Source organism: Hordeum vulgare, chromosome 6H (genome assembly GCF_904849725.1).
Source record: "Hordeum vulgare subsp. vulgare chromosome 6H, MorexV3_pseudomolecules_assembly, whole genome shotgun sequence".
Classification (NCBI taxonomy): Eukaryota; Viridiplantae; Streptophyta; class Magnoliopsida; order Poales; family Poaceae; genus Hordeum; species Hordeum vulgare.
This window is the reverse complement of record NC_058523.1, coordinates 163779012-163923190: the sequence shown is the minus strand read 5'-3', so window position 1 is coordinate 163923190 and position 144179 is coordinate 163779012. Positions and strand designations below refer to the sequence as shown.

At 46.7% G+C, this 144179-nt stretch overlaps 2 protein-coding genes across 7 annotated transcripts; one reads left to right on the top strand and one right to left on the bottom strand.

Moving 5' to 3' along the window:
* Nucleotides 1–40755: 40755 nt before the first annotated feature.
* LOC123406340 (branched-chain-amino-acid aminotransferase-like protein 1) lies at nucleotides 40756–71209 on the top strand. 5 transcript variants are annotated; one of them, XM_045099837.1, is made up of 19 exons: nucleotides 40773–41059; nucleotides 41426–41524; nucleotides 42097–42168; nucleotides 42262–42354; nucleotides 42517–42654; nucleotides 43358–43416; nucleotides 43536–43638; nucleotides 45259–45447; nucleotides 45552–45652; nucleotides 45742–45796; nucleotides 46007–46093; nucleotides 46219–46270; nucleotides 46634–46719; nucleotides 46838–46891; nucleotides 47002–47085; nucleotides 47165–47236; nucleotides 48098–48178; nucleotides 61605–61640; nucleotides 70776–71209. In XM_045099837.1, the coding sequence occupies exons 1-19, from the start codon at nucleotides 40973–40975 to the stop codon at nucleotides 70902–70904; spliced, it is 1677 nt and encodes a 558-aa protein (XP_044955772.1). In that variant the 5' UTR covers nucleotides 40773–40972; the 3' UTR covers nucleotides 70905–71209. The 5 variants fall into 5 exon arrangements, with proteins under 5 accessions (XP_044955775.1, XP_044955774.1, XP_044955773.1 ...); XM_045099840.1 differs by lacking the exon at nucleotides 61605–61640 and having other exon boundaries at nucleotides 40756–41059; nucleotides 47002–47008; nucleotides 70776–70860; XM_045099839.1 differs by lacking the exon at nucleotides 70776–71209 and having other exon boundaries at nucleotides 40757–41059; nucleotides 47002–47008; nucleotides 61605–61646.
* An 11845-nt stretch (nucleotides 71210–83054) lies between these two features.
* On the bottom strand, nucleotides 83055–92783 carry LOC123402469 (double-stranded RNA-binding protein 4-like). 2 transcript variants are annotated; one of them, XR_006611288.1, is made up of 6 exons: nucleotides 92623–92783; nucleotides 89274–89545; nucleotides 84570–84786; nucleotides 84138–84446; nucleotides 83848–83935; nucleotides 83055–83390 (listed from the first exon to the last, which is right to left on the bottom strand). XR_006611288.1 is itself a non-coding variant. In XM_045096393.1 (5 exons), exons 1-4 carry the CDS (start codon nucleotides 92717–92719, stop codon nucleotides 84166–84168), a joined length of 867 nt encoding a protein of 288 aa, XP_044952328.1. In that variant the 5' UTR covers nucleotides 92720–92776; the 3' UTR covers nucleotides 83055–83390; nucleotides 84138–84165. The 2 variants fall into 2 exon arrangements, 1 of the variants encoding a protein (XP_044952328.1); XM_045096393.1 differs by lacking the exon at nucleotides 83848–83935 and having other exon boundaries at nucleotides 92623–92776.
* Between the last annotated feature and the right edge of the window lie 51396 nt (nucleotides 92784–144179).

Sequence of the window (144179 nt, the reverse complement as noted above, 5' to 3'; positions counted from 1 at the left end):
CCTAAACAGAAAACCTATCAAGGGCAAACCTATACCTTGCACCTCGTCCTCTTGAGCTAGATGATGATGATCTTGGATTCCTCAAGATGGACCACCTTTCTTGATTGCGTTGGCTTGATGAAGACTAGTTGATTGCTCCCCCATACTCACTATGGGTGAGCCACTCTTCAGCATATCTTCACAAGTCCATTGCCACCACAATGGATGGCAAGCTTCAAGCACGATATATTCGTGCTGATCCTCTTGAACTTGCACACCGCAATCTTGATGACGATCACCACTTGATGTCATCCTTCATGGGTTGTATGAGATCTTCCTTTTGATGCAAGCCATGGAAACACACCTAACCCACACATAGAACTTTCACGAAGACCATGGGTTAGTACACAAACACGTAATGGACAATGCTTACCATACCATGGGATCACTTGATCCCTCTCGGTACATCTTGTACGATTTGTGTGTTGATCATCTTGATTTACTCTTTGTCTGAGATCTTGATCAACCTTGTGTCTCTATGACCATTCTTTGGATAATACCTTGAATACCATCTTGGTCATCATATAAACTCCTTGAACCCAACATATGGACTTCAAGAAGTGCCTATGGACAAATCCTATAAATATAACTTAAGGCAACCATTAGTCCATAGGAATTGTCATCAATTACCAAAACCACATATGGAGATATATGCTCTAACACTAAGCCATACAAAACTACACAATGAACTAGTCAGTAGTCATCCTTACATGCTTGCCAAGTGTTCAAAACATCTTGGTCTGCCGTAGCGGGTCGTGCATTGCCTAGCGCAGCATCAAGAACATATTGCTTTTGGCCAGCTTGGAGGATAAGCCTGAGATTTCGAGCCCAGTCAACAAAGTTGCTTCCATCATCTTTCAGCTTAGCTTTCTCTAGGAACGTATCAAAATTCAGAGTTGCTACTGTGCGAGCCATTGATCTACAACATAAAATTTTGCAAAGATTACTTAGACTATGTTCAAGACAAATGAGTTTAGCTAATCATATTACTAATATACTCCCACTCAAAAAAACATCCCTCTAGTCATTCGAGTGTCGCATGATCCAAATTCACTAACCCAAGTCCGATCATCACGTGAGTTGAGTATAGTTTCAATGTGAACATGTCAATGTTGATCATATCAATTATATGATTCATGCTCGACCTTTCGGTCTCTTGCGTTCCGAGACCATGTTTGTACATGCTAGGCTCGTCAAGTTTAACCCGAGTGTTCTGCGTGTGCAATTGTTTTGCACCCGTTGTTTGTGAACGTTGAGTCTATCACACCCGATCATCACATGGTGTCTCGAAACAACGAATTGTCGCAACGATGCACTGTCGGGGATAACATAATTTTATCTTGAAATTTTAGTGAGGGGTCACCTTATAATGCTACCGTCGTTCTAAGCAAAATAAGGTGCATAAAAGGATTAACATCACATGCAAATCATAAAGTGACATGATATGGCCATGAACTTGTGCTTCTTGATCTCCATCGCTAAAGCACCGACATGATCTTCATCGTCACCGGCACCGCACCACGATCTCCATCATCATGATCTCCATTTTCATGTCGCCGTCGAGGTTGTCACGCTAACTATGCTATTACTACTAAATCTACAACCTAACGATATAGTAAAAGCATCTGAAGCACAAACGTTAGTTTAAAGACAACCCTTTGGCTCCTGCCGGTTGCCGTAGCATCAACATGCAAGTCGATATTTAACTATTACAACATGACCGTCTCATACATACAATGTATCATATCATGTCTTTGGCCATATCACATCACATGCATACCCTGCAAAAACAAGTTAGACGTCCTCTAATTTGTTGTTGCATGTTTTACGTGGCTGCTATGGATATCTAGTATGATCGCATCTTACTTACGCAAAGCCACAACGGTGATATGCAAATTGCTATTTAACCTTCTCCAAGGACCGCCTCGGTCTAATTCGATTCAACTAAAGTTGAAGAAACAAACACCCGCCAGTCGATGAAACCGGTCTCTCGTAAGCGTACGAGTAAAGTTGGTCCGGGCCGCTTCAATCCAACAATGTCGCCAAATCAAGAAAAGACTAAGAGGGAAGCAAATTTAACATCAACGCCCACAAACTCTTTTGTGTTCTACTCGAGATATCATCTACGCATGAACCTAGCTCATGATGCCACTGTTGGGGAACGTTGCATGGGAAACAAAAAAAATTCCTACACACACGAAGACCTATCATGGTGATGATCATCTATGAGAGGGAGATCGGATCCACATACCCTTGTAGATCTCTAAGCGGGAAGCATTAAGAAATGAGGTTGATGTAGTGGAACGTCTTCGCGATCCAAATCGTCGTCGTCCCATGATCCATCTCGATCTAGCACCGTACAGACGGCACCTCCGCGTTTAGCACACGTACAGCTCGATGACGATCTCTGCCTTCTTAATCCAGCAAGAGAGACGAAGAGGTAGCTGACTTCTCTGGCAGCACGACGGCGTGGCGATGATGATGGTGGAGCTACTCCGGCACAGCTCCGTCGTGCCATACCGATCTAGCTACAAGGTGTCACGAAGTAGTGAAGGGAGAGAGGTTTGCACAAAGGCTTGAGGTGCAAAAACCCTCTCAAACCTCCACTATATATAGGAGGACCCAAGGGGAGGCCGCCTTGCCTCCTACTCCAAGGAGGAGGCTTCGGCCGAAGCAAGTAGGGAGGAGTCCTCCTCCAATTAGGTTTGGTGGAGGACTCCTTCCTATCTTGTCCACCTCCTTCCTTCTTCTTTTTTTCCTTTTCCTCATTATTTTTGCCTTGGCCGAAATAGGCTTATTGGGATGGCCTCACATGCCCACAGGCTGGTGCACCACCCATGGGCCTATTAGGTCCTCTCCCGGGTGGGTGGCCCCATCCGGTAAAACCCAGGAACACATTCGTCACTCCCGTACTTTACCGGTAATGCCCGAAATATTTCCGGAAGCCAAATGCAACAATCCTATACATCAATCTTCGTTTTCGGACCATTCCGGAGACACTCGTGATGTCTGGGATCTCATTCGGGATTCCGAACAACATTCAGTTACCAACATCAACAATTCAACTATATCGAAAACGTCACCGAACCTTAAGTGTACAGACCCTGCGGGTTCGAGAACTATGTAGACATGACTCAGACACTCTCCGGCCAATATCCAATAGCGGGACCTGGACATCCATATTGGATCCTACATATTATATGAAGATCTTATCGGTTGAACCTCTATGTCAAGGATTCACACAATCCCGTATATCATTCCCTTTGTCCTTCGGTATGTTACTTGCCCGAGATTCGATTGTCGGTATCGCCATACCTATTTCAATCTCGTTACCAGCAAGTCCCTTTACTCGTTCCGTAATACAAGATCCCCTGGTTAACTCTTTAGTCACATTGCTTGCAAGGCTTGTTTGTGATGTTGTATTACCGAGTGGGCCCCGAGATACCTCTCCATCACACGAAGTGACAAATCCCAGTCTTGATCCATGCTAACTCGACGCACACCTTCGGAGATGCGTGTAGAGTACCTTTATAGTCATCCAGTAACGTTGCGACGTTTGATACACATAAGGAATTCCTCCGGTGTCAGTGAGTTACATGAACTCATGGTCATAGGAATGTATACTTGACATGCATAAAACAATAGCAACAAAATGACACGATCATATGATACGTTTATAGTTTGGGTCTTGTCCATCAAATCATTCTTCTAATGATGTGATCCCGTCATCAAGTGATAACACTTGTCTATGGCTAAACCTGAACCATCATTGACCAACAAGCTAGTCAACTAGAGGCTCACTAGGGACATTATTTTGTCTATATATCCACACATGCATTTATGTTCCCATTCAATACAATTATAGCATGGATAATAAACGATTATCTTGAATCAGGAAATATAATACTAACTATTTTATTATTGCCTCTAGGACATATTTTCAACAATATAAGAGGCGGCTGGACTTCTCGTACAAGCAAAGGATGCATCTAAGCTTTCCTTACAAGAAAATTACATCAAATCACGTCCTAGAGTCCTAATTCTGGTCTAATTCGGATTCAGCCCAAATCTGACCCAATCTTCTGTGTTGCTCCTTGCGTTGGCCGTGGAATCTGCATATGACCTTCGATGGAGACGGTTCAAACATCAATTTTGTATGCCTCGACGAGGCCAGCAATCCGTATATTGATCACTTTCCCAAATAAAGCCATCTTGAATACTCCACGAGATCATCTTTAACTTTGAATCAGCCTCGGTCATGTAGCGGATTAGACCGTCCGAGTTTTGCAGCGTCCCCGCAGGCCGTGTACTACCTCACATGATAATGGCCTTCCAAGCAAAGTTAACCATTTCGATATTATGAAAAACTTTCATGTTGAACGCTTTTCCATTCGAGGTGATCTAGACGACCATACGGACCAATCTTTACCTTCTCGTTGAATCACTCAGTTTTGGAGCCCTTTAGTCGGTCGAGTGAAATTTCTCACTTGAACAACAATTTTTCCACTCGGAATTCATGTATCTGGACTTCTTGAGCGAAGTTACACTTGCATTTGGAAATTTTTCACTCGATCATCAAGCCTTCACTTGAATAGCTATATTTTCACTCGGATGATAAGCTTTTCACTCGGATTTCCCAAATGAAAACACGTCGTGAACTCGTTTCGTCTCTACAGGTTGCACATGATCTCGGATTTGGACAATTCACTTATCAAAATCGACTGATTCGACAAGATGAAACTTTTCCGCGTTGAAGACTTTTCGATACAAGGCCACCTTGATGTCCTAATCGCTTGCGCGACCCACCAGACACCATCCACGCGAGTGTGTGGTCCCTCGCGCCATACTTTTGCTTAGGGTCTATTCGCAGTGTCTTGCTTCTAAATTTTGCATACGAACTCAGATTGAGATGATTTACATATAATAATCAATCAGCTCGACGATACGAAGACAATCCATGTAGGGCATTCTTTCATCCGACGTTATCTTGGAGGCGTAATCGACCAAAAAAGCACTTAGAACATCCAAACATGACAATCCAATTGTAATTTGGCCCTTGAAATGATGATGAATGGCGATGGCCTAAACATCAAGATTGTTTCACTCTGCAATATGAACTTTCTCGTATAAAAAACCTTCTTGTTTGAGTCCATCTTTATTGCCTTTTGCATCGTGCCAAAATCAGGTCTCAACAGCTCCTTGTTTCTTCATCCATCGTTATCTCGCCCAAAACTTGAAAACTTTAGCACAGAAAACTCAATAGAAATCTCGTGAGATCTAATAGTATAATTGGCAAACCATAAACTTTGGGTGTTGTTATAAACTGATTCATATTTAATTGTTGCATAAGATATTGTATTCTAACTTTTCCATGACTTACCCCCCTATAGTGAATAGCATCATCAAAACAAGCAAACTATGCAAGTAAAAACAAAATCCGTCTAAACCAAAACAATATGAAATGATTAGCACTAAAACCATACATATAACTTCACAAAATATGAAAAACTAGGACGACCCGGGGAATCTATATACCAATGTTGTGTAAAAATTTGAGATCAAAAAGACGTTCTAGAAAAATCAGAGAAATTATGCAGTAGACGTAAACGTTTTTGTTTTTGCACAAGATCAATTTTACTATCATCCAAATCATCCCAAAGGCTTTACTTGGCACAAACACTAATTAAAACATGATAGAGACGCGATTTTCTATGCATGGTGATAGTTACACACCCTTTGGCATAAGTGCCTTTTTGGATATATGAGGTGTGGGGTTTCAATGGCTTTGGCACATGTGCATTTTTGTTGTTGACTTATTTTCACTTCCCTTTGTCTTTTATGTTACCTTTTTTGACACAAATGTCTTCTCGTTGTGTACAAAGGGCGTTTTCTCACTTCTCTCGGTATTTTTGTTTTCCTTTCTGGCATAATTGCATGTTTGCTTGCTTGCTGGTCCAAAGTCATGATATTTTCGTTCTAGAGTTATTTTTCTTAGTTCAAAATAATTTACCAAAATAGTTAGAGATAAAAATTGTGGTTGTGCATAGCTACCACCATGGGCAACAAATTATTTCCGAAACATAATAATACAACCATTACAGTAGCAATAATCATGTCAACAAACCAAAAAAATATTGGGTTTTCTCGCAACAAGCTCTTTCTTTATACACATGAAGCTAGGCTTGGGATAACAATGATTCTCACATAAAAGATGAGAACTAAAGCAAAAATAGAGCATCATATATCATGTGAAAAACATATGTAAGTCTAACATACTTCATATGCATAGGCATTTTATAGGCAACCAAATTATCAACACAAGTAATATCTAGCATATGCAAATAGGAAGAGTGAAGCTTTTATAATTTAAACACAAAGGGAGGTAATTTAGAGATAATTGCCTCTCTCAAAGTAATTACATTTAGGATCATGAGCTAATTCATCAATATAGCCACATAAATTATCCTCCCCATGATCCACATGCATGCAAATTTTATAATCCTCCAAGATAGTGGGATTAACATCAACTAAAGTCATGACCCCTCCAAACCCACTATCGTGGGTATAAGTCTGACAGTAGATGTGTAGGGTACGAAAGGATGGGCAGAGCCTTAGCTATGGCGAGGTTGTATGAGTTCAGGCCCCTCTACGGTGGAGGTAATAGCCCTACGTCTCAGTGCTCTGGGAGCTTGTTGTCGAGTGGAATATGGATTACAGTGAATTGCCAACCCTTGCACAAGTGAGGAAGGGCGGCTTATATAGAGTGCGCTGCCCTTCACAACGGTTCGGTGCACAGGGGTGGAGTAGTGGTGAATAAATGCCTACGTTGCAGGTAACGTATGTCTTAAATGCTAATAAAGGCACATGGAAATGTATGACCGTTGCCCTCCACGAGGGTTACGATGTACAGAGTGGAATCCAGTCGGTAAGTTTGATACGCTCCGAATGCTCATCTCCGACTGGATGATGGAGGGATCGTCACCGACTGGATGATGGGAAGTCCTTAATTCAGTCGGAACTGACTAAGGGCCTTGTCCCTTATGAGGGGTAGTCCTTGGGTAGGACCTATAGGGCAGGCCTATGACCCTACCCTAGGACTATAACCCCATCATTAGTCCCCGAATGGATTGGGGTTGGAACGAGGAAGCGATGCTTGGAGTACGGATCCGACTGGTACGGATGCGACTTTGGCGTTGTTTGCCTCGATCCAATTTACCTTATTTGACCAATGATCTGAGTGGATGTATTTGTGAAACGTACCGTCAGGGACTGAGTGCTTCCGTGGTATCTTTTCACGTGACCAGTCAACTGACAGCGGCGGGTTTTCCGGGATCTCCAAATTTCGGTTGCCGCGCGCTCAGCGGGGATGACGACATCGCGATCGAGTAGTATCTGACGCCTCGATTCCCGCGCCTTCATCTTCTCCACTAATATCGCAGCGACCGATCGGGGATAAGATTTTGGGGCCACCTGCTAGTGACCTAGTCGAAACCTTATTTAAACCTCTGCGGCAAGGGTTTTTCGTTTCACTCGCCGGATAACTTGCACTTGCTTCGCTTCTCTCGCCGTCCCCTGCGCATCCCAAGCTCCTTACTTCTCCTTCTCCCTCGCGGATCTGCAGCCTCCGCCATGACAAAGGGGCAGACTAGCAAGCTAGAGGCGCGGAAGAAGAAGGGGAAGGCGGCGGCCCCTGCTCAGCGGCGGCAGCGAGCGCTACCGGCGGGTTGGATCCACGGGGATTTCCTCCCCTCCACGGTGACGGAGGAGAACCTGCTGGAGTTGGTGGAGCACGGGATGATTGTGCACAAGTCGTGGAGGTTGCCGGCGGAAGGCGAGACCGAGTCGGCGCCCCGGGAGGGGGAGCGCGTCTTTCTGCTGAGCCACGTGCACCGAGGTTTCTCTCTGCCTCCTCATCCCTTCTTCAAAGGCATAATGAACCACTTCGGGGCGCAGCTCCACCATTTTCCTCCCAACGCAATAGCTCATCTCTCTGCCTTCGTCGTGCTGTGCGAGTGTTTCATCGGCTGTCCTCCCCATTGGGGGCTTTTCAAACACATCTTCTCTGCTAGATCTCAGACCATCAAACGACTTAACCAGTCGGATGATAAAACTCACCTCCTCCAGCTCTGCGGAGGCTTAGGCTTCCAAAAGAAGAGTAAAAGTAGCTATCCCGCTCTCCAGCTGAGTGAATCTGTTAGGAACTGGCAGTCGACATGGTTCTACTGCCAGGACGTTGCTTGCCCGAATGCCACAACTGGACTGCCTCCTTTTAGCTTAGACCGACCGGCTCCGCCTAGGCAGCTCGCGCTCACGAAGGCGGAGAAGACCCAGATCCAGCCTCTGGTCGATGCGCTTGTAGAGGTCGTCCGAAGGGGAGTCACCGGCATAGATTTGCTGGAGGTTTTCCTGGGTCGGCGTATCCAGCCTCTGTAAGCTCGGCACCACACCATGTGGCACTATACGGGGCCTGAAGACTCCACTCGGACTAACGTCGAGTGCGTGTCCGGGGAGACGGTGGCGTCCTGGGTCCTCAACATCACAGGCGCCTGCAAAAACCCTAGAGGGGCCCGGCGAGTGAAGGCCTTCCGCGCGGACAACCCTCCTCCGAACGAAGTGAGTATAACTTGTCGAGTGCACACAACTGTCTTAGATTTATCGCTTTCTTGAATCGCTGTCTGACGTCCGATGTTGTCGACTGTATCTTGTGCAGGCGTGGACTAACTGGTTTTCTCCTGTCTCAAACGTGAATCTAGCCGAGGAGGAGGAAGGCAGCCAGGAGGTCAGCGTGGAGAGCGTCGAGTACGTCTCCGACAGTGGGGAGACGGAGGAGGAGTCCGCAGAAGAAGAAGAGGCAGATGAGGAGCAGAACTCGCCACCTCCAGCGCCAGAGCATCGGACTAAACGCCGTCATGAACCTGTGGCTCCTTCGGCCCCTCCAGCATCCTCGAGTGCGCCGCCAGCTGCTCCTGTGGTACCGAGTGCCTCGCCAGCCGTTCCCGTGGCCCCGAGTGCTCGGAGCACAAAGAGGACCAGGGACTCTGCTGCTGAGCCCGCGGGCCAGCCCTCTAAAGCGGCCAAACCGAGTGGATCTAAGCCTTGGAAGGCTTTGTCGCGGATGAGGGTCACGGTTCCCGTCACCTCAACGTAAGTGCATTGTTCTTCTATCTTCTTCCAGTATTTGATTGAACTCCCGCTTATTGGTCGAATGAATTTTACTCGACAGAGCTGCCACCTCTGCCACCTCTCCGGCACGTCAGGGGGACGATCCCATGGACATGGACAACGTTGTCACATCCCAGCCAGGTGTGTCGGGGCAATTCCGAGAGTTTACATTATTGCATCACGAATTCTTTCTTTGGTCTTGCCTTTCTCCTGTGGTCTCACGCCGTTCGGTCGGGTTTCCCTCAGGGGTGATCTATGTGGAGGAGGGCGACCAGAGGAGGTCCGAGCAAGCTGCGGTGCCTGTCTTGAGGCTGTTCCCCCGGTTACTACTCTCGCCATGGACGCGTCGCCGACTGAGACGATGCCATCGACTGAAACGGCGCTTATCGCTGCTGAACCGACTGGAGCAGGCCTTGGGATGCCCAAGGAGTCTCCTACGATGCCAGGTCCGTCGACTGTCCAATACAACGTCCAGCACCTCCCGGAAGATCAGGTGGGAGCTGCCAAGGGGGCCATGGTGCAGGCGAAGCTGATGGCGAGAGAGGCAAAGAGAGCGTACGACTCCATCACGTCCGTGTACAAGCGAAGCTTGGAACTGCGGGACGATATCCGAGTAAGTGGGCTAGTAAGTATTTACTTTCCTCTTGTAACCCACTGGGTGTTTGAGCAATGCACTCGGATACAGTATGATTATTTTGCAGTGGGTTCACTCTTAGTGAACCCAGTGGGTGTAGTCCCCGAGACTTCTGTCGAGTGCTTGCACCGGCAGTTGTCTTTATACACATTTTTTTAACTTGATCATATCAAAAACTAATCTGTTCGAATGTTACCAGTGGGGGCACTCGGAGTGCGCCTACTGGATGAGTCCCCGAGAGTAATTTTACTCAGGTCGGGTAGTAGTAACCTCATAGGCTTGTTTTTTGTCATGTATCTCAATAGGGCGGACCTGTTTGAGGTTCATGCCAGTGGGGCCACTCTTAGTGAACCCACTAGGTGTAGTCCCCGAGACCGCTGTCGACTGCTTGCGTCGGCATGGGTCTGAAGAACTTAGGATTTTTATTGTTGTCCTTGTTGAATTTGTCTCATCGTCTCTTGGCACTGACTTGCAGAAAACTTGCGAGATGGGAGCAGCGTACGAGACTCTGAAGGCTAAAAAGGTTCAGTTTGCTGGGGAACTGGATGCAGCAATGTTGGCCATGGCTGGTATGAAGGATGTTCTGGCTGAACGAGAAAAGTCCTTGGAGGAGGCCCATGAGGCAAACAAGGCATTGGCGGCTGAAGTGGAAAAAATGGGGAAACAAAGGACCGAGTTGATGGGACAGATGAAAGTGTTGAACAGGCGGTGCATAGCACAGGAAAATTACGTCAGTGACTGGGCCCGGAAGATGATAGCGCTTCTCGGTGGTAAGTTCTGTTTTTCCGAGTGCTTGTGGACTGTGCATTTCATTCTGCGCTTACTGTTTGCTCGTCCTGTCTTTGCAGATTTTTGCATGGACGCTGAGGTTGAAGCGGCTGACATTGAGCGGTCGATTCTTGTGAACGTTCCACTCAGCGAGGACGCCAATCGAGATATGCTCCGAGCGCACATTCGCCTGGGCAAAGTGGGACCTTTCATTGGTCCACTAAGAGAGGTCGTGAGCCGAATCGACAAGGAGCTTTGGCCTGAAGACGAGTCTCGCCACGAGATGGAAGGCTTGATGACTCGGCTGGAGGAGGTCCCGAACCGAGTGCAGGCATGGAAGAAATCTGCGGCTCGCTGTGGTGCGGACGTCGCTCTATCGCTTGTCCGAGTGCACTGCAAGGAGGCTCGCGAAGAGAAGCTGAAGGCGTTGCAGGTCGCCAACACGAAAAAGCTTCGATTCGAAGACTTCATGGAGACCTTCCTTGAGAGCACCACTCGCATCGCCGACGGGATCGACCTCGACACATTCGTGGAGCCTGCCAGTCCCAGTGCCAGTCCTGACGACGTTTAAGAAAACGTTTACCTTGGTATGCCGAGTGTTGGTTGTAAGAAACTTTGGCCACTGTTGTTGGCCGTCACATTCGTGGTTCGGTGTGGATAAGCTTGATCTACACCGAACCAACTATCTTTAGTCGAACTTTGAATTTGAGTCGAATCTTTTGCTCTTCTTTTGCCAAAGAGTTGTTGATACGATTTTGGCTCGTGGTTTTTGTTTGGCGTTCCTTGGTGAAGCCAATGGCAAACATGCGGAGCATGTAATTGTCAGTTGTCTTGACATCTGCATGAGCCTCACTGAGGGTCTGCTGAGTCTCCGAGTGGATCTGTAGGATACACTTGAAGGCAATTGAGTACTTAGGCGATTCGTTATCGCGGCTAAGCCTTCGAGTGTGACTGTAAGGTCGTACTCGGAGCGAGTTGTTACTCATGTAATTGTCAGTTGTCTTGACATCTACATGAGCCTCAATGAGGTTCTGCTACTCATGTAATTGTCAGTTGTCTTGACATCTACATGAGCCTCACTGAGGGTCTGCTGAGTCCCCAAGTGTATCTGTAGGATACAGTCGAAGGCAACTGAGTACTTAGGCGATTCGTGATCGCGGCTAAGTCTTCGAGTGCGACTGTAAGGTCGTGCTCGGAGCAAGTTGTTACTCATGTAATTGTCAGTGGTCTTGACATCTACATGAGTCTCAATGAGGGTCTGCTAAGCCTCCGAGTGGATCTGTGAGATACACTCGAAGGAAGCTTTGTATTTAAGCGATTCTTGATCGCAGACAAGTCCCTGAGTGCGACGTTAAGTGCACACTCGAAGAAAGTGTGTAGTTAGGCGATTCGTGATCGCAGCTAAGTCCCCAAGTGCGACGGTTAGTGCATACTCGGAGAAAATTTGTACTTAGGCGATTCTTGATCGCAGCTAAGTCCCCGAGTGCGACGTGAACTGCACACTCGGAGAAAGTTAATACTTAGGCGATTCTTGGTCGCAGCTAAGTCCCCGAGTGCGATGTTTAGTGCACACTCGGAGAAAGTTAATACTTAGGCGATTCCTGATCGCAGCTAAGTCCCCGAGTGCGACGTTTAGTGCACACTCGGAGATAGTTTGTACTTAGGTGATTCTTGATCGCAGCTAAGTCCCCGAGTGCGACGTTTAGTGCACACTCAGAGATAGTTTGTTCTTAGGCGATTCTTGACCGCAGCTAAGTCCCCGAGTGCGACGTTAAGTGCACACTCGGAGAAAGTTAATACTTAGGCGATTCTTGATCGCAGCTAAGTCCCCGAGTGCGACGTTAAGTACACACTCGGAGAAAGTTAATACTTAGGCGATTCTGGATCGCAGCTAAGTCCCCGAGTGCGACGTTTAGTGCACACTCGGAGAAAGTTAGTACTTAGGCGATTCTTGATCGCAGCTAAGTTTTTTTTTTGACACCGGAATCTGCGACCGCGGAAGAATTTTGAATCTGCAAAAACTCAATCTGCTTTGTATTATTTCACTGATACTTGTTCTTTACATTGCTTGAGTCGACGGTCACGTGTAGAAGCGCTTCAGGAGGTCTCCGTTCCATGCTCGCGGCTCGTGCGTTTCCTTGTCGATGTTGTAGAGTCGGTATGCTCCGTTGTTCAACACCTTGGAGATGATGAAGGCTCCTTCCCAGGCGGGAGCCAACTTGTGAGGTCTCTGCTGATCCACTCGGAGCACCAGGCCGCCTGCTTGGAATGTACAACTCCTGACGTGTCGCGCGTGAAAACGCTGCAGATCTTGTTGATAAATGGTTGAGCGAGTCAGTGCCATCCGGCGCTCCTCCTCTAGAAGATCCACTCCGTCTTGCCTTGCTTGTTCTGCTTCAGCTTCGGAGAAGAGTTCAACTCGTGGAGCGTTGTGAAGTAAGTCACTCGGAAGGACTGCCTCTGCTCCGTAAACGAGGAAGAACGGGGATCGCCCTGTAGATCTATTTGGGGTTGTGCGGAGACCCCAAAGCACCGAAGGTAGCTCGGTGACCCATGCGCCAGCGGCATGTCCCACCTCTCGCAGGAGTCGAGGCTTCAAACCTTGCAGAATAAGTCCATTCGCCCGCTCTGCTTGTCCGTTCGTTTGGGGATGCGCCACAGATGCAAAATCCACTCGGATACCTTGACGTGTACAGAAACCTTTGAATCTGTCCGAGTCAAAGTTTGTTCCGTTGTTAGTGATTATGCTGTGAGGTACCCCGAATCTGGAGATGATGTCCCTGACAAACTTGATGGCCGTTAGGGCGTCGAGCTTCTTGATGGGCTTGGCTTTGATCCACTTTGTGAACTTGTCGACTGCCACCAACAAATGTGTGAATCCCCCTTGGCCTATCCTGAATGGACCGACTGTATCTAATCCCCATACCGCAAACGGCCAAACAAGAGGGATTGTCTTCAACGCAGATGTTGGCTTGTGGGACTTGTTAGAGTAGAACTGACAGCCTTCACATCGGTCGACCATATCTTTCGCCATTTCATTCGCCTGCAGCCAGAAGAAGCCAGCTCTGAATGCTTTGGCGACGATTGCTCTTGAAGAGGCATGATGACTGCAGGTTCTCGAGTGAATTTCTTCCAGGATTAACTGTCCCTCCTCAGGGGAGATGCATCGTTGAAGAACGCCTGAAACGCTTTCCTTGTACAACTGGCCATCAACGACAGTGAACGACTTTGACCTGCGGACGATCTGTCTGGCTTGGACTTCATCTTCTGGTAATTCTTGCCTCAGGATGTATGCAATGATCGGCACAGTCTAATCGGGGATGATAGCAAGAATCTCCATGATCAAATCAACCACAACAGGTACTTCGACTTCAGTCGGATCTGTCGAGCTCTTTGGTTGTACTAGTTCCTCTGTGAAAGGATCTTCTTTAACTGAGGGGAGGTGGAGGTGCTCGAGGCAGACGTCACTCGGGACTGGTCTCCGAGTGGATCCGGGTTTTGCCAACTCATCAGCCGCTTGGTTTTTCAGTCGTGGAACATGGTGGAGTTCTAGACCTTCAAACTTTTTCTCGAGCTTCCTCACTGTATTGCAGTATGTGGTCATGGTGGGGTTCCTGACGTCCCACTCCTTCATCACTTGATTGACCACCAAATCCGAATCGCCATAGACCATCAGGCGATGGACGTCGAGTGCGATGGCCATGTGCAGTCCATAAAGGAGAGCTTCATACTCTACCTCGTTGTTGGAGGAATCAAAGTGTATCTGCAGCACATACTTGAGTTTTTCACCCTTTGGCGATACGATCACAACGCCAGCGCCGGAGCCATTCAACATCTTGGACCCATCGAAGAACATTGTCCAATGAGCCGAGTAGATGTGGGTCGTTTGCTGTTGTTCTACCCATTCTGCTATGAAGTCAGCGAGAGCTTGAGACTTTATAGCTTTCTTGGCCTCGAACTTGATGTCGCAGTATAACATCTCCATTGCCCACTTCTCCACTCGACCCGATGCGTCCCGATTGTGGAGGATTTCCGACAACGGAGCATCAGAAACGACAGACACCGAGTGGTCTTGGAAATAATGAGCCACCTTCTTCGCAGTCATGTAAATCATGTAGATAAGTTTTTGATAGCGGGGATACCTCTGCTTGGAAGGAGTTAGGACTTCAGAGACATAATACACTGGCCGCTGAACTTTGTATGCTTTGCCTTCTTCTTCTCGTTCGTCTGTAAGAACAGTGCTGACGACTTGATTTGTAGCCGCGATGTATAGAAGAAGGGGCTCTTTACTGAGCGGAGCAGTAAGAACCGGCTGGGTGGAAAGTAGGACTTTGAGGTCGTCAAATGCAACTTGGGCTTCGTCTGTCCACTCGAAAGTATCTGATTTCTTCATGAGTCGGTACAGAGGAAGTGCTTTCTCGCCGAGTCGAGTGATAAACCTGCTCAAAGCCGCTAGGCAACCTGTGAGCCTTTGAACATCGTGTATTCTGACCGGCCGCTCCATTCGGACGATGGTCCCGATCTTTTCGGGGTTGACATCGATCCCTCGTTCGGAAACGAAGAAACCGAGTAACTTTCCGCTGGGAACACCGAATGAACACTTGGCCGGGTTGAGCTTGATATCGTACCTACGAAGGTTGGCGAATGTTTCTGCCAAGTCAGTCAGCGGGTCGGAACCTTTGCGTGACTTGACTATGATATCATCCATATACGCCTCCACATTCCGACCGATCTGGTTGAGGAGGCATTTTTGGATCATGCGCATAAAAGTTGCTCCTGCATTCTTCAAACCAAATGGCATAGTGATGTAGCAGAAGCACCCGAATGGGGTGATGAAGGCTGTTTTTAATTCATCGGGACCATACAGATGGATCTGATGATAGCCCGAGTAGGCATCAAGAAATGACAAACGCTCGCAGCCCGCAGTCGAATCGACAATCTGATCGATGCGGGGGAGCGGAAAATGGTCTTTCGGGCAGACCTTATTGAGATGCTTGAAGTCGATGCACATTCGGAGCGACTTGTCCTTCTTGGGCACCATGACAACATTGGCGAGCCACTCGGAGTGGTGTACCTCGCGAATGAAGTTGGCTGCCAAAATCTTGGCCACCTCTTTTCCGATTGCCTTCCTCTTGTGCGCGGCGGACCGACGCAGACGTTCTCGGACAGGCCGAGCGGCGGAATCCACATGCAGTCGGTGCTCAACCAACTCCCTGGGTACACCTGGCATGTCAGAGGGCTTCCATGCAAAGATGTCCTAGTTCTCACGGAGGAATTGGATGAGCTCGGCTTCCTATTTAGGATCGAGGGTGGTGGAGATGTTCGTCGGGGTAGCGGTGTCGTCCGTCGGATGGATGTTGACCTTCTTCGTCTCTCCCGCCGACTGGAATGCGGACTCCGAAGCTGGCTTCTTCAAATGCATCAAGTCAGCGGGGTCGACTGTCTTCTTATACTCGTCAAGCTCGAGGACAGCCATCTGCTGATTGGGGATCCTCGATCCCTGCTGCAGACACTCCTCGGCCCGCTGCCGATTGCCTGTGATAGTGATCACACCTTTCGGGCCTGGCATCTTTAGCTTCAGGTACACGTAACATGGACGGGCCATGAAACGCGCATACGCCGGGCGGCCCAGAATTGCGTGGTACGCGCTTTGGAAGTCCACCACCTCGAACGTCAGCTTTTCCTTGCGGAAGTTCTTGTCGGAGCCGAAGACGACGTCCAACGCGACCTGGCCGAGTGACTTGGCCTTTCGTCCAGGGACGACTCCATGGAACTGCATGCTGTTCTCGCTGAGTTTGGACATCGGAATGCCCATCCCCTTGAGAGTGTCGGCGTACATGATGTTCAAGCCACTGCCGCCGTCCATGAGGACTTTGCGCAGTCGGACTCCTTCCACCACCGGGTCGACGACCAGAGCCTGCCTCCCTGGGGTGGGTACGTGTGCTGGATGATCCGACTGGTCAAACGTGATTGCAGTCTGAGACCATTTGAGAAACATGGGGTTGGTCGGCGTGGCCATGTTCACCTCCCTGTTCATCAGCTTCAGTTGACTCTTGCTCTCAACGTTAGCAAAAATCATCAGTGTTGCATGGACTTGGGGGAATGGATCCTCCTTGTCCTCCTCATCCTGTTCATTGCCTTTTTCACTCGGTTGCCCTTCGCCGAACCCCCGGATCAGGAGGCGACATTGCCGAGTGGTATGCTTCGGATATATGGCGTTGCCCTCTTCATCCATCTTCGTGTGAATCGGACATGGCTGGTCCAGGATGGGGTTGTTGAACTGCTTCTTCTTGGGGGTGAACTGAGCCTTCCCCTTGCCCTTGAACTTGGCATTGGTAATAGCTGCGGCTTCTGCCTGCGGAGTGGACGGAGCTTTCTGCTTCTGCTTCCGAGTGTTATTCCCATCTCCATCGACAACTGTTTTGTGCTTGCCGCTACGGGTGCGGTACTCTTCTTCGCCATTTGCATAGCGTGCCGCTATCTCCATCATCTTGCTCATGGATATGTCGCCGGTTCGACCGAACTTCAGGTACAAATCCCTGTACCGCACGCCTGCCTTGAAGGCGCAGACTGCTTGGTGCTCTGTGACATTCTCCACCGTGTGGTAGAGGGTCGTCCAATGCTGAATGAAATTGCGCAGGGGTTCATTCTGCTTCTGGACGCAGTGCTGGAGCTCTACGAGGCCAGCAGGGCGTTTGCACGTCCCTTCGAAGGTCCTGATGAATACTCGGGCCAGGTCTGCCCAGCTGTAGATGCTTGAGGGGGCCAATTGGTTCAGCCACGCTCGTGCCGAGCCGTCGAGCATCAGAGGGGGGTGCTTCATGGCGACGTGGTCGTCCCCTCCTCCGATCTGGACTGCCACTCGGTAGTCGTCCAGCCACGTTTCTGGCTTGGATTCTCCTGTAAACTTGCTGATCCCCATCGCCAATCGGAAGTTGGGAGGGATGTCGGCCGAACGGATGGCTCGACTGAAACACTCCCCCATAATGTGATAAACCAACAACATTAACAAGTGGCAAATTAGAACCAACAAGAGATACTTAATGGACCATATAGAATTTGAATTTCTCATGAGTAAGACATACCACATAGAAACTAGATAATCTTGAAGTATCAAAACTAAGTGGTATTCCTCATGTATACACATTTATAGGATTGTGAGGTGTGCAAAGCACATCACTCCCCCACAATGGGATAATCCATTAAACTCTCACAAGAGCCAACAAACAAAATATAAACAAGATGCAAAAAGGCTCAATACAAGACTCACATGAACATGATATGCAAACCAACATACCCACACTCGATTACTCAAGATAAGCAAGTTGGAAGCACAACATATACAAAGGCATGCAAGGTACAAAACCGCAACATGCAAAGGGGCAAGCACCTAACAATGTAAATAGTTTAAGTATAAGTTACCGTAAGGAGGCACATTGGATATAAGATAGACACTCGATAATCCAAATGACTTGGCTTGGGATAATATGAATGATGAAGACCCCTTAATTCTTCATTATGTATCCATGTCTCTAATGTCCTCCATAGTCACCTATTGATCAAGTTTGAGCTTGCTGGTCCCCAACTACATTGGGTCCTAAGAGGTTAATCACAATAGGCTTGGCAACCCAAATGGTTCTTTTCTTGACACCATTTTGAGTACCAACAAACTTGGCAAACACATTGCCAACCTTATCCTTCCCAAGAAAATATGTATCATCAATAGTGATTGGGTTGGATAAGTTACCTCTCGTGCAAGACGAAGCGACGTGACCCTTCTCACGACATAAGTAGCAACATCTACCCTTTGTTTTCTTCCCAGTTGATTTCTCACCTCGGGGAGTGTTGGCTTGGGTCTTATTGGGAAGAGGCCTTCCTTCAACTTGTAGTTGAATATGTGATTGAGTTTGTGGCCGCTTCCCTTGTTGCTTGTGACTTTGAGACTTCGTCTTCAGAGGGTAAGATCTAACATGGTGCCCTTTAACTTTGCACTTGAAGCAAATGATTTTGGCCGAATTCTTGACTTGTTCTAGGCCCCTCTTGTTCTTGTTTGAGTTTACTCCAACATCATTTTTGTCATTCGGAGATGTTTGCTCACATAGGACGTTGTTGAGTGTGGACATCCCTTCATGACACTGTTCCAAGTCTTTCTTCAAAGAAGTGACTTGGGCCTTGAGCTCTTCGATTTCCTCTGCACGGTTAGTATCAATGCAAGTACTAGAGGAAGTGTAAGCTTCAATGTTAGAGCAACAAGGAAAGGAAAGTAATTCATCACACGAGGTAGCAACATTATGAGTAGACGAATTACGAGGACTAGCACATGGAAATATAGTACTTTGACTAGAAGTAGTGCCATTGTCCACATGAGGCTCACTTGATGTTACCTTGGTGATGATAGCCTCATGAGCTAACTTTTGCACATTATGGGATGTTAGGAGATCGGAATGAGAGCTTGTGAGCATTACATGGTTTTCTTCCAACTTCCCATAATTGCTAGTTAGTAAATCAAGTTGAGCACGTAGCTCAACATTCTCCTTCAGTGTTGATACTTCAAAAGAGATAGGGTTAGATGTACAAGTATTAACAACAATATGAGAGGAGTAAGTAGCGATTAGAGACTTCTCATGAGTAGATTGAAGCTCCTCAAATATCTTAGAGGTTTTATGAGCTCTCCCTTGACATTCTTGCATGCAAGGAGAAGGACCTCAAAATCCCTTTTAAGTTTATCATGAGCAACTTCAATCTCTCCTTTTGAAGATCTTAAGTCTCTACATGCTTGATGACTCTTCTCAAGTTCATGTTCAAGTTGTTCACTTTTAGCTTGTTCAAAATTAAGTGAATCATTACAATTTTCAAAGTAAGCAAGAACATCTTGAAACCTTTGACGAGCGTTATTTTTAGCTTTATGAAGAATTTTACTGTCACACCCTGTTTTTCACCCCAAGTTTTCTGTGTTGCAAAAATCAGAGCTTGTTAAAACTTTTTCAAATAATGTTGTGAGTGCAATGTCAGCCCTTGTTTGAGTGTATGCTTGCTTGTTTGATGACTCCAACCCATGTAAAACTTATTATTTTGCTCTCATCAAAACCCCTTTTTCCTTTTATATCAAGATCACCTTCATCATGTTGGGATACACTACAAGCTCATGAAGCCAAGTGGCACTTCCAACCAAAGTTGGTGATCTGATCCTAATATCATTTTCATCTTTTAAAAACATTATTTGGTGATTTAAAACATTATTTTCCTACTTTATATCTATGTCTATTTCTAAGGCCAGTAATGATATTTCCACAAGGAAGATTACTTTCCCGCCTTAGAAAATTCTGAGTAAATTCATGGAAGCTCAGAAGGACATATATTTTCCATATATAAGATTTTCAACCCTATTTTATATTAATATTATTTGAGTAAAACCCTGAAAACCATTTCTGTCTGTTTTAGCTTTTTGAGATGTTTCCAAAGGAAATTATCTCGGTAAATTCCCATAAAATTACAGGAGCCCTCCCAAACCATATTAGGTGCACACCTAACATCTCACCTTGATCCAAGGTGGGTAAGTGCACTTAGAGAGCCCAAAACCCTCTCTGTCCAGAGTAGAGTTGGAACAACTCTACATTGCAAAGTTTCTCCAATGGAGCTGAAACTTTGCAGAGGTGTTTAACACCCCAAATGAGGACTCCACACAAAAAATGGGATTTGTGAGACTTTGTTTGGCCACACTTCCTTTGTAAAGGACAGTACTGGTCATTTAGAGACATTTTCAAGTTTGCAAAGCCAAACTTGTCCAATGGAGCTCAGATTTGGTGGAACCCCATGTTTTTACCCCAAGACCAAACCTGTTAAGTTTCATTTACACTCGTGGAGTGGAAGCACCCCAAGTCACTGTCGAACACCTACTGATAGGAAGGTAAAAACCTTCCTAGCCACTGTTTTACCCAATGTCAAGGCCCCAAACTTGGTGGGTTAGAGCACCAGAACACCCTGAACACCCAGTCAACCAGCCCCTCCCCAAATCCAAGCACAAGTGACAAGAACTCCAATTTGAGCTGCAGGACAGTACTGGCAACACTAGTGTTCCTTGCTCCCTTGACCAGCTCGAGCTCCCACTAAGCCACAACGGCTAGGCTCACTACCAGCAACACTCAGGACATGGAGGACACGTTCCAAGTGCCCCAGAGCGAGCCAGCATGTCGTGGCATGTCAAAACTGCGCTCTGGGCGCGCTGCAGAGAGCCACCCGCAAGGGGCCGACGCTCCGGCCGGTCCCAGCCTCCCCAGTTGTGTCCAAACACACCCCCGACAACCATTCAGTGCAAAGCAACCTCAAGGACCCTCTCCCCCTCGCGCAAGAGCTCAAGCGACGCGTGCCCTTGCGCGCCCGACGCGGCCGAGCATGCACGGTCGCTGCAGCTCGTCCCCACTCGCTTTCCCTCTGCGGCCGTGCACCAGGAGGCCCTAAACCACGTCCCGAACCCGTGGTTTCGCGGCCAGCACCTCACTGTGCTGGCACGCGTGCCACGGTGAGTCACCGGCATGCCCGAGTCGGGTCACCGTCGTTGGCCTATAAATAGACCCCCCCCCCCCCCCGACACTCCAGCACCCTCCAAGCAGCTTCAGCACAACCAGTAGACACTCCCTAGCCACCCAATCGAGCTCGTAGAGCCCCGGTGCTCGAGATCGACCGCGGCCCCTCCGCCTCAGAGCTCCGGTCGATCTCCGGCTACACGTCGGCTCCTGCGCTGCCCGACCTCTCATTACACTCCCCTCGACACCAGGAACGTTTCCCCTAACTCTCCCGAGCGAATCCACACCCCTAGCCCCTAGTTCAACACGAACCCGAAACCCTTCCGCCACGAGCACCTCGTAGCCGGCGACCCAGACCATCTCCGGTGACGTCCCGGCCACGAGCAGGTAGGCGGAGGCACGAGGAACCCGCTCCCGTTCCTAACTAGGCCTGAGGACAACGGCAGCCTTGCCGACGTCCATATCCACCTCTCTGGCTGGAGGTAGGAGAAGGACCCGACAGGTGGAGCCCACCTGTCGGTGTCCTGGGGCAGCCAGCGCGCGCAGCCGCTGATGCTGACCCCAGGGGCCCGCAGGTCAGGTTTGAACCTGGCCCGCGCGCGCCTGGTGGCCACGCCTGCTGGCTGGGCCCGCTGGATCTGTTCCCTTGGCCCTTTACCTTTTCTTTTAATCCAGAAACTAAATGATTTTTATAAAAATATTTAGTCAGTAGAAAAATATAATTCTTCCACCAGCATTTTTCTAAAAATGAGTAGTATTTGATTCTGTAATAGTTGGCATTTATCAAAAACAGAAACTATTTTGGTATAATAAAATGATATTAAAAAGCACTTGTTTGCTTATATTTGCTTTTAAATAAATATGCTTACCTAATAAAACAATAGGAAACATTTTTCAAAATAATAACCTGAATTTATTCAAGCCTTGCAACTTTTTAAAAGCACTTTCTGATGTGTTTTAGTAAAAGCTAGTATTTATTTATTCCTTTCTCGACGGTAGAGTTACCGAGTGACAGAGGATCCGGAGCGGAAGACCTCGAAGACCCCGGATACCTAGCTGATCAAGGCAAGCATCCCTTTTGCCATGACTTAAGTAAATAAAATGATGCATGCTAGAATAGCAAGTATTTTCCGTTGCATGGGATCACAGTGCCGGTTCATCATTGATGTGATGGTACTGAAGGCTTCTTCGAAGCACTTGCATTATAGTAGTGATATTCACATGGCTCCTCGGAGCACAAATATGATGAGCTTGATCCTACCATCTACGAGGATCATGCTACTGTCATGTTGACTAGTAGAGTATAATCACTGCATTGAACTTGACCCTACCCCGTGAGGGTCATCATATTTTCATGTTGACAAGTAATGTTAAGGCATATCATCTCAAGCATAATGATGAGTTAAATAAAGAGTTTATGAAAACCCCGTCGGGTGCCACTAATGCCCGAGGGTGATGATGAGTTGGTGATCACTTTTGGTGAAGTGATGCACCGGTGATTTGGTGTGAGTATGGTTTCGGAAATGGATTGGATTTATGATGTGTCGACCGTCCCAACCTTACCAGTACGACCACGATACCCCTTTATGGGACGGGGCTTTGTTGATTACTCTGGTCGGTGCTAGCAAAGAGACACATTACTAGTGGCGGGAGTGATCGGTGTCACTCTCGTGATGGGGCCGTGCCAGGTAGGACGACTATGCCATTATTATGAGTTCCAGGCACACCGTTGGTCCCTGCATGGTTGTTACAGTCCAGAGTCGGTGCTCGTAAGACGTACAACATGTGGGCTGGGTACCAATCGAGTGGATCTCTTTGTCTAGTATCGTTAGGGGAAAGATGATGATCGGGTACTTACCTCAGGTATATGTGATATACGCGAGTCGTGGATGACACGGAAGTATTCCGTTTCTCGTGGGTCCAGCGTACTACCTCTGCACAGTGTAAACTATTCGAATAGCCGTGTCCACGGTCAAGGACAGTTGGGTGGTGCTGCTTAAACTACGTCCTGAGTTTCCGCATAAACCAAGTGTGTGTGCGCGGTGTTAAAAAGGTGTTGTTATAATCATGATAACCACATTAATATGATCAAGTTCGGTGACTTGACATATAGGGTAAACCCGGGTGATTTAGTCCTCATTAATACATTGAGGTTATGACAAGTCCGATGACTTGCCATATAGGGTGAACCCGGTGTGTTCGACCCTTGACAGATATGTCAATATCTGTAACCTGTTCTTCAAAAGTAGTTCTTTAACTTGTTGCATATACTTGATCATACCACCACATCGCATTCCACTCGAGATATCTGTTACTGTTATTCATTACCATATATATGTCATGGGCTGTTTGCGAGTACATTCAAAGTACTCATTGGCTTGCCACTGGTTATGTTATTGACCAGACATGGAAGGACCGGAGTTTGGCGATGAGTACGCCGTCGGAGACGAACCTGCGATCTAGGACGCTTCCGAGTCAGAATGCATGTCGGTGTAGGCTTGATGGCATGGGCACCGCTTAGCCCTTATGAGTTTCCGCTACTCGATGTATCCGATTTATTTGGCTTTAGGCCTTGCACTTGAACCCGACCTTCTGGTCATTTGATGTAATAATCCGGTACTTGGATGTAATACTCTATTATTCAGTATCTCTGTTCAGTGAACATTGATCCTTGGGGTCACTGGGCACGGCGAACTCGACTTGCTAGTCGGGGTCCCCACAGAGCTGGTATCAGAGCCATCCTGACTATAGGAAGCCTTAGATAGCTTGGACGTTAGCCGAGAACGTTAGAACTCCAGCCTTGCACAAGATTCTTGCACATACAACCTCCTGACTTCTCTCCTATGCCTTGTAGATGGCTGCTGTACCTGAGACGCTTCTGGAAACCGGCTTTCCACTACTTCTGGTGGATTGTCTCGAGAAGTTCCACGTACGACGCACGCCCATCTTCCTCTACCACGAGCACTGGGTCAACGCCGACACCAAGGAATATCACGTGGACGTGATAGTGAAGGCTAATGACTCCCCGTCTAGTTGGTTCTTTGAAGGACCACAGATGGGAGAGCTGATGTTGGCAGTAGAGACGGCTGCACGAGAGGCGCTCGTTCAACTCCGCAGCATCCTCCCTGAGATGGCTAATGAGCCTGTCACTCGTCATCTACCTTTCATTAAGGAAGGAGTGGATGGGAGCTGGACACTCACCCGAGCCACGGAGGATGGGATGCCACTAAGGGTGGTGTGTTACCCATCCACGCAGTCCCTCTTCCGAGTCGCCGCCTGACAGCGGAAGAGTACACTGAGATCTTTGCCACTTCGCCCAAGAGACGCCGAGACGTGCGGATTCTTCCTTCCACTCCTATAAAGGAAGAGGATGTTGATGAAGATGAGGATCCTGTTGAGTCCGCCTTTGAGACCGAGCAGTCCGCCGCGTAGGTTTTCGCATAGGCGATTCGGAGTACCCAAGTATAGGGTATCCTTGTATCCGTTTTTAATTCGCGTATGTGTGCTTGATGTAAGTCACCTATTGCCTTGGGCAGCCTGTAAGTGACTACGTCACCTAGTTGTCATGAATGCAATTTCCAGTTGTCAAAAACTTTGGTTTTAAAGACTTGGCACATGCACGTATTGGACCCCCTCTTACTAGGAGCAAATCCTGTACTCCCGAGCTAGGTGGCATTTTGACCTGTCTGTTCTTATGACAGGATGGTGAACGCAACCCGCAACAGCACCTTCGGCAACCCCGGCGCTCGCTCCTCAGGGACGCCGCAGGGAACCGAAGGAGAAGCTCACGCTGGAGGTCACCACGAGCAGCCTAGAGACCTTCCGCCACCACCTCCTCCTGAGAACTTGATGATGGCTCAGTTTCTTCAAGCTCTTCGGGAGGAGCGTCAAGCCAGCAATGCCGCTATCCAGCAGCTGACTCAAGTCCTGGTGGACAACCCGCCGCGGAATGAGTATGGCGGTGGTCGCTCTACTCTTTCTGAGTTCATGCGGACTACGCCCCCCATATTCACGGAGTCGACTGAACCCCTGGACGCCGATGACTGGATTCGCACCATTGAAGACCTCCTTGCGCTGGTCAAGTGCACCGATGATCATGAGAAGGTCCTTTATGCTTCTCACTGTCTCGGAGGCACCGCCATGGCATGGTGGGATGGATTCCAGATCATGCGGGCAGGGCAAGTCATCACGTGGGAGATGTTCAAGGAAGGATTTTGCACGGCTCACATTCCGCCTGGACTGGTGACCATTAAGAAGCGGGAATTTCGAGCCTTGAGGCAGGGCAGTGGAACTGTTAAGGAGTACCTGCAGAAGTTTAATCTCCTGTCAAGGTACGCACCTGAAGATGTTAACACTGAGGCCGCTAAGGTGGAACGCTTCATGGAAGGGTTACACCAGTCCCTGCAATACCAGCTGATGGTTTGCGACTGCCAGACTTTCAGCGAGTTGGTTACCAAGGCGTTTATGCTGGAAGACAAGCGTCGTGCAATGGACGACACCCACAAGCGCAAGCTGATAGGAAGTGGAGGACCCAGTAACGCAAGACCAAGACCGTGGCAGTCAGCACCTGCAAGACCCAACTTTCAGCAGCAACAGTACAAGTACCCGATGTTCCGCCAGAATTATCAGCCTCAACAGCAAGTCAAGCCGGTAGTCAAACCACCAAGCAACGGTGGAGTCAAGACCAACCCTCCGGGGCAAGTCACGTGCTTTGGGTGTGGTCAGACTAGGCATTATTCCAGGCAGTGCCCCAACAAGAAGCCCGACGCACCGCGTCCCAATGCACCCAACCCCGGTCAAGGTGCACCAGGGAGGAACCAGGCCCCCCGCAACCAACAGTTGAATGGCAGGGGCCGGATCAATCACATCACTGCAGAAGAAGCACAGGAAGACCCGGACTGCATTCTGGGTACGTTCCTCGTCAACTCAACTCCAGCAACAGTGTTGTTTGATTGTGGTGCCTCGCATTCTTTTGTTACTCAAGGGTTTGTGGAAAAATGCGGTTTAAAACCTACTTTACTCCGCGGGCAAATGGCAATCCAAACCCTGGGAGCAGTATTAAGGACCAACCTAGGGTGTAGAAGGGTCGAGATAGTTATCAATGGAACGAGTTTCTTGGCAGACCTCATTGTGCTTAAATCACAAGGTGTGGAAGTAATCCTCGGTATGGATTGGTTGGCCAAGCACCAGAGTCTTTTGGACTGTGCCAACAGGGCCATCACCATGATAAGCAACCAAGGGGTCAAGGTTAAGTTCGTCTCCGAGCCAGTATCGGCTCACGCACCTCGAGTCAACAGTCTCTCCGAGGTAGAGCTTGATCGAGTGCCTATAGTCTGTGAGTACCCGGACGTCTTTCCTGACGAGCTACCCGGAATGCCTCCTGACCGAGACATTGAGTTCATCATTGAGCTTATGCCCGAATCGAGGCCTATTTATAAAAAGCCTTACAGGATGGGTTTCGAGGAGTTGGCAGAGCTGAAGAAACAGCTGGATGAGCAACTCAGGAAAGGGTTCATTCGTCCGAGTGCGTCACCTTGGGGATCACCTGTTCTGTTTGTTTCAAAGAAGGATGGTACCATTCGACTCTGCGTCGACTACCGTTCCCTTAATGAAGTCACAATTAAGAACAAGTATCCACTCCCCAAGATCGAAGTCCTGTTTGACCAGTTAAACGGGGCCAGGGTATTTTCCAAGATCGATCTCCGATCTGGATACTACCAGTTGAAGATCCGACCAGAAGATATACCCAAGACTGCATTCGTGACCCGGTACGGTCTATATGAATGCACGGTCATGCCCTTCGGTTTGACAAATGCCCCAGCCTACTTCATGTACCTCATGAACAAGGTCTTCATGGAATATTTGGACAAGTTTGTCGTCGTGTTCATCGATGACATACTAATCTTCTCCAAGTCCGAAGAAGAGCATGAGCAACACCTGAGGCTAGTTCTGGGAAAGCTTCGAGAGCACCAACTTTACGCCAAATTCAGCAAGTGCCAGTTCTGGCTGAACGAAGTTGGATTTCTAGGTCATACCCTGAGAGCACGCAGTTTAGCCGTGGATCAGTCCAAGATTTCTACAGTGACCAACTGGGAATCACCCAAGGACGTGAAGGATGTCAGGAGTTTCTTCGGGCTTGCGGGATACTACCGCAAGTTTGTCAAAGGATTCTCCAGCATCGCTCGACCTATGACTCAGCTCTTGAAGAAAGGCCGGAAGTTCGAGTGGACACCGGCATGTGAAGCAAGCTTCCAGGATTTGAAGAAGAGGCTAACTATCGCCCCGGTATTGGCTACTCCGGACATCAACAAGGAATTTGTGATATATTGTGATGCCTCAGGAACCGGGCTCGGTGGAGTCCTGATGCAAGATGGCAGGGTCGTGGCGTACTTGTCACGGCAACTGCGACCGCATGAGGAGAACTACGCCACCCATGATCTCGAGCTAGCAGTTGTAGTGCATGCTCTAAAGACGTGGCGACATTACCTTCTGGGAAAGCGATGCGAGATATATACAGATCACAAGAGTCTGAAATATATCTTCACCCAGAGGGAGCTGAATATGAGATAACGGAGATGGCTTGAGTTAATCAAGTATTATAACCTCAGCATTCAGTACCATCCCGGCAAGGCGAACGTGGTAGCCGATGCCTTGAGCCGGAAGGCAGGCTCCTTGAACGTCACGCTCAAGGAAAGGTTACCCGCCTTGTATGAAGAGATGGAGGGCTTAGGACTTGAGATAGTCGAACCAGGGTACCTGGCCAACCTCGAAGTCAAGCCTACTCTGGCAGACGACATCAAGGAAGCCCAGAAGGGGCACAAGAGTATCGAAGGCCTCAAGAGGAAGGTCGAGAAGGCAAAGCCCCAGGATTCTCGATTGATGAGCAAGGAGTATTATGGTATGGGAAGCGCTTATGCGTACCCAACAAGGCCGAACTTAAGGACTTGATCCTACAAGAGGCACATGACACACCGTACTCTATCCATCCAGGTGGTACCAAGATGTACCAAGACATCCGAGAACGATTCTGGTGGCATGGCACGAAGAGGGAAATTGGCTCCTATGTCGCTAAATGCGATGTATGTCAGCGATTCAAGGCTGAACACCAGCGACCCGCTGGATTGCTACAACCTCTTCAAGTGCCGGAATGGAAGTGGGATATAGTCGGCATGGACTTCATCACCGGGTTGCCCCGGTCGAATAAGGGTCATAACTCCATTTGGGTCATAGTTGATCATTTGACCAAGGTGGCCCATTTCATCCCCGTTAACACCACTTACGATGGCAGCCAGTTGGCCAGTCTGTACATTCATCGAGTGGTGAGTCTCCATGGAGTTCCCAAAGAGATCGTGTCCGACCATGGCACGCAATTCACCTCAAGATTCTGGAAGAAGTTTCAAGAAGCTCTCGGAACCAAACTCTCCTTCAGTACGGCTTTCCACCCGCAGACGGGCGGACAGACCGAGAGGGTGAACCAGATACTTGAGGACATGCTCCGCGCTTGTGTTTTGGCCCATGGTGCCAAGTGGGAAGACTGCCTACCATTTGCTGAGTTCTCTTACAACAACAGCTACCAGTCCAGTCTTCAGACGGCCCCATTCGAAGCTTTATATGGGCGGAAATGCCGCACCCCGCTCAATTGGTCCGAAACCGGTGAAGGGCTAGTTTTCGGACCAGAAGCACTGCAGGAAGCAGGGGACAAGGTTCAGCTTGTCCGAGAAAACTTGGAGGCAGCTAAGTCAAGGCAGAAGAGCTATGCGGACCCTCGCCGCAGAAACGTGGAGTTTGTTCCCGGAGACCAGGTGTACTTGCGAGTCAAGCCTCTCAAGGGGACCAAGCGTTTCCACGTCAAGGGGAAGCTAGCTCCAAGGTTCATTGGACCCTTCAAGATCACGGCAAGGCGCGGGGAAGTAGCTTATCAGTTGGAGCTACCTCCTGAACTTTCGGGAGTGCACAACGTGTTCCACGTGTCACAGCTCAGGAAGTGTTTGCAAGTGCCGAACCGTCCCGATCTTTACAAGGACATTGATCATCAAGCTATTGACCTTCAACCGGATCTTACCTACCGCGAGAGACCAATCCGCATTTTGGACGAAGCAGAGCGTTGCACCAGAAGCCGCACCATCAAGTTTTTCAAGGTTTAGTGGAGCAACCATACCGAAGCAGAAGCCACATGGGAGCGTGAAGACTATCTTCGATCAGAATTTCCCAAGTTGTTTAACGCTTAGCTTAGGAATCTCGGGGACGAGGTTCTTGTAAGGGGGATAGGTCTGTCACACCCTGTTTTTCACCCCAAGTTTTCTGTGTTGCAAAAATCAGAGCTTGTTAAAACTTTTTCAAATAATGTTGTGAGTGCAATGTCAGCCCTTGTTTGAGTGTATGCTTGCTTGTTTGATGACTCCAACCCATGTAAAACTTATTATTTTGCTCTCATCAAAACCCCTTTTTCCTTTTATATCAAGATCACCTTCATCATGTTGGGATACACTACAAGCTCATGAAGCCAAGTGGCACTTCCAACCAAAGTTGGTGATCTGATCCTAATATCATTTTCATCTTTTAAAAACATTATTTGGTGATTTAAAACATTATTTTCCTACTTTATATCTATGTCTATTTCTAAGGCCAGTAATGATATTTCCACAAGGAAGATTACTTTCCCGCCTTAGAAAATTCTGAGTAAATTCATGGAAGCTCAGAAGGACATATATTTTCCATATATAAGATTTTAAACCCTATTTTATATTAATATTATTTGAGTAAAACCCTGAAAACCATTTCTGTCTGTTTTAGCTTTTTGAGATGTTTCCAAAGGAAATTATCTCGGTAAATTCCCATAAAATTACAGGAGCCCTCCCAAACCATATTAGGTGCACACCTAACATCTCACCTTGATCCAAGGTGGGTAAGTGCACTTAGAGAGCCCAAAACCCTCTCTGTCCAGAGTAGAGTTGGAACAACTCTACATTGCAAAGTTTCTCCAATGGAGCTGAAACTTTGCAGAGGTGTTTAACACCCCAAATGAGGACTCCACACCAAAAATGGGATTTGTGAGACTTTGTTTGGCCACACTTCCTTTGTAAAGGACAGTACTGGTCATTTAGAGACATTTTCAAGTTTGCAAAGCCAAACTTGTCCAATGGAGCTCAGATTTGGTGGAACCCCATGTTTTTACCCCAAGACCAAACCTGTTAAGTTTCATTTACACTCGTGGAGTGGAAGCACCCCAAGTCACTGTCGAACACCTACTGATAGGAAGGTAAAAACCTTCCTAGCCACTGTTTTACCCAATGTCAAGGCCCCAAACTTGGTGGGTTAGAGCACCAGAACACCCTGAACACCCAGTCAACCAGCCCCTCCCCAAATCCAAGCACAAGTGACAAGAACTCCAATTTGAGCTGCAGGACAGTACTGGCAACACTAGTGTTCCTTGCTCCCTTGACCAGCTCGAGCTCCCACTAAGCCACAACGGCTAGGCTCACTACCAGCAACACTCAGGACATGGAGGACACGTTCCAAGTGCCCCAGAGCGAGCCAGCATGTCGTGGCATGTCAAAACTGCGCTCTGGGCGCGCTGCAGAGAGCCACCCGCAAGGGGCCGACGCTCCGGCCGGTCCCAGCCTCCCCAGTTGTGTCCAAACACACCCCCGACAACCATTCAGTGCAAAGCAACCTCAAGGACCCTCTCCCCCTCGCGCAAGAGCTCAAGCGACGCGTGCCCTTACGCGCCCGACGCGGCCGAGCATGCACGGTCGCTGCAGCTCGTCCCCACTCGCTTTCCCTCTGCGGCCGTGCACCAGGAGGCCCTAAACCACGTCCCGAACCCGTGGTTTCGCGGCCAGCACCTCATTGTGCTGGCACGCGTGCCACGGTGAGTCACCGGCATGCCCGAGTCGGGTCACCGTCGTTGGCCTATAAATAGACCCCCCCCCCCCGACACTCCAGCACCCTCCAAGCAGCTTCAGCACAACCAGTAGACACTCCCTAGCCGCCCAATCGAGCTCGCAGAGCCCCGGTGCTCGAGATCGACCGAGGCCCCTCCGCCTCGGAGCTCCGGTCGATCTCCGGCTACACGTCGGCTCCTGCTCTGCCCGACCTCTCATTACACTCCCCTCGACACGAGGAACGTTTCCCCTAACTCTCCCGAGGGAATCCATACCCCTAGCCCCTAGTTTAACATGAACCCGAAACCCTTCCGCCACGAGCACCTCGTCGCCGGCGACCCAGACCATCTCCGGTGACGTCCCGACCACGAGCAGGTAGGCGGAGGCACAGGAACCCGCTCCCGTTCCTAGCTAGGCCTGAGGACAACGGCAGCCTCGCCGGCGTCCATCTCCACCTCTCTGGCTGGAGGTAGGAGAAGGACCCGACAGGTGGAGCCCACCTGTCGGTGTCCTGGGGCAGCCAGCGCGCGCAGCCGCTGACGCTGACCCCAGGGGCCCGCAGGTCAGGTTTGCACCTGGCCCGCGCGCGCCTGGTGGCCACGCCTGCTGGGTGGGTCGGCTGGATCTGTTCCCCTGGCCCTTTTCTTTTTCTTTTAATCCAGAAAGGAAATGATTTTTATAAAAAGATTTAGTCAGTAGAAAAATATAATTCTTCCACCAGCATTTTTCTAAAAATGAGTAGTATTTGATTCTGTAATAGTTGGCATTTATCAAAAACAGAAACTATTTTGGTATAATAAAATGATATTAAAAAGCACTTGTTTGCTTCTGTTTGCTTTTAAATAAATATGCTTAGCTAATAAAACAATAGGAAACATTTTTCAAAATAATAACCTGAATTTATTCAAGCCTTGCAACTTTTTAAAAGCACTTTCTGATCTGTTTTAGTAAAAGCTAGTATTTATTTATTCCTTTCTCGACGGTAGAGTTACCGAGTGACGGAGGATCCGGAGCGGAAGACCTCGAAGACCCCGGATACCTAGCTGATCAAGGCAAGCATCCCTTTTGCCATGACTTAAGTAAATAAAATGATGCATGCTAGAATAGCGAGTATTTTCCGTTGCATGGGATAACAGTGCCGGTTCATCATTGATGTGATGGTACCGAAGGCTTCTTCGAAGCACTTGCATTATAGTAGTGATATTCACATGCCTCCTCGGAGCACAAATATGATGAGCTTGATCCTACCATCTACGAGGATCATGCTACTATCATGTTGACTAGTAGAGTATAATCACTGCATTGAACTTGACCCTACCTCGTGAGGGTCATGATATTTTCATGTTGACAAGTAGTGTTAAGGCATATCATCTCAAGCATAATGATGAGTTAAATAAAGAGTTTATGAAAACCCCGTCGGGTGCCACCAATGCCCGAGGGTGATGATGAGTTGGTGATCACTTTTGGTGAAGTGATGCACCGGTGATTTGGTGTGAGTATGGTTTCGGAAATGGATTAGATCTATGATGTGTCGACCGTTCCAGCCTTACCAGTACGACCACGATACCCCTTTATGGGACGGGGCTTTGTTGATTACTCTGGTCGGTGCTAGCAAAGAGCCACATTACTAGTGGCGGGAGTGATCGGTGTCACTCTCGTGATGGGGTCGTGCCAGGTACGACGACTATGCCATTATTATGAGTTCCAGGCACACCATTGGTCCCTGCATGGTTGTTACAGTCCAGAGTCGATGCTCGTAAGATGTACAACATGTGGGCTGGGTACCAATCGAGTGGATCTCTTTGTCTAGTATCGTCAGGGGAAAGATGATGATCGGGTACTTACCTCGGGTATATGTGATATACCGCGAGTCGTGGATGACACGGAAGTATTCCGTTTCTCGTGGGTCCAGCGTACTACCTCTGCACAGTGTAAACTATTCGAATAGCCGTGTCCACGGTCAAGGACAGTTGGGTGGTGCTGCTTAAACTACGTCCTGAGTTTCCGCATAAACCAAGTGTGTGTGCGTGGTGTTAAAAAGGTGTTGTTATAATCATGATAACCACATTAATATGATCAAGTTCGGTGACTTGACATATAGGGTAAACCCGGATGGTTTTGCCCTCATTAATACATTGAGGTTATGGCAAGTCCGATGACTTGCCATATAGGGTGAACCCGGTGTGTTCGACCCTTGAAAGATATGTCAATATCTGTAACCTGTTCTTCAAAAGTAGTTCTTTAACTTGTTGCATATACTTGATCATACCACCACATCGCATTCCACTCGAGATATTTGTTACCGTTATTCATTATCATATATATGTCATGGGCTGTTTGCGAGTACATTCAAAGTACTCATTGGCTTGCCACTGGTTATGTTATTGACCAGACATGGAAGGACCGGAGTTTGGCGATGAGTACGCCGTCGGAGACGAACCTGCGATCTAGGACGCTTCCGAGTCAGAATGCCTGTCGGTGTAGGCTTGATGGCATGGGCACCACTTAGCCCTTACGAGTTTCCGCTACTCGATGTATCCGTTTTATTTGGCTTTAGGCCTTGCACTTGAACCCGACCTTCTGGTCATTTGATGTAATAATCCGGTACTTGGATGTAAGACTCTATTATTCAGTATCTCTGTTCAGTGAACATTGATCCTTGGGGTCACTGGGCACGGCGAACTCGACTTGCTAGTCGGGGTCCCCACATTTACTGATGACATAGATATTTTCAGTCAAGTCATCATCATCATCATCCTCATCGCAAATATCATCGTTATTGCACAGGGAAGATGATACCTCATTATTACCTCTTGCCATGAGGCACATGTGAACTGAAGGAGTTGATGATGATTCTTTTGGTGAATCAGATTCTTCATTAGTCAAAAGTACTTCATATTTCTTGTTTTCCCCTAAATGATTAGTCATAGAGCAACTAGGGAGAAACATGATATTTTGATCAAGAGGACACGAGGAAGCAGGCATATCACCACAGACATTTGTCGAGGGATCTTTAGGTGAAATGCATGGCCTATCAGCACAATAATTTACACTATGTGTGGTGCTAGATATGCTCGTGTCCATAGAGGCTATGACATTTTCATCAACATATATTTCTTCACTCACCATGTCATTACCTTGTGAGATTGAAGATGCTGAGGTGTGCAAGCAATCGGATATGGAAGTAGTGGTGGACTCTTTAAGATCGAAAAGAGTGAAGAGCTCATGCACCAACTCCTTCATCATAATACCGTCTTCATCAAGATTGGACCCACCATATATATCTTCAAGTTTAGTCCAAACTTCATGAGCTGACTTGCAAGTCGAGATAGACTTAAACACTTCAGGACTTATGGTTCGATGAATGGCAAGAAAAGCCTCACAATCAAGATACATCTCATTAGTAGATGAAGATGCATCATCCTTTTTGTCGGCAATCCCTACAAGAACAATTCGTAAAGTATTTGGGCCCATGTCCCGAAAGTGATGAAGCATACAAATTCTCCATAGGGTATAATTTGTGCCATCAAAGTCAAAGGTGCCATTGTGCACTAATCCAATAGTCGACATCGATACTCTCTAGGTCGTGAAACCTAATTAAAGAGAGACCTAGCTCTGATACCAATTGAAAAGACCTCGATGACGCCTAGAGGGGGGTGAATAGGCTATTTAAAAACTTCTTCAGATTTGGCTTGAACCTAATGCGGAAATAAACTAAGAGGGTACTTGTCAAGCACAAATCCTAAATGCACTAGGCACTGCAACGTGTATCAACAACACGATCTACCAAGATGGACACAATGCAGTTACTAACAAGCACAAGTAAGTTACATAAACTTACTTGAGCTATATCACACGACAAGTAGGTGAACAACACAAGATACTAGATCACACTATATCACACGATATATCAAGGGTTGCAAGTATGAACGTGTCGATATAGAGGATATGCTTGAATGATTAATCTTGTACAAGAAATAGCCAACACAATATAATGAGCACAAACAATATACAATGTATGTATGCTCAAGTAACACAAGTAAACCACAAGTAAGGAGTTAGGGTTAAGGATAACCAAGGTCACTGAGACGAAGATGTATCCCGATGTTCACTTCCTTGGAGGGAAGCTAGTCACCGTTAGAGAGGTGGATGTTACCACGAAGGCACACCAACGCCACGAAGGCTCACCCTATTCTCCCTTTGAGATAACACCACGAAGGCATTTCTCAACCACTAGTGGTAAGCCTTTGAGGTGGCTTCCAAACCCTCACAAACTTTTCCGGGGGGTAATCACACGAATTGATTCCTCTCCGAAGGACTCCTACCGCCTAGGAGTCTCCAACCTCCAGGAGTAACAAGATCACGGGAATGCTCAAAACTTGCTCAAATCTCAAATAGCTTGGGTTGAGAGGAGGAGAGGGAGACGATCTATCTTTTGATTGGAACAACTCTCAAAGGGGCTCACAAATGCTCTTGGGATCTAAGATTTGGTGTGAGCAAATGTGTGTGAGGTAGAAGTGTGTTCTTATGAGGATAAGGCTGTGTTGGGCAACCCTCTCACGAAGTGGGAGGGGGGTATTTATAGTGGGGAGAGAAAAACAGCCGTTGGGGACACTTTAAGTCACACAGGGTCCGGACGTCCGACAGTTTCCGGAAGTACGGGCGTCCGCGAGGGGTCGGACGTCCGACAGGGGTCGGTCGTCCGAGAGCTGAAGAAATGTCTGGAAACACTGTGAGTTGAACAGGCACCGGACGTCCGGAGAAGGCCGGAAATCCGAGTTATTCGACTCAACTTCTTCTGGTGCAAGGTTCCGGATTTCCGAAGGGGTCGGACATCCGGCCCTCGAACGTATGGAGGGAGCCGGAAATCCGAGTTATAGAGCTCACGTTCTTCTGGTGCAGGGCTCCGGATTTCCGAAGACTGTCGGTCGTCCGACCCTTGACTGGCCCTCGGACGTCCGGAGGGAGCCGGAAGTCCGAGTTATATGGCTCAAGTTTCTCTGGTGCATAGTTCCGGAATTCCGAAGCTGGTCGGATATCCGGGCCTCGGACGTCGGGAGGAAGCCGGAAGTCCGAGTTATATGGCTCTGATTTCTCTGGTATAGGATTCCGGATTTCCGAAGCAGTCGTTCGTCCGGCCCTCGGACGTCTGGAGGAAGCCGGATGTCCGAGGCACTGGTTATGTTTTTAGATAACAGCAGAGCAGTGGAGATGTGGTCTGAGCAGATTCATCACAAAACCTGTGATCCCCTCTTAATAGTGCGGGATCCCTAAAGACTCAAGAATCATAAAAGGGGTACTGATGATCCATACTTGAGTGTATACTTTTATTCACTGATCATAACTCCGCACAACTAACGTCAAAGGAACTGATACCTTTGAGCTAGCCCTTTCACTTGAGCTTGATGTTGTTGTTCCTTCTTGGCTCAAGTTGAAAGCAAGACATGATGAAGTCTTCAAGTAGCTCTCCCATACACAATGTGGAAAGCCTAGCTTATGTATTCATCTTCATTTGTCCACCATGTGAACATCCACAAGAATCAAGCATGTAGTGCTCAGGAATGCTTATCTTGATCTTGTCCTTTTTAGCACATGAGCTTGTCCTTATCAACACATGATCATTTATATTCGTGCTGATCCACTTGAACTTGCACACCACAATCTTGATGACGATCGCCACTTGACGTCATCCTTCATGGGTTGTATGAGATCTTTCTTTTGACGCAAGCCCATGGAAGCACACCTAACCCCCACATAGAACTCTCACAGAGACCATGGGTTAGTACACAAACACGTAATGGACAATGCTTACCATACCATGGGATCACTTGATCCCTCTCGGTACATCTTATACGCTTTGTGTGTTGATCATCTTGATTTACTCTTTGTCTGAGATCTTGATCAACCTAGTGTCTCTATGACCATTCTTTGGATAATACCTTGAATACCATCTTGGTCATCATATAAACTCCTTGAACCCAACAGATGGACTTCAAGAAGTGCCTATGGACAAAATCCTATAAATATAACTTAAGGCAACCATTAGTCCATAGGAATTGTCATCAATTACCAAAACCACATATGGAGATATATGCTCTAACAACTCCACTCATCGATCGCTATTCAGCATGCATCGAGAGTATTAAGTATGAAAAAGTGTAATGCTTGGAGCAAGATGACATGATGTATACAAAGTAAAATAAGCAATATGTTCTTCAGACCCTGTCGTTTTATCCTTAATGGCAGCAATACAATATGTGTCATGTCCCTTTCCATCACCCGAATTGAGCAACACAACATTGAACTCATCACAACGCGCCACTCCCACTGAAGATAAATCAATCTCGTTGGCCAAACCAAACCAATAGATCAAAGAGAAATACGAAGCTATAAGAATCATGCATAAAAGAATTCAGAAAAAGACTCAATATATATTCATGAACAATCTGATCATAAACCCACAATTCATCAGATCCCAACAAACACACCGCAAAAGAACATTACATCGAATAGATCACCGTGGGAATTGCGGTGAACTTTGTATCGAAAATCAAAGAAAGAGAGAAGAAACCATTTAGGTACTAGCTATGGACCCGTAGGTCTATGGTGGACTACTCACACATTACCATGGAGGCAGCAAGGTTGATCTAGATGACCTCCATGATTGATTCCCCCTCCGGGAGGGCGCCGGAAAAGGTCTTCAGATGGCCTTCCGTCAGAACAAAAGTTTGTGGCGATGAAAAAAGTGTTTCGGGTGGCTCTTTGTTGGTTTCACGATTTTGAAGAATTTATGGAGGTGGGGCTGAGAAGATATCAGGGCGCACCTACCCCCTAGGCGTGCCATGTTGCCTTGTTGTCCCCTCGTGTGTCGTCTGGTCTCCATGTGAAGCCTCCAGGTCCTCTTTTGGCCCAAAAAAACATCAAGCATTTTCACAATGTTTGGGCTTCGTTTGGTATTGGTTTCTTAAAAGGCCAAAAACATACAGAAAACAATAACTGACACTTGCACTGTGTTAATAGGTTAGTTCACAAAAATGATTTAAAATAGCATACAATTGCATATAAAGCATCTAAGATTGATAATATAATAGTATGAAACAATAAAAAAATACCAATATGTTGGAGACGTATCATATGCTCATGAAGGCCTACTTCGTCGAGGTATCGACGTATGCGGGTCACCTCTTTAGTAGGGGTATTAAATGCGTGGGTCACTTTTTGTCCGCATCGTCAAGGCTTGCGGGCAAAATTGCCATTTCCTTACTTGGCTTAGGAATGCTGCCGATTTGAGTGGCTTTAGTGCATATAAAAAATACCGGTGACGATGAGAGTGATTGCATATAGTGTTCCGACCAGCTACATGGATGAATATCTTCACATTAGCAAAGAAACCACCATCAAATGTGTCCATGTCTACGAAGAAAATGATTCAAGTTTTGGCCCGGAGTACGTTCGAGGTCCAAACAAAGAAGACACAAGGAAGCTCACGACAATGAACAAGGCATGGAGATGGTCACGCGTGCTAGGTAGCATAGATTGCATGCATTGGAGGTGGAAGAACTGCCCGGTAGCTTGGGCAGAGCAATACAGCATCCACAAAACGCAAACCCACCATCGTGCTTGAAGCCATGGCTTGACATGGTCTATGGATTTGGCATTGTTTCTTTGGTTTGCTGAGGTCTCTCAGTGATATAAATGTTTTGCAACGATCTCATATGTTTTCCCAGCTAGCTAGTGGCAAAGCTCCGGCTTACAACTATACCGTCAATGGCCATGACTATACCATGTGGTAGTATCTTGCCGACGGTATTTATCCTTCATGGTCAACATTTGTGAAGACCATTAGTGACCACAAAGGCAAGAAGCATGATTTTTTGCCAAAGCACAAGAAGCTTGCAAAAAGATATTGAGAGGGCATTTGGTGTGTTGCACGCTAGATTTGCCATTATTGGAGGTCCTCTCGCTTCACGGATAAAATAACCCTGAGAAACATCATGACTACTTGTGTTATTTTACACAATATGATCATTGAGGATGAGAGTGATTTGGACTTGGAGTACAACTATGACAATATTGGTAGCCGTGTGAAGCCTTTCAGGGACGTAGATGAGGTCAATGCTTTTCTTAAGACCTATAGAGAGATTGAAAACCGTGATTCGCACCACTAACTCGTGCATGATCTTATCGAGCATGAGTGGCAACTCTATGGGGGAGATAGATCCCCATTTGTATTCATTTTTACTCATGTATGATTTGAACAATTTGGTGTCGTAATAATTATTTTAATTTGAACATTTCTTGTATTAAAAACTATTGTTGTATTATGAATTGCTTCCCGAATAATTTATATATCTGTATCTTGAATTTATATTATGATTTTATTCTATTCATATCATTGAAATGTCTAACTTATTTGATGCTATGTAAAATTTAGAGAAATTGGATCTTTTGCCCCACTTTACTTTCCAATTTGATAATTTGCCTCCCCGAGAGACTGTCGGATGGGGCCGGGGCCACTAGAAACAACACTAAAGTAAATCATCCAACCTCTTGTAAAGTGGGGGCAAATCATCCAATCCTATGTAAAATTTACAGCGCCAAAAGCCCTTCGATGCGGAACAGATTCTGCAAACGCTAAAATATTCTGGAGCGTTTGCACTTTCGAAATATATTTTTACCTTATACCATTATTATGGGACGACCGGTTCCGGATTTGCTAGAGATGTTCTAAGCATATAACCTGTACAAGTCACAAAAAATGTTCGGGTTAGCATGCTTAAAATCCAAACGTTCCTAAGACTATCCACAATAGAAGTAACATAGGTAGTAACATAGATGCCACCTAAACAAAACATATAATGTGGTAACTAATAAATGAGAAGAAAGAGAAATTGAGTAACTTAGCACGTTATTTATGATAGGAGTAACATAACGGATACCAAGACAAGATGAGTCTATAGGCTAATAAATGAAATATTCAATGTTACTATCCACTATGAATGTAGTAACTTAGACTAGTAACATACTTCATAATAACTTAAACTAGTAAGATATGTACGTTACTACTCTATGTTAGTCCTTATTGTGAGTAGTATAAAACAAGGAAAAAGCTAACGCTCTACCGGCTGATCGCGCGGAGAGCTCCGCCACCCACACAGCCGTTGGATCGCTTGATCCATGCTTGATCAGGCACGTTCTTTTGCATAGTCTGTTATTTCTCTTGTTGTTTCTGCAACACGGCCACTGTTGCAGAAAGAGAAAGGAATTATTTTTTGCAACGAAGCGATTGTTTCAGAAACTCAAGCGTTGTTTCAGAAATTACCAAGTGCCCAGTCGAAACCCGTGCATAGAAAAAAAACTGCAACAAAGCGATTGTTTCAGAAACTCGAGCGTTGTCTCAGGAATTACGGGTGATCAGCCGAAGCGCGCGCGAAGAAAAAACCCTGCAACAAAGCGATTGTTTCAGAAACTCGAACGTCGCTTCAGGAATTACTGGATGCTCGGATGAAGCCCCGCGTGCAGATCGGCTGGATGGAGATAATCAAACGGCTGTAAAGGTGACGGATCATTGGAAATAATCCGTCGGTGGACGCGTAGCGTTGCCCATAAAACAATTACTAACACTTTTTGGAGTAGTTTATTTCTCTAAACACTTTCTTAAGCAATTACAATACCTATGTAGAGCCAACGCGTAGAGTAGGGCAAAGCTGCGATGACGCAGAATGAACTGTCCGTATGCGCAAGTCGACAACCAACTGACACGCCATCTGCCCATTCTTTACTCTCTCTCTCTCTGATGAAGCACCAGCAGGTCACTCACACCATCTCTCCTCGCCACTGCCCACTAAAATAGCCCGCCTCTAATCTCCTCATCGGATCAGAAGAATCCCAGCGAATCCAGGAAAGAAGGCTCCCACCGAATTCCGTCCGAGACGCAGAGTGTCAGCTCCGGTTCCGAGCGAATGGCGTCGCCGCCGGAGCCGGCGGTGATCCACGCGTGGTCGGCGCCGCGCTCCCTCAGCACCAGCCTCATGTACTCCTTCTCCCAGGTGAGAGAGCCTCGCCTCCGCCCCAATCCTCCTCCGCACACGCGCGAATCGACCTCTCGCCACTTCCTTATTGGCTCCGCGTGCGAATTCCGAGGGAGAACATGTACGGGAGAGGAGACGGGGGTGGGGGCGTCCAAACCCAATGCTCGTGTACTTGGTGGTCAACTGCTTTATGCTGCCCTGCCCTTGCGGCTTGCGCTCCGTTCGCCCTGAATAACGCTGCAACTTATACTAGTAGCTTATTGCTGCCTGCAGCAAGTAGATTAAGCAGCTTGCAGCTAAAAATCGTCATGCCCGCTCTCTCTGTTGGTACACGACACGGGTGACTTTTTTTTAACCCTCGTCTTTTCTTTTGCCTTGCTCCAGAGGGATGACATGGATGTGCTTGACGAGCCTCTCTACGCTAATTTCCTGCGTGTCACTGGCGTTGACAGGCCCTATCGCCAGGAGCTTCTCTCTAAAATGGTAAGACTTGAACCATGCTTGAGTTGTTTGCAACTTGAAGGGATTCGTTGCATAGCCATAATGATTTGCTGCCGGTATTCACCCAATGCTGCAGTGACCTCATGATTTATGTGAGTCTACATATAAGGTCGATTGGTCCGGAACCAGGGTTTGATTGGAGCCAATGAGCTGGTTGAGAAACGGGGAACTGGTTTTTGGTTATTACTACTTTATATGGACTGCATATCTTTATATGGATATTCATAACTTCTTTTTCCCTCAAAGACGGCAGGAGCTCTTTATTATGTACTCCCTGCCTTTGTCCCGTAATATAAGACGATTTTTGACACTACATTAGTGTCGAAAAACGTCCTACATTATGGGACGGAGGGAGTAGATGCTAATTGAACATATATTAATTTGGTGTGAGTCATTGTCTGGCGTTAGGACCATTTAAGAGGAAAATCCTCATTGTCTTATTAATCCATTTCCATGTAATGTGGAAAACGCTATTTTGCATACCGTCAATTCTGATTATACTATGTGAATGCTGCCTTGTGTATAGTTCAGACATTTGAGCATTTCCAGTGCAGGATCCTGATGGCAACAAAGTTGTCAAAGAAGTCATTTTTGGACCAGGAGAGAAAGCATATCGTTACTGCAAGGTGCAATTTCAATTCTTAAAGTGTCAGCGCATACCTCTATAGATTAATTATTACTCCATTATTCATTGCTCTCTTGATTATTGTTATGTGTAGCACATTGCGAAGCAGCGCCTCCCTAATCTCACAGGTGACCTGATGAAGAAGGGAAAACATTTCATATTAATACGTAACCCTATGAATATCCTTGTATGTGCCCCCCATTTCTCCGTGTAAAACTCATGCATGTTCCTAATTTCTGCTTTTATATTTGTTGTAGTATTTGTTAAATCAGCACGAGCTACTCTTTCCCTTATGCTTTGCATATTCAAAACATATGACCTCCTGATAATAGCATTCCATATACCTCAGCCGTCATTTGATAAAGTTGTTCCACCATCCTTCCTGGAGCTCGGTGTAGCAGAACTTGTCGCAATATACAGTGAGTTGTGTGATCTTGGGAGCCCTCCACCTGTGATAGATGCAGATGATCTCCAAAGAGATCCTGAGGTAAATCTGTTATTGGTTGTCTGCATGGTTTCATCTTTGGTGGTGAACTGGTGATTATATCACACCTAATAATAATATAAATGTATGCATAGGATCTGCAGTTACTGTTTGGTAGGTTGCTTCAAAGAATCTGGCATTGGAGTCCTCAAGCTATTAGGATATTTCCCTAATTGTAAATTTTTAGCTTACTCATAAATCATCTATTATTATTGTGTAGCAGTGCCTTGAAGGGGCCTGGCAGTGCAGCTTCAAACTATTAGGATTACTAAACACCAAACTGATCAATTTGAGTTCACTTCAGTTTTTACGGTTTGCAATCATGATGTCTGCAGTAGTTTCCATATTTATTACTCCCTCTGTTTTCATTTACTTCTCATATTAGCTTTGTCTCGAGTCAAACTTTCTAAACTTTGACCAAGTTTATACAAAAATATATTATCATCCACAATACCAAATCAATACCATTAGAATCATCATTCGATATATATTCATACCGTATATATTTTTTATTGTGGAAGTTTAGATTGTTTTCGATAAACTTGGTCAAAGCTAATATGCGGAGCAAATAAAAACAGAGGGAGTACATTTGAACATTTTAATGCATGAAGGCATTTTAATGGTATAACATTGCTTCACTATTATAGTAACTACATTTGCAAATTGCAATCCAATTCAATGCAGTTTGTTCCCCTATCAAATGCAGGCTGTCTTGAGTGGACTCTGTGAGGACCTGGGTATTCCTTTCCAGCCACAAATGCTCAAGTATGTGGGTCGTGCATAAGAATTAAATGGGTTTCATTGTCCAAGTTTCTCACTGAGTACACACATAGTAAGAAGGTGGTGTGCTTTCTTAAACCATTTGGATTGTTTCTAACTTGTAGATGGAAAGCTGGCCCCAGGGACTTTGATGGTATTTGGGCTCCCTGGTGGTATGAAAGTGTACACACATCAACGGGCTTCTCGAAATCCCGTCGTTACCCTATGGTAAGCCTGCATCAACCGTCTCTCTTGATTTCCAGTAATTTATTAGTACTTCTATTCTAGCTAACTGTGATAGCCTGGCTTATTAGGGATGGTAGACTACTCATATCAATGAGGAATTCCTTCTTTTTCGGGAGCCCATTCAAACAAAACTCCCAGGTTAAGCGTGCTTGGCTTGGAGTAGTTCTAGGATGGGTGACCAACCGGGAAGTTCATCCCGGGTGCGCATGAGTGAGGACAAAGTGCGCAGAAAAGACTAGTATTGATATGTGGGGCCAGTCTAGATCCCGCAAGGAGTAACGACCATCGGCGGGGGTGTCCGGGGCGTTACAAGTTTGGTATCAGAGCCGACCCTCGCGGTTACACGGATGTTTGCGGACAGGTGTGCAGTCATGTTGTTCATGACGTTGCACAGGCGTTTGTGCCAAGAGGGAACGTTCCTGTGGCCCGACGTGGACGTCGGTTCCTCTGAGTGGTGGTGTATGTGATAGCCTGACTTATTAGGGATGGTAGACTACTCATATCAATAAGGAATTCCTTCTTTTCCGGGAGCCCATTCAAACAAACTCGAAGTTCATCCCGGGTGCGCATGAGTGAGGACAAAGTGCGTAGAAAAGACTAGTATTATTATTCTCATAATCACGTTTATCCCACCCGTTTTTCCCTATTTGAGAGTTAGTTTGACCTGCTTTCGCCTATTTCCATGTCTAGTTTTCCACAACAGATTATAAAATAAGCACAACACAGAACAGTTCAGCAACCGAAACTGAGCCTAAGAATTATTACCTCTGGCCATAAAGCCTTATCGTAATTCCTTCTGGTGTATAGAGTAGCGGGTGTATTTATGAGAAGGTTTGGTATTGCATTTAACCCTTTTAATGAATCCCATTCCTTTTAAAAGAAGTTGTATCTAAGAGCAAGTCCGACAGTCCCCCTATCACATCCCATATACCCAACGAAGGGAAGAGAGTGAGAAAAAACGGTGCTTCAGCAGTTCCCCTATCACCATCCCCATTCCGGTGGCGCCACTATATCTTGCTCAGGATCGTGTTTGTGGGCTTTCTCAGTGTCCTCTATATCTTTTCTCATCTTTATGACAGGTGGGACCAACATATATACTCCCTCCATTCCATATTATTTGACGTCCTGGCCTCAAACTTTTTTTTTTCAAATTAATTGACGTCCTAGCGCACTACACTTAGCATTTTCCGCAGGTTTCCAAATTTGCCCCTCACTCTCTCAGGTCACCCCACTTCTCACGCACTCTCCCTCCTCCGTTTGCAATTATGGGGCGCTGGATTGATTTTTAGGATTAGTTTCCCTAATCTGTTGGATGTTTTCCAAAACATCAATTAATACGGAACGTAGGAAGTATATTTACCGAATTAGAGAGTGATATATGGGATGAGATTTGTTGGTTCTCCTGAAACTTGAGCATAATCTACTGGAGGAATCTTTTTAGAGGGGTGCCTATATGGAGATATAGGGGTGTATTTTGGAAGAGCTGTTGGACTAGCTCTAGTTATCAAGATACAGTTGAGTAGTTGACTTCATCTTGCTTTGATGTGTTATTTGGCGATTAAAACATGTCTTATTGTTAACATCGACCTTATTTGATTGCAGACTTTTCCATTTGCATTTTATGACCTACTTGAGCAAAGCTTGCCCTTCTACAATATGCTGAAGCGCCAGGTAAGGAGAACAGCAGGATCCCTGCTGCCACCACCGCCTGATCCTCCTCTTCCTGTACCAAGAAATAAAAAAATTCTTGTTTGGGTTGGAAATGAGCTTTTGCCACGTGATAGTGCAAGGGTATGCACTCGTAACTTTTGTTGTTTAATCAGCATTGCAACATTAAACTGGTCACACTTGATCAGTTGTCCCGATTCTTTTTTCTAATCATCTGTGATGTAAAGGTTTCAGTGTTCGATTCAGTTGTACAAGGAGGGGATGCTGTGTGGGAAGGATTGCGTATATATGATGGGAAAGTATTCAAACTTGAAGAACACTTGGATAGGTATATTACTTCTATATTTTATTTGGCTTGCCATAACTTTTCTGCTTATGATTAATTATGCAGTAACCCTCCATATTATTCTCTTCTAGATTGTTTGATTCTACAAAAGCTATGGCCTTCAGCAATGTGCCCAGTCGTGATTGGGTAACTACTTCTACTTACCTGCTTCTCACTTGTTATTTATAGTATTGCAAGAAAGAACCATGTAGCTGCTTGTTTGGCAGGCATCTTTCTATTTAGGTTTGTAAAATACTAATGTGTTTCCCAGTTTTTCATTTAAGAGGATTGCTGAAGGCTCACTTTGAAGTTTCAACCACTGAACTGAGTATTTGATATGCACGTGTTTTAATGCAGATTAAGGATGCAATATTTAAGACTCTTAATGCAAATGGGATGTTCAATGATGCACATATAAGGCTCACTCTCACCCGTGGGAAGAAGGTATTACTATAGATATAGATCATTACTCATCAGTATTATCACTTCCACTGTTCTGCAGTGTGCGTTTGCAATTTTCTTTCCACGACCTACTTATCCATTTTGTGCACTGCCTGCCTTAACTGTAGGTGACATCTGGAATGAGTCCAGCTTTCAATCTATATGGGTGTGTCTTGATTGGTATTCACATTTTGATCCCACTTTTTTTTCCTTGATTGTGTTTTTTGTGCTTAAATCTGTACATCATGTTTGTTATTTTCTGGTTTCTGACTAAATTATATTATCCTATTTTGTAATCATTTCTTATGAGTAGCAATCAGTGTTGGCGTGTAAGACCATACGAGTCGATTCGCTGACCTTCATTCAAAATATAATGACTCGTAAATGGTGACTGCCTGGTTGTGGTTTCACTGTCAGCATGTTTGCTGTATTTTATTGTTGGAAATGATGTGTGCCGTTGTGACCCTATTTGGTCCAGTCCATTGTCGTTGGAAGACTAGGTCGACTTAATAATGGTAAGACCTTATATTTGGTCTTTTTCAGTACTTGCGGAGTGGAAACCACCAGTTTATGATAACTCACATGGGATTAAGTTGGTAACTGCCACCACACGTCGTAATTCTCCAAATGTAAGACACATTCACCAACTTCTTTATATTAAGTGTCTTTTATTATTGTATTAAGTGTCTTTTATTATCTCTTTATTGAATAATCATTGACCTTGGTTGTCTCCATGACTTGTTTCAGAGCGTAGATTCGAAGATACATCACAACAATCTTATTAACAACATTCTGGCAAAGGTCATTTCTCTTAAGATTTGAAGCTCTAATCTAACAAGCTCCTTGAATTTTATCTAGAATGAAGGCATTGGAAATTGCAATGGGCCTCAAACACTGTCGGTTCTATGCAGATAGAAGGTAATCTTGCACAGGCTGAGGATGCTATCATGCTAGATCAAGATGGTTTTGTATCAGAAACAAATGCAACAAACATAGTACGTACAATTAGGATCAGCTGAAATAGCTCAATATTAGCCATATGCTTTTTTTAAAGTGCTTGTGCATTAACTGCAGTTTATGGTCAAGAAGGGCATTGTATTGACACCTCATGCGGACTACTGCCTTCCAGGAATTACCCGTGCAACTGTAAGCCTATTCATCTTCCACTTGGAAAAAATTGAAGCCAATCTACAGAAGTGGTTCCCTCCAATTTGAAATGGCACGCGAGAAAATTTCTTGAGAAATTTCTGTCATGTTGTGTTGTGTGCCAATACTTTTGTCAAGGCCCAACGCTGTTTAGCAGTACCCAACTCATATCATGGACCAGTACTTCATACAACTAGATATGCACTGAAAGATTCACATACAAGCAACAAGTACATAGTTCGATCCTTTTGATTCTTATGTCTAGTAAATGGTGTTCTGGTGCAATATGTTGAATTACTATGTAAATAATACATAATACATTTAAACAAAAGCAAATCTTGAATTCTTAATTAAAAATACCTATATTTACCCAGCTCAGTGGATACAATATGTCCATTGTAAGACAACATATGGGTTTGATAAACAGAACCCAGTACAATCTGGAGGGACCAGTTTCCTTTTTATGCAGACATTGAGGTTCTTGATTATGGGCATGCTCTAAACGATCTTTGAAACAAAATGTAAAATATTCGAAATGTGGAAGCGGAAAGTCAGCACAATTTGTGTAGCCTTAGCATCTTCCTCTTATGTGTTCTGCAGCTTCAGCCCAGTTGCCTTATTTGACAGTTGTTTCTGTTCCTTTTCATAGAAGATATCATGGATATGCTTTGCTAAAGCATGACATGCATAAATATGATGTGTTTATCTACATGCATGGAAGAGGAAATTTATTAGTCGATAGCGAATCATTCTGCCATTGTTAGGGTGAAGAACTGAACTTACATGGTTCCACAGAAAACTCAATCTTCCTGTTTATTGAAGTTACTAATTAATATTTTGCATATTGAATGAAAATATCAGGTCATGGATCTTATTGTGAAAGAAAACCTGGTATTACATGAACGGCGAATTAGTCTATCTGAATTTCATGCTGCCGATGAGGTTAGATATTTTATGTCATGGACATTTGTTCATCTTGTCCTTCTACTGAGTTTTTTTTTTGTTTCGCAACTGTATAATATCCTTTATACTGAAATGTGCACTTATCTATTGAACTAAACAAAATAAAATAGCAGAAGTATGTTTTAAATTACTAAGCATTTTTCTTTTGAGAAAGTATAAAGGCTTGCGTCTCGATGCATTGATAGAAAAAGAATGTTAGAGCATCTCCAACGCAGAGCACCTATTGGACATCATCAAATGTCCGTGGACAGCGGGCTGGGTGGAGGCCATCCAGGCAGAGTCACCTAATATAATGTGGACACTGATTTTTCATTTATTTCAGGATTACATTTTACATAGCAAAAGATCCCTAAAACAACTAAAAAAACAACTATCCTAATCTACTCATGTTGGAGGTGTGGTTGAGGAACCCCGCGCCAGAAGGTCTGGTCTTGTCGTTGTTGGCGGCGGCCAGCGCGAACGAGGCAGAGCGCGGACAGCGGGCGGGGCGAAGGCCATCTAAAGAGAACATGACTTGATATTTTCATTCACCTAATGAACAAAACCTGGACACACGAGAGACGAGGTCGGGATGGTCAGACCTCAACGAGGCTACCGCCCACCAGCGAAAGATGTCGAACAAGAACTTTGAGGCGGCAGTTGTTGAACCGGTATGGGCCCAGCCCAGCCTCCTCTCCCTTAGGGCCCAAGCCCATGTAGAAGGACTGACCTAGAAAGGAGGCACCCGGCCCAGCTCCTAGTAGAGCCGCCACACACATTCACACGGGCTGGAGGTACTCCTCTCTTCCCTCCCGATTCAACATGGTATCAGAGCTAGGCGAGGATGACAGGGCCTGACGGGAGTGCAGCGGCGCCGGCAGACCTAGGAGCCGGAGGGGGCTCACCTCGGCGAGGGCTCCTCCCCCTCTTCCCCTTATCCCCTTCTCTCTCCCTCCCGTGGCTGTGCGGTGGCTGGCCTCTCGCAGCTGCAGGAGAGCTGCGCCAGCGGCTGTGTGCGCGCGAGGCAGACAAGGAGGTGGCGTGAGCTGCGTGGGTCTGCATGTGGGAGAGGCCGGAGAGAGGACTGGAGGGGAGCACGCGGCTGCAAGCTGCGGGCGAGCTGCACAACAGGGGGAGCAGGCAGAGGAGCTGCGGCTGCTGCTTGCTGATGCGTGTGCTGTGGTGCTGCTGGAGGAGAAGCGGATGCAGAGGAGACTGTAGCTGCTGATTCTGCTGGTTAGGTCGCTGCTGCTGCTGATTCTGATCTGGAGGTGGTACTGCTGCTGTCGCTGGAGGCTGTTGTGGCTAGAGAACAGTGTGCTGTGCTGCTGCTGCTGCTGCTGCTGCTGTAGGTGAACGAGGTGCTGTGTGTTGGGGGCTGCTGAGGCACTGCTGGCTGATCTGCAGGTGCTGTTTGAGGAAGAAGGGAGGTGTGGCTGCTACCTGCAGTTGCTGCTGCTGATTGTTGAGGAGAAGGATTTGAGGAGAGCCTGATGCTCAGGGAGAGGCCCTTCCTGATGGAGCAGGAGGCTGGCAGGGGGTGCCGTTTTGTGGCCACCAAAGCGCGCTTTGCAGGGGCCGATGTTGTTGCTAGCAGTGCCAAGCATACTGTTGTTTTGGAGATGGGTGATACCATAGCTGCGGCTGGTGCTCACCATGCAGTCAAGGAGTCTCTAGGGAATGATGACATGAGAAGGGGTGATGTGGAGCCAGAGAAGAGTGTTAAAGACAGTGTAGAGAAGGCCAATGCATGGTCAGAGAAGGAATACAACACGACTGTAGTAGAGGTTGAGAGGCTCAGGGAGGAATTGGAAAGCCTCAAGAGGAAGGTTGAGGAAATCCAGGCTGGCAAGGAAACAACAGAGGGGGCGACACGTGAGAAGGATGCTCAGACTGTTAAGTTGAGGGCTGAGTTGGAGGAACTTCATGCTTTCATATCACGGCTCCAAACTGCAGGCTTGAATCGCTATGGAGATTGTGCTCACTGGACCTCCACTGATGAAGTTAGTCCGGAAAAGGCATCTCTTACTGCTAATGAGAATGGTCTAGAATGGGTTCTAGACTCTGGAGCATCTAGGCATGTTGCGGGCAAATCCTGCATATTCGAATCTTACAATAAGCATCCCCCTTCTCACACGGGCACTATACAAACTGCCGATGGCACAAAACAACCGGTCATTGGAGTTGGTACAGTAAAGTGCACTCCGACCATCTCCCTATCCTCAGTTTTACATGTGCCGTCTTTTGCTGTCAATTTGGTCTCTTTCAGTACTCTCATTGATCAAATAGACTTTCGTGTGATCCTTGACAAATTTGGTTGTGAGATTAAGGATCGACAGACGAGGCAGACGGTTGGGACTGGCACCAGACGTAGGGGGCTCTGGTATATGGACCAGGGAGTGCAACCAGACTTGGTTTGTGCTGCGACCATGGAGGGCAAGGAGAAGCAGACGATGATCCATCACTGTAGGATGGGACATGTCTCGTTTGATAAAACGAGTAGAATATTTCCAGATGTTATGTGTGGAATAGGCAAGGGCAAGCTCACATGTGATGCTTGCGAATATGCAAAACACACAAGAGCTACATATGTGAGTAAGGGGCTTAGGAGCATATCTCCTTTTATGCTCATTCATTCGGATGTATGGAAGAGCCCAGTCGTGTCAGTGAATGGAATGAAGTACTTTGTTATCTTTATTGACTGCTATACTCGTATGACTTGGATTTATTTGATGCGTCATAAGGATGAGGTGCTCGGCTGTTTTCAGGATTTCCATGCCTTGTTAAAGAACCAGTCTAAGGTGCAGGTGCAGGTGATCAGGACTGACAATGGCACAGAGTATGTGAACAACACCTTTGGTGCCTTCTTGTCTGACCAAGGGATTCTTCATCAAACTTCTTGTCCGGACACCCCCCCCTCAGAATGGAGTGGCAGAAAGGAAGAATCAACATATTCTTGAGGTTACACGGTCGTTGATGTTTACCATGAATATGCACAAGTTTTTGTGGAGTGAAGCAGTTACGACAACCACATACCTGACCAACCGGACACCTTCAAGGATACTCGGCATGAAATCGGCATGTGAATTGCTGTTTGGAGAAAATAAGTTTGTTGTTCCCCCAAAGTTGTTTGGCAATACCTGCTTTGTTCGTGACCACCGACCTTCTGTTGGGAAGCTAGATCCGCGGGCAGTGAAGTGCGTTTTTTCTGGGCTATGCTTCGAGTCAGTAGGGGTACAACTGTTGGTGTCCCTCTGAGAAACGCTGATTAATCAGTATGGATGTCACTTCCAGGGAGTCTGAGCCATTGATAGGCACAAACCCGTTGAAGGATTCACGCCCAAGGGTGGCCCAATCTTCGCGGCGTAGGATCCAATCGGGGAGGGTAACTAGCTGCAAGCAGGCGGGATAACTAGCTTTATACCTGTCAAGGTTGGATGCGACCCGTACGTTGGGGATGGCTGACCGAAGCTGCAAGAACTCCAACCCGCTGTCCGAACAATCGCAGAACCACAAACCGGGACTAACCCACACAAAACGGCCGGAACCGTAGAGCACGAGGTAGAGGGAACCAGAGGCTCCTTCTCGCGAATCCGAATGAACTCACAAGAGCAAAGGTCGCAAGAACCTTGAAAGGGCCATCTCCACGAGGCTGCAACTTGCATTTGCGCTGATTCGGGAAACGATCCTTCCTTAGGTGTATCCACACCAAGTCACCTTCTTCAAACATCTTCTTTCTTCCTTTGTTTGCTCTCTTTGCGTACTGCTCGGTCATCTTCTCAATGTTTTCTTTAGTCTTCTCATGAATTTTCTTCACAAATTCAGCACGCTTACTTGCATCAATATTGGTTCGTTCCTGCAAAGGCAAAGGCAAAAGGTCTATGGGAGCAGCAGGTTTGAAACCATAAACAACTTCAAAAGGGCAAAATTTAGTGGTCGAATGTACCGCCCTGTTGGACGCAAACTCCACGTGGGGGAGACATTCTTCCCACATCTTCAGATTCTTCTTCAAAACTGCTCTCAGCATCATGGATAGTGTGCGGTTGATTTGTGTGGGTTTCACAACGCAGCACATGGCGTTCGACATCACGTCTCATCTTTTGGCCAAAAGAAATGGTCAATCAACACACTCTCAGTTTTCTTGGCACCAAAATGTCCCATGAGACCACCAACATGTGCTTCCTGTAATAATAGTAAAGGAACAGAGCAATCTGGAATGCACAATTTGTTAGCTCGAAACAAGAAACCATCATGCATATGAAACTTTTCCCATCCTTTTCCCACATTGCATTTGGAATATGGTTCAGCAAAATATGTATCTTGAGCATATAATTATTTTATACTTTGCAATCCAAGAGTTTTAGCATCTAGTTGGGAAAGTAAGATATGACGTCTAGACAAGGCATCGGCAACAACATTATCTTTTCCTTTCTTGTACTTGACAATATAGGGAAAAGATTCTATGAATTCACTCCATTTTGCATGCCTAGGGTTCAGTTTTAGTTGACCTCTAAGATGCTTCAAAGATTCATGGTTGGAATGTATCACAAATTCTTTAGGCCACAAATAATGTTGCCATGTCTCCAAAGATCTTACAAGTGCATATAATTCTTTGTCATAAACAAAATAATTGAGAGTTGGACCACTTACCTTCTCACTGAAATATGCAACAGGCCTACCTTCTTGCATTAGCACTCCTCCGATACCAACACCACTTGCATCACATTCAATTTCAAAAGTCTTACCAAAGTCGGGTAGAGCAAGCAATGGTGCGGTTGTCAACTTATCTTTCAGCTCTTGAAAGGCCTTCTCTTGTGCAAGACCCCACTTGAAGGGTACTTCTTTCTTTGTGAGCTCGTTCATTGGGGCAGCAATGGTGCTGAAATCCTTCACAAATCGACGGTAGAAACCAGCAAGGCCAAGAAAGCTTCGTACTTGGCTCACATTTTGTGGAGGCATCCACTCACGGATGGCTGTGACCTTCTCCTCATCTACCTCCACAACTTGACCTGAAACAATAAAGCCGAGAAACACAACTTTGTCGGTGCAAAATGTGCACTTTTCCTTGTTAGCATATAATTTCTCCTCCCTTTTTGGTGACAGCCCCGGTGGTACCTCCTTGGGGAAAACATCTTCATACCCCTGCAAAATTTCAGCAACAACACTAGGAGTGGTAGAGGGTAAGTCATTAGTAGAAAGAAAAGTTTCCTTGTACAGAAGTACAAAGAAAACGGAATTGGGTTCTCTCAACTCCCTCATGTCCCTTTTCCTAGCCATCATAACTAACCCCTGCTTTTCCCATGTCTTGGTCAATTTAAGCTGTGGGGTTTTATTTGGCTTTGGATTCTCTCGCTCACTATGTTGGTGGATCTCACTCAAGTGTTTCTCACTCTCTCTCTCTCTTTCCTTTTCATATCATCCATCAATATTTCTTCGGGCGTCAAAGGGAGCAAGGATATGCGTTCTCCCTTGTATTGGAACGAGAGGCGATTAGCACGGCTGCTGATTTGCACATCATGATCAAACAACCAAGGTCTTCCCAGCAACAATTGACATGCTTGCATTGGCACCACATCACATTCCACTTGATCTTGATACTTCCCAATGGAAAACTGAACGGTGACCATGTTACTTACTCGCAGCGATCCACAATCACTAAGCCATTGCATCTTGTAGGGACTTGGGTGTCTTCTTTGTGTTAAGAAGTATTAGTATTAGTCTAGGAGTCCTTATTAGTCTATTAGTATTAGTCTAGGAGTCCTTATTAGTCTATGTTTACTTTCCTTGCACCTCAAGTCATGTGTAATATATATATGCCCCTTGGGCCTTAAATACAGATAAGTTGCTTGCCTAACATGGTATTAGAGCTTAGGTTATTTTTTTCGGGCGCAGCAACTCGCCCTCCCGATCCAATCTCGCGCTTTTCTTGCGTGATCGGCGCTGCCCAACCCCTATCCGGCGCTGCCCAACCCCTATCCGGCGGCTCCCTCGACGGCGGCCATGGCGGACTGGGCGGGGCTCCACGAGGACTTCCTCCTGCTGCTCGTCCCGCGCCTCCCCTCCCTCGACCTCCGTAGCTTCCGCGCCGTCTGCGCCTCCTGGCACGCCGTGGCCGCCACCTTCGCCTCGGCCGGCGGCCGCCGCGTCCAGCCGCCGCCGCCTCATCCCGCTGTATCTCACGCCCCCAGCCGTCGCCAGATCCCGCCGCCTCCCTCCTTATTTCGGTGGATGTTGCTCGTGGCAGGGGATGGCGATGGCGCCCTCGTGCCTGAAGCCATACTCGCGCTCGGCCTCATTGAAGAGGGCCCCGAAGAGCGGGTGCTTGTCGTCGTCATCATCGAATTCGTCCTCCGGCCGATTCTCCCAGCAGGATGTACGCCGCCGTCGACTTCCAGGTCGCGGGCCCCGCTGCTTCCTAACGGCCGTCGGGATGCTGCCTGCCTCGAGCAAGGACGTGGCGCCCTCCTGCAGCTGTTGCCGTTCCGCCTCTAGTTGCTTCCCGAGCGTATGTCTCTTCCCCGTGGACGTGCACGAGTCTCTTCCCGGAGCAGCTGGTAGCGTGCATGCTGCTCTGCGTGCTCCTCTGTCTAATTCCGCATGCACGCCATGCTGCCCGCTGGTGCTAGCGACCACTTGGTACAACTTGGTGTACGCTACCTACTGCTAGCCACTTCCTGCTGCTACTATGCTCTCTGTCATCTTCCGCTGTCATTGTTTCTAGTTTTTTAGTTTTTTTCCGCTGCGTCCACCAAATCCGTCGATGTTATGTGTTTTCTCATGCCATGCGAGTCCACCATACCTTTGTCCGTCGGCCTTTTCTCCGGTCCTGATCCTTTCTATACAACTTTTGTGGCCTATTTGCCCTTGTTGTTTCCTATAGGATTTCCTGGATTTCTTTTGCATTGTCGATCTACGTCCATCGTGCCTTAACCGCCGAGATTTTTTCGCCGTCGGTTGTCGTGGACTATGATTTTCTGCACAATGCTTTATTCTCTTGATGTGCCATCTTCTTTTGACAACCCATCTTCTCTTGATACTTATGTTGTATCTTCAAGTGATGCGGTGTCTTCCTCTGATGTGCCATCTCTTCGGTGTCTTCCTATGATGTGTCATCTTCTTTTGGCAACCCATCTTCTCTTGATACTTATCTTGTATCTTCAAGTGATGCGGTGTCTACCTCTGATGTGCCATCTCTTCGTTATCTCCTTCGGCGACTCGACAAGTTTTGAAGACTCTTCATGCTACGAAGACACTCTCAAGACGCGGATTTGGATTATCATTTTTTTTAGTATTACACTTCTTCAAAATGCAATGCTATTGCATACGCTTTGCATTTGAGAGGGGGGGGGGGTGTTAGGAAGTATTAGTATTAGTCTAGGAGTCCTTATTAGTCTATTAGTATTAGTCTAGGAGTCCTTATTAGTCTATGTTTACTTTCCTTCCACCTCAAGTCATGTGTAATATATATATGCCCCTTGGGCCTTCAATACAGATAAGTTGCTTTCCTAACACTTTGTTTCAGTCCCAACCTCTCCACCAAATCTGAACTTGCAATGTTATTGCAGCTGCCATTGTCAATGCTACAAACCTTGTTCTTGATAGTTCCACGGGTGTGAAAGATATTATGTCGCTGCCCTTTCTCTTCTCTAGCTGCATTAATACTAAGCACACGACGGGAAACAAAGCAATCTCCCATGTTGGGCTGAATATCACAAGAACGTGTCTCTCCTTCTCCAACTTCATGCTCAGTTTGTGTTCCATCATCTTCATGTTCATTCTCAGATTCCCATTCACCTTGTTCATTGATCAGTAGGACTTTTTGATTCGAACACTCGGAAGAGATGTGACCACGCCCTTTGCACTTCCAACACTCAATATCTCGGCTGCGAGTTGATGGTACAGTTGTGGAATTATTGGTACTTGCAGCAGCAACAACAACACGTTTGTCACCATTGCGAGGAGCCGGTGATAAGCCGAAGATGCTGCTGCTCGCCGGGTGGCAGTAGGAGTATGCTGAAAATGAGAACCGCCATGAGAGGAACTTGGCTGCGACCTATGCCATGGTGTGGTGGTGCGGTTCAGAGATGAACGTCCATGGCCACTCCGCTGCACCTTCCTCTCCGTGCGCTTTGCTTGATCCAAAATATCTTGTAGAGTGTTATAAGGAAACATCTCCACAAAATCGGAAATATCGTTGTTGAGACCATGCAAAAATCTTGCCATCTTTGACTCTTCATCTTCATGAACACGAGCACGAACCAGCAGCGATTCCTTCTCTTTATAATACTCATCCACCGTGCGAGTACCTTGGGTGAGGCGTTGCAATCTGTTTCGGAGATCTCTTTGATATTGTGAAGGAACAAACCGCCTCCTCATTGCTTGCTTCATTTCTTCCCATGTACCAATGTGTTCACGACCCAACAGCAGCTAGTTTTCTTGTAGTTGGTTCCACCAAGTGAGTGCATAACCTGAAAACTCAACACAAGCAAGGTTTATCCTTTTTGGATCTGCAAGATTGTGGATGCGAAAAATCTGATCACATTGCTCTTCCCAATCAAAATATGCATCCGGATCTTCCTTTCCCGTGAACTTGGGAACCTGCAACTTTATTCTTGCAATATTATCAGGATCATCTCGACCACGACGGTCATGACGACGACCATCATCACCATATGCAGCAGCACACGATACGGAATACCATCATAGTCATCAAACTCATCACCATGACCACGAGCAGCATGCTCGTGTGGGTCAAAGTAGCGTCCACGAGGACCATGGCCTCGCCCTCTATCATGTCCTCCTCGCGGCACTCCACGAGCAGCAACACCACGACCTCGAGCAGCAGCACCGGTGTCTTCAACTTCCCAATGATCTCCGCCATAGTTGTTGTACTCATCTTCATGTCCTCTTCGGGCAGCACCTCCCACGGAGTTTTCACCGCTAGCTTCGCCGTGCGGGTCAATAAGGTCTTGTCGGTGTGGAACCCCATTGCCCCGTGCGGGAGGATGCTCATTGAGCATCCTGTCCATGGTTTGTTGAAGTTGAAGGATGCCGTTCTGCACCTGTTGAAACTCCGCACGTGAGATCGGATCCTCATCTCCTCCTTGATTTTCTCCATGAACACTCAAACCAGATCCTGCCATGTTAGTAGGGCTAAAGAAAGTGGAATAGGATTTTTTTTTGTGGAATCACACAACCTCACCTCTTACTCACCAAAGTTCTTATGAGTTCAAAACAGACCACGGTTCTCCCGGATGTGTTAAAGCGATTGAAAGACAGGGATCAAAGAACTAGCTTCGGTTTTTGGTGGAGCTCTAGGTGGGGTAAACAAAGAGGGCTTGTGCTGAAATCAAGTTGATGCAAACCAAGAATTTTTTATGGAAATATGAGACCTTGCACCAAGATTGAAAAGCAAACAGCTCACACAAAACTTCCTTAAAGTTTCTACCGAACTGAAACTTTTGGAACTTGCTCAACACTTTCTTTCTCTCTTTTTTTTGCACTTCTTTTCTTCTTTTTCTGTTTTTTTCTCTCTTTCTAAGTAACACAACGAAATCTGAAAACTACTACAACGATGAACTTGGTGCAGATCTAAAAGATGAAAAACTTGCAAGGAATGCAACAACAAGATCTCAGCACCAACAAGGTTTTGGGATTTATTTTTGGTGAGGCTTTGGACTATAGGACGGAAAAATTTGCAACAAAACCTACCGATCTAAAGGGATGATAACAAGACGAACTATGATAACAGATCCTACCGTGTAAACGAAAGCTCTGATACCAAGATGATAGGCACAAACCCATTGAAGGATTCACGCCCGAGGGTGGCCCGATCTTCACGGCATAGGATCCAATTGGGGAGGGTAACTAGCTGCAAGCAGCAGGGATAACTAGCTTTATACCTGCCAAGGTTGGATGCGACCCGTACGTTGGGGATGGCTGACCGAAGCTGCAAGAACTCCAACCCGCTGTCCGAACAATCGCAGAACCACAAACCGGGACTAACCCACACAAAACGGTCGGAACCGTAGAGCACGAGGTAGGGGGAACCAGAGGCTCCTTCTCACGAATCCGAATGAACTCACAAGAGCAAAGGTAGCAAGATCTCTTGGATCTCAAGCAATCTTGGCTGCAAAGCTTATAGCTGTTTTTGGTTTGACAAAAGACCCCTAACAAGATGGGGGAGATTGGGTTTTATAGCTGGGACAACCCCCTTAGCTAGGTGTGAAAAGGGTTCAAAATGGTGCAGAATTCATATGCTTCCCTTGGGTGAAGAGTAGTCAACTTGGTGAGTTATTGGAGAGCTCCTTGGAAATTCGCGTAGCATTTATCAGCCGGAACACCTTCCACCAAAACTTGAATATCTTGAGCTACACAACTTTAAATGATGTGAGGTTTTTTGGGTTGGAAAGTAAACTTCAAGGATCTTCTGTTAGTATAGCCCAAAGGCCCCGTCTATGTTCCATATGGGTGGGGCACAACCAAAGATCAGAGGCAAAAATTCTGTAGAAAACAGATTCACTTGAAACTTGTTTTCTTCAATTTTACTTCTTCAACTTGTTTCTTCATGAGCTCATATGTTGTTGGATTCCTTCATTGTGTACCTAAGTTCAACCAACAACAATGGAGATGAAGGCACAACCATTTCATCAAGTTTATAAGATAAACTTAAGTTAGCGTTCACCTGGTCACATATAAGTTTGGCACGACTTCTTGTTATAGGTCCATCGATGGTTGGTGTAGTGTTCTTGGTTGGGATGGCCTCATCAGCCATTCTACGGTGGGCCGACAGACCTAAGTTTGTTGTTTGCGGAGCTTCACCACTTACACTTTGTGCAGGATGGTCAAGAGGGAGAGAAGGTTGTATCTCATTCTCATGATGATTCTGTGGGCACTAACACTGAGGAGGATGTACATGTTCAAGTCCAACCAATTGTTGGTACAATTCCAGTTGGTACTCTCACTGATGGTGATGTGCAGGTCCGGGTTCATCCAACAATGGGTTCCATTTAGATTGGTAATCTCCGGCTTCCTGTTCGGGATCGATGGCAGACAAACACCTTGGTATACTCTCGACGACAACCACACGTGCAAGGGGAGCAGCAAGGCAGTGAGGCAAGAGTGTAGGGGGAGCAACAAGGCAGCGAGGCAGGAGTGCAGGGGGAGCAGCAAGGCAGTGAGACAAACTCATCTGACACAGTGGAGTTGCCCATTGCGTTGCGAAAGGCTACACGTGAAGCAACAAGAAAGGATGAAATAGCAAGGAAAGCTCTACCGAAGGATGATGCTTGTGGTGATCTTGATATTGGCAATTTTGTGTCTTATAAGGCTTTGTCACCCTCATATAAGGCATTTGTTGCCTCCCTTCAAACTGTGTCAATTCCAAAGGATTTGAAGGCTGCAAAGCAAGATCCAAAGTGGCGTGAAGCGATGATAGAAGAGTTGGAAGCACTAAGGAAAAACAAGACGTGTGCTAACCACATTGCCGGCAGAAAAGAAAACAATGAGTTGTAAGTGGATCTTATATAGTGAAGCGGAATCCTGAAGGGAAGGTGGAACGATATAAGGCCAGATTGGTCGCCAGAGGATATAGTCAAACTTATGGAATTGACTATGATGAGACGTTTGCTCCCGTGGCAAAGATGAACACAGTAAGGATATTGGTCTCCTGTGCTGCAAACTTTGGGTGGAAGTTGCATCAATTAGATGTCAAGAATGCCTTCTTGCATGGTGTGTTGCAGGAAGAAGTGTACATGAAGATACCACCAGGTTTTGGTACTTCAAAGACTATGGGGAAGGTATGGAGGCGGAAGAAATCCTTGTATGGACTTAAGCAATCACCAAGGGCATGGTTTGATAGGTTCATAGGTGCTGTCCGTGGTATGGGGCATGGTCAGTGTAACGGCGGCCACACGATGTTCTACAAGCACTCTGATCGGAAGATCACCATTCTTGTTGTTTATCTGGATGACATTATCATCACTGGAGATGATAAGGAGGAAATAGAAAGACCGAAGGGTTGTTTGAGCAAGGAGTTTGAGGTAAAGGATTTGGGTAATCTAAAATACTTTCTTGGCGTTGAAGTGGCTCGGACAGAGAAGGGAATCTCTTTGTGCCAACGAAACTACACCTTGGATCTCTTGAGTGACGTGGGCATAATGGGATGTCGTACTGCCCCTACTCCGATTGAACAAAATCACCAAGTGACAGCACAATCAGGAGAGCTGGTGAATAAGGAAGATTATCAGAAATTGGATGGGAGGTTGTTGTACTTGTGTCATACCAGGCCTGACATTACGTATGCTATGGGGTGGTGAGCAGATACATGCATGAAACAAGGAGTGGGCATCTTGATATTGTGCATAGAATCCTGAGATACTTGAAGGGGACTCCGGGTAAAGGGTTGTGGTTTGGGAAGAGTGGACATCTTGAGGTGGATGGCTATAGTGACTCTGACTGGGCCAGTTGTCAAGATGATAGAAGATCAACTTTTGGCTACTGCGTGTTTGTGGGAGGAAATTTGGTGTCATGGAGAAGCAAGAAACAGCCGGTTGTGTCTAGATCAACAGCAGAAGCTGAGTATAGAGCATTATCTCAAGGGTTGTGTGAGATGCTCTGGGTGAAGTACCTGCTGAGTGAGTTGAAACTTCTGAGGAAGGGACCCTTGAAGGTGTGGTGTGACAATCAGTCAGCTATAGCTATCGCTAATAACCCAGTTCAACTTGATAGGACAAAGCATGTGAAAATTGATCGCTTCTTCATTAAGGTGAAACTTGATGCCGGGATCTCTGGGCAGCAGTTTGCAGATTTTTTGATAAAGGGACTGGGGACAAAGAAGTGTAACTTGGCATGTGACAAGATGGGAATGATAGATATCTACCACCGATCTTGAGGGGGAGTGTTGAACCGGTATGGGCCCAGCCCAGCCTCCTCTCCCTTAGGGCACAAGCCCATGTAGAGGGACTGACCTAGAAAGGAGGCACCCAGCCATCCAGCTCCTAGTAGAGCCACCACACACATTCACACGGTCTGCTGGTACTCCTCTCTTCCCTCCTGATTCAACAACAGACATTTGTTATCAAGTTTTGAAGTTCGACCACTTCTAAGCTAGCAATTACTAAGCATTTTAAGATTTTTAAATTACTTCTTTTCCTTTTTGTGCAGGTTTTACTTTCTTCTTTAATGTTAATAAACTTAAATGATGCTATGCTATAGCTATAGTTATAGTTATAAGTTGTAGTTACATGAATTATGCATGTGTAGAATGGATCACTCAAATTTGGCTGTTTCTCTTAGAAGAACTTTCAAATTAACACATCTCCTTGTTTATGAACTACCATAATAAGGCAGGCTGCATACTTTCAACTACTGCAGTAAGTTAAAATACACTATTTATTGCCCTGGTAATGTGATTTTTCACATGCAGGTGTGGACAACCGGAACAATGGGCGAAATTACACCGGTGAGCTGACTTTTTTGCACTATATGGTCACGTTTTTTCTATCCATTTAAGTACTGCCCCCATGTTGGAGTTAATCTTGTTATGACTTGGACAAGAAGGTGCAAGACATGTCTAGCATGGCAGTGAGCGTAGTCAAAAAGAAAATTGACTGCTAGTTGCCTAAATGAGTAAGAAAGAGCTGCAGCAAGTAGTAGTAATAGCAAAGTTTGAGTTTCTATGGTCGTATGCTTAATATGGAAGGAAGCTAGCTAGGGCATGAGTAGTGTCCAGTTGGGTACTGTAGCATGGTGGTGTCTAGCAACGCTGTATAAACCTCTATATAAGAGCATCTCCAGCCGTTCGCCCCCCCAGAGGCATGAAATAGCGCCACCTGGGGGCGCGCCGGCGAAAAAATCGGCGTGGGGGGCTCGGGTTCCCAGTCGCCCCCCCAAAGGTCACCCCCAACCCTTTTTTTTAAACAAACTCGGCCTAAATTCGGCCAAAAACGACTCAAATTTGAAGGAAATTCATAGTTTACATTGATATTTGTACAAAATTGAAATAAAAACATAAACTAAAAAGAAATTGAACGCCGTCGCCCGCCGCCTTCTACATGCCGAGAAGCTTGTAGAAGTTGGTGTAGTCGCCGCCGTCGTCCTACGCTCCGCTGCCGTCCTTGCTGCACCCCTGCCCTGGGTCGCCGTGGCGAATGGGGTTGGAAGGCTCGGGCGCCTCCTCGTCGTTGTCGTCGAGGATGACGACGTCGTCCTCCTCGCGGCCGCGGCGCCGGGCCGCGATCTCCTCAAGGGTGCGGCGCTGGCGCTCCATCTCCTCCCGGACGTAGTCGTCTCGCGCCCATTTGAGGGCGGTCTTGTCGTCGGCAGCCATGGCCAGGTGCTCCTGCTTGACGGGGAGGAGCGCCGGCTCTGTCTTCGGCTTGACGAGGCGGGAGGAGGCGCCGCGCTCGTTGATGACGCCGCCGCCGCTGCGTGTGCCTCGCTTTAGCGGCGTCTCCTGCCGCTCCGGTTTGACGGGAAGGAGCGTCGGCAACCCGGAGGAGCGGGAGTGGGAGCCAGACGAGGAGGAAGACCCTGTCTCCATCCGCCTCGGCGTCCAAGAACTGTCGCGACGGCGGGTACTCGTACCACGGCGAGTTGCCGCCCTCGATGTGCTCGAGCCTCGAGGACGGCCTCCAACGTGCGGCCAGGGAAGCCCCACCATAGGCGGCGCCCCTCGGAGTTGAAGCGGCTGCGGGGGTCGACTTCGTTGGTGGCGGCGAGCTGGTCGGCGTGACGGCGCTCGAAGTACGCCGTCCACGGCATGTTGCTGTCGGGGGCGTACCTCGGCAGGTTCCGCGAGCTCTCCGGTAGCGTTGACTGGATGCGCGCGATGTCCGCGCGCCGGTCAGCTTCAGAGGGCGGCGGTGGCACCGGGACGCCGCTGGCGCTCAGCCTCCACGAGCCCACCACCCGCATGTCCGGTGGCGCCGGGTAGTCCGCCTCGTAGAGGAGGCAGGCCTCGGACTTGTGCGGGTGGCAGCTGCCGAAGCCGTTGGCCGCGGCTCCGCCGCCGGGGTAGCGCTCGGCCATTGGAGAGAGGGAGAGAAGGCGCCGCTGACAAAGGGGCCAAAGAGGAGAGGGCATCGACGGCGAGGAGTCTGGCGGCAGAGGTGTGAGGCCACCGACGAGGGTAGGGGCAACTTATATAGCCGCGGGCGGGCGGCGCCGTGTGAACGCGTGGCAGGAGTGGACGGGACGTGCGTTGCCGAAACCCGCGTTGCCGCGCCTTCACTGCGCCGCCCGTGAAGAATCAATGGAAGGCTGATCGGCGGCGCAGCCTTCGCATTGATTCCCACGGGAAACGAGACGATGAGGACGATGAACGCGCCTAGTCGCTGACTCGGCGGGTCCACATCCGTTTCGCGTCCCCGCGCCCCGGGTTCGGTCTAGGACCGTCGGGACCAATTTCGGCCCTCACCAGCGAAAAGGGGCTCCTGGGGCGCGACTGAGCCGTTTTTTTTAGCGCCGGCGACAAAAAAGGGGCCGGTTGGGGGCGCGGCTGGAGATGCTCGAAGGAGGGACACCCCATATGGAGTGAATCTAAGTAGCAAGCCAAGATGGAGTTGGGCGTTTTATAGGACGGGCTCCAGGAAGTTCTTTTAAAATATATATTTAAAAGTTTCAGACAAATTCATTTTTTCTACCAATACGTATACATGTTATCTAAGTATATGTATATTTTGATTAAACGGTACAATTATTTGCAAGTTACACAAGAAGACAAAATCTGGCCCAAATACAACAAAGAAAAAGCCCATTTCAATCTATGTATTTGTCCTTTTTGTGTACATCACATATGAACATATATGTTCATGAAAATATTGTATGTACAAACAGACACTACACATATATGTTTGTGTATACTTTTTTTCAGATTTTTTGAGGTGTAGAAAATGTTTTTAAGCTGGAAAAAAAGGAGAACCCTGAACCCCGGACACCAAATGTACTTTCCATCCAAGATGTAGTAGTGCCAAGCCTTTGTGTCAGGATGTAGCACATATGTACGAGTATCATGCATGTGTGTATACGAGGAGTGCGTGTAAGGATGTAGCCTCACAGCATGCGTTGCTGATGAGCATCATGTGAGGCAATGCATTTGTTGCTTGTAAGGCAATAGTTGTGCTTGTAGAGAGATGCAGCATTTGTTGGTAAGCACTAAATAAATGGCATTTGTTGCTCAGGCCAATACCCCAGTGGTTTATTTAATTTTGGAAATTTGAGTACAGATTGGGCAACATTTCAATGCAACTTCTATGGCCAGATCATATGAACCCTTTTTGGTTGTTAAGAGCATCTCCAACAGCCGTCCAACGCGCGGCGCGTTAAAAATGAATTTGCAGCGCGCAGTTCGCCTGTTTTGGCGCGGTGACCAATGCTGGCTCCAGCGGCCGCTGTGAAATGCACAACGCGTGCTTAGCTTCAGCAGGCGCGCTGAAATGCAGTTGCTAGATAAAAAATACATAGATATTTCATAGATAGATAGATAAAACGATACATAGATATTTGTCATAATACATAGATAAAACAATGAAAACTACTAGAACCTACTAGATAAAAAGTACGGTGCAACTACTAGAACCTACTCGGAGTCGTCCTCCTCCTCCTCATCATTCTCGGTGTCTGAGGTATCGAGCCAAATATCATCCCAACGTTCGTCGTCACTCCCAAAGAACGACTTCCCGCCGTCGTTGTTGACGACCTCGCACTGCGATATGGCCAGTGTCTTGCGCCGACGCCTGTCATCCCGCTCCTCGCGGCGCCTTGCCGTCCTCTCTGCCCAGAAGGCGTTCTCGGCGGCGACATCCTCCGAGTGGCGCCGGCGCCACTCCCTCCTCGGCGATGAGGAGGCGGCGCTGCCGCCAACGGTGGTCCTCACGGTCCTGGTCTGTTATCAGACGAGGCGGAGGGGCGACAGCATGCGCCTGCTCGCGCGTGTAGACGTCGTGGAAGTACATCTGCACGTGAGGCCTCCCTAGGCGCCACGCCGCCGCGTCGTACGCGCGGGCGGCCTCGTGCGTGGTCTCGAACGTGCCGAGGCCGAGGCGGACGTCGCCGGACCGGATCTCGGCGTACTAGACGCCGGAGGGGTGCGCGCGGACGCCTGTGTAGCCCGAAGATCCACGGCGGCATGGTGGCTCGCTGGGGCGCTTCGGTGGCGGCGCGGCAGAGGGAGCGGCGAGGAAGCGACACAGCGCGTGTCGTAAAGGGAGCGACGAGGAGAGCGATGGGCAGCCGCGTGGCGAGCGCCGCAATTTATAAGCGCGCCCGAAGCGGTGCGCCAAATCTAGCGCGCAACCGCCCGCTTTCTCCCCCCCGCGCGCAATCGTTTGCCGCGCGTGCTAATTTCCCGCGTCCGCTGGAGCGCGCGCTAAAAACTCAGTTTACCGCGCGTGTTTTTTAGCGCCGCTGTTGGAGATGCTCTAAAAATGTCAATGGTTGATAGGTGTAGGCATGTTAGCTTATCTGCATGTGCAAAAATATTGTTCTTGTTAGACAGTCAAACTCCTCTCTCCCCACTAGCAGGCACGACTGCATGATCCCACGATCTCATGCACGTCGCCACTCCCGGCGCCTCGCGCCCTTGTTGTAACCTCTGTACTCTGTACATATATATTGAATGTAATACGATCGGCAGTACCTTAAGGGGTTCCATTTACCCATTCTTCCACCTGTTTACATGGTATCAGAGGCTGGGCTATCTCATCTCCTGTAGCTAGCCCGCCCTTCCGCTGCTCCTACCTCGCGACGCACCTGCTATGGCGTCGCCCCCACCTCCTCCACCACCCCCTCCTCCCCCTGCTCGCCCTACCTCTGCCACCAGCGGCTCTCCAGCGACTCCGCCGCCCACCCAAGCCCCCACCTCTTCCTCCACGGCGGCTCCCAACCCCTCCCCTCTGGTGAGTGTCTTCATCAACCACCACGTCCCCATTGTGTTGTCTCTCAACCCGCCCAACTTCTCCCATTGGCGCACCCTCTTCGAGGTCACCTTCTAGAAGCATGATGTCCTCGCCCACATCTCCGGGGCGGCGCGCCTCCATGATCCGCTCTGGAGCCAGGACGATGCCCACATCGTCTCGTGGCTCTACAACCGCATCACCCCGGAGGTCTTTGGGCTCATTCATCAGCGCGGCGCCTCTGCCGCCACCGTTTGGGACGCCATCTGCAACCTCTTCCTGGAGAACGCCGAGCACCAAGTGGTGTTCCTCTCCACCGAGTTCCGTCGCATCGATCAAGGCTCGGCGTCCGTCCTCTCGTACTTCGCACGCCTCAAGGACTGCGCCAACCGCCTCGCCGAGCTCCGCGCCGCCGTCACTGATCGGGATCAGGTTCTGAATATGTTTCGTGGCCTGCACCCCCGTTTCCGCTATGCTGTCCCGATCCTCAAGATGCAGACTCCGTTCCCAACACTCCTCCGTTGCCGGGCGTTTCTTCTCCTCGAGGAGAGTCGCCTTGCTGCGGACAACACCACCGAGACCGCTCTGCATGCCACTCGCGTCCCCACCAACACCAACGCCGACAGCGGCGGGTAGGGCGTCTCCAACAGCAACTCCGGCGGGGGCGACGGTGGCCGTTCGAGGGGCAAACGCGGCAACACAAACTCCCGCGGGGGCAACCATCAGGCGCGTCCTCCTACACCCTCAGCTGCCCCTTGGACCGGCATGGTCCATGCCTGGCCCATGCCATGGCGCCCCCACGCGCCCGGTGCCGGCATCCTCGGTCCCCGACCAGGCGGCGGGGCCCCGTTCGCTGGCACGGCCACTCACCACCCCACCATCCCCGATGTGCCTCCCATAGCGCCTCCCGTCTTCTGGCAACCTGGTGTCATGCCTTCCCACCCCCTGCACGACGTCACGCCTGGTGGTGGACCTGGTCCTTCTACTCCAACTTGGGACCAAAATGCGCTCGTCCACGCGCTCAACACCATGACGATGCAGCAGCAGCAGCCGGCGCCTCCTCCTGCCGACTGGTACCTCGACACGGGCGCCACATCTCACATGGCGTCGTCGTCTGGTATGCTCTCCTCCTCTACCCCCTATACTTCCTCACGCATAGTGGTCGGCGACGGCTCCTCCCTTGCGGTCACGCACATCGGCCAGCAACACATACCCACCACCGCCAACCCCATCGTTCTCAACGATGTCCTCGTTTCCCCCCACCTAGTTCGCAATCTCCTCTCTGTTAAAAAGCTTGCCCGTGATAATCCTCTTAATGTCGAATTTGATGAACTTGGCTTTTCTGTAAAGGAACGAAGCACGAAGAAGGCGATCCTCCACTGTAACTCCACCGACGATGAGCTTTATCCCATGTCCACATCGTCCTCCTTGCGCGCGCACCATGCATTCACCGCCGTGTCCCGTGGCATTTGGCATCAGTGTCTAGGTCATCTTGGCGATGATGCTCCCCGTCACACCCTTCGTCAGTCAGCCATCGACCACACCAGCGGCTCATCTACTGTCTGTCATGCCTGTCAATTAGGAAAGAGCACTAGGCTCCCATTTGCTTTATCAGATCATGTTTCGTATTTTCCTTTCCAACTTGTGCATTGTGATGTATGGACTTCTCCTGAATTAAGCGTTTCTGGCTGTCAATATTATCTGCTTGTGCTTGATGATTATAGTCACTTCGCTTGGACTTTCCCCCTCCGTCACAAATCTGATGTGTTTCCAACCCTTCGCAACTTTCTTCACTTCGCCCGCATGCACTTTAACCTGCCTGTTCTTACGATACAAACGGACAACGGCGGGAGTTCGACAACTCAGCTGCCCGCGAGCTTCTCTCTTCTTTAGGCACTGTTTTGCGTCTGTCATGCCCGTACACATCGCCTCAGAATGGTCGCGCCGAGCGCGCGCTCCGCACCCTCAACGACATCACCCGCTCCCTGCTAGTTCACGCCCACATGCCATATGAGTACAGGGCTGAAGCCCTTCAAACGGCCACGTTTCTTCTCAACAGAAGACCGTGCTATCCACGCCACAACTACACACCCTTCTTCCTTCTCTACGGCACGTACCCGGACTACTCGTCGCTTCGTATCTTCGGGTGCCTCTGCTACCCCAACCTCACGACCTCGACACGGCATAAACTCGCTCCACGCTCCGCCCCATGTGTCCTCCTCGGATACTCCTCCGATCACAAGGGCTACCGCTGCTTAAACCGCGCAACCGGACGCGTGATCATCTCACGCCACGTCGTTTTCGATGAGTCCAGCTTTCCCTTCCACACCGCTCCACCCACCATGGCTGCACCATCGACGCTTGACACCGACGAGCACCCCTTCCATGCATGCATGCCCCGCCAGCCTCGCTCGCCGCTTCCCCGTCATCCCACCATGGCGGTCCAGCAATCTGTCGTGGTTGCTAGCCCACAGCCGAAAACACCACTACCCACTACCACCCCACCTAATATCGATGCCATGGCAGCTACCAACCCCTCGGCAGTCGTTCCTGACACACCGTCCACTTCATCCCCGCTGCCGCAGCAGCCTCCACTCCCTTCACGTCGCCCTAATCCTCCCGCACCCACTCACAACATGCTCACCCGTGCCCAAGCTGGCAAGTTCTTCCCCAACCCAAAATACCAACAGAACCTTACTACCACAGTCGCCGCTGCCATCTCCTCCATTCCCAAAAGTGTGCGTGCCGCATTACGGGATCCCTGTTGGTTGGCTGCTATGCAGGTGGAGTACAGGGCCCTCATGGAGAACAAGACCTGGCGCCTCGTGCCTTGTCCCCGCGAGGCCAACATCGTCACCGGCAAATGGGTCTTCCGCCACAAGCTGAAGGCTGATGACTCACTTGAACGGTACAAGGCAAGATGGGTCGTCCGCGGCTTCTCTCAACGCCCTGGTGTTGACTTCGACGAGACCTTCTCGCCCGTCGTCAAGGCTGCCACGATCCGGGTTGTGCTCACCATCGCTGCCTCCCACTAGTGGCCAGTTCACCAGATGGACGTCAACAATGCATTCCTCCACACCCGTCTCTCCGAGCAAGTGTATTGCCAACAGCCCGCGGGATTTGTCGACGAGGCGCGCCCTGATCATGTGTGCCTCCTTGATAAATCACTCTACAGCCTCAAACAAGCACCGCGCGCCTGGTTTGCTCGGTTCGCCGCTTACGCCCACACCATCGGCTTCGTCAGCTCACGGGCCGATCCGTCGTTGTTCATCCTCCGGAGCGACGCCGGTGCCGCCTACCTGCTCCTCTATGTCGATGATATCGTCCTCACCGCCTCGTCGTCGACACTCTTGCAACATCTTCAACGACTCCTCTTCACCGAGTTCTCGATGAAGGATCTCGGTCCCCTCCATTACTTCCTGGGGATCGAGGTCACGCGCACGGCGGATGGCTTCTTCCTCTCCCAGCGCAAGTATGCGGAGGAGCTGCTCGACCGCGCCAACATGCATGCATGCAAGCCTGCTTCCACGCCCGTCGACACACGCTCCAAGCTATCCGCCACCAACGGCACTCCTGTTAAGGACGCCTCTGAGTACCGCAGCCTTGTCGGCGCACTCCAGTACATGACGATGACGCGCCCCGACATCGCCTACGCCGTTCAACAGTGCTGCTTGGTGATGCATGATCCGCGGATTCCTCACATGGCCCTCGCCACACGCATATTGCGCTACCTTCGCGGCACCACGACCCATGGTCTTCACCTGCACCACGGCGCCCCGCTTGACCTGACCGCGTACTCCAACGCGGACTGGGCCGGTTGCCCAGACACTCGACGCTCCACCTCCGGCTACACCGTGTTCTTGGGCGACTCGCTGGTGTCCTGGTCCTCCAAGCGGCAAGCCACTGTCTCCTGCTCCAGTGCCGAAGCTGAGTACCGCGCGGTTGCCAATGCAGTCGCCGAGTGCTGCTGGCTTCGTCAACTCCTAGCCGAGATTGCTGTGCCGCTGCCAAAGGCCAGCGTGGTCTTCTGCGACAGCATATCATCCGTCTACATGGCTGCCAACCCAGTTCACCATCGTCGGACTAAACATATCGAGCTTGACATACATTTCGTCTGCGATAAGGTCGCCCTTGGCGAGCTGCGTGTTCTCCACGTCCCCACAACGCAGCAGTTCGCTGACGTTCTTACCAAGGGACTCCCAACACTGGCCTTCGAGGAGTTTCGATCCAGCTTGTGCATCCGACCGCCGGACGCTCAAACTGCAGCGGGGTGTTAGACAGTCAAACTCCTCTCTCCCCACTAGCAGGCACGACTGCATGATCCCACGATCTCATGCACGTCGCCACTCCCGGCGCCTCGTGCCCTTGTTGTAACCTCTGTACTCTGTACATATATATTGAGTGTAATACGATCGACAGTACCTTAAGGGGTGCCATTTACCCATTCTTCCACCTGTTTCCAGTTCTGTACAAATGCACATATGAAATACGATCATGTGTTTACCCAATTTTTTCCATGTGTTATATTCAACATATACGGTTCTTGTGAAGCAACAAGCATCGGTTTGTATGAATCTATGCACAGATCAAATGATCAAAATTTCCCCATGCTGTGTTATTCAACTCATTGTTTGAGCATGCTAGTTTGTTTTGCAGGTATTTTGCGATTCTAATTACATGGCCACTATTCTGATTTGCAACAGGTTGTGATGATTGACGGGCGTGAAATTGGTGATGCGAAAATCGGTCCAGTCACAAGACAAATCCAGAACGCATACAAAGTCCTGACAGCAGGGTTAGGGGTACCAATACCCAGGAACGCGGAGGCATAATCATTTGCGCGGACATTCTTCTTTTCCTTTTGAAAAGGAGAAGGCACTTGTTATCTATGGACAAACTTTCAGGGCCCAGTTGAGAGTAATAACAATAAATAGTCGCTATTGTTCAAAGAAGCACCCAGTGAAAGCGGCACACCGAACAGAAAAGCGAGTATTTGAAAAATACTTGTTGGGTCTATGGATTCATGATTTATTGTGTGCGTGTGTGCGCCGAACCTGTTCATGTCATTTGGAAGTTGTGGCTGATCCTGGAAATAGAACAGAAAATAAATCTTATGTGCGGTTTGTTTGCTGCCTAATTTTCTTTGATCCGTCCATCAATTTACTGCAACTGTGATGATGTTGTGAAGTCCATGCACATCCATGGTACCAACATATGCCAACTACCCCATGCTCCCAGCCTTGCTGGGAAATGGAAAAAAGGAAAACACAAAGGAAGTGTTCAGATTAAACAGTGGTAACGCAAATGTTAAGGGAAATAGATCATGCTGGAAACATGAAGGCAATTGACAAATCTCTGTTTTGTTTGGTTCATGCTTGTAAGAGCATGGACAATGTTTTAAAAAAAGAAGATAACCCCGGCCTCTGCATCTGAGAGATGCATACGGCCACTTTATTAACTATTTTCAAGGGTCTTACAAAGTATTACAACAATATGTCTGAATTCACCATCTTGGGAAAAAGTGCTGCTATTCCTATCCATATGATGTAGGGGTGCTAGCCGGGCCCCTACCCAGACCACTCACCTAAGTCTAACATCAAAAGCTGGAAGCCCCAGCCGAGCCACATACCGAGTCTGGTGCACAAACCGGTCAGACGCACTCGTGTGTTGTCGCCGTCATCTTTCACCGGTCCATCTTCAGAGCAGATATTGAGGCTTCTACCTTGTTTAGCCACTCTGCCATCGACGTCATCATGACGCCAAACAGCTACCTCCTCCTGTGTGAGTCCATCTCCACGAATCAGACGCCGAGTCCCCACAGCGCCACGTCGTCGATATTCGCCGCCATCAATGTGTGAGATGAAGCACCGCTCCACCATCTCTTCAGCCAACACTTGATCCAAAACGATGCTCTCAGGAAGGAAGGCGATAGAACGCCATCATCGTCCGATCCAGGAAGACCCAGATCTAGAGTTTCCTCCGGAGCATCCCGAGCCTGATGACGCAAACTGCAACTCGCAGTTGCTCCACCAGACGAGCGGTGCCGCCGCCGCAACCTTCAAGGTGAAGCTGGCCAAAATGCGCCGACACCGAACCGCCGCCACCTCCACCGCCGCTTGAGCAGCCCCCGAGCAACGCCTTCAGGAAGGAGCACGCCACTACGGTGTCGTCGTCGCTTGGAATAAGGGGATCTGAGGTTTTCAGCTGAGCTCCTCGGAGGGGTGGAAGTAAGGGGATCCTCTCTGAAGCCTCCAGCAAGGGGAGCAACACCCAAAGGCGCTGCCTTCGGAGTGGTCACCGCGCCAGCCAAGGGATTCCCCCGGAACCCTTCCAGCCACCGGATCTGCAAGGCCTTTACCCAAGAACAGCGAGAAGCCATCAGAGGCCGGATCCGCTGCAGATCGGAGTAGATCATGGTCGAGGACGAGCATCACCATGGCCACCAGCATCCAGTGAGACCCGCTGCCGCAGCCAACGCCCACCACCTTCCCACCACCCACACGACCGAGCATGGGAGGCCGAGACTGCGCCTGTAGAACCAGATCCGCAATGGATCCATGCCCGCGCCGCCGCCCCGAAGCCAACTCCTCGCACAACCGCCATGGCCTGGCCGCCGCGCCGCCGCATCTCGCGCTACAGCCGCACGCCGGGAGGGGGAGAAGGGCCCCGGCGGCACCTTCAGGAGACCGGCGCGGGGTGGAGGCTAGGGTTCCCCCGCCGCCGCCCGTCAGAACGACGCGAGGGACGTGGTGTGAAGGCTAGGGTTCCCCTGCCGCCGCCCGCGAGAGAGACGCGAGAGCTAACTGGTGAACAAGAGCATGTACAATGATGCCATATGAATACAGATGTCCCATGATAAAAAATAGCTTGAAGCATCTATATTGATTTTTTTTCTCTTCAATGCAAATTACCGTCAGGGTGCCTCATCAAAGAATAAAGAATAAAAACTCTAATACACATGCATCTCTATTTTTTACTCTAACTTTTTCAGCTTTTTACGTTGGACCATACATTTTCCCTTCAAGCACCCGCCTCCTGATCCCGCTTCCTTATCCAAACCTATTTTTTCTGACATCCGATCCTACATGACATACGAGGAATCATCCTGACGCTATATATTGTACATGCCCTGAAGGAATCGAATTGTGGTGTTTGCTTTGGCCGCTCCGGCATTGCCGCCAACATTGCTGGCTGCTTCACCGGCCTCCCCGCCAGCCACGACATTCTCCTCTCTGCCACCTCATATCTCCAATGCCTCCACTCATGTGGTTGTGCCTGGAGAGAATCTAGGCCATGGAGATGATAGGCATGCTTAGCTGTCGCACACATTCAGTTAAGACGGACTGAGGTTCCATTGACGGACCAGATCAAGTGCAGCTATGCAGATCCAAAGGCCTGCATTCGCTCACCTAGTTACTGCCGCCCCGAGCTCCGATAACTCTTCTCCATTTCGTATATGCTGTTTTCCTGATCTAGATTGAAACCCTAGTTCGAGTTCATCCCCAAATCCCTCTGTTGCCACGCAAATTTGCCGTGCGACACCACGATAACTGTCGTGCTTACGTGACGACTTACGGATGCTTTTCGCGCAAAGCAACAAAGAATTTCTCGATTTCGTAGAGGAGTACGCCCGCTTTTCAGCGTAAAACGGTAAAGATAATCCGGGCTCTAGGGTTGCTAGGGCACGGTGAAGAGTAAACGATAGAGAAAAAGTACGTGAACAAGTAGATTGATTTTTGTTGTGTAATGATTAGATTTTATTTCTCTTAATCGGTCATATGCTTGTTTATATAAGCAGCCTGATCTTTGACGTACAGGATAGGACACAGAAGTCATTCTTGGCATACAAGCCGAATATATTATTTCTAATCTATTGCCAAATTGGTCTAATCAAATTTGGAAATCTTAGTACATCCCTGTCGGCTTACGCCCACACCATCGGCTTCGTCAGCTCACGGGCCGATCCGTCGTTGTTCATCCTCCGGAGCGACGCCGGTGCCGCCTACCTGCTCCTCTATGTCGATGATATCGTCCTCACCGCCTCGTCGTCGACACTCTTGCAACATCTTCAACGACTCCTCTTCACCGAGTTCTCGATGAAGGATCTCGGTCCCCTCCATTACTTCCTGGGGATCGAGGTCACGCGCACGGCGGATGGCTTCTTCCTCTCCCAGCGCAAGTATGCGGAGGAGCTGCTCGACCGCGCCAACATGCATGCATGCAAGCCTGCTTCCACGCCCGTCGACACACGCTCCAAGCTATCCGCCACCAACGGCACTCCTGTTAAGGACGCCTCTGAGTACCGCAGCCTTGTCGGCGCACTCCAGTACATGACGATGACGCGCCCCGACATCGCCTACGCCGTTCAACAGTGCTGCTTGGTGATGCATGATCCGCGGATTCCTCACATGGCCCTCGCCACACGCATATTGCGCTACCTTCGCGGCACCACGACCCATGGTCTTCACCTGCACCACGGCGCCCCGCTTGACCTGACCGCGTACTCCAACGCGGACTGGGCCGGTTGCCCAGACACTCGACGCTCCACCTCCGGCTACGCCGTGTTCTTGGGCGACTCGCTGGTGTCCTGGTCCTCCAAGCGGCAAGCCACTGTCTCCTGCTCCAGTGCCGAAGCTGAGTACCGCGCGGTTGCCAATGCAGTCGCCGAGTGCTGCTGGCTTCGTCAACTCCTAGCCGAGATTGCTGTGCCGCTGCCAAAGGCCAGCGTGGTCTTCTGCGACAGCATATCATCCGTCTACATGGCTGCCAACCCAGTTCACCATCGTCGGACTAAACATATCGAGCTTGACATACATTTCGTCTGCGATAAGGTCGCCCTTGGCGAGCTGCGTGTTCTCCACGTCCCCACAACGCAGCAGTTCGCTGACGTTCTTACCAAGGGACTCCCAACACTGGCCTTCGAGGAGTTTCGATCCAGCTTGTGCATCCGACCGCCGGACGCTCAAACTGCAGCGGGGTGTTAGACAGTCAAACTCCTCTCTCCCCACTAGCAGGCACGACTGCATGATCCCACGATCTCATGCACGTCGCCACTCCCGGCGCCTCGTGCCCTTGTTGTAACCTCTGTACTCTGTACATATATATTGAGTGTAATACGATCGACAGTACCTTAAGGGGTGCCATTTACCCATTCTTCCACCTGTTTCCAGTTCTGTACAAATGCACATATGAAATACGATCATGTGTTTACCCAATTTTTTCCATGTGTTATATTCAACATATACGGTTCTTGTGAAGCAACAAGCATCGGTTTGTATGAATCTATGCACAGATCAAATGATCAAAATTTCCCCATGCTGTGTTATTCAACTCATTGTTTGAGCATGCTAGTTTGTTTTGCAGGTATTTTGCGATTCTAATTACATGGCCACTATTCTGATTTGCAACAGGTTGTGATGATTGACGGGCGTGAAATTGGTGATGCGAAAATCGGTCCAGTCACAAGACAAATCCAGAACGCATACAAAGTCCTGACAGCAGGGTTAGGGGTACCAATACCCAGGAACGCGGAGGCATAATCATTTGCGCGGACATTCTTCTTTTCCTTTTGAAAAGGAGAAGGCACTTGTTATCTATGGACAAACTTTCAGGGCCCAGTTGAGAGTAATAACAATAAATAGTCGCTATTGTTCAAAGAAGCACCCAGTGAAAGCGGCACACCGAACAGAAAAGCGAGTATTTGAAAAATACTTGTTGGGTCTATGGATTCATGATTTATTGTGTGCGTGTGTGCGCCGAACCTGTTCATGTCATTTGGAAGTTGTGGCTGATCCTGGAAATAGAACAGAAAATAAATCTTATGTGCGGTTTGTTTGCTGCCTAATTTTCTTTGATCCGTCCATCAATTTACTGCAACTGTGATGATGTTGTGAAGTCCATGCACATCCATGGTACCAACATATGCCAACTACCCCATGCTCCCAGCCTTGCTGGGAAATGGAAAAAAGGAAAACACAAAGGAAGTGTTCAGATTAAACAGTGGTAACGCAAATGTTAAGGGAAATAGATCATGCTGGAAACATGAAGGCAATTGACAAATCTCTGTTTTGTTTGGTTCATGCTTGTAAGAGCATGGACAATGTTTTAAAAAAAAAAGATAACCCCGGCCTCTGCATCTGAGAGATGCATACGGCCACTTTATTAACTATTTTCAAGGGTCTTACAAAGTATTACAACAATATGTCTGAATTCACCATCTTGGAAAAAGTGCTGCTATTCCTATCCATATGATGTAGGGGTGCTAGCCGGGCCCCTACCCAGACCACTCACCTAAGTCTAACATCAAAAGCTGGAAGCCCCAGCCGAGCCACATACCGAGTCTGGTGCACAAACCGGTCAGACGCACTCGTGTGTTGTCGCCGTCATCTTTCACCGGTCCATCTTCAGAGCAGATATTGAGGCTTCTACCTTGTTTAGCCACTCTGCCATCGACGTCATCATGACGCCAAACAGCTACCTCCTCCTGTGTGAGTCCATCTCCACGAATCAGACGCCGAGTCCCCACAGCGCCACGTCGTCGATATTCGCCGCCATCAATGTGTGAGATGAAGCACCGCTCCACCATCTCTTCAGCCAACACTTGATCCAAAACGATGCTCTCAGGAAGGAAGGCGATAGAACGCCATCATCGTCCGATCCAGGAAGACCCAGATCTAGAGTTTCCTCCGGAGCATCCCGAGCCTGATGACGCAAACTGCAACTCGCAGTTGCTCCACCAGACGAGCGGTGCCGCCGCCGCAACCTTCAAGGTGAAGCTGGCCAAAATGCGCCGACACCGAACCGCCGCCACCTCCACCGCCGCTTGAGCAGCCCCCGAGCAACGCCTTCAGGAAGGAGCACGCCACTACGGTGTCGTCGTCGCTTGGAATAAGGGGATCTGAGGTTTTCAGCTGAGCTCCTCGGAGGGGTGGAAGTAAGGGGATCCTCTCTGAAGCCTCCAGCAAGGGGAGCAACACCCAAAGGCGCTGCCTTCGGAGTGGTCACCGCGCCAGCCAAGGGATTCCCCCGGAACCCTTCCAGCCACCGGATCTGCAAGGCCTTTACCCAAGAACAGCGAGAAGCCATCAGAGGCCGGATCCGCTGCAGATCGGAGTAGATCATGGTCGAGGACGAGCATCACCATGGCCACCAGCATCCAGTGAGACCCGCTGCCGCAGCCAACGCCCACCACCTTCCCACCACCCACACGACCGAGCATGGGAGGCCGAGACTGCGCCTGTAGAACCAGATCCGCAATGGATCCATGCCCGCGCCGCCGCCCCGAAGCCAACTCCTCGCACAACCGCCATGGCCTGGCCGCCGCGCCGCCGCATCTCGCGCTACAGCCGCACGCCGGGAGGGGGAGAAGGGCCCCGGCGGCACCTTCAGGAGACCGGCGCGGGGTGGAGGCTAGGGTTCCCCCGCCGCCGCCCGTCAGAACGACGCGAGGGACGTGGTGTGAAGGCTAGGGTTCCCCTGCCGCCGCCCGCGAGAGAGACGCGAGAGCTAACTGGTGAACAAGAGCATGTACAATGATGCCATATGAATACAGATGTCCCATGATAAAAAATAGCTTGAAGCATCTATATTGATTTTTTTCTCTTCAATGCAAATTACCGTCAGGGTGCCTCATCAAAGAATAAAGAATAAAAACTCTAATACACATGCATCTCTATTTTTTACTCTAACTTTTTCAGCTTTTTACGTTGGACCATACATTTTCCCTTCAAGCACCCGCCTCCTGATCCCGCTTCCTTATCCAAACCTATTTTTTCTGACATCCGATCCTACATGACATACGAGGAATCATCCTGACGCTATATATTGTACATGCCCTGAAGGAATCGAATTGTGGTGTTTGCTTTGGCCGCTCCGGCATTGCCGCCAACATTGCTGGCTGCTTCACCGGCCTCCCCGCCAGCCACGACATTCTCCTCTCTGCCACCTCATATCTCCAATGCCTCCACTCATGTGGTTGTGCCTGGAGAGAATCTAGGCCATGGAGATGATAGGCATGCTTAGCTGTCGCACACATTCAGTTAAGACGGACTGAGGTTCCATTGACGGACCAGATCAAGTGCAGCTATGCAGATCCAAAGGCCTGCATTCGCTCACCTAGTTACTGCCGCCCCGAGCTCCGATAACTCTTCTCCATTTCGTATATGCTGTTTTCCTGATCTAGATTGAAACCCTAGTTCGAGTTCATCCCCAAATCCCTCTGTTGCCACGCAAATTTGCCGTGCGACACCACGATAACTGTCGTGCTTACGTGACGACTTACGGATGCTTTTCGCGCAAAGCAACAAAGAATTTCTCGATTTCGTAGAGGAGTACGCCCGCTTTTCAGCGTAAAACGGTAAAGATAATCCGGGCTCTAGGGTTGCTAGGGCACGGTGAAGAGTAAACGATAGAGAAAAAGTACGTGAACAAGTAGATTGATTTTTGTTGTGTAATGATTAGATTTTATTTCTCTTAATCGGTCATATGCTTGTTTATATAAGCAGCCTGATCTTTGACGTACAGGATAGGACACAGAAGTCATTCTTGGCATACAAGCCGAATATATTATTTCTAATCTATTGCCAAATTGGTCTAATCAAATTTGGAAATCTTAGTACATCCCTGTACGTGGAAACTTTTTGTACACCTCATGTACCAGTATAGCTTGCCATCCATGAAGTCTTCAATCTCGAATCAAACCGAGCCATCCTAGGACTTGTCATTCAAACCTGCAATTTTTGTTGGCGCGGCCGCCTCCACCACACGCATTTGCTCTTGCTTTGACGAGAGGAAGAAGAGGCAGGAGACTCTGCTGGGTAACTCCCTCTGAACAGGGTGGATAACTCTTTTACGTGCAGGTGGGTAACTATCTCACGCGGGGTGGGTAACTCTTTCAGGTGCAGGTGGATAACTCTCTGAGGCAGGGTGGGTAACTCTTTCAGGCGCAGGTGGATAACTCTCTCAGACGAGGTTGGTAACTCTTGCCTGACAAGGGAACACAGTGATTGTCGGCGCCATGGTATTTGCACTCCAGTCTCATCAAGTCCGCACTTTAAACCGAACAACAATTCCAAATACAGCAGCCATTTTAGTTAATTTGGCCTATATAATACCTAGCAGCCAAATTATGCATTCAACACATGTCCCTCTGTTTTTGGTATAAATGTATTTATCAAAAACACTATCACGGTACCTTAAGACAATGTCAGATAATTTTATTGGCCATATGATTTCTTAGGGCGATGTTCAAAGAACACATCGGCCAAATCTTCTGCTTAGGGCGATGTACAAATAACACATCGGCCAAATTTTCTCACGGCAGTATTTATATCGGCCATAGCATCATCAAGCCTCTTGCCACATGCTATGACAATACTTCTTCAAATATTTTCCATTAAGAGCTTTGGGTAACCTCACTCCCTGCAAAGATTGTACAAAATATGAATTTCTGGGAACAATCTTTACAATTTTGTAAGGGCCTTTCCAGCTCGGCGACCGTTTGCCGAATTTCTTATCTTTTGTTTCAATAGGTAAAATCGTTTTCCACGCTAAATCTCCTATCTGAAATGATTTTTCTCTCACCTTTTTATTATAAGCCTTAGCTACTCTTAATTTCTCCTTCTCAATTTCTCTCAAGGCTCGCAATCTCCCTTCTAAAATATCATCTATCTTATCCATCATCAAATCATTGTAATCTACAGCCGACAAATCATTTTGTCCGGCCACTCTAAGAGCATGTAAATTAACTTCTATAGGTAACACCGCCTCCTGACCATATACCAGGGAATCGTATACCAGGTCATACGGTGCCACTTGAGTTGCTCCAGGCTTAGATATTTGATGAGCCCATGAAGCTTTCGAAAGTGCCTCATGCCATCTTTTCGGATGCTCCTCAATCTTCTTCTTTATAAGCTTAATTAAAGTTTTATTGCTAGATTCGGCCTGTCCATTAGTTTGAGCATAATAAGGCGACAAATTTTATAATTTAATTCCTAAAGATTCGGTAAATTCACGAAACTGATGAGACATAAAAGAAGCACCTTGATCGGTAGTCAAAGTTTGAGGGATGATGAATCTATGAATAATATGCTCCAAAACAAAACTAGTAACTTCCTTATGAGTCATTTTTCTCAAAGGAACCGTTTCAGTCCATTTAGTAAAACAATCTGTTGCTACTAGGACGAAGCGATGTTTTTTAGAAGACGAAGAATGTATTTCACCAATAAAATCTAAACCCCACCCTCTAAATGGCCATGGCCTAATTATGAGATTCAACATAGCCGCGGGCGCTAACTGTATATTACCAATTTTTTTACATGCCTCACAACCTTTATAGTACCAAAAACAATCCTCTAGCAAAGTCGGCCAATAAAACCCGCTCTTTTTAATAACCATCGCATTTTGTGAGCCGACTGATGTGTGTCACATATTCCTTCATGCACTTCATCAATAGCTACTTTAGATTGATGAGAATCCAAGCATTTCAAAAATAACCCATCTATTGTTCGGCGATACAACTCGTCATTAAACAAAGTACACTTTAAAGCTTGTCGCCAAATTTTCCTATCTCTCATTTGACTTAGATCCTTTAAATGATTAACTAGAGGAATTCTTCAATCACTTGGATCTAAATTATTTCCTAATTCGGTCGTTTGCAACTCATGCATCGAATCTGCCCCATATTGCACTGTTGGTTGTTGAACTGACCTAGGATCAAGTGTACCATGTGAGAAAGCATCCAACACTATGGACTCATCTCCTACATCAGCATGCATCGGCTTGTCTAGTATAAAAAAACACTCCTTTACTAATGTGATAACCGGATGCTTTTTGTGCTAAACAATTAGCTCTAGAATTTTCTTCTCTATATATATTATGAATGATGAACGTATCTAGAGACTTAATTATATCTAAATATCGGTCCAAATAACTATTTAATAACCCATCAAAACACTCAAATTCGCCTTTAATTTGTTGTACTACAAGAAGCGAATCTCCAAAAGCATCTATATCCTTTACGCCCATATCAACTAAGGTTTGTAAACCAAGTAGCAAAGCTTCATATTCAACTTGGTTATTAGTGGAAGGATATTCCAAATGGACCGATGTACCATAAAAAACATTATTAGGTGAAACCAAAACATTACCAACGCCTTGTCCGTCCCTACAAACTGATCCATCAAAATATATCTTTCATGGGCATACGCTAACATAATTAATACCTTCATCATCTTTAATCCTATGATCAACAATAAAATCGGCAATAACTTAACCTCTCATAACAGGCAACGATTCATATACCAAATCATATTCTATTAGTGTGTAAGCCCATTTTCCAATCCTATCACTAAGAATCGGTTGTTGCAACATACTCCCTCCGTCCGGTAATAAGTGTATTTTTTCCTTTTCTGTCAGTCAAACTGGTTGAACTTTGACTAATTTTATTGAGAAAAGTGCAAACATTTATGACATCAAATTAGTATTAATAGATTTATCTTTACATGAAGTTTCCAACTATATCATTTTCATGCCATATATGTTGCTACTATTTTTTATGAAGTTGGTCAAATTTTAAAATGTTTGACTAAGTACAAATCTATATGTACACTTATTTGTGGACGGAGGGAGTACCTGGCAAGCTACCACACACGTACTAGAAAGAAGATAAGGCCAAAATTTGATACACGCGTAATATAAAGATAAGCATAACTTTTTAATAAAAAAGTACCGAGTTTCAGCGTCGTCGAGCAAGCGACAACTTAAGTATGCAATGATATATTCCTTCTCATTGTCCTCTTGGGCCAACACGGCGCCAATCACTGTATCTTGTGTAGCAATATACAACCTAAACGGCACACCGAACTTGGGCGTCCGCAATGTTGGAGGATTTGATAAGCATTGCTTTATATTATTAAGCGCATCTCGCTGCTATGCCCCCAAGTAAATTCGACCTCATTCTTTAGCCGAAGCAAAGGACAAACGATTCAATTTTTCATGCAAGGTTAAATATGAATCGTCTCAAGTAATTTCCTAACAATTTTTGTACATCCTTCTTGCACATGGGTTCCTTTAAATTTTTGATTGCCTCCACCTTGTTGGGGTCAATCTCTATGCCATTTTCATGAATTATGAAGCCTAAAAACTTGCCAGCTGACACACCAAAAACACATTTAAGTGGATTCATTTTTAACCCATACCGACACATCCTTTCAAAAGCTAATTGTAAATCAGTTAAATGATGATCAAAACCGTCCGATTTAACAACTATGTCATCGATATATATTTCTAGTACAATACCTAGAAGATCATGAAAAATTAAATCCATAGCTCGTTGGTATGTAGCACCAGCATTTTTCAACCCAAACGTCATATAGCGATCCACTCAAATAAACACAAATCCTAATTTTACCAGTATTTTTCTTAGTGATAGGATTCGTCGATTTCGTAGAGGAGTACGGCCGCTTTTCAACGCAAAACGGCAAAGACGATCCGGGCTTTAGGGTTGCCGGGCACGTCGGAGAGTAAACCATAGAAAAAAATACGTGAAAAAGTAGATTGGTTTTTGTTGTGTAATGATTACTTTTTTCTCTCTCTCTCAATCGGTGGTGTGCCTCTTTATATAGGCAGCCTCGTCTTTGGTGTACATGGTATGGCCACGTGCACTTGCTCTCGCTCTGACGGGAGGACAAAGAGGCAACAGACTCTGCTGGGTAACTTTAAACTGAACAACAATTCCAAATACAGCAGCCATTTAAATTAATTTGACCTATATAATACCTAATAGCCAAATTATGCATTCAACACCCTCGACCCACTACTTTGGGGCATGACAGCCTATGCAACAATACAAAGAAGATCAAGGTCGTGGCTGCTCCGGTAACGTGACTTGTTCAAGGCTGGGGTTGGGCAGAGTCGAATTTGACTTGACTTGGGCTGCAAACTGTTTACGTCGTATGCGTTACCAAACACAAAAAAGGCATCAGTTGACACAGTAATCGGATGATGGGTAATATTGCTCGAACCGAACACCTACTCAAGAGATCTGACACAAACACGGGTTGGAAACGGTTCGACGAACCACAAGTTAAATCACAGAGATCCAGAGTTCCGGACACAGAGCGAAGCTACTTCGATAGAAACCTGAGTTCCTGACACCGAGCTCAGCTAATTACGGAAACATATGGAGTGTGGATGCCTTAGCCAACGTCATTCCAACCAAGCATCATATAACGGCGATCCAAAAGAATGTCATGCACAGCGCCATATAACCAAAAATCCCTTCAGTTCCACCACCATAGACGACAAAACCCTACGTCAACCTGCCGATAAATTAAGAGGGTCACTTCAGTGTAACACACATCTAGCAAAATATGGGATAGCAAGATTGCTAGAAGAACGACGAATTACTCAATCCAGTTGTACCAGATTTTGTGGCAAAGGGTCCGAGTACATTTAGATGATATTTTTCAGCTGGTCTTGGGCAAGGTAATTGAGCACTTCAAATGAATGAAATAAACAAAATATTTCCCTAAGTAATTAAGGACAATATCCCACAAGACTTCCTTTTTCTGAGGGACATCTATGTAAAGCAAAATTTTGACAGCATCAACCAAGCAACCTATTATTTAATTTCATACATCTTGACAGGTATTCCCATATATAAAAGATACAAGACACTGATGCAAAACAAAACACACGAGATATGAGTGTTTTCCAAAGTATTCAGACGTTACCGTTAAAACATAAAAGTATTCATTTTCCTTTCATAGATATTACCTCTTCGAACCTTTCATCGATGTTTTCCTTTCATGTGATCCAATTGTGATAGTGAGTGGTGTTTGGTGAGAACTGCTGCAGAAATGGGCTTGCAATCCGGAAGCTATTGTTATAATTATTTCATAGCTATGTGAATAGATACTTCATTGCTTGAGATAACATGAGACAGAGCTTAAAAATGGGTATTTTCACTGATGGGACTTAAACTCTCAACTCACCTAATGCTCCAATAGGCATCCGCGATAAAATCAATGTCATTTTATACATAGTATAAACTGGAAAAAAGATACCTCATGTTGCCACGGGTGAGTCTTCTTGTCAAACCTTTCTGTGCTTCTTGTGCTTTTCCAAGCCAGATACAGCTTGTGAACATGGGTCAGCTTCAGGAAAGATGTTCGCTCCTTGATCAGCAGTTAGGCCAGCAGCTTCACCAGCACGCACGAATTTTATAGGAGCGACAGTAGTAATGGCATTTGTTGGAGCATTGCAGTTTTCCTGGCTTTCAAATCCTCTTTCTTTGCTGAACCCACAAGATGTGATGGCAATTATCAGCTCTTTCTTTGACATAATAATTTGATGCATACAAGTGTTCTTTGTAGCTGCAACAACATAGTGAACGATTAGTTCTACTCCTAAAAGCCCGCTACTAATTCTCAATATAGTAAGTACAAGAAAGGCTTTGGAGCTTTCTTTCTAATCATGAACAATGAAATATAAGTTACCTAAAATAGATTTGACTGCAGCACGAGCAGCCTTCTGCTCTGCCTCCTTCTTACTTATCGCAGCTTCACCAGTATATGTGTTCCCAGCAAACAACACAGATGAAACAAACAGGGGCATGGGTAATGACCCTTCTGGATGATCTGCAGAGTAAGTGGGCTGACCAACTTTTGTCTTAGCAGCAAATTCATGGAGAATTGATTTGCAGAACATCACATTCTGAATAGAATAAAAGAAAACATCTATGTTAGACTGAAAGCAATTCCTTCATTTCAGGCATGATTATTAAAATGCTAACATGAGAGCATGCTACTACGCACATCCGCACGTAATAATAAAATGCTAAGATTAGCTGATTCATTCAATAACATCTGAAACATAAAGAACACAAAGGAGATTATCTCATAGTATAAACATGAGTTACAAAACCCGGAAAATCAGAAGAGGGATAAAAAGAGCTGTTATGACCAGCACTACTTATAGCCGGAGGAGGCCCAATGGGCCCGTTTAGTTAGGGGCTTAGCCCAAGTTATCTTATTTTTATTAGCAGTATGGTTATATAAACAGTTGTAAGACACCCGACTCCTAGAGGAGCCGGAACCCCTAACCCTAGCCGCCGCCTCTCCACCGCGCGAGACGGCGCCCTCGCCCTCGCCAGCCTCCCTCCTATCCCTACAGCCTCCGGCCAAGACCCGGTAGGATCCTAGCTCCTACCAGTTTGGTATCAGGAAGCTTCGGTTCGATCATGTCTTCGCCGCCGCCCTCCCCATCCCTCCTGCTGCCGACCTCCACCACCGCCCCGCTCGCCACCACGACCGGCGCCCCACACGTGCCGGTCACCGACGCCGCACCGCTTCCCGCTGTCCTCACCCCGAAGGAGCTCACGGGAGCGATCCGCGACCTCGCCACCGCGGTGCAGGGGATCCGCCTCTACCTGGCCGGTCCCTACGCGCCACCACCTGCCGCCAACAGGCCGCCGCTGCTTCCGTGGTAGCCACGCCCGTCGGGTAGCTGCAGCCGGCACTGCAGCTACCGCCGCCGCCAGCCACCACCTCCGGGCCGGCCCCCACCTCGGCGCCGGGGGTCCCTCTTCACCAACTCCGGTTCCCGCCGTCGCCGTCGCCGTTACCGGCCTGGGTGACCGGGACGCAGTCGGTCTACACGACGGCCTTGGCGCCGCCGTACATCCAGTCGCCATCGGCGCCACCCCCGCAGTACGGGGGACCCTCTAGCTTCGCCGGTCCTCCATCCGGCCCCGACGGGTACCCAGGGCCGACCCCCGCACTTCTCCGTGCTGACGAGCCCTACCACCACGGCGCCCATACCCACACGCCGCCGCGGTTCGCCAAACTGGACTTCGCCACCTACCACGGCACCGAGGACCCCCTGAACTGGCTCAACCAATGTGACCAGTTCTTCCGGGGGCAACGGACGCTCGCGTCGGAACGCACCTGGCTCGCTTCATATCACCTCCGAGGCGCCACACAGACGTGGTATTACGCTCTCGAGCAGGACGAGGGCGGCATGCCTCCATGGGAGCGTTTCCGTGAGCTCTGCCTCCTCCGCTTCGGGCCTCCGATCCAAGGGAGCCGGCTGGCGGAGCTTGGCCGCCCCACCTCTTGGCGGAGCACCTTCAACATGTCACCATCGTCTTCAACGAGCTTCGGGCACATCATCTTCACCTTAAGCGCTCGAAGTGCTCGTTCGGCACGCCTTCCGTCGCCTACCTCGACCATGTCATCTCGGCCGAGGGTGTTGCTATGGACGCCGACAAGGTGGCGGCTGTCGCGGCCTGGCTGACGCCGCACTCACGCAGGCTCTCCGTGGCTTCCTGGGCCTCGCGGGGTACTACCGAAAATTTATCCGGGAGTTCGGCCTCATCGCGTCCCCGCTCACGCGCCTGGTGCGACGCAACGCCTTCGCCTGGGATACGGAGGCAACGAAGGCGTTCGAGGCTCTCAAGCAGGCCCTCACAACGGGTCCCGTCCTCCAGATGGCCGACTTCGACCGGCCGTTCATGGTGGAATGCGACGCCTCCGGTGTGGGGTTCGGCGTCGTCCTTCATCAAGGCGACGGACCGCTAGCGTTCTTCAGCAGGCCCTTCGCCGCGCGCCATCATAAGCTCGCGGCTTATGAGAGGGAGCTCATTGGCTTGGTGCAGGCCGTGCGCCACTGACGGCCTTATCTTTGGGGACGGCCGTTCCGGATTCGCACGGATCACTTCAGTCTCAAGTTCTTATTGGACTACAGTCTGTCTACCGTGCCGCAATACCAGTGGATCAGCAAGCTCTTTGGCTTGGACTTCACCGTCGAGTATCGTCCGGGCCGCCTTAACACCGTGGCCGATGCCTTGTCCCGCCGCGATGCCGACCACGACACGGACGCCGGTGACTCCGCCGGGGCGACTCTCTGCATCCGCTCAGGGCCCTCCTTCGCCCTCCTTGACGACATCTGCAGGACTACCGCGGACGCGCCGGACGCTCAGCGCCTTCGGCAGCGCCTCAACACCGGCGACCTGGCCGAGCCGTGGCGTTTGGCGGACAGTTTGCTCCTGCATGGGCGTCGCCTCTTCGTGCCCGATCACGGCAATCTCCGTCACCAGGTCCTGCTACTGGCACACTCGACATGCCACAAGGGGGGTGCAAAAGACCCTCCACCGTCTCCGCGCAGATTTCTACATCCCCGACGATACTCGACAGTGTCATCGTGTGTTACGTGCCAGCGAGGCTGGGTGTGATCGTGTGTTACGTGCCAGCGTAACAAGACGGAGACACTGCGCCCGACTGGGCTACTACAACCCTTGGAGGTGCCCTCTCAGGTCTGGGCCGATATCTCCATGGACTTCATTGAGGGCCTCCCAAAGGTGGGCGACAAGTCCGTCATCCTCACGGTGGTCGACCGCTTCTCCAAGTATGCTCACTTCATCGCGCTCGGCCATCCCTACACGGCTGCCTCCGTGGCTCGTGCCTTCTTCGACGGCATTGTCCGCATCCACGGGTTTCCGTCTTCGATCGTCAGCGACCGGGACCCGGTGTTCATGGGGCATGTCTGGCGTGATCTCTTCCGTCTGGCGGGCGTAAAGCTCCGCCTGAGTACGGCCTTCCATCCTCAGACGGACGGCCAATCCGAGGTGGTCAACAAGGTGATTGCAATGTATTTGCGTTGTGTTACAAGTGATCGTCCCCGTGCTTGGGTGGATTGGCTCACATGGGCGGAGTACTGCTACAACACCTCTTATCACTCCGCCCTGCATGCCACGCCGTTCGAGGTGGTTTATGGCCGACCGCCCCCGCCCATCCTGCCGGTTGACCTTGAGACGGCTTGGATCGAGGCGGCAGGCGATCTTCTTCGCAACAGGGACGAGATGCTTGCAGAGGTGCGCCAACGCCTTCTCCAGGCCCAGCAGCTGTCCAAGTGGTACTACGACGACCATCACCGCGAGGCAGAGTTTGCGGTGGGCGACTGGGTGTGGCTGCGCCTCCTTCACCGCTCCACGCAGTCCCTGGACCCGCGCGCTAAGCGCAAGCTGGGCCCTCGCTACGCAGGGCCATTTTCTGTGGTGGAGCGCATAGGCAAGGTGGCCTACCGCCTACAGCTTCCGGCCAGTGCCCGCATCCATGACGTATTTCATGTGGGATTGCTGAAGCCCTTCCATGGAGCTCCGCCAGCGACCCCTCCAGCGCTACCTCCGACCTCCGACGAATGACTTCTTCTAGGTCCGGCCAAGGTGTTGCAGATCCAGCAGCGTCGCGGAGTGTGGCATTTATTGAACCAGTGGCAAGGCCTTCCGGAGGAGGATGCCACTTGGGAGCAGCTCGAGGAGTTTCGCCGACATTTTCCAGACTTCCAGCTCAAGGACGAGTTGTTTGCACAGGCGGGTAGAGATGTGATGACCGGCACTACTTATAGCCGGAGGAGGCCCAATGGGCCCGTTTAGTTAGGGGCTTAGCCCAAGTTATCTTATTTTTATTAGCAGTATGGTTATATAAACAGTTGTAAGACACCCTTTTGAATTAAGCAATAAGACATATTCTATTGCCCGGCTCCCTAACCCTAGCCGCCGCCTCTTCCTCGCCGCCGCCTCTCCACCGCACGAGACGGCGCTGCCGCGATCTTGCCCTCGCCAGCCTCCCTCCTATCCCTACAGCCTCCGGCCAAGACCCGGTAGGATCCTAGCTCCTACCAAGAGCTATAATCTTACAAGATTACAGTATGGTATAGATGAACCGGAAGAAAGCATTTTCTGTGATCAAGAAAACTCTGAATTTTGCAGCGATAAATGTTATCACTTCCAATAGCCTGAAATCACGGGTTCTTGTGGCAATATCATGTATACCTATGACTGGAAAATACTCCCTCCGCCCCTAAATATAAGACCTTTTAGAAATTTCACTATAAACTAGATACGGATGTATGTAGTCATATTTTAAAATGTAGATTCACTCATTTTGCTCCGTATCTAGTCTACAGTGAAATATCTAAAAGGTCTTATATTTAGGAACGGAGGGAGTATAACACAAGTAGGCAAAAGAGGGGAATATGATAAACACACCAAATTGCCTGGCGCTGTCTATTGTATGGCAAACTAAAAAAGGAGAATGATGATGAGACATGAAATAGGATATGATATAGCACAATTCACAGAACAAATTTAAACATGAAATGATTGATGATAAACAATGAAAAGGACAGTACCAGAAAAATACCTGATCAATCAGCCCAAGCGCGTCTCTATGATCATCATCATCTATTGTCTTTTCCAACAAGATTTCATAGGCAACTCTGGCAGCGTCCTGCTCTGCATCCTTGCGGCGGCTATGAGTGCAAGCTGATTGAAACAGCTTGCCGTCCGCCTCAACGGTGCTTCTGAACTCAAGTCGATGACCTTCACCTTTCGACTCGGTATCATAAGCTGGCAACTTCTGATAATTCCTTTGAGTCCACTCTTGCAAATGATTTTTATAATTCGTACATTTGTCTGCATAACGAAAGCACACAAATAAGTACAATTCTATCACAAGATCCTGGACTCCAGAATATTTTGGCAGGAAAAGAAATACAAGCAGACCAGATCTAGTACTCCCTCCATTCCATAATGTAGTGCGCCCACGCTTTTCGAGGTTTACGTTTGACCATAAATTTAACCAACGTGAGTGACTGCGGCGGGAGCAAAAATTATACCATTGGATTCGTATTCGAATGAAGTTTTCGATGGTGCAATTTTTGCCCCGCCGCAATCGCCCATGTTAGTTAAATTTATGATCAAACTTAAAGCTCGAAAACCGAGGACGCACTACATTATGGAATGGAGGGTGTATAACTAAGTCATTGATTCCCACTAATATATCCACCTCAACATGTCACTATGCCACCTCAATTTGCAACTACACATGGGAAAAGGCCCACCTCAACATGCAACCATGCATGCAAAAAGTCCTAAATGTTTTAATTACACTATGCTACTTAAAGTACTTGTGTTTAATAAATATTCTATAATTATACAATAATCATATGTATTTTTCAGTTCTAGTTAGTATATTCTTAATCCAAATATTCATGTTCATATAACCAATCTCATTGAAATATATTGCAAGCAATTCCCGCAGCAATACACGGGATGTCATGTAGCAACTAAAATGCTTGATCTTATACAATATAAATCGTTGTTTATTCTTCTTACAAAGAGAGGCATATGCGACAATATTACGGCGTTGACTCCAAGAACTTGAAATAAACACCATTTGGGCTAGAAAATGTTAAGAAGACAACAAACAGAATTCGGTTCTGCATGCAAACGGTAACGGGCTAACAGCCCGAGACTCACATGCAGGAGCCCTCCATGCAATACAGTGCTGGACCAATAATCATTTGCCAGCTGTACTCTAGCCAGTTCATTCTGGCACGCTTAACACAGGATGTGTGAGGTTAAATAGCCTAATGTCGTAGTTGTGCTAACACAGAATTCACAGAATACTTTTGAGACCAGGTTAAAGATGCAATGTAGTTTCCATAACTGCTATAATCAGGTGCTACAGAGAGCGGGGCAACATATAATACGAAAATAGAAAAGGAAACAACCCTGGTAGTCAGAAAATAAGCATTTCTCTACAAAAAACCATACACTTATTGCACTTCTTGTAAATTAAAATGAAACAATTTGGACAATCTGTAAGTGAAAATGGCATGACTCCACTGATTAATAAGTGCGCAAGCAAATCCTCAACCATATTCTCTACGGGTGCATTTAGTTTGGGGACAAAGTGGAATGTAATGGAATGGTTCCATCCCTATGTTTGGTATGAATTGGTACAAATAATGGAACGACTCTAGATTTTGTTTGGTTGAAGGAATATTACGGAATGGAATGGCTCCATCTCATTGTTTGATTGGATGGATGGGATAAAATGGATATGGTTAAAATAAACTCTTACACTGAAGGGTGAGGCTACCTCTAGCATATGCAAGTATATATTTCACAATAATAACTCATGGGGTGTGCTACACGTCCACCGGCTGATCTTTTAAAAAGATCAGCCGGGCGCGAGTTGTCAGATTTGACGCATGAAACGGCCGAGCCTCACCATCCACCATTGCAACATATGCCTTGTTGCGAAAAATTCTTGCAACAGACATCTTGTTGCAGATTTTTTTTAGAACAGACGTCTTGTTGCAGTTTTTTTTTTTTTGCAACGGACGCCTTGTTGCGGATTTTTTTTGTTTTGTTTTTCTGCAACAACCATCTTGTTGTGGATTTTTTTGCAACAGAGAACTTGTTGCAAGATTATATTTCTACAAAACGAAACCGCGTGTATCACAATAGTCGTTCGTCGCAAAGATTTGTAACAACATCGTTGTTGTTAAAATAGGTGCTTGCACTTATCTTTATGCTTAGGACGCGTGACCCGCAACGGATACGACGGACGCACCGTGATTATCAGCCGGTTGAGAGAAATCGTTTCCCATAACTCATTTGCGTTCCAACAATATGTTACTCAAAAATTGAACACCATTTAATTTGTATTTCTAGTACCCCAACAGTGTAAACAAGATGAAATCCAACAGTTCCTGTCAGCATTGCAGTGGCTCTCATGCCGCTTCCGCCACTGGCTGCTGCACACACTTTTTCCGCTTCCTAGGAGATGTGCATCACCGTGGCTGCCGCCTGCCTTCCGCTGCCGCCTGAGCGACATGTGCCGCCTAGACCACTCGCTCTTTGGCCTCTGCCTAGGAGATGCACGCTGCCGCTGCCTACGGGCTCATGTCCACGATAAATTGCATTGGTGACCAGATCATTAGGAGGCACTCACGTGATGTCCCTTGACTAGTCGAAGCAGATTTAGGGTTTTTAGGATTTTGGGTTAGGGTTTAGGCTGGCCATATTGGGAGTAACTTAGGTAGTAACATGTACTTGGAACTAGCAAACATGCTTATGTGACAGACAATTAAAGAAAAGAGAGGATATGAGTAACATGGGTAGATACCATAACATGTTAAATGTTATGCTACTACTCCCTCCGTTCCAAAATATAAGACCTTTTAAAGATTTCACTAGGAGACTACATACGGAGCAAATGAATGAATGTACACTCTAAAATATGTCTATATACATCCGTATGTAGTTTATATTGCAATCTCTAAAAGGTCTTATATTTAGGAACGGAGGGAGTATGTGTCATGCATGTCAATAAATTAGGTTATCTATAATACTAATTTATTTTACTATGCATTATGAAGATGGTATGTATCATATGCATGCACTACTATATGATGTCCCCGCTATGGTTAGCCCGTATACGTGGAATATTCGCCCAGGCAAAGCACATGGTCAAGGCCCTGAGGAGTCCACCTAGATTGTGTGATTTACACATGAACCATAATCCCAGGGCTGTCCCATGCTCTAGGCATACGAATGTCCGACCAATCGGAGGATAACGCATGACTAACCGACGAACACAACTTAGCAAATCTTAGTCCGGGAGACACAGCCAAAGAACCTAACATCGGAGAGCAAAACCAAGGAGTGCGGAAGAAACGAGGAGGGAGGGGGAGTCTCACCTGGAACGGGATGCGGTTGCGCGGACGGGGCCGCGGGCGCGGGGGCTGGAATAGCGCCTGGGACGGCGGCGTCGGCGGCGGCGGCCGTGGTGGCCATGTCGGTCTCGGACGACTGAAGTCGCACCGGTGTGGAGATGGAGGAAATCCGACGGTTTAGACCTCGGCTGAGAACTACCGACTTGCCTTGCTCGCCAATTTTGACGGAAAACGGATGACACGCACAAATCAGAGAAAGAAACTGACAAGGGATTTGTATTTTTCGGTGAAAGCTCCTTGTTGCACTTTATCTTTCCTACTTACTCCCTCCGATTTTATTTTTTGTACGCATAACAGCAAGTACAATAAGATATAGTCAGCAGGCTGTAAGAATTAAAATACTATATTTTTGCTGACTTGGATGAAATAGAAGAGGAGAGAGAAGGAAAACGGGCTCTTCGTGAAGAGCCAACTCTAGCACGTGCTCCTAGGTGCTTTGTGAGAATGAAAGGTGGGCCATATATGATAAAAGTAGTATTTTTTATAGCTAACTATTATACAAACTAGCTATAAGATGGACAAAATTGGTTATTTGTCATTTTCAATACCTGGCTTCGCAAAATTGCCACTTTCAACGTTGGCTTTGCAAAATTGCCACTCTGCTCTTTGGCTTCTTGATTACCATACCACTTCTCTTTTTAGTAATTTCTTTTTTCTTTTTTACATTTATAAGCATAGGAAAAGACCAAACTACCCCTGATTATATATTCGCGTACTGATTGATGAGATCTCCATACAACACGCATCTGCTTATGTGACATCCCAAAATACGTGGACAGCCCATCTCGTGCTGCCCAGAATACGTAGACAGCCGATCTGGTGCTGCCCAGAATACGTGGACAGCCGATCTCTTGCCTATACGCATCTCCTCTTGCCTATACGCAGCGGCCGCCGAGCAGCCGCCGATCTCCTCGACGTCGTGCACCGCCGATCTCCTCAACGTCGTGCGGACGAGTACGTCAACGTCGTGACGCCCATCTCGTCGAGGCTCTCGTCAACGTCGTGCGCCGCCAATCTCGTCGACGCTCTCGTCAACGTCGTCTGCCGCCGATCTCGTCGACGCTCTCGTCAACGTCGTCGGCCGCCGATCTCGTCGACGCCTTATTCATGGATTCTGGACGGTATAATGTTGCTATTCTTCCACTTTCTGCAGTTTTCAGAGATGAAAAGGACTGTCAATGTGTCCCAGAATCGGTTTAACTTTCTGCACTTTTGAGAGATGAAAAGGACGGTATAAATACAAACAGTTTACATCTGCATACAAACAGTTTACATCTGTAGTATACTGCTTACATCTATCAATATGAAGAAAAAGATGTAAACTATTCTCATATTGTTTATTGTCCCAAAATATGTAAAACGTTCGCATACCGTTTATTGTCCCAGGGCTGCCATTTTACATCTGTACTGTACTGTTTGTATTTGATAATTTCTAATCACATCTATAGTGTACCGCTAACCCAAACTTGTGTTCATGATTTCTGAATTGTTTCAAGTAGGCATGAAGCAGAGGTCGTGTTGGGGAGTAGTATTGATGATCCGTTACAGCTTGAGGCAACACCTTTTTCAGAAGTTGATTGGGATAACTTGCAGATAGTGAAGACACATGATGACGAAGGTAGAATAAAACTACTGAGTGATGATCAGTTATGTGATATTTTGGGCTTGCACGATGAGGAAGAGAAAAAGTATAAGAGTGAACCAAAGGGTCATAGAATGGTTGAGCAGAGTACTGATAATGATGGTGCTGCCATTCCTGTTAGTGATGTCATACCAAATGAGGTAGTGATTACGTATGATAAAGACAACCCAAAAATGGACCTTGGAACAATGTATCCATCAATGAAGGAATTCAGGTTAGCAGTGAGGCAATTTGCCATCAATGAGGAGTTTGATCTAGGCACGGAGAAGTCGGATAAGAAGAGATTTAGAGGGTTTTGCAAGTCAAGTGAGGATTGTCCTTGGAGGATCGCTGGCAGCCTACAGGATGATAAAAGTACTGTAAAGGTGATATATGGCTAACTATATAACATCCATTCATCATTTAATTTTTTATCTATGTGTATTTACTATATAACTTTCCTTCATTTTTAAATTCCATATGTGCAGGTCACAGTTTTAGTTGATCAACATGATTGTGTTTCAAGCAGCAGGGTGAAGACCATAACGCCATCGCAAGACTGGGTAGCTAGCAAGGCTGTGAGCATCCTTAGGATTTCACCTAATATGGGCGCTAAAGAATTACAAAAAAAGTTGCAAGAAGAACACAAACTCACAATTACATATGACACAGTCTGGAGGGGGAAAGAAAAAGCTCTTGCAGAGGTTTATGGTAAATGGGAAGAGAGTTTTGAGATGTTATATAAATGGAAGGCTGAGGTGCTCAAGAGGTCACCTGAAAGTGTTGTGGAGATTGAAGTACTGGAAATAGATGGTAATGTGTATTTTCATAGGTTTTTTTGTGCTCTTAAACCATGCATTGATGGTTTCATGGAAGGATGTAGGCCACACCTGAGTATAGATTCTACTGCATTGAATGGAAGATGGAATGGCCATTTAGCCTGAGCAACGGCAGTTGATGGTCACAACTGGATGTATCCACTTGCTTTTGGGTTCATAGCATCTGAGACAGAAGACAATTGGACTTGGTTTATGAATCAACTTAAGAAGGCAATAGGAGATCCTCCACTTCTTGCAGTGTGCACAGATGCTTGCAAAGGCTTGGAGAATGCGGTGAAGAATGTGTTTCCCAATGTTGAACAAAGGGAATGTTTTTACCATCTTATGAAGAATTTTTCAAAAAGGTTCCACGGATTTGGAAGGATGTATCCTGCAGCAAGGGCTTATAGGGAAGACGTGTTCACTAAACATATGGCAAAAATCATTAAACAATCAGATGAGGTGTGGAAATGGTTAAGTCAGTACCACAAGCTGAAGTGGATGAGGTGTGTCTTTAATCCAGATATCAAGTGTGACTATATCACTAATAATGTAGCAGAGGTTTTTAACAACTGGATCCGAGACATTAAGGATTTACCTGTTGCTGAACTAGCTGATAAGATTAGAGAGATGATCATGCTTTTGTGGAGGAAGAGGAGAAGGATTGGAGAAAGGCTACCACCTGGAAGGATACTACCGGCAGTTATGGTTCAGTTGAGAGCAAATACTAGAGGTTTGGGGCACTTGAAGGTTGTGGAATCTGCTAATTGGAGTGCAGAGGTGTGGGGTAATAGCAAGAGCTGTGAAAGGCATGTCGTGAAGCTAAATCAACAAACGTGTACTTGTCTTGAATGGCGGCACACTGGTAAGCCATGTCAACATGTCTTGGCCTTTGTGACATCCCAAAAGAGAGTAAACCTTGAACAATTTGTGCATGAGTACTACTCTGTGGGTAGATTCAAGGCTGCTTATGGGAGAGAGATTGAGCCAATGACAGATAAATCACAATGGCCACGCGTGGATCTACCATTTGTTGTGGGGGCACCACTTGCAAAAAGAAATAAAGGAAGACAAAGAAAACTGAGGATCAAAGGATGTCTTGAAGGTGGACACAAGAAGAAAGGTGTAAATGACACTTCCAAGGATGATAGCACTGGTCCCACCAATTCTAAGGGGAAGAAAATGATTAGAGGGCCGGTGACTTGCAAGAAATGTGGCGAAAAGGGTCATAGGCAAGCTAGTTATAAGTGTCCACTCAATGGAACCAAAAAAAGGCAAGTGTTTTTATTTTATTCAAAGCTTAAATTATCACATCATGCCAAAAATTTAAAAAATATTGAATTACAGGAAGAGGAAGCCTAGAAAGAACAATACAAAAGTTAGACCAGCTGAACCTAGCAGCCCACTAAGACCTACTAGAGAACAAATACTACATGATAGTCCAACCATGGTCACCAGAAGGTAAGCTACAACGACCAATATCTCTATGTTCAACAATGTCCAACTGGAAGAAAAATATTTTATCTAAATGTGATAGCATATATGTGTGCAGCCGCCTAGCTATCTTGTTGGGGGAGGGTAGTTCTTCACAAACCACTAGAACTACTCCAGAGAGGATGACAACTACAGCTCCACCAAAGAAGATGACCCCAAGGAGGATGCCGACATCAGCTCCACCAAAGAAAATGACTCCAAAGAGGAAGCTACTGGTTGGATGAATTATCTGTTTGAAATGTGCTTGTTATGGGAGAAATGAACTCACTAGTAGTTTTATTCACTCTGAGATGTGATCTCATAATTTCCATGAGCTTGGAACTCAAAATTTAAGCCAGTTTTGAGATGCAACAATCTATGTCTCATTATTATTCTTGTCATGTGAACAAAATGACTATCAGTCCATAACAACATGGAGCAGACATCCTATGATTTGACCATTAGTCCTATGATTAAACTATCTCAGCAATCATGCAGCATCGAGGCATGTGAAATTTGACCATTAATCCTATGATTAAACTAAAAACATACATCATCAGAATACCTCCTTATTGTTGTCCCCTTTGTCTGAAGTTAGCAATAGCTGCAACCCTCTCCCTCAACCTCCTCATCCTCCTGGGACTCTCCTTCTTGCCCCTACTGTCTCCTTCAGGCGACCGGGACGAGCGATGCACGCGCCGCGCGGGCACACTGGCAGGCGGCGACAGCGGTGGTCGGGCAGGGCGAGCTCAACGACGGTGGTGGAGCGGGGCGGGCGGGGCGGTGGATGGGCGGGACGGTTGGTCGGGCGGGGCGAGTGTGAACGACGGTGGTCAGACGGGGCGGGCGGGGCGGTGGTCGGGCGGGGTGCCGGGTGGGCGGGGCGGTGGTCGGGCGGGGTGCCGGGTGGGCGGGGCGGGCTGGGCGGTGGTCCGGCGGGGTGCCGGGTGGGCGGGGCGGTGGTCAGGCGGGGTGCCGGGGTGGGCGGGGGTGGGCGGGGCGGTGGTCCGGCGGGGTGCCGGGTGGGCGGGGCGGTGGTCAGGCGGGGTGCCGGGTGGGCGGGGGCGGGCGGGGCGGTGGTCCGGCGGGGTGCCGGGTGGGCGGAGCGGTGGTCAGGCGGGGTGCCGGGTGGGCAGGGCGGTGGTCGGGCGGGGTGGGCGGGGCGGTGGTCTCTCGGGCGGGGCTGTCGGTCGGGCGGTCAGATGTATGTATAATCAGGGGTACTTTGGTCTTTTTCTATGCTTATAAATGTAAAAAAGAAAAAGGAAATCACTAAAAAGAGAGAAGTGGTATGGTAATCAAGAAGCCAAAGAGCAGAGTGGCAATTTTGCAAAGCCAACGTTGAAAGTGGCAATTTTGCGAAGCCAGGTATTGAAAATGACAAATAACCAATTTTCTCCTATAAGATGAGTTATAAGACTGCTTATAGCCAACAGTTGGCTATACTATTAACCATGCTCTAAGCAACCACACAGATACCAACTAGCGCCAGTCTATTTTGGACAATTTTACCCCTATGAATGCATGGAAAGAAGTGAATTGTTTTAACTGCTGCATGCTATTGATTTGGGTGGTGGCTGGATCTCATCTTCCCTTTCCAACGCGAGTAGGATGGACCATCTTTTATGGCGCATTTGATTGACTTGGTCTAGCTGCTGCGTTACCAAAATATAAGCTAATTAATACGGCTGTAAAGGGATACAGCTGGAAAATAGAGTTAATGAAGGAGAATGCGCAAACTAATCAGAAAAAATGAAGAAAGTTATGCGCAAACAAAAAGGAAACGAAGGGAGTATAAGAGGGTGCTTGGATACGTTTTAGTCTCATGACTTAAAGTAGTGGGACTAAAACTTACTAGCCTCACCCATGCTTGGATCCAAATACTAAAGAGACTAAAATCAAGTTAATGAACATTTATTATCCTCCGAACCCTCCAATCTAGAACTCGCATGTGTTAAAGGAGAGGAGTTAAATGAGGAGAGAGAGGACTAATCCATATTTTAGTAAGGGTATCCCTGACTAAAAAAAATTTAGCCTCAAAACTAGTTTTAGCCTCTCTTTAGTCAGGGATGCTTGGAACTTTAGCCTCTTAAAGAGGCTATTTTTACTCAGACTAGTTTTAGTCCCTTAGATCCAAGCACCCTCTAAAGGTTGAAGTTGGTGATGAGTTTAGATGTGGGACCAATAACCTTCATCAATACACAAATGTATCTCTCTCCACATTGAGAATAACAATCTTTTATGAACATAAATAAACAAATGTACTTGTACTAACATATGGAACCAAACACAAATAAATAATACTTCCTCCTTTCCGGTTTATAGGGCTCATCTCAAAATTTTCAGATTTCCATTATATTAGGCTCATTTTGAGTCTAAGTGAGTTAAAGTGTTTTGAGTCTCACGCCATATTTAATTCATAGAGTTTAGAGAAAGGAGATGAGTGGTTATGCATGCATCGTTTTCTATATCCACCATGCAAGTCCAATGAAAGGAAGGATGCTACATTTATTGTCTTGAAAATTGCATATGTGAGAAATATTTCATTGTCTAGTTTAAACTAGTGTCATCCACTCACAATTTACCTTGGTTGATGAGATTTGAGATTTGAGCCATATAAACCGAAAAGGAGGGAGTACTCCCTCCATTTCAGTTTATAAGTTCGGCACATGTATCTAGGTCGTCAATTTGACCACCTTAATGATAATCATATATTACAAAAAATGTATCATTAGTAACTTTAGATGTTTTTTTAATGATATAATTTTTATATTAAATAATAGATTTTATATAAGTTAAATTGATGACCTAGGTACACGTGCGTGCCTTATAAACCGTGACGGAGGTAGTACACTACTATTTATGAAAGACTAAGGTTGTCCGTAATGGGAGTATCATAGGTACTATCATGCATGCCAACTAGGCAATTTTGATGAGGTGGCATAGAATTAAATGAAGAAAGAGAGGGTTGAGTATCATATCATGATACTATATCATATTAAATGATGTGCTACTATGTGTCTTGTATGGCAATAAATGAACTACCATATGATACTAATATATGATACTATGCATTACGGATGGGGTATCATAGACAAGTATCATATGCATGATACTAGTATATGATACTACCCATTACAACCAGCCTAAGGGGGTATTTGTTTCCAGAGACTTTTTGATGTACGGATTAAAAGAACTCCCTTTTAGTTCCATGTGAAACAAACATGAGGGACTTGACTAAAATGGAGTATTTGGGACTAAAGGAAGAAAACCCTATGGGAGGGTCTTTTTCAGATTTTTTTGCACTTTTTCCAACGATGCCCCTATTTTTAGCATGTCATTTAATAACTTGTAGTACATTACTAGGAGTAGATAAATATTAAGAGGACTCTTCCGCCTAGATAAAAATATATCATGGTCAGCAAAGTTGTTTCTTTATTTATATTTGCCCTTTAGTTAATAATTTCAATTTCATTAAGAAAAACTAACTAAATAAATGGAAAATGAAAATTAATAGAATTCTTTCTTTTCTTCAAATCCAAAAAATGGTCTTTTGCATGTCATTTAGTGACCTCTAGTCCCTGTTTAGTCCATGAAAACAAACGGATAGGGACTAGTGACTTTTTAGTTGGGACTAAAAAAATCCTGGGACTTCTGAAACAAACAGGGCCTAACACTTAGGCACAAATAAAAAATGCAGAAATGTGACTCCAACTCAATATAATGTTGTTGTTTTTGTTTTTCTTTCTTTCCCAGCCAAGTTATTTTAGTTTTTGTATCACATAAGAGAATGAACATATCATAATTTCAAAATGATGATTAGACTTTATCCTCCTACCTGATCTATGACCTTGTGCAGTCAACTTACCAATGTTTATACTCATATGTTTCAACAAACAAAATATTTTGTCTGCAAAGGACCATGATCACTTAAGATTCTCCAATAACCGAAGCATTATCTTTTGTGGTATTTTTGTTAAACGCGAGCAAATTTCACATGACGCCAACGTATTTTGACAATTTCCTAAGCTAGTGACCTAACTCCTTGTATTTTATAGTTTCGTAGCAACGCAAGGGCATTGTCACTAGTGGAAAACGGGCCTTTGGCCGGGACCCTTTAGTCCCGGCCTGCCTCCGGGCCGGGACTAAAGGCCCGACCACGTCGCCCCAATTCTCAATGCCTCCCTCGAGGCTTTAGTCCCGTCCCGTAAGGAGCCTTTAGTCCCGGTTCGTGTCCCAAACCGGGACTAAAGGGCTACGCGGTGGGCAGCCCGCATGTGCGCCACCTTTAGTCCCGGTTTGTGTCTCAAACCGGGACTAAAGTCCTCTGCCTATATATAGCACATCCCCCCTCTCCCCTCTTCCTTGCATTTTTCTTGGATGGAGGATTGTGGGTGTGTGCTAGCTCTCCACTTTTTTTTATGCACTAGAGGTGTTTGTTGAAATGTGTTTTAGAGCGATGCCGCTTCAGTTCACCGAACACAACTACGATATGAGATGCCTGAGCCACGCTTAAACCTCTTCCTCTTTATTTCTACTTATTCTAAAAGGTTAGCAACTATATTTCCTCGTTTAGACCGTGCGGTACTAATTTTTAGGATCGTGATTGTATTTGATATACCGTCGTATAACGCAGATGAGCCATCCATGGATGTACGGTGATCGACGCACAGCCGCTTACAGAGAAGGCGTGCATTCTTTTCGAGATGCAGCCGATGCGAACAAGCATGGTGGTGGCTTTATGTTTTGTCCATGTGTTGAATGTCGAAATGAGAAGGATTACACTTCCTCAAGAGTCATTCAGAGCCACCTACTTCGGTCCGGTTTTATGTCGGGCTATAATGTTTGGACCAAGCACGGAGAAAGAGGGGTTATGATGGAATACGACGATGAAGAAGAAGAGAACGATGATGACAACTATGGATCTATGTTCCCTGAGTATGCTGATACCGCAATGGAAGACAATGAAGAAGAAGATCAGGATGAAGAAGGAAACCAAATGAGCCCGCTGATGATCTTGGCCGGGTCATTTCTGATGCACGGCGAGGTTGCGACACAAAATAGGAGAGGTTGCAGTTTGAGCAGATGTTACAGGACCACAACAAATTGTTGTACCCAACTTGTGAAGATGGCCAGAAGAAGCTGGGTAGCACACTGGAATTGCTGAAGTGGAAGGCAGAGACCGGTGTGACTGACTCGTCATTCGAAAAGTTGCTGGTACTGATGAAGAAGATGCTTCCAAGAAAGAACGAATTGCCCGCCAGCACGTACGAAGCAAAGAAGCTTGTCTGCCCTCTAGGATTAGACGTGCAGAAGATACATGCATGCCCTAATGACTGCATCCTCTACCGCGGTGAGAAGTACGAGAATATGGATAAATGCCCGGTATGCACTGCATTGCGGTATAAGATCAGAAAAGATGACCCTGGTGATATTGAGGGCGAGCCACCCAGGAAGAGGGTTCCTGCCAAGGTGATGTGGTATGCTCCTATAATACCACGGTTGAAACGTCTGTTCAGAAATAAAGATCATGCGAAGTTGTTGCGATGGCACATGGAAGATCGTATGAAAGACGATAAGTTGAGGCACACCGCTGATGGTCGGCAGTGGAGAAAAATCGAGAGAGAGTTCCCGAGATTTGCAGCTGACGCAAGGAACTTATGGTTAGGTCTCAGTACAGATGGCATGAATCCTTTTGGGGAGCAGAGTTGCAGTCACAGCACCTGGCCCGTTACTCTATGTATCTACAACCTTCCTCCTTGGTTCTACATGAAGCGGAAGTTCATTATGATGCCAGTGCTTATCCAAGGTCCAAAGCAACCCGGCAACGATATTGATGTGTACCTAAGGCCATTAGTTGATGAACTTTTACAACAGTGGGCCGAACCAGGTGTACGTGTGTGGGACGAGCACAAACAAGAGGAATTTGACCTTCGAGCGTTGCTTTTCGTAACCATCAATGATTGACCTGCTCTTAGTAACATTTCAGGACAGTCAAACAAGGGATACAATGCATGCACGCACTGTTTGGATCAGACAGAAAGTATATATCTGGACAAATGTAGGAAGAATGTGTACCCGTACAATCGTCGTTTTCTTCCGCCCAAGCATCCCTTAAAGAAAAAAGGCAAGCATTTCAATGGCAAGGCAGAACCCCCGGGGGAAGCCTGTCATCCGTACTGGTGCTGAAGTATTTGATATGGTCAAAGATTTAAAAGTAATCTTTGGAAAGGGTCATGGCAGCCAACCTGTTCCTAACGGCCCTGATAAGCGCGTACCCATGTGGAAGAAGAAATCTATATTTTGGGAGCTACCCTACTAGGAAGTCCATGAGGTCCGCTCGGCAATCGACGTGATGCACCTGACGAAGAATCTCTGCGTGAATATTCTAGGCTTCCTGGGCTTGAATGGGAAGTCAAAAGATACACCGGAAGCACGGGAGGACCAGGAACATCATAAAGGAAGAGATGACATGCATCCAGGGCAGTTTCAAGGGCGTGCCAGCTACGCTCTTACTAAGGAAGAGAAGGAAATCTTCTTTGAAGTCCTTTTTAGTATCAAGGTTCCGACTGGCTTCTCGTCGAATATAAAGGGAATCGTAAATATGAAAGACAAAAAATTCCAAAACCTAAAGTCTCATGACTGCCACGTGCTTATGACGCAATTGCTTCCAGTTGCATTGAGGGGAATTCTACCGGAAAATGTTTGCCTAGCAATTGTGAAGGTATGTGCATTCCTCAATGCAATTTCTCAGAAGGTAATCGATCGAGAAAGTCTATCAGGGTTACAGATTGATGTGGTCCAGTGTCTGGTCAGCTTTGAGTTGTTGTTCCCTCCATCCTTCTTCAATATAATGACACACCTCTTAGTTCACCTAGTCGAAGAGATTAGAATTCTCGGTCCTGTGTTTCTACACAATATGTTCCCCTTTGAGAGGTTCATGGGAGTCTTAAAGAAATATGTTCGTAACTGTGCTAGGCCAGAAGGAAGCATCTCCAAGGGCTATGGAACAGAGGAGGTCATTGAGTTTTGTGTGGACTTTCTTCCTGACCTTAAGCCGATTGGTGTTCCTGAATCTCGGTATGAGGGTAGGATGACAGGAAAAGGCACACTAGGAAGGAAAGCAAAAGTATGTATGGACGGGCATTCTTTCTCTCAAGCACACTACACAGTTCTACACAATTCCACCGTGGTGGCTCCGTATATCGTGAGACACAAGAATATTCTACGCTCCGAAAACCCGGGGAAGGCTGACTCTTGGATTAAAGGGGAACACGAGAAGACTTTCGGCAGTTGGTTGCACACACATCTCATGAATGACGACACCGTTGGAGATCAGCTGTACTGTTTGGCCAGGCCACCATCTTTGACTATATGTACTTTCCAAGGGTATGAGATAAATGGGAATATATTTTACACGGTTACCCATGATAAAAATAGCACCAACCAAAATAGTGGTGTCCGCTTTGATGCAACAGACGAGAATGAGCACTGTTTGGAAACATATTACGGGTACATAGAGGAGATATGGGAACTTGACTATGGACCTACTTTTAAGATCCCTTTGTTTCGGTGCAAATGGGTGAAGCTGACAGGAGGCGGGGTAGTTGTAGACCAAAAGTACGACATGACAACAGTGGATCTCAACAATCTTGCATACATGGACGAACCATTTGTCCTAGCCAATGATGTCGCTCAGGTTTTCTATGTGAAGGACATGTCTACAAAAACGAGAAAAAGAAATCAGCAAAAGAAGATATCGTCCGATGAGCCAAAACGCCACATAGTTCTTTCAGGGAAAAGAAACATCGTGGGAGTAGATGACAAGACAGACGTGTCAGAAGATTATAATAAGTTTCATGAAATTCCGCCCTTCAAAGTGAAAACTGACCCACGCATCCTACTGAATGATGAAGATTCTCCATGACTACGACCCAGAAGAAAACAGAAATAATAGATAGGAATATTGATGCAATAATGTAATAATGTATTAAACCTTTTATGTAATGCATGTATGGAATGTACTAAATTTCAAACACTTTTCATTTTCATAGTTTTGTCAAATTCTCAAATACTCAAAAAGAATTTTAATAAACCTTTGTAAGAGATGAGTTCTCGTTCGAAACCCTGATACTTCAAGAGAGATTGTCCGTTTTGTACACGAAGTGCATCCAGTTTTTGTCGTAGCCCTCTCAACTTTTTAACACATGCTATGTGGGTGAAATGATGATAGCATGCCAACTTTCAACATTTTCAGAGTTCATTTGTAGTGCTTTTCAATTTCAGGGTCAACTAGCTCAAAAAAAAATAAGTAAATGCACGAAGAATACCAAATGAAGTCAGAAATTGTTGAAATTTTGTGATGTGCCTTTGAATGGTGCATTTTGAACACACAAAAAGTATGGAGTTCAAATAAGTTCAAAAAAATGAATTCCCTTTGTAAGAGATGAGTTCTCGTTCGAAACCCTGATACTTCGAGAGAGATTGTCCGTTTTGTACACGAAGTGCATCCAGTTTTTGTCGTAGCCCTCTCAACTTTTTAACACATGCCACATAACCTTATAGGAGCATGCCACATAACCTTAGCAGGAACCTTCTTCCTGGGGTATCGTCATCGCCCTCAACATCACCAGGGTCATCCTGTCCGATCTTGTACCGACATGCAGTGCATACCGGGCATTTATCCATATTCTCGTACTTCTCACCGCGGTACAGGATGCAGTCATTAATGCATGCATGTATCTTCTCCACATCTAATCCAAGAGGGCAGATAGACTTCTTTGCTTCGTACGTAGTCTCGGGAAATTCGTTATACTTTGGAAGCTTCGGCTTCAATATTTTCAGTAACTTCTCAAATCCCTTGTCAGATAAACCAGTTTCTACCTTCCATTTCAATAGTTCCAGTGTGGTACCAAGCTTTGTGCTTCCATCTTTGCAATTTGGGTACAACAACTTTTTATGATCCTTTAGCATGGCCTCCAATTTCAGCTTCTCCTTTTCTGTATCGCATTCTCTCTTTGCATCAGAAATGACCCGACCAAGACCATCAACGGGCTCATCTGATGCCGGTTGTTCTTCACCTCCTTCTTCTTCATTGTCTTCCACTGTAGTATCACTGTATTCTTCAGTGAACATAGGATAGTTGTCATCATCATCTTCTTCTTCATTGTGTTCCATCCTAACCCCTCTTTCTCCATGCATGGTCCAACGATAATATGTGGGCATGAAACCTCTCTGAAGCAAGTGGAGATGAATGTTTTTTGAGCTAGAGTACTCCTTCACGTTTCGACAAACAACACATGGACAAGGCATAAAATTATCCACTTTGTTTGCCTTAGCCACATCGATAAATTTGTGCAGGCCTTTTATAAATCCGGAACCGCGTCGTTCGCCGTACATCCATCACTTCCGTGCATCGATCTGGCATCATACATGAATAGTGAAATGACCACCGTACATTGACACATGCAATATTTTTGTATCAATTACAGATGAAAAGGATAAGGTTGCTAACCTCGGTCGAGGATACCATTTTGTTTGAACTTAAGTGTGACTCGGGCATTAGTCGAGGTTCTTAATGTACTCCGAGTGCGTCGGTCACCGTACATCCATTGGCGATTCATCTCTATTATGAAATTAAATATATCAAAAAACCATTGCAGAACATATGACCAAACTAATACAAGTTCATCATCACATTAAAGCCAAAGAACAGTAGTGATAAAATGTTATTATTGCAAAAAATAAATACATAAAGTTCTCTCTAAAACAACAGACAACTATGTAAAACATTTAAATAAAACAAAAAATGCGATCAAAATCGCAACTAAGGAACATAATGATGCGCAGATGAAAACCTCATGCTAATCTTCCTATCAGACCTTATGATCGTACCCCCGAGGAAAACGCCAGGATAGCAAAGGAACATCATGATGCGCAGATGAAAAAGAAGGAACCCGAGCCCCGCCCGAAATACACCGAGAAGCAAATAGCATTTGCAAAATACTCCACGACCCTTCCATCACAGTATGACTTACACCATAAGCCTGATGACTATACACGCACATTGCAGAAGGAAGTGAAAAAGAGCAGATCACGTGCAAGTGCAAGTGGGAGCAAATCAAGTTCAACTACAAGCAAGAAAAAATCAGACGTTCCTCAGCTTGGACAACAGGCCAAACAGTCGATCCCACCCCTCAAGATATTAACCGAGAATGTTCCCCCTCTGGTGCAGGGGCAAGATTTTGAATTAGCAAAGAAGTGGGCGGTTGAATGGGGTGTCTCGGTTGAAGATGTTCTGGCTTCCCAAGACGACAGGTTACCCAAGGCTGTGGTAGCCCCTAAGCCACAGTCTTTCATGGGAGAGCCTTTGGTCAGCAAAGATGATCTCCCAAGAAATATGCGTTACTTGCATACATGGTACTTAAGTGAATCAAAGAATGGGAGAACGATGATCGTGGTGAGTGTCCCACGGGAGTACTACGGCCGCCCCGAAGAAATCCATATCGACTTTGATGAACTCTTCCAGATGTACAATGGCGACGCCCTCGACAAATCGCTTATGAGTTGCTATTGTCTGTAAGTTTTTCAATTCTTTGTCTACATATAACTTGTTTAGTTATTTCAATTCATTGTCTATATATAACTTGTACTCTATTATGTAGAATGAAGATTCTGGATTGTAAAAGTAAGAACATCCTAAATATTGGGTTTATTGACCCAGATAAAATACATATAGCGACGCTAACTGATAAACCCAAGGAGACGGAGGAAAACCTTCTAAGGTTTCTAACAGATCAAAATTTCTGTGACCACATACTGTTTCCATACAACTTCAGGTGAGGGTCTTTACTCTGTTGTGTCCATTCACTTATAAGTGTAATTGATAAGTTACTGACACACACACACACACACACACACACACACACACACACACACACACACACACACACATATATATATACATACATGTGCAGCTTTCATTGGATTCTATTGGACATTCAAATTGATAAGGGAAGAGTTGATGCCTTCGACCCATTATCGAGACCCTTGGAACAGTTCCGAAGCCTGCAGGACATGCTCCAAGGGTAATTTCAATCATTCTTGCGTTCTATCGGTCTCTTTCGATGATTTTCTGATATATCAATTAATGAAAAACTTAGCAAATCATTATCCTTGTCGGGCAGGGCTTGGAAGCGGTTCAAGTGCGTGACTCCCGGTATCTTTCCTGAGAAGCTGACCTTTAGAGCGGCTCAGGTAAGTAGTAGTATAATATACTTCTATTTTCAATACATTTATGATGCTAGATTATTATTTTGATTATATATATTCTATTCTCGTAAAGTGCGACCAGCAGCCACGGGGAACGCATCTATGCGGATACTATGTTTGCGAGACCATTCACACGTTTACCTCTGAGCACAAGGATCACAGATTCGACGTAAGCAATGAACATTCACACCTCTATTTATACCCGTCATTCTTTGTTATCATGATTGATATTCATATTCATCTCCTCTTCTTATGTAGTACACGGCCATGAGGACGAATGTCCTACCAGAGCAACGCGCGATTGCTGTTGCAGAGGAGCTTGCGACCTTTCTGAGGACGGAAGCTATAGATGACAAATGACGATTTAGTGTAGCTAGGGGCCAATACTGATGTTCGTCCATGTAATCGAATAGACGGGCTCTAGTCCCGATAATTCAGATCTTCATATAATTGTATATATATGCTCGCTTGTAAGATAAGTTAATCTTATATATATATATGCATAATTATTTCTATTTAAATTATATGAAAACTAATTCCCGAACACCAAACGAGGCATCACGTTAACCTCCCGAACACCTAAACCCTAAAACCCAAAAATAATTTCATTAAAAAAAACCCCAAAAAATAAGCAAAATCTGAAACTCTTTAGTCCCGGTCCGTGTAACGAACCGGGACTAAAGGGCCTGTCCCTGGGGCGCTACGAGGCGTCCACGTGGAGCACCTTTAGTCCCGGCTTGTAACAGGGCCGGGACTAAAGGTTAGGCCTTTAGCCTTACGGGCCGGGGCTAAACGCCCCGTCCCCACTAGTGTGTGCTAGTTACCATCAAATAATTGTTACTTTTAGGGTGACCTAGGCTGTGTCATTATGGTTTCAGTATGGTTAACCATGTATCACTCATGCGACGTTGGATTAATTCCGAAGTTTACGCTGCCGCCTCTTGTGCTTAAAAAACATGGGTGCCTCTTCGCGTCAAGATCTTGATGAGGTTGGCCTCCCAAGACCGGTGTTGGACCGCAGAAGGCTTCATGATCTATCTCACGCAGATAGATGTCTCCTATACGACCAAGAACTGGGAAGCATACATCAACTCTTGGTTAACTACTCCTTCTCCGTTAACTTTGACACAAGGTGCTCGCGTGGTGCCGTTAAACGGCTGCTCCACCGCACCACAACTCCCATTCCCTGGAGTGGTGGCGAGATACCCTAGCCATGTCCCCATCCTCCTATCGAAAAGGGCTCTCATTCTTTCTTCTAACGGCTTGATAGAGTGTGTGTAGCCCGAGGATGGCAAGTTAGACAACACACGGGAGTTTTCAAGCAGCAACAGGGGGCCAAGAGACGTCCACTACCTCACATTAAATGTGGACGCATGCTATCAAATTTAGACCATCGCAAGCCTACAAGTAGTGTCGGAGATAAGAAGCAAAGCCTATTGGGATAGCACTCGAGTGTTATCCTGACATGCTAGTGTAGGTGAAAGCACAACTTCTTCCTAGATTTCCTAGATGATTTTGGTAACTAACAACAACATATAGTTTATTGAACAAATGATCCCATCAACTACTCCCTCCGTTCCAAAATATAAGACCTTTTAGGGTTTTCACTAAGAAACCACATACGAAGCAAAATGAGTGAATCTATATTTTAAAATATGTCTATGTACATCCGTATGTAGTTTATAGTACAATCTCTAAAAGGTCTTATATTTAGAAACGGAGGGAATATATTTTAGGAAAGTTCAGTGAGTGAATTGACTATGAATTGTGAGAAGAATCCCTAAGATGCAAAGAACACCTATTGGCAAAAGCTTCAAGACTACATTTTGTTTTAATGTGAGCAATCACAATCGAGTTCATAAAAAAGTCAATACTATTAAAAAGGGATGATCTCCTGATGATGATGTGGTTGCTCAAGTGCTCACAGATATGCCACCAAAAACCTGAGTCAAACTCTCACAATATATTCTGTCCAAAACCTAAACTTCCAAATTTGACGACACCAACAATTCCATATTCGTCCCACCTAGTTACTCTTAGACAGAATCCAAGCTGAACCCTATAGCACCTCGGTAGCATCGAGATTCAGTTCGGTACAACCAAAAAGTAGTGGTCAACCTTCTGGTATCGAGATATTTGATTTTAGAATTGCCGAGTTTTATATCTCGGTCCTACTGAAGTGTGGATGTGCTTAAGGGCAACTGAATCGGTCTCACTTATTTATTTTCATTCGGTCACACCGAGAAGCCAAAAGTTAGGACATTTTACACTAGTCAGTAGAACCAAGTTTTTTTACTTTGGTTTCACCGAGTTGGGCAATAATGTTGTAACAGTTAGATTTTTAGAGATGGCTATAAATACAACCCACCTCATCTCTTTCATGGAGAGAGCCTTCAGAACATTTTCACTCTTCCACCATTTATTCTCTGAGAGAGAACCACCTACTCATGTGTTAATATATTCCATTCCGACCATATGGATCTTGACTTCTAGCCTCCCCAAGTTACTTTCTACCTAATCATCCTCTTCTACCGAGTCAAAATTATGCGAGAGGGTGATTGAGTGTTCAGGAGACCATTTTTTGAAGCACAAGAGCAAGGAGTTCATCATCCATACACCATATACTACCTTTTGGTGACTAGTGTCTCCTAGATTGGTTAGGTGTCGCTTGGGAGCCTCCAAATCGTGTGGAGTTGAACCAAGAAGTTTGTAAGGGCAATGAGATCGCCTACTTCATGAAGATCTACCCCGAGTGAGGCTAGTCCTTCGTGGACGTAAGCCACGATGGCATTGTGACAGCCCGATGCCGACTTTCCAGAAGATCCCCCCTTCTTTCCGTTTTCGTCGTGTGGATATTTTCATTTGTCGCATCATCAGCATTGCATCGGCATCTTCGTGCCGCCAGTTTACAACTTGCATCCGTTGTTTGTTGCCGGTTCTCGTCGTTGTCCGTTTTGAGCCTGACCACACACGCACGCGTCCGCGACAACGTTTAAATCGTGTTTTCAAAAGTGTGTGTAAAACTTTCTCTGATCGGGGTGAAACTTGGCATGCGTTCGTGATTTGTTATAGCCAGGCCGTCTGTCGAATTTTGTCGCGATCGGAGTTCATCTGGTACCCAATCGGTCGACCGTAGCGGCACCGTATTCGTCTACCGTTGGACGTATGTCGGTGTTTTAAAAATCGTTGCCGCGCCGCCCGTTTTCCCTCTCGTCTCTGGGTATCCACCCTTCTCGGCCTCGTAACCATTCGCCCGTTCGGAATTAGTCGAATCCGACCCCGCGGTTGGATCCGGAACGCGATTCCGGCTAACCTAGCCCCCCCATTTGTTAAGTAGACCCCCAGATCATTTTTTAGACAGCCAACCCCCTACCTCGTTTTGTGTGCCACCTACCCGAAACCCTAGCCGCCACCTGGTCTCTCTCTCCTCTCCAGCGCCCCTCTCTCCCTCAGCCGCCGCCGAGGCCTGCTCGGGCCCGAGGCAGGCCCGACGAAGCCCATCCGCCGTCGCCGCAGTGCCCGAACCTCGTGCCCGCGACGACCGCCGCCTCCTGCGAGCCCTGGTGCCCCGCGCCTCAGCTGCCCTGCCGCCAACACCTTCCGGCCGCCGCCTTGGCCGTTCCTCGCCGGCCAGCCTCCGGCCGCCGCACGGACTAGATGCCCCGGCGAGCCGTCGCCCCAGCTTCCCCAGTCACCGCCAGCCGCGATCTGCGCGAGGAGCCGCCGACGTGGTCGCTCCAGCCACCGCCAGTCCCTCCGGTCACCTCCGCGTGGCCAGATCCGTGATGCGCCCCGCCGCCGGCCTGAAGCCCCCACACCGCCGTCGTGGCTGTGCCGCCGTTCGGTCCCGATCCGATCGGTGTGCTGCATAGCCCGAGCGGTTAGGGTTGACCCGCGGATGGGCTGACCTTGCTCCGACAGGCCCACCAACCTGCAGCATCGGCCTGCTCGAGCTCCCCATCGACCTGGCCCATGGCCCAAGGTAAGCAGTCTCCCCCCTTCCTCTATTCCCCGCCCCCTGCGTTGGGTAGTATTCTAGGCCCATGTTTCGGCCCGTTAGTGTTTTTTTAGGTTCTAGGATTTAAACCTTTTCAGGAGATATAGGCATTTTAAAACGCGTGTATCTTTTAACCCGTAAGCCGGATCGCGATAAGTTATATATGTAAAATGTGTAGAATATCGCGTAGAATCCGTTTTTGCAACATGCATAAATTTTTGACGTCGTTTAGCGTGCCTAACGCCTAGTTTAGCATGCTGTCCCAATAGGTTTCGTCCCCATTTATTTTTTCGTGCAAGACCGGGTTGCTCGTATGCCGTAGATTAAATGCCCATGATTTAGGAACCATTTTTCCTTGTATTTTAGAGCGGTCACTCGTATTTTTGCGTGTAGGGATTTGCCGCTAGTTTATTTTTCCGTATATAGGTTATTTTCCCGCATTTATTTGTGGCTTTATTTTTGTTGTGCAACCCCACATATTTTATTTGTTTTCGGGGTAGAAAAATCCTTGGGATTTTTCTGTGCAATTAGTTTTAGCTTTTCAGCAAGTTAGTTCGCGCAATATTTTGCCGTGATGCCCTTTTGTTTAATTTGTAGGATTTATTCCGTGCTTCGTTTGATTAAGTTGTCAACTAGGGAGTTGTTCTTGGGTGTTTAGACTAGCCCATGGTATTTTTGGTTGCAATAGAAAAGCATGTTTAGGTGTGGTTTGCTTGCTCTCAAGTTGCTAGAAATAGTGCTGATTTGGAGGAGCTGAAATATTTCTAAGTCTGAAATCTGTTATATTTTGTTGCTGTTTTGTTTTGCTTCTATCTTTAGATCTGTAGCTCTTTTGAGGTTGGTCTAATGGAGTTAGTTGTAGCCCTTGTGTTTCTCTAGCATGCTGTAAATTTTCATACCATTTGGAGTCCTGTAGCTATTGGTTTTGCTGCTGTCAATATGCCTTCAGACCGAAAATTGCACTTTCATGAGGTGTATTTTTCACTAAGTCTGAAATAGTGTGTGAGATGCCATTTTGTGTCTTCTTTTCCTAGTGCTCCTTGCTGCCATGCTAGTTGTTGTTAGTTGTTTGTAGTAGTGCGTATTGCCCTCTTTCATGTCATGCCTTGCTTGAGCCTATGGGGATTTTGTAGCTCGTAGTTGTGAGGGGTAGAAAAATGCTATGTGGCTGATTTTGGCAGATTGTAGTCAGTTCTTGTTTTGCTCGTAGTTGTTGAACCGTAGCTCCGATTTGATCGTGTCCTACATGAAACTTGCTTAGAATCTTGTGTAGTTTCATTTTCTCTTGCTGGTTTTATGTTTTGAAGTGCCCGTGACCGCCGTTGCACACATGTTGCATTCATGCCATCATATCTTGCGGTGCTTGTATCTTTTGAACCATAGCTCCGTTGGAGATGTTCTTTATGTGTAAATTGCTTGCCATGACGCGTAGAATCATGTGAACCTATTTGTTTTGATGTTTAACAACTAATTAATGTGTTAGTTCAGATCTGGACAGAATTGTAAATTAACATGTGAGGTCGTCTCGGAGATGCTATATGTCATTTCCGACCTCATTTAAAATGTCTAGAGAGGTAGTTTAATTTCCGCTTCACCTCTTGCATGTTTGACAACATTAATATTTCCGTGTAAATAACCGGGAGTGAACTAAATAATTCATATGTGGAGTTTTGTCAATATGCAACTCGTTGCATATTGAACTTCACTTAATGTGTAGTGTTTGTTTGTGTGATTTGCCATGCCGTGACTTGCATGTATACAGCTGCTCATGCATCATATGTGTTGTGCATCGTGTGGTGAATTCCGTGTGTTGATTTGTGTTTTCGGTCTGCTTCGTCTTGATAGAGTTCCGCAGCGTGCCGGATTGTGAGGACCCGTTCGACTACGTCGGTTCGTCTGCTTCACGGAGTCATTCTTCTTCCAAGCGGGATCTCAGGCAAGATGACCATTTCCCCAGATACCATTACTATCATTGCCATGCTAGTTTTACCGTTTCTATCGTTATGTCTCGTTGCCTACCACATGTTAAATATCAGCCTCTCAACAATGCCATGATAACCTTCAACCTGTTCAACCTAGCAAACCACTGATTGGCTATGTTACTGCTTGCTTAACCCTGTGTTAGCGTTGCTAGTTGCTGGTGCAGTTGCTTCCATGTGATAACATGGGTTCCTTGTCATATCACCATATTAATGCTATTTAATTTAATGCACCTATATACTTGGTAAAAGGTGGAAGGCTCGGCCTTTCTAGCCTGGTGTTTTGTTCCACCTTTGCCCCCTTAGTTTCGGCTACCGGTGTTATGTTCCATAATTGAGCGCTCCTAACACGATCGGGGTTGTTATGGGGACCCCCTTGATAATTCGTTTTAGATTAAAGCTGGTCTGGCAAGGCCCAACATTGGTTTTACATTTGCCCAACATAATAATTTGATAATACTGAAATGCATAGGGAGTTAGCGCTACCCGAGGAGTAATTTTACATAAACAAGGGGGGGGGGCAGTGCTGATGGTGTTGGTCCCAAACGGTCTGCCTGCGGGGCCACCACGAGGAAACTCGAGGTTTGGCACTCGTAGCTAGTTCCATCCGTCGTGTCCTGAGAACGAGATACGCGGCTCCTATCGGGATCGTCGACACGCCGGGCGGCCTTGCTGGATTAGTTTTACCTTTGACGAGATATCTTGTGCATCGGGATTCCGGTGATGCTTTGGGTAATCTCAGAGTTGAGGTTTTCCACTAGGGAATCCGACGAGATCGCGAGCTTCGTGATTGAGGATTTCTATGCGGCTTGTGGTAATTTGTGATGGACTAGTTGGAGCACCCCTGTAGGGTTAAATCTTTCGGAAAGCCGTGCCCGCGGTTATGTGGCAACGTGGATACTTTGTTTAACACTGGTTCTAGATAACTTGAATTTAATTAATTAAAATATGCCAACTGTGTGCGTAACCGTGACTGTCTCTTTCGTGAGTTCCTTCTCCGATCGAGGACATGGTGGGGTTATGTCTGACGTAGGTAGGTGTTCAGGATCATTCATTTGATCATCAGTAGTTCACGTCCGTTATGCGTAGTTCTTCCCCCTCTTATTTCTTGTACTCGTAAGTTAGCCACCAAATATATGCTTAGCCGCTGCTGCAACCTCACCACTTAACCATATCTCACCCATTAAGCTTTGCTAGTCTTGATACCTTTGGAAATGAGATTGCTGAGTCCCCTGTGGCTCACAGATTACTACAACACCAGTTGCAGGTACAGGTAAAGGTTACTTGACGCGAGCGCGTTGATTGTTCATTTGAAGTTGCTTCTTCTTCTTCTTCATCGATCTAGGATGGGTTCGAGGCCGACAGCCTGGGATAGCAAGGATGGACGTCGTTCTTCTTTTCTCGTTTGTTTTTGTCCGTAGTCGGACCCTGCTCTTACTCTTGATGTTTATGTAATGTACTGATGTGACTCTGATGTAGCTTGTGGCGAGTGTAAGCCAATTCTATATATATCTCATCTTTTCAGTACATGAACTTGTAACGATATCCATTCTTGCGATACGACAAGATGCGCTTCTATCCCTGACGAGGCCCTCGTGCCAAATTGAGGATAGGGTCGCATCTTGGGTGTTACAGGCATGGAAAATGTTGCTTCTTCGTGGCCCCTTTGTAGGTGGAGCCCTCCATGGACTCGCGCAGTCGTTACTCTTCGTGGGTTGAAGTCTCCATCAATGTGGACATACGATAGCACCACCTATCGGAACCACGTCAAAAATCATCGTATATTCATTGTGTTTGATCTTCCTTACCCTCTTACTTACACTTGCAACGTTATTATGTAGGATGTGTTAGACTTGGTATAAGTGCTAAAACTTTCCATATATTAAAATTGGGAAAAGGTTAAGTCTTAATTTGCTCAAGTAGGCTAATAACCCCTCTAGGCATACTTTTGATCCTATAAGTGGTATCAGAGCATCAGTCTCCATTGCATTGGTTTCACAATCTAGGAGCGTATGATGTCTAGCGAGGGAAGTTACCACCATAGAGGTCCATATTTCAATGGTACAAACTTTGCTAGTTGGAAGTATAAAATGAAAATGCATATTCTTGATCCTAATCCCGCCGTTTGGGTTGTCATTCGTATTGGCTTGGAAGGTGAAATATTTGGAGATGGAAAGGAACTGAATCGTGAAGCAACCATCGAAGAATTGAATACGTTGCAATACAACGCTCAAGCATGTGACATTCTATTCAACTGCCTTTGCCTCGAATAATTCAACAAGATAAGTCGCCTTGAGAATGCCAAAGAAATTTGGGATACTTTGGTTGATATGCATGAAGGAACCGAATTCGTCATGCAATCTAACTTGGATGTGCTCCAAAGTCAATTTGACAAGTTCTAGATGAAGGATGGTAAAGGAGTTGCAGAAATGTGCTCTAGGCTTCCTCCCATCACCGATGAGATTGTCGGCTTAAGAAGTGAAGAGATGATCGAAAAATTCATCATCAAGAAGATACTTAGAGCCTTGGATGGAAAGTACGACACCGTGTGTATATTAATCCGAATGATGCCAAACTACAAAGACCTCAAGCCCACATAAGTTATTGGTAGGATTGTTTCTCATGAAATGTCACTCAAGGACAAAGAAGAGCTTCACAACTAGTCAAGCGGTGCTTACAAAGCCACAAGTGATACCCCTGCAACTTCAAGTGTCAATCTTGTTACCAATGAAAAGATAAGCCTCATGGCCAATAAATCCAACAAGTTCTACAAGAATAGAGGCAAGGAAAGAAGATCAAACTCAATATATGAAGATAAGCGTTCTTCTAGCCGTGACTGAAACTGCTACAATTGTGGAATACCCGGAGACTTCTCAAATGAGTGTAGAACCCCTTTCAAAAGGAGAGATGAGTCACCAAGGAGAAGAAGCTCAAGAGATGAGTCACATCAAAGAGAGAGAAGGAGTAGAGAAGATAGATATGAACGAAGGCCCCTCCAGAGAAGTAAGGACTCGGAGAAGAAGGACAAGTACACCAAGAGCTAAATAAGAAGAAGACATCAAGCTCATGTTGGTGAATCGGTTTCCGGCTCTGACTCCGACAACCAATCCAAGAGAAGTTACCGCTCCAACTCCGACTATAGTTAAGATGAAGGTGTTGCTGGGCTAGCACTCGTACCTTCCAACTCATATGATTTATTTGATTCATCTAAGACGAGGGGAGGTAAGGACCTGCCATCTATTTTGAGTAGGCTCGTGACACCACCACTTATTGTTCGTTTTGATATGTCGCAATTACTTGATGATGCTAATTATGAATTTTATGAGACTCATTATGATGCTACTACTATGCTAGATGTAACTAAAATTGTGCCACTTAATGAATTACTTGATGCTCATATTGCTAGAACCAAAGAAATTGAGAATGTTGAAAGTGCTGAGAACTATGATTCACCTATTATGCCTAGCTCTCCTACTAGAGTTACTATGCCTGATGTACCTGAGGGTTATGTTATGGATGGGGAGATAGGTAGAGACTTTCTTGCTTATAATGATAGAGATGATTTAGAGAAATTGCTATGTAAGCTGAAAGAAAAATCTATGATGGAGAAAATGAAGTATGACCCTAAATTTGCTACTTCTCCTATATGTGTCACTAATAAGGACTATGATTTCTATGTTGATCCTGAATTAACTATTTTGGTAGAATCTGATCTTTTCATGGTTATGAAACTGAAACTGTTGTGGCACACCTTACCTAATTAAAGGATATTGCCACCCTATTTGCTCATGGGGGAAAGATTTACTATTACTATATACTTGAACTTTTTAAATTTCTCATTAAAGGGGTGATGCTAAGAAATGGTTTCATACTCTTGCTCCTAGTTGTGTGCGTAGTCCTGAGGATATGATATGTTACTTCTCTGAAAAATATTTTCCTACTCATAAGAAACAAGCTACTTTACAATAAATATTTGAAGAGAATATCTCTCAATCTTGGGGGAGGCTTCTCCAACTACTTAAAGATTTGCCCGGTCATCCTCTTAAGAAAAATGAAATATTTGATATCTTCTATAATGGACTAATCAATGCTTCTAGGGACAACCTAGATAGTTCTGGTGGTTGTGTTTTCAAGGAACAAACTATTGGACAAGTTGAAGAACCATTGAATAATATATTGAAGAATACTAATGATTGGACACTTCTTGAACCACCACCGGAACCTATTCAAAAGAAGAGAGGTATTCTGTTCCTTAGTCCAGAAGATATGCAATAAGCCAAGAGATCTATGAAAAGAAGGTATTAAGTATGAAGATGTCAAGAACTTACCACCTATAGAAGAAATACATGGACACGATATCCCTACATAGATAGTGGAGATTCATAGATTTGATGAGGGTGATGTACCTTATAATAAAATTGTTGAGCAATGCATGAATGAATTTGATAATTACATTGTTAAGCAAGAACATTTCAACATGTATGTTCATAACCAGTTACAACAAAATGCCATGATGATTGATCATTTGATTGGTTTGATGTTTAGAATTGTTAAAGGTCTCGGTAAACATGCATCCATGGTTCATACTCAACTAGACCAAGTTGCTAAGTCACAAAATGATTTGCTAGCTGAAATGAATGATAACTTGAATGATCATGTTGTGAGAGTAATGTCTAGGGGGGTAGAATGACTGAGGAACCTCTCTACCCCGAAGGTCATCCCATAAGAATTGAACAAGATTCTCAAATAATTAATGATGATGCACCTAGTCCATCTAAAAATAAAAATAAAAACGATAGGACTTTGCATACTTCTAGTGCACCTGTTATAGAAAAACCTACTAAGAATCATAATGATTTTTCTATTTTCTGATGCCGAGACACAACCTGGTAGTGAACATTCACCTAGTGACAATGACAACGATAATGATAATAATGATGTTCACGTTGATGCTCAACAAGATAATGATAAAGAACATGATAATGATGTGGAAACAGAACCTACTGATAATCTTGATAACCCACATCCTAAGAACAAACATTATGATAAGAGGGATTTTGTTGCTAGAAAACATGGTAGAGAAATATAACCATGGGTTCAGAAACTCATGCTCTTCCCTCGTAAGCCTTCTAAGAATAAGGACGAGTAGGACTTTGAGCATTGTGTTGAAATGCTTAGACCAGTCTTCTTACGAACATGTTTGACGTATATCTTGAAAATGCCTCCTTATGCTAAATACATAAAATATATTATCAATAATAAAAGAAAGATACCTTAAGCTAAAATTTCCACCATGCTTGCTAATTACTATTTTGATGGTGGAGTGTCTAAGAAGTTGGAAGATCCTGGTATATCCACGATACCTTGCTCCATTAAACGAAGTTATGTTAAAACCGCTTTATGTGATCTTGGAGCCGGTGTTAGTTTTTGTTTTGCGTATTTTGTTGCTCTTGGTGCTACTGAAAATGAGATTGCATGTTGATTTTTTTGTGTTCCAAGTAATTTGAATGCTTGATATGACCTCTAGGCATCTATATGAGTGGTTGCTATCAATCTTACAAAGTTTTGTTGACATGATTTTGTGGTCCAAAAATTTCAGATTTTTTTCTTAGAAAATGAACTTCTTTCGGAAAGGTTCGTCTAGTCGGAGTTCCAAGGGAACAATTGGGAATGTTCAGGACCCCTACATTAACATCTCGCGTATGAGGGAGTTTCGGCCGTGCGAGTGGCCACATAATCCATTCAGGACTGAAGCTAGATTTTACCAAGAGTTCATGCAATTCATTGCAAATGTAAGGCTAACCAACTTCCTCAGTGATGAGTGTGGTCAGAATCACCTCCTCATAAATACCTTTGCGCAAAAATTTCATTTCATACATAGGCTCGATATTCCCATGGTACACTTTGATTTATATGTTGAACATCATGAGATACTATTCACTGAGTTATTTCAGATATGTTTGATTCCCTCTAATGTGGGAATAAATGAACCTAGTCCAGAGGAGTTCGAGGATTTCCTCCTTACCTTAACTGTGGGAGAACGTAGAGGTGTGTCGAAAGCCAGAGCCACTAGTTTGCATTTTACTACTGTGCACTACTTTGCATTATTTAGAGGGAAAAGTTTGAATGTTGTGGAGGAAGGTGGTGATGACGAGATGATGTATATACTTCTCGCTCCTCGTTGGTTACCCCAAGTGGAAGGTTGAGATGTAGTCAGCAACAAGTTTTCCCTTACTCGGAGACTGTAAGGTTTATCGAACGAGGAGGACTCCTAGGATCAAAAAGTAGGTGTCTCCCACCCTGGCGCTAGCAGAAGACGTGGACTTGCACACACACAAATAACTTTGCTCCCAACGAGTACAGAGAGGTTGTCAATCTCTCCGGCCTTGTAGCTTGCAAAGGATCAAAACACAAGCGGGAATAGTAATAGTGATTACAACAGAAAAGTAAATGAAAGCAATAATTGATGAAGGTGTAAGCAATGGTGGTGATATGGACCGGAATCACATGATATTCACTAGTGATGTCTCTCTCCCAAAAGACGATAAACAACTATGCTTGGGTAAACAAATTACAGTTGGGCAATTGACAGAATTATAAACGCACCGCAATGCTAATTATGCTACTTGTGTTGGAATTATGCCCTAGAGGCAATAATAAATATAGTTATTATTATAATTCCTGTATCAAGATAATCGTTTATTATCCATGCTATAATTGTATTGAATGAAGACTCATTTACATGTGTGGATACATAGACAAAACACCGTCCCTAGCAAGCCTCTAGTTGGCTAGCCACTTGATCAAAGATAGTCAGTGTCTTCTGATTATGAACAAGGTGTTGTTGCTTGATAACTGGATCACGTCATTAGGAGAATCACGTGATGGACTAGACCCAAACTAATAGACGTAGCATGTTGATCGTGTCATTTTGTTGCTACTGTTTTCTGCATGTCAAGTATTTATTCCTATGACCATGAGATCATATAACTCACTGACACCGGAGGAATGCTTTGTGTGTATCAAACGTCGCAACGTAACTGGGTGACTATAAAGATGCTCTACAGGTATCTCCGAAGGTGTTAGTTGAGTTAGTATGGATCAAGACTGGGATTTGTCACTCCGTGTGACGGAGAGGTATCTCGGGGCCCACTCGGTAATACAACATCACACACAAGCCTTGCAAGCAAAGTAACTTAGTGTAAGTTGCGGGATCTTGTATTACGGAACGAGTAAAGAGACTTGCCGGTAAACGAGATTGAAATAGGTATACGGATACTGACGATCGAATCTCGGGCAAGTAACATACCGAAGGACAAAGGGAATGACATACAGGATTATATGAATCCTTGGCACTGAGGTTCAAACGATAAGATCTTCGTAGAATATGTAGGATCCAATATGGGCATCCAGGTCCCGCTATTGGATATTGACCGAGGAGTCTCTCGGGTCATGTCTACATAGTTCTCGAACCCGCAGGGTCTGCACACTTTAGGTTCGACGTTGTTTTATGCGTATTTGAGTTATATGGTTGGTTACCGAATGTTGTTCGGAGTCCCGGATGAGATCACGGACGTCACGAGGGTTTCCGGAATGGTCCGGAAACGAAGATTGATATATAGGATGACCTCATTTGATTTCCGGAAGGTTTTCGGAGTTACCGGGAATGTACCGGGAATGACGAATGGGTTCCGGGAGTTCACCGGGGGGGGGGGGCAACCCACCCCAGGGAAGCCCATAGGCCTTGAGTGTGGCACACCAGCTCTTAGTGGGATGGTGGGACAGCCCAAAAGGGCTCTATGCGCCAAGGAGAGAAAATCAAGAGAGAAAAGAAAAAAAAGGAGGAGGTGGGAAGGAAGGGGGACTCCCTCCCACACAAACCAAGTCCAACTCGGTTTGGGGGGGGGAGTCCTCCCCCCTTGGACTCGGCCGACCCCTTGGGGCTCCTTGAGCCCCAAGGCAAGGTCCCCTCCCTCCCACCTATATATACGGAGGTTTTAGGGCTGATTTGAGATGACTTTTCCACGGTAGCCCGACCACATACCTCCACGGTTTTTCCTCTAGATCGCGTTTCTGCGGAGCTCGGGCGGAGCCCTGCCGAGACAAGGTCATCACCAACCTCCGGAGCGCCGTCACGCTGCCGGAGAACTCTTCTACCTCTCCGTCTCTCTTGCTGGATCAAGAAGGCCGAGATCATCGTCGAGCTGTACGTGTGCTGAACGCGGAGGTGCCGTCCGTTCGGTACTAGGTCGTGGGACTGATCGCGGGATTGTTCGCGGGGGGGATCGAGGGACATGAGGACGTTCCACTACATCAACCGCGTTCACTAACGCTTCTGCTGTACGATCTACAAGGGTACGTAGATCACTCATCCCCTCTCGTAGATGGACATCACCATGATAGGTCTTCGTGCGCGTAGGAAATTTTTTGTTTCCCATGCGACGTTCTCCAACAGTGGCATCATGAGCCAGGTTCATGCGTAGATGTCTTCTCGAGTAGAACACAAAAGTTTTTGTGGGCGGTGATGTGCGTTTTGCTGCCCTCCTTAGTCTTTTCTTGATTCCGCGGTATTGTTGGATTGAAGCGGCTTGGACCGACATTACTCATACGCTTACAAGAGACTGGTTTCATCGTTACGAGTAACTCCGTTGCTCAAAGATGACTGGCAAGTTTCGGTTTCTCCAACTTTAGTTGAATCGGATTTGACCGAGGAGGTCCTTGGATGAGGTTAAATAGCAACTCATATATCTCCGTTGTGGTGTTTGCGTAAGTAAGATGCGATCCTACTAGATACCCATGGTCACCACGTAAAACATGCAACAACAAAATTAGAGGACGTCTAACTTGTTTTTGCAGGGTATGCTTGTGATGTGATATGGCCAATGATGTGATGTGATATATTGGATGTATGAGATGATCATGTTGTAATAGAAATATCGACTTGCACGTCGATGGTACGGCAACTGGCAGGAGCCATAGGGTTGTCTTTATACTAACGTGTGTGCTTGCAGATGCGTTTACTATTTTGCTAGGATGTAGCTTTAGTAGTAATAGCATGAGTAGCACGACAACCCCGATGGCAACACGTTGATGGAGAACATGGTGTGGCGCCGATGACAAGAAGATCGTGCCGGTGCTTTGGTGATGGAGATCAAGAAGCATGTGATGATGGCCATATCATGTCACTTATGAATTGCATGTGATGTTAATCCTTTTATGCACCTTATTTTGCTTAGAACGACGGTAGCATTATGAGGTGATCTCTCACTAAAATTTCAAGACGAAATTGTGTTCTCCCCGACTGTGCACCGTTGCTACAGTTCGTCGTTTCGAGACACCACGTGATGATCGGGTGTGATAGACTCAACGTTCACATACAACGGGTGCAAAACAGTTGCGCACGTGGAACACTCGGGTTAAGCTTGACGAGCCTAGCATGTGCAGACATGGCCTCGAAACACATGAGACTACTGAAACTATACTCAACTCACGTGATGATCGGACTTGAGCTAGTGTAAGTGGATCATGAACCACTCAAATGACTAAAGAGATGTACTTTTTGAGTGGGAGTTTAGCGAATAATTTGATTAAGTTAAACTCTAAATTATCTTGAACATAGTCTAAGTCCACTTTGAATATATTTGTGTTGTAGATCATGGCTCACGCGACAGTCATCCTGAATTTTAATACGTTCCTAGAGAAAGCTAAGTTGAAAGATGATGGAAGCAACTTTGTAGACTGGGCTTGTAATCTTAAGCTAATCTTACAAGCTGGGAAGAAGGATTATGTCCTTAATGCTGCGCTAGGAGATGAACCACCCGCTACGGCTGATCAGGATGTTAAGAACGCTTGGTTAGCGCGTAAGGAGGACTACTCAATAGTTCAATGTGCAGTCTTGTATGGCTTAGAACCGGGACTTCAACGTCGCTTTGAGCGTCATGGAGCATTTGAGATGTTCCAGGAGTTGGAGTTTATCTTTCAGAAGAACGCCCGGATCGAGAGGTGTGAGACCTCCGATAAATTTTATGCTTGCAAGATGGAGGAGAACTCGTCTGTCAGTGAACATGTGCTCAAAATGTCTGGGTACTCAAACCGTCTAGCTAAGCTGGGGATTGAACTCCCGCAAGAAGCTATCACTGACAGAATCCTTCAATCACTGCCGCCAAGCTATAAAGGCTTTGTGTTGAACTACAACATGCAAGGGATGAACAAGTCTCCCGGCGAGTTGTTTGCGATGCTGAAAGTCGCAGAGTCTGAACTCCGTAAAGAGCATCAAGTGTTGATGGTGAATAAGACCACTAGTTTCAAGAGAAACGGCAAAGGCAAGAAGGGCAATTCGAAGAAGAGCGGCAAGCCTGTTGCCAATCCGATGAAGAAACCCAAAGCTGGACCTAAGCCGGAAACGGAGTGTTACTATTGCAAGGGTATGGGTCACTGGAAGCGCAATTGCCCCAAGTATCTGGCAGATAAGAAGGCGGGTAAAGAAAAATCAGGTATATTTGATATACATGTTATTGATGTGTACTTAACCGGCTCTCGTAGTAGTGCTTGGGTATTCGATACCGGTTCTGTTGCTCATATTTGCAACTCGAAACAGGAACTGCGGAATAGGCGAAGGCTGGCGAAAGATGAAGTGACGATGCGCGTAGGAAATGGTTCCAAGGTTGATGCAATCGCCGTCGGCACAGTGTCACTTCAGTTACCGTCAGGATTAGTGATGAACTTAAATCATTGTTATTTAGTGCCTGCGTTGAGCATGAACATTATATCTGGATCTTGTTTATTGCGAGACGGTTACTCTTTTAAGTCAGAGAATAATGGTTGTTCTATTTCTATGAGTAACATCTTTTATGGTCATGCACCGAATGTGAGAGGATTGTTCATATTGAATCTTGATAGCGATACGCATATACATAACATTGAGACCAAAAGAGTTAGAGTTAACAATGATAGCGCCATATTTTTGTGGCACTGCTGCTTAGGTCATATTGGTGTAAAGCGCATGAAGAAACTCCATGCTGATGGACTTTTGGAGTCACTTGACTTTGATTCACTTGACACATGCGAACCATGCCTCATGGGCAAGATGACTAAGACTCCGTTCTCCGGAACAATGGAGCGTGCAAGTGACTTGTTGGAAATCATACATACCGATGTGTGTGGTCCGATGAGCGTGGAGGCACGCGGAGGATATCGTTATTTTCTCACCTTCACTGACGATTTAAGTAGATATGGTTATGTCTACTTGATGAAGCACAAGTCTGAAACATTTGAAAAGTTCAAGCAATTTCAGAGTGAAGTGGAAAATCATCGTAACAAGAAGATCAAGTTCCTACGGTCTGATCGTGGGGGTGAATATCTGAGTTTCGAGTTTGGTGCTCACTTAAGACAACGTGGAATTGTTTCACAGTTAACACCGCCTGGAACACCACAGTGTAATGGTGTGTCCGAACGTCGTAATCGTACTCTATTAGAGATGGTGCGATCTATGATGTCTCTTACTGATTTGCCGTTATCATTTTGGGGCTATGCATTAGAAACAGCTGCATTCACTTTAAATAGGGCACCATCAAAATCCGTTGAGACGACACCATACGAGCTGTGGTATGGCAAAAGGCCAAAGTTGTCGTTTCTTAAAGTTTGGGGATGTGATGCTTATGTCAAAAAGCTTCAGCCTGAAAAGCTGGAACCCAAAGCGGAAAAGTGTGTCTTCATAGGTTACCCAAAGGAGACAGTTGGGTACGCTTTCTATCTCAAATCCGAGGGCAAAGTGTTTGTTGCTAAAAACGGAGCTTTTCTCGAGAAGGAGTTTCTCTCGAGAGAATTGAGTGGGAGGAAGATAGAACTTGACGAGGTTGTCGAACCTCTCATCCCTCTGGATGGTGGCGCAGGGCAAGGGGAAACCTCTGTCATTGCGACGCCGGTTGAGGAGGAAGTTAATGATGATGATCATGAAACTCCATTTCAAGTTTCTGTCGAACCACGCAGGTCGACGAGACCACGTGCTGCTCCAGAGTGGTACGGTAATCCCGTCTTATCAATCATGTTGTTAGACAACAATGAACCTGCGAATTATGAAGAAGCAATGGTGGGCCCAGATTCCAACAAATGGCTGGAAGCCATGAAGTCCGAGATAGTATCCATGTATGAGAACAAAGTGTGGACTTTGGAGGTACTACCTCAGGGCCGCAAGGCCATTCAGAACAAATGGATCTTTAAGAGGAAGACGAACGCTGACGGTAATGTGACCGTTTATAAAGCTCGACTTGTGGCAAAGGTTTTTTTTCACAAGTTCAAGGAGTTGACTACGATGAGACTTTCTCACCCGTAGCGATGCTTAAGTCCGTCAGAATCATGTTAGCAATAGCTGCATTTTTCGATTATGAAATCTGGCAGATGGATGTCAAAACGACGTTCCTTAACGGTTTCCTTAAAGAAGAATTGTATATGATACAACCCGAAGGTTTTGTCGATCCTAAGAATGCTAACAAGGTGTGCAAGCTCCAGCGATCCATTTATGGGCTGGTGCAAGCATCTCGGAGTTGGAACAAACGCTTTGATGAGGTGATCAAAGCATTTGGGTTTATACAAGTGGTTGGAGAATCTTGTATTTACAAGAAAGTGAGTGGGAGCTCTGTGGCATTTCTAATATTATATGTGGATGACATATTACTGATTGGAAACAACGTAGAGTTTTTGGAGAGCATAAAAGGTTACTTGAATAAAAGTTTCTCTATGAAGGACCTAGGAGAAGCTGCTTACATTCTAGGCATTAAGATCTATAGGGATAGATCAAAACGCCTGATAGGACTTTCACAAAGCACATACCTTGATAAAGTTTTGAAGAGGTTCAAAATGGAACAGTCCAAGAAAGGGTTCTTGCCAGTTCTACAAGGTACGAGATTGAGTAAGGCTCAGTGCCCAGCAACTGATGAAGATAGAGAGCATATGCGCTCCGTCCCCTATGCTTCAGCCATAGGTTCTATCATGTATGCGATGCTGTGCACTAGACCGGATGTTAGCCTGGCCATAAGTATGGCAGGTAGGTTCCAGAGTAATCCAGGAGTGGATCACTGGACAGCGGTCAAGAATATCCTGAAGTACCTGAAAAGGACTAAGGAGATGTTTCTCGTGTATGGAGGTGATGAAGAGCTCGCCGTAAAAGGTTACGTCGATGCAAGCTTTGACACAGATCCGGACGACTCTAAGTCGCAAACCGGATACGTATTTATTCTTAATGGGGGTGCAGTAAGCTGGTGCAGTTCCAAGCAAAGCGTCGTAGCAGATTCTACATGTGAAGCAGAGTACATGGCTGCCTCGGAGGCGGCTAAGGAGGGTGTCTGGATGAAGCAGTTCATGACGGATCTTGGAGTGGTGCCAAGCGCACTGAATCCAATAACCTTGTTCTATGACAACACTGGTGCCATTGCCTTAGCAAAGGAACCGCGGTTTCACAAGAAGACCAGACACATCAAACGACGCTTCAACCTCATCCGCGACTACGTCGAGGGAGAGGACGTGAATATATGCAAAGTGCACACGGATCTGAATGTAGCAGTCCCGCTGACTAAACCTCTTCCACGGCCAAAACATGATCAACACCAGAACTGTATGGGTGTTAGATTTATTACAATGTAATTCACATGGTGATGTGAGGGCTAGATTATTGACTCTAGTGCAAGTGGGAGACTGTTGGAATTATGCCCTAGAGGCAATAATAAATATAGTTATTATTATAATTCCTGTATCAAGATAATCGTTTATTATCCATGCTATAATTGTATTGAATGAAGACTCATTTACATGTGTGGATACATAGACAAAACACCGTCCCTAGCAAGCCTCTAGTTGGCTAGCCAGTTGATCAAAGATAGTCAGTGTCTTCTGATTATGAACAAGGTGTTGTTGCTTGATAACTGGATCACGTCATTAGGACAATCTCGTGATGGACTAGACCCAAACTAATAGACGTAGCATGTTGATCGTGTCATTTTGTTGCTACTGTTTTCTGCATGTCAAGTATTTATTCCTATGACCATGAGATCATATAACTCACTGACACCGGAGGAATGCTTTGCGTGTATCAAACGTCGCAATGTAACTGGGTGACTATAAAGATGCTCTACAGGTATCTCCGAAGGTGTTAGTTGAGTTAGTATGGATCAAGACTGGGATTTGTCACTCCGTGTGACGGAGAGGTATCTCGGGGCCCACTCGGTAATACAACATCACACACAAGCCTTGCAAGCAATGTAACTTAGTGTAAGTTGCGGGATCTTGTATTACGGAACGAGTAAAGAGACTTGCCGGTAAACGAGATTGAAATAGGTATACGGATACTGACGATCGAATCTCGGGCAAGTAACATACCGAAGGACAAAGGGAATGACATACGGGATTATATGAATCCTTGGCACTGAGGTTCAAACGATAAGATCTTCGTAGAATATGTAGGATCCAATATGGGCATCCAGGTCCCGCTATTGGATATTGACCGAGGAGTCTCTCGGGTCATGTCTACATAGTTCTCGAACCCTCAGGGTCTGCACACTTAAGGTTCGACGTTGTTTTATGCGTATTTGAGTTATATGGTTGGTTACCGAATGTTGTTCGGAGTCCCGGATGAGATCACGGACGTCACGAGGGTTTCCGGAATGGTCCGGAAACGAAGATTGATATATAGGATGACCTCATTTGATTACCGGAAGGTTTTCGGAGTTACCGGGAATGTACCGGGGATGACGAATGGGTTCCGGGAGTTCACCGGGGGGGGGGCAACCCACCCCGGGGAAGCCCATAGGCCTTGAGGGTGGCACACCAGCCCTTAGTGGGCTGGTGGGACAGCCCAAAAGGGCTCTATGCGCCAAGGAGAGAAAATCAAGAGAGAAAAGAAAAAAAAGGAGGAGGTGGGAAGGAAAGGGGACTCCCTCCCACCAAACCAAGTCCAACTCGGTTTGGGGGGGGGGGGAGTCCTCCCCCCTTGGACTCGGCCGACCCCCTTGGGGCTCCTTGAGCCCCAAGGCAAGGTCCCCTCCCTCCCACCTATATATATGGAGGTTTTAGGGCTGATTTGAGACGACTTTTCCACGGCAGCCCGACCACATACCTCCACGGTTTTTCCTCTAGATCGCGTTTCTGCGGAGCTCGGGCGGAGCCCTGCTGAGACAAGGTCATCACCAACCCCCGGAGCGCCGTCACGCTGCCGGAGAACTCTTCTACCTCTCCGTCTCTCTTGCTAGATCAAGAAGGCCGAGATCATCGTCGAGCTGTACGTGTGCTGAACGCGGAGGTGCCGTCCGTTCGGTACTAGATCGTGGGACTGATCACGGGATTGTTCGCGGGGCGGATCGAGGGACGTGAGGACGTTCCACTACATCAACCGCGTTCACTAACGCTTCTGCTGTACGATCTACAAGGGTACGTAGATCACTCATCCCCTCTCGTAGATGGACATCACCATGATAGATCTTCGTGCGCGTAGGAAATTTTTTGTTTCCCATGCGACGTTCTCCAACAACTTGATAGTTAGAGGTTCAATAGTAATGGGCAGTACGCCAAGACAAGTAGACCGTTTATTCATCAACATCTACTTACTAATCATCCACCTTGAGATATCTATCCAGAACATCTCGCTGGTATTAAGTTGCGAGCCCCACCCAAAGTGTAAACTCAAAGCAACGGACAACTGCATTAACGAACTATTCGTAAGGTAAACAATCCTTGCAACCATGGTCACAAGCACTGTTGTTTTCTCCCTGGTGGCAACAACACATCCCCTAGTCTCATGTTTCTGTCACTCAAGCTAGACATCGAGGGGCATGAACCCACAATCATGCATAACGCTCCCTCTTGGAGTTACAATCTACTACTCGACCAAAGCAATAAATAGCAATGGAGAACATGCATGAATCACTAAGGAACATAATATAAAAAGATAATCAAATATATAACTCATAAGAATTTGAACATAATCTCATAATCCATCGGATCCCAACAAACCGAGCATAGCAATAGCAAGAGAATTATGTAGATGCCTTGATCATGTAGGGCAACTCACAAGGCCTAATCATGGAAGCATAAGATTGGAGAGAATACATCACATAGCTACTGGTCATGGACTCATGGTCCAAGGAGGACTACTCACGGCATGTCCGGGAAGCGTCCATGGCGGTGGGAAGCTCCCGGAGGTCAATCCTCCCTCTGGCAGTGTTGGGGATATTACCTGCGGTATGACCCACCCTATTGGGCCGGGTCAGGAAAGTGGCGACTCATACATACATGGATAATGTAAGCCTTGGCCCAGGCCTGAGGCGCATTGAGAGATCTTTGTCAGAAGGCCGCTAGGGCCCATGAGCCAGATGGCGGTTCAGGATTGATGAAGAAGATAAGCCGCCAAGGAGTTTCCCTAGCTTGGCAAACACGACGACTTAGAGATATGGAAGGCCACGATTTGTAGCGTGGCCAGGACTTTGTAAACCCTAGGGCCTCGACCTGTATATAAAGGCGAGTCCCTGGGGTTGATAGATTAGGTTAGAAATCATCGAGAGCTAGGTCAGGCGAGTTAAGCCCTCCTTGTAATCGAATCCACCATCAATATACACAAAGCATGACGTAGGCTTTTACCTCTACAAGAGGGGCCGAGCCTGGGTAAATCTGAGTCTCGCTTCCGCTCACCCTCTTTGAGTCGCCACCGAGGTGCGATGGCTCCTTCACTAAGTCCTTTCACGAGGACATCTGCAGTGACAAAACCACGACAGTTGGCGCCCACCGTGAGGCCTGCGCACGGTGGAGTTGAGTTCTCAAAGGGAGCCCTTCCATGGTCAGGAAGCTACGCGGTCGGCATCATGACAAAGAGTCATCGTGGAAAATACTACAATGACAACTCGCAGTGGGGACCTGAGGCCAATTCGATCGAATCTAGATACAGGGTCCCCTTCGGCAAGATCCACGTTTTCATCGGCAAGGTTGGGGCACCCGTACCTGAGCCGGACACCTTGATAACCCACAAGTATAGGGGATCGCAACAGTTTTCGAGGGTAGAGTATTCAACCCAAATTTTTTGGTTTGCACAAGGGGAAGCGAAAGAATATTCTCAAGTATTAGCAGTTGAGTTTGTCAATTTCAACCACACCTGAAAGATTAGTGTCTGTAAGCAAAGTATCAGTAACAAAGTAGTATGATAACAACGGTGCCAGAAACGATCTGTTGACGGCAGACTATTCCTAACTGTTGTATCAATGGCGCCAGTAGGTTGCACGTGAGCGGGTCACTATTCTTCCCCGACAACAGTGTCGGAAAAGATCTTGCAACAAGCAACAACGAAGTAGCAAGGAACAGCAGTAGCCGCAGCAATAGAGTAACATCAGTAGCAACAGTAGTAGCAAAGTGGAAGCAGTAGTAGCAAAGTACGAGCAGTAGCAGCAAAGTGGCCCAATCCCTTTGTAGCAAGGGACAAGCCTAGACAAAGTAACGTAGCAAGGGCCAGTAGTAAAAGACTCGTAGGCAGTGGATCAATGATGGATGAGTATGACAGATGTAATTCATCATGTAACAGCTATAACACGGAGAGATATGTAACTAGCTCCCGTTCGTCAATCTAATGTAGGCATGTATTCCGTATGTAGTCATACGTGCTTAGGGAAAAGAACTTGCATGACATCTATTGTCCATCCCTCCCGTGGCAGCGGGGTCCTAATGGAAACTACGGGATATTAAGGTTCTCCTTTTAATAAAGAACCGGACCAACGCATTAACACACGGTGAATACATGAACTCCTCATACTATGGTCATCTCCGGGAGTGGTTCCGGCAATTGTCACTCCGGGGTTGCCTGGTCATAACACATAGTAGGTGAGTACAACTTGCAAGATAGGATCTAAAACACACATATATTGGCGACAACATAATGGTTCAGATCTGAAATCATGGCACTCGGGCCCTAGTGACAAGCATTAAGCATAGCCAAGTAGTAGCAACATCAATCTAGAACATTGTGGATACTAGGGATCAATCCCCGTCAAAAACTAACTGGATTACATGATAGATCTCATCCAACTCATCACCGTCCACCAAGCCTACGATGAGATTACTCACGAACGATGAAGAGCATCATGGATTTGTCAATGGAGGAAGGTTGATGATGACAATGGCTACAATTTCCCCTCTCCGGAGCCCAAAACGGACTCCAGATCTGCCCTCCAGATGAAGAACAAGATGTGGCGGCGCCTCCGTATCGTAAAACGCGAGGAAACCTTCTCTCTGATTTTTTCCGGGCGAGAGAAAGATATAGAGCTGAGTTTGGGGGCGGTGGTGCCACGTGGGCCCCACAAGCCCTCACGGCGCGACCTAGGGTGGTGGTCGCGGCCTATGGGCTTGTGGCCCACTGGCACACCCCCTCCGGTGGATCTTTGCGCAGGTATTTTTATTTTATTCCATAAAAATTCTTCGTAAATTTTCAGGACATTCCGAGAACTTTTATTTCTGCACAAAAACAACACCATGGCAATTCTGCTGAAAACAACATTAGTCCGGGTTAGTTCCATTCAAATCATGCAAATTAGAATCCAAAACAAGGGCAAAAGAGTTCGGAAAAGTAGATACGATGGAGACGTATCACACCTTCACCGACATCATCGAGCCGACCCTCCACGGCTAGCCGAATCCTCGGGTACCGTCCATACCAACATCAATCCTGGAGGAGTTTTGTTTGCAATTATATTTTCGATTTGAGCATGGAACTGGGAATTCTAATTACCGGCCCCTTTCTCGTGAATGATAGTGAATAAACACATATCAAGGATAACACGCCTAGCATGGAAGATACCAATAGCCCCCTGTCACCACATGAGCGATTCGGGCATGCAAAACAGATTATTTCTTGAAGGTTTAAAGAGTGGCACATGCAAATTTACTTGGAACAGCAGGTAGATACCGCACATAGGTAGGTATGGTGGACTCATATGGCACAACTTTGGGTTTATGGAGGTGGATGCACAAGCAGTATTCCCGCTTAGTACAAGTGAAGGCCAACAAAAGACTAGGAAGCGACCAACTAGAGAGCGACAACAGTCATCAAAATGCATTGAGATTAACTGACATTGAGTGCAAGCATGAGTAGGACATAAATCACCATGAACATGAACATCATATAGGCTATGTTGATTTTGTTTCAACTACATGCGCGAACATGCGCCAAGTCAAGCCACTTGAATCATTCAAAGGAGAATACCATCCTATCATACTACAACACAATCATCTCAACATTCATGTGGGCATCCAAGACAAACCATTATAAGCTCCTAGCTAAGTAAGCATGGCATAAGCAACTATGATATCTAAGTTGTCATTGCAAACATGTTTCTCTCACAACAAAGCTGAATCAGGCATGATGAGCTAGTCATATTTACAAAAACAAAATAGATCGAGTTCATACCAGCTTTTCCAGGCTCAGTCACTTCATCATATATCGTCATTATCGCCTTTCACTTGCATGACCGAATGATGTGAACAATAATAAGCGCGCTCGTGCATTGGACTAAAGCTGGAATCTGCAGGCAAACACAAAGGAGAAGACAAAGTAATATGGCTCTTTGAAAGCTAAATAGGTATGCATGCAAGAGCCACTAAACATTGTAACCAATATGTCCTACCTTTACCCAAAGGAAAAGAAAACTATTTACACGGGAAAGCTCCCAACAAGCAAAAGAAGAAAAAGAAAATCTTTTTGGGTTTTCTCAAACTAGACAAACACATGAAACGAAAACGAGAAAAATAAAATAAACTAGCATGGATGATAGAGTGGCAAAGTGTGAACACCGACGAACAAAGTAAAAGCATAAGCAAGAATGTAAAGTCGGTGAGAACACGTACTCCCCCAAGCTTAGGCTTTTGGCCTAACTTGGTCTACTCCCAAGGATGGTCCTTGCGAAACCCAAAATCATAATCGGGGTTATACAGGAGCACTGCAACCACTGCCTGAATAGCTGTCTCACGGAGACGAGCAGCCTTTGCCTCCCTCTCATACTCCTCTGCCTCTCCTCTGGTTATGTAATATCTCCGTTTTACCTGAAAGTCAAAGAAGACAGGAGCAGGAAGGGTAATATGGAAAACACGCTGTCGATTAAATATCAAACGGTATAGGAGGGATTCGTCATCCCTCTCAAGGAACTGGTAGCGTGTCAAAGCGACGCGGTCAAGGAAAGCTGTATGAAGCGGGGGATCTCCTTCACGGATGGGTACTCCAAGAAAATTTGCTATGCGAGTGGCATAGATCCCACCAAAGAAATCCCCTTCAATTGCATTCTTATTCAGCCTCCTTGCTATAATAGCTCCCATGTTGAAGCTTTTTTCACATGTCACTGCGCTCTTAAGGATACTAAGGTCGGGTGCGCAGAGGTGACAATGCTAAATCTTGCCATTAATGCATCTAGCTATGAAGAGGGCAAAGTAATGCAAGGCAGGAAAATGAATACTCCCCATGGTAGCTTGCGTAATGTCTCTAGTTTCTTCAACTGTAATACGAGAGCAAAAATCTCTAACCGAAGATTAGGAGGATCATTGAGGCTACCCCACATATGTATCTTGCAAATTCTATTGAAATCCTCTAAATCCATGGTATACGATTTATCATAGAGATCAAGCAGTACCGATGGCTCACGGCCAACTGAAAATTTGAATCTACAAACAAAAGAGGCAGTGAGAGCAACATAATGTTCACATTTATCGAAGATGAATTCTTCGAGTCCAACGTTGTGAACAAGTGCATCAAACTCATCTTTGAAACCTGCCTCAATCATCAATTCATCAGAAGGCCATTCACATGGTTGTACCTGCGCGTCCCTAGGTTGGTAAGGATCAGGCTCCCGAATCGCAAGACGGAGACCTCTCTTGTGAGGAACCACCATGAAAGTTTCTCCTGAAAATCTTCCCTTTTCTGAAACTTTCAGTGACCCAAAGGAAAAGTGAACAAGGCTCAACTAAACTAGTAGCAACTACTCCCATAAGTGCCTAGAGGCCATATTACGCATCAAAAGTACTTGGGACCAGCTAAAATCAGCATGCAAAGCTCAAGAACATGGTCACCAAGGCAACAAAAATACGCGGAGTATAAGGCACTAGAGCAAAAACTAATTGGACCAATGGAGGAGTCACTTACCAAGGAGTAATTTCCCCAAAACAGTTCGGAGAATGGTGATTTGAGCAAAGAGATCAAAAATCCCAGCAAGAGGAGCAAGAACACGGGTTTGAGCTGCGAAACGATTTTTTCTGGAGGTAGGAGAAGGAGATAAGAGCAAGAATGAGTGGAGGGAGTGGCTGTGGGCCCCACAAGCCTGGGTGGCACGGCCAGGGGGGTGCCCGCGCCCCTAGGGCTTGTGGCCCACTAGTGTGGCCCCCAGACAGACTCTTTGTCTCAGAATTTTTCAAAAATTCCAGAAAAAATCATACTAGATTTTCAGGACGTTCGGAGAACTTTTATTTTCGGGGTACTTTTCTACCGGACGCTAAAACAGAAAACAGGGAAAACTAAACTAAATCTATCATTTTTCTTCTAATCAACCGAAGGTGAAAGCTTGGAACAGAGGTTTGTGACTCCTCGATTCATCCATCTCATGGTCATCGAAAGAAATCCGTCAGTGAGGTTGATCAAGCCTCTTTGACAAACCTTTTCGAATCGCAAAAGAGAACGGAGAATTTTCAAATATTCACTAGGTCACCTCAATGGGGATGTGTATCTCCCCAACAAGCAAATCATACTTCATCTTGACACGAGGAATAGGGCATTCAAAGCTCCCAATAAGAATCGATGAAGTTTTTTCGATAGCATTGATGCAGTGTACTCGATATTGTTTCTTCGGAAAGTGCACCGTATGCTCATTACCGTTGACATGGAAAGTGACGTTGCCTTTGTTGCAATCTATAACAGCCCCTGCAGTGTTTAAAAAGGGTCTTCCGAGGATGACCGCCATGGCATCGTCCTCGGGAATATCCAAGATAACAAAGTCTGCTAAGATAGTGACATTGGCAACCACAACAGGCACATCCTCGCAAATACCGATAGGGAAAGCAGTTGATTTGTCGGGCATTTGCAGAGAGATATCAGTGGGTGTCAACTTATCCAGTTCAAGTCTACAATAAAGAGAGAGAGATGCATAACACTAACACCGGCTCCAAGGTCGCATAACGTAGTTCTAACGTAGTTGCCTTTAATGGAGCTAGGTATAGTGGGCACACCGGGATCACCTAGTTTCTTAGGAGTTCCACCCTTGAAGGTATAGTTAGCAAGCATGGTGGAAATCTCAACCTCAGGTATCCTCCTCTTATTAGTCACAATATCCTTCATGTACTTAGCATACAGAGACATTTTGAGCATATCTGTCAAACGCATTTGCAGAAAGACATGTCTGATCATTTCAACAAATCGCTCAAAATCCTCATCATCCTTTTTCTTGGATGGTTTGGGAGGAAAGGGCATATGTTTCTGAACCCATGGCTCCCTTTCTTTACCATGCTTCCTAGCAGCGAAGTCATTCTTATCGTATCTTATATTCTTAGACTGTGGGTTATCAAGATCAACAGGTTCAATCTCCACATCCTTATCGTTGCTAGGTTGAGCATCATCATGAACATCACTATGGATATTATCATTAGGCTCATGTTCATCACGAGATTGTGTTTCAGAATCAGAGATGGAGACATCGTTTGGATTCTCAGGTGTAGCAGCAACAGGGTTGCTAGCGTGCAAGTTCCTATCATCTTTCTGCTTCTTTCTAGGATGACTAAGTGCATCAGTGCTAACTCCTTGAGAATCTTGTTCAACTCTCTTCGGATGACCCTTAGGATATAGAGGTTCCTAGGTCATTCTACTGCCTCTAGTGACAACTCTAACATAATTGTCATTCAACTCATTGAGCAAGTCATTCTGAGCTTTAAGTACTTGTTCTACTTGAGTAGTAACCATAGAGGCATGCTTACTGAGAAGCTTAAGATCATTGACATTTCTGTCCACACAAGCACTTAAATGACCAAGCATACGAGCATTCTGTTCCAATTGTCTGCTAACATAATCATTGTAACTTTGTTGTTTGGCAATGAAGTTATCAAATTCATCCAGGCATAAGCTAGTAGGTTTATCAAAAGGAATATCACTCTCATCAAACTACACAGAGAATTTACTTCTACTATCTGTATCGGGTTATCGAGACCATGGATCTCTTCGATAGGTGGTAGATTTTTGACATCTTCAGATTTAATGCCTTTCTCTCGCATAAATTTCTTGGCTTCTTGCATATCTTCAGGACTGAGGAATAGAATACCTCTTTTCTTCGGAGTTGGCTTAGGAGGTGGTTCAGGAATAGTCCAAGCATTCTCATTGCACAAGATGTTATTCAATAGAATCTCAGCTTGTTCTACAGTTCGTTCCCTAAAAACACAACCATCACAACTATCTAGGTGGTCTTTGGAAGCATTAGTAAGTCCATTATAGAAGATATCAAGTATTTCATTCTTCTCAAGAGGGTGATCAGGCAAAGCATTCAGTAGGTGGATGAGCCTCCCCCAAGCTTGTGGGAGACTCTCTTCCTCAGCTTGAGCAAAGTTGTATATTTCCTGCAAGGCAGTTTGCTTCTTATGGGTAGGGAAATATTTTTCAGAGAAGTAGTAGACCATATCCTGGGGGCTACACACACAACTAGGAGCAAGGGAAGTGAACCAGGTCTTAGCATTATGCTTTAGCGAGAAAGGAAACAACTTGAGGATATAGTAGTGGCGGATCTTCTCCTCACTAGTGAATAGGGTGGCTATGTCATGCAGTTTGGTAAGATGGGCTACAACCGTTTCAGACTCGTAACCGTGAAAGGGATCAGATTCGACCAGAGTGATTACTCAGGGTCGACAGAGAATTCATAATCCTTATCGGTCACAAAGATAGGCGAAGTAGCAAACTTCGGGTCGTATTTCATCCTAGCGTTCAGAGAATTTTCTTTCCACTTATGCAGTAGTTTCTCAACATCATAGCTATCCTTACACGCAAGAAAGTCCTCAGCTATCTCTCGTTCCATAACATAGCGCTGAGGCATAACAGGCAATTCAGGCATAGTAGCAGGTTCTACTTCAATAGTATTAGCAGTTTCATAAGTATCATCACATCTAGCAGCAACTCTAGCAATTTGTGCATCAAGGGCACCTAGTGGCAAAGCAGTATCAGGCATAGCATCATCAGGCATAGTATCAAGCATAGCATCATCGGGCATAGTATCAAGCATAGCATCATCAACATAGTATGAAGCATAGCATCATCACACATAGTATCAAGCATAGCATCATCAGGCATAGTATCAAGCATAGCATCAAGGGCAGCAGAAGTAGCATCATCAAGCATAGGCGGCATATCAAGATTTCTAGCAGGAGGCGAAGTCGCAAACTTACTCAAAACTGAAGGTGAATCAACTGCAGAGCTAGATGCCAGTTCCTTACCTCTCCTCGTAGTGGAAGGCAGGATTTTAGTTCTTGGATCTTTTGGATTCCTCATAGTGACCACCAAACGTCAATCCCAAGTGACTCAGAGAATATAGTTGTGCCTCCCGAGCAACGGCGCCAGAAAAAGGTCTTGATAACCCACAAGTATAGGGGATCGCAACAGTTTTCGAGGGTAGAGTATTCAACCCAAATTTGTTGGTTCACATATGGGAAAGCGAAAGAATATTCTCAAGTATTAGCAGCTGAGTTTGTCAATTTCAACCACACCTCAAAGATTAGTGTCTGTAAGCAAAGTATCAGTAGCAAAGTAGTATGATAGCAACGGTGCCAGAAACGATCTGCTGACGGCAGACTATTCCTAACTGTTGTATCAATGGCGCCAGTAGGTTGCACGTGAGCGGGTAACTCTTCTTCCCCGACAACAGTGTCGGAAAAGATCTTGCAACAAGTAACAGCGAAGTAGAAAGGAACAACAGTAGCAGCAGCAGTAGAGTAACATCAGTAGCACTAGTAGTAGCAAAGTGGCAGCAGTAGCAGCAAAGTAACAACAGTACCAGCAAAGTGGCCCAATCCCTTTTGTAGCAAGGGACAAGCCTAGACAAAGTAACGTAGCAAGGACCAATAGTAAGAGACTCGTAGGCAGTGGATCGGTGATGGATGAGTATGACAGATGTGATTCATCATGTAACGGCTATAACACGGAGAGATATGTAACTAGCCTCCGTTCGTCAATCTAATGTAGGCATGTATTCCGTATGTAGTCATACGTGCTTAGGGAAAAGAACTTGCATGACATCTATTGTCCATCCCTCCCGAGGCAGCGGAGTCCTAATGGAAACTACGGGATATTAAGGTTCTCCTTTTAATAAAGAACCGGACCAACGCATTAACACGCGGTGAATACATGAACTCCTCATACTATGGTCATCTCCGGGAGTGGTTCCGGCTATTGTCACTCCGGGGTTGCCGGGTCATAACACATAGTAGGTGACTACAACTTGCAAGATAGGATCTAAAACACACATATATTGGCGACACCATAATAGGTTCAGATCTGAAATCATGGCACTCGGGCCCTAGTGACAAGCATTAAGCATAGCCAAGTAGTAGCAACATCAATCTAGAACATAGTGGATACTAGGGATCAATCCCCGTCAAAAACTAACTCGATTACATGATAGATCTCATCCAACTCATCACCGTCCAGCAAGCCTACGATGAGATTACTCACGAACGATGAAGAGCATAATGGATTTGTTGATGGAGGAAGGTTGATGATGACGATGGCGACGATTTCCCCTCTCCGGAGCCCAAAACGGACTCCAGATCTGCCCTCCAGATGAAGAATAGGATGTGGCGGCGCCTCCATATCGTAAAACGCGATGAAACCTTCTCTCTGATTTTTTTGGGCGAGATGGAAGATATAGAGCTGAGTTTGGGGGCGGTGGTGCGACATGGGCCCCACAAGCCCTCACGACGCGACCTAGGGGGGTGGTCGCGGCCTGCTGGCTTGTGGGCCACTGGCACGCCCCCTCCAGTGGATCTTTGCGCGGGTATTTTTCTTTTATTCCAGAAAAATGATCCATAAATTTTCAGGACATTCCGAGAACTTTTATTTCTGCACAAAAACAACACCATGGCAATTCTGCTGAAAACAGCGTAAGTCCGGGTTAGTTCCATTCAAAGCATGCAAATTAGAGTCCAAAACAAGGGCAAAAGAGTTCGGAAAAGTAGATACGACGGAGACGTATCACACCTTCACCGACATCATCGAGCCGCCCCGGTATGCCTATCCGGCCGAACATCAGGTCAGGGGACACCACATTTTCGTTGGTTTTATGCAGGGAACCGACCTACCGGATGGGCCGGTAATCCAGGAGATCACCCCCATCTACTCGGACAACGAGTCATCCATGGGTGATACAGATATAATCTACCCTCTCCACGAGGGACTACTCGGGGGGTTGCTGGAGGCAGTAACCCCTGAGGACTTTGCGGGGCCACACCATCAAGTCTCCATCTACATGGCGGGAGCAGCGCCGCCTCAACCAAACCCAGCGGGCAACAATGAAGCTGGTGGGTCGGGGAAGACCCCGGCTCAAGCCATGGCAGACCTGGCGGCAGAGACAACCAAACTCATGGCGATCAATGTGACGGCAGAGAACAAGCAAACGGTCAACACCGAACTGACGAAACTAAGGGAGGAGATGGCCAAGATTCAGCGGGACGTAGAAGCGGAAGCCGCCAGGATGGCAACACAGCAGGCCCAGATCGCCGCGGAGACAGAGCGTTTGAATGCTGAAGGCTGGCGGATTGAGCGACAACAGCGTGCCTCCGATGCGATCCACCAGAGGAGACATCACGGCCGCCTTCCGGCCGATCTAAACCCAACTCGCCTCTTCGATAGCCCACATCCCGTGGGATGGAACCCAATCGGCCTTGGCAGGCTACCCAGGAGGCGATACGATTCGGCCACCGATTAACCCGTAGTCGCCTCAGCCGGCGGAGGCTCGTGCACCCCGTTTCGAGATGCCACAGGGTCACTTCTCGAACCCCGTGGATAACGTGCTAGCAGCAACCCGCCACCTTGAGTCTCTCCCGATTCACGGAAACTCCCCGGCTGAGGTGGATGCGAGAAATGCCATCAAGATGCTGAAAACGGCGGTAGTACAACATGCGCAGTATTCACATAGCCGCGAACGGCTACGCTCCAGGCGAGTCACACCAGGAGTCGCCATGATGATCTGCCTGCAGTGACCAGCGAGCAATGGCGCTTGCCGCAAATCAACCCGCCCGGGATGCCAGCCACGCGGGCTCAGGATCTTGTCGACGCGGCGCGAGCCGCCCGCCTGATGGAAACATCAGCTGCGGCGGGTCAGGGCTATCCGACTTACACCCTGCCGTATCCCACATTGACCGAGACATGTGGCAGACATGTTGGGGTGCCCTGTCTAACACCCGCCCTTCACAACGAGCGTATGCCGAAAGAATTCAAAGGACCCCAAAAGGTACCGAATTACACACCAGACCTCGAGCGAGGTTCGTGGATCAAAAGTTACGAGCTTGCGATGGATATGCTCGACGTGAATGAGGCGGTTTGCGCTAAGTATTTCACCATGATGCTCGAAGGAACGACACGCACATGGCTGAAGAACCTATCGCCCAACTCCATCAGCACCTGGGCCGAGTTGAAGGAACGCTTCGTCAAAAATTTCCGAGGAACTTGTAAGCACCGGATGACCATCGTTGACCTACAACACTGCATCCAACGCCTGGATGATTCGGCCCATCATTGGACGCGGCGAGTTGCAGAAGTCATCTATTCGTCAGATGGCATCTCGACGGCTCAGGCCGTGTTGATTCTAGAGAAAAAAATTGTCACCACGAGCCTTTGGTGCTGAAGCTTGGGCGAGTCAAATGTAAGGTGCAAGACATGGGCGAGTTGATGGACACCCTGACCAGGTACGCCGAGTGAGACGACATTAAAGATCCCGGGGAACATGACAACAAAGTTAGCACCGCCAGGAGAGGTGAGTCGTCAAAAGGCCACTCCCAGTTCCAAGGGCGGGGCAACCACAACCACGTGGGACAAAGTAAAAGGAGGCAACAGGAAGGCGTGACGGACTTCGTCGCTAACACTAACGCTAGCAACGGGAACCAACGGCAGAAGAAAAGGGGCTTTAGTGGGAAGAAGCCACACAATTATCACGAGATGCTCAAAGGGCCTTGTCCACAACATGCCACAGCGGAAGCCCCGTCTACTCACTCTTGGGAGGATTGCTAGGTGATGCATGAGTTCCACGCTGAGGCACTAAAATATGGTCAAGGAGGTAACCAAGGCGGACATGAGGAACAGTTTGGCACGCCCGGATCACACCGAAACCCGTTTGGTGGATTTCCCAACCCGGGCCCGCAGGGCGGATCGCAGTCTAATGCTAGGCAATACCAGGTCCACAACAGCCAGCGGTACAACACGCACGGCGTGTTTTAGAAACGCCCCCGCAAGGTGATCCCCAGCGGCAGGATGACAATGGCGGCTTCCAGAATAACCCTAAGCAGTTTAACAATGGACAATACCACGTGTTTACCGCCAACACTTGCAAAAGGGACCGAAAGGTGAAACACAGAGCTTTTAGCGTGGTTGAGCCGGTGCTTCCCAGGTACCTCAACTGGTCTGAACAAATCATTATCTGGAGTAGGGAGGATCACCCGCCCCAGATTGATAACCCCGGCGACTTGGCTTTGATCGTGGCTCCCCAGGTCGGGGGCTACACTCTTTCCAAAGTCCTTATGGACGGTGGCAGAAGCATTAACATCTTATATTTCGATACCTTTCGGCGGATGAATTTCTCGGAGGGCGATTTGATGCCATATTCCACGGTCTTCCACGACATTGTTCCGGGGAAGTTGTCTTACCCTGTCGGGCTAGTCAAACTTAATGTAGCTTTTGGCACGGAGTCCAATTACAGAAGCGAATCCCTCATGTTTGAGGTGGTCAAGATCAAGATCCCTTACCATGTCTTGTTCGGGAGGCTGGCTTACGCTCAGTTCATGGCCCGCCCATGCTACGTCGACCTCAAGCTCAAAATGCCTGGCCCTAAGGGGACTATCACGATCAATGGGGACAGAAAAATAGCTCAAGAATGTGAAGGAGACGTGGCTTATGCCGAGTCGGCTTGCACGGCCGAGGAGCTCAAGTTTCACCAAGCCAATGTTGATGCGACAGATATGACACCACTCAAGAGTCCCACAATCGATTCAGAGCTGCCCCTCAAGTTTAAACCAACGGATGACACGAAGGTGGTAGATTTCACGCCTGGCGACTCATCCAAGCTGTTCACCATCGGGACGGGTCTGGATCCTAAATAGGAAAGCGCGCTCATCGAATTCATACGTGAGAATCGGGACATCTTCTCATGGAAGCCTTCAGACATGCCAGGTGTATCGAGAGAATTCCCTGAGCACCACCTTAATATTGATCCTAAAATAAAGTCGGTTCGGCAGTATCTGCGCCGGTTCTATGAAGAACGGCATAAGGCAATCGGGGAGGAAGTCGCCCGACTTTTGGCTGCTGGATTCATCATTGAGATTTTTCATCCTGAATGGTTGGCTAACCCGGTCTTGGTACTCAAGAAGAACGACACTTTCCGCATGTGCATTGACTACACCGACCTCAACAGGGCCTGCCCAAAGGACCCTTTCGCCCTCCCTCGCATTGATCAAATCATTGACTCTACGGCGGGTTGTGAGGGATTGTGTTTTTGGATGCTTACTCAGGGTACCACCAAATCAAGATGGTTGTGGCGGATCAGGAGAAAACGTCATTTATAACCCCCTTTGGAGCCTTTTGTTATGTGTCCATGCCGTTCGGACTCAAGAGCGCAGGGGTGGCTTATCAACGCTGCATCCAGAATTGCTTACACTGCCAGATCGGGCGCAACGTTCATGCCTATGTTGACGACATCGTGGTCAGATCCGAGAAGAAAGAATCACTTTTGGAGGACCTCAGGGAGACTTTCGACAATTTCCGCGTGTACCAGATGAGGCTTAACCCTACCAAGTGTGTTTTTGGTGTTCCCGCAGGAAAATTATTGGGTTTCTTGGTGTCAGAATGAGGCATCAAAGCTCACCCGAATAAAATTGAAGCGATCACTTCGCTTTGCAAGACGGCCAATATCAATCAAGTTCAACGCATGGCAGGTTGCATTGCGGCTTTAAGTCGGTTCATAAGCCGCCTTGGGGAGAAAGCCATCCCTCTCTATCAGCTGCTCAAGAAAACTGATCGCTTTGTTTGGACTGATGAAGCCAACGAAGCTTTCGAAGCCTTGAAAAAACAACTAGCTAAGCCGCGTGTCTTGGCTCCTCCGATTGACAAAGATCCCATGCTC

Coding starts and splice junctions, on each gene's coding strand:
- LOC123406340 (XM_045099837.1), top strand. CDS start 40,973: ATGGCGTCGCCGCCGGAGCCGGCGGTGATCCACGCGTGGTCGGCGCCG. Junction 42,169..42,261: donor AAGCATATCGTTACTGCAAG/GTGCAATTTCAA, acceptor TGTTATGTGTAG/CACATTGCGAAGCAGCGCCT. Junction 43,639..45,258: donor AATCCCGTCGTTACCCTATG/GTAAGCCTGCAT, acceptor ATTTGATTGCAG/ACTTTTCCATTTGCATTTTA.
- LOC123402469 (XM_045096393.1), bottom strand. CDS start 92,719: ATGGCCACCACGGCCGCCGCCGCCGACGCCGCCGTCCCAGGCGCTATT. Junction 84,787..89,273: donor CGCTTGGGCTGATTGATCAG/GTATTTTTCTGG, acceptor TATTCTATTCAG/AATGTGATGTTCTGCAAATC. Junction 84,447..84,569: donor TGCAGTCAAATCTATTTTAG/GTAACTTATATT, acceptor ATGTTGTTGCAG/CTACAAAGAACACTTGTATG.